Consider the following 143,282-nt stretch of genomic DNA (forward strand, 5'->3'; position numbering starts at 1 on the left):
ATTATAATTTTATTGAACAAGACAATTAAATTCATTTACTCATAGATTTTAGTACGGTGAAGTTGTCATGAGTTTAACGAAATTAAAATTATGCTAAAAATAATTTAATTGAGTGAATTATATAAATAAATAATATTTTGAAAAAAAAAATTATTAGGTTGGATAAATTATTGGATTGGTTTAAAAGATGAAGAAGAAACATAAAATTGTACCAAATACATATAGAATATCCAATAGGCACAATACATGTATGATGGATAGGAACCCTAGTTCCTAGTAAGGGTGGGTTGCGAACTTCCGTTTAGTCATAGTATAGACTCGTACAAGGGTAGAATGGTCTACTTGGCCCAGTAGGCGAAACTCAATTTAAATAATAAAAATATTTTTAAATTTAAATTTAAATTATAAAAACATATAAGATATCAATTAAAAATGACATGACATTGCCTCGTTTTTTGTTGGTTGGACTGCATGTACCCTTCTTGTTGGGGTAGACAACTTCACCTTAACACGGAGGGTCATTAAAAGTATCTTGCCTTTCTTCATCAATGGTCGACTTAAATTCTTCCATCTCAATGGTAGTGTGTCTGTTGTTTCCCATAGCGACCGAGAAGGTTATATGGAACCTTTCAGCTCAATAGGTTGGGTAGTAAAGCTAAAGATGGGGTTCGCCATTTTTAGTTCTCGTTCTTAGAGGCCAATCTGCTAGAAGGCTTCTTGATGCAACACTTCAACTGCACTACCATAGCCAATCATTATTCTCTTGACGTCATAATACCGACCATCATGGAAACCACCAAAGGGTTGTGCTATCATCCATAACTTCTTTCTCATTTCTTTTGTTGAAATCTATCTACCACATTTTCTTTGAGTTTGGGTGGGACTTCTTTGTCAAATCCTTAATTGACATCACTCCTCGCAAATGGCTTTTCTCTTTAACTTGGAGGTGGCCCATTCTACGTCGTAGGACCTGTTTTTCTGTAGAGTACTCATCTCATTTCTCCATGCTTCCATCTTGTCCTTAGTAGGTGCATTTTTCTATTGAGGAGCAAAAACTTAGAAGTTCATACTCGTCATATCCTGATGCTCTATTCTGGTTGTTGCGTCGACCAAAGGCTATGAAAGCTACGTCTTTCGTTTTAGGGGATAGTTCTTTTTGGAGTGGGATTCTCCTTTTGGGGAAGATTGTTCTACCCATCTATAAGTTCTTATACATTTTAATGTAGCAACTCTTGTTATTCAAACTAGGATTTGGAGGAGTTTCAATTGAGTTTGTAACTTAAGAGTACTATTGGTTGTTTGGAGTAGGTTGTAGATGGTGGGGTTTTCTGTTAGGGATGACAGGTGTGGCAGATGGTTTTTGATGCCTAAGATAGTATAGGGGTTGAGTTTTTGTGTAGTTTCGTAGAGCATATTGGTGATAACCATCATAGTGTGGATCATTATATGAATAGTCATTGTAATAAAGATACTAGTAATATAGAGGTCAAATTGGAACCATTTAATTTGCCTATTTTTGGGGGGTTGGTTGTTTATGTTGAACGGCATGGATAAGGCAACTAGGTTGTGCTACTATTGGTACGTGGCTGGGATCTTTTGGTTTTGCATGTTTGGATTTTTCTTGTTAGATAAAACATGGTATCATGCTCTCCTTTTACATATGACACCAATTGCTGATATAAGGGTTGAAGATGATGATAGAGAGGGTTCATATAATTGTTCTGAGAACCACTAGAAGAGGATATAGAGCTCCGGGAAGCAGTAGAAAGTTGGATAGAGTCTGGGTAAGTTGGGAAGCAGTAGAGGATATAAGAGAATAATACATTTTTACACTTAAATTGAGGTCCTCCTATATTAAGAATATTCATACCAATCATACACAAAGATAAAAAGTACGTAAAGCGGAGATGGGAGGGGAAGCCTGAGGAAGTGGGGGTCCACTCGAAGTTAACTACTTCCAAACAAAGAAAATTAATAATAAAACGTTGACCTCACAAACTTATCATGATATCATCCACAGAGACGAGTGACGTAATAAAGAAATAGAGTCAAAGACCCTTCTTTCTTTTGCTATATATAATTTTGGAACCAATTTTTATTTTTTCAAATAATTTCCCTAAATCCGAAACCCCGAAAATCACTTTCTCTTTCAATTCAAAGATGGCTCGGTTTGGAATAAAACGGGACGTTGCGAGATCGATAATGTTGAATTTCATTAACTTTGGTTTGGCTTTCATATTAGTTTCAGCTGAGAGAAGCTTGAAGAATGGAGAATCGAGCGAGGAATCGAAAACGAATGATAATTATTTTGTCAAAGCTATTCATTTCTTATGGAAACCTGATCAATCAGGTTATCACCATGTTTGGCCTGTAAGAACATATTTAAATTCAAATTCAATATACTTTCTTGTGATTATACCTCTTGTCATCAAAAAGCCTATTATCATTTTTTTTGTGGAATTATTATTATTTGTTTTGGTGTAGGAAATGGAATTTAATTGGCAATCTGTGCTGGGAACTTCTATTGGATTTTGTGGGGCAGCGTTTGGGAGTGTAGGAGGCGTAGGTGGAGGTGGCATATTTGTTCCCATGCTTAGCCTTATTGTTGGGTTTGATCCAAAGTCTGCAACAGCTATTTCAAAATGTAAGGCTTTCTTTTTCTTTTCTTTTTTTTCTTTTCTTAAAACATCTTTGCAATGGCATGAAGAAATTGTTACATTTGAACAAGTGTGACTTTAGAATTAGGTAAAGTAAATATGTAAAGATTTTTATGAAGAAGAAAGAAAAGAAATGCACTGTATTTCCTTTGGTAAAATACTAAAAAACACCTAAATTGTTCTATAGTAAATCTTTATATTCTTATTACATTTGAATAGCACTTACTTCACTGAATTGATTAATCTTAAGGACTTATTTGCACGCAAAATAAACGTTAAGGCTTATCAGGATACAAATTAAAGTTAGAACTTACTTGAATATAAATTAAAGGTTAAGGATTTAATAGGAGTAATATAGGGATCCATGGATTTATTTAAGGGTAAATTTTAAGAGTTTTGTGTTGCTTTAGCATTTTTTCCCTAACTGTTTCTGATATTGGCTGCATAAGCCCTTGAATTTATGCTAAAAGTGGAATTTATTATAATTTTATTGAAGAGTTCTGTTGTTAAATCATGATTCCTTTCTGAAGGAAGCAAAATTGAAATTTACTCAGCTTGTTGCAAAGCCCAAAGTAGACTTCAAAAACGTCAAGAATGGTTTAAACTCATCTTTTGAGTAAGACAAAGTTGCAGTTACCATTTGTTTGTATGCTAGATATGATTATTTTGAAAAATCTATTGCCAGGAAAAAAATGAGAAAAAAATATGTATAAATTATGTAAGTTCTTTGTGTAGCATATTAAGAACTTCAAAGCTCACAGATGATTTGTTATACTCTATATGAGTTCATTGATTCTATGTTTTTGCAATTTTAGGTATGATCATGGGTGCAGCAGCTTCAACTGTTTACTACAACCTTAAGCTAAGGCACCCCACACTTGATATGCCTATCATTGATTATGATTTGGCTCTTCTTATCCAGCCAATGCTCATGCTTGGAATTAGCATAGGAGTTGCATTTAATGTGATCTTTGCGGACTGGATGGTCACAGTTTTACTTATTATTCTCTTTGTAGGTAAGCTGTTTGCTGATTTGTTGTTGTATTTACTGGGGATAATGTGCACTATCTATCAATTTTGATGGTGTGGCTTGTAGGAACATCAACTAAGGCATTCTTCAAGGGTGTCGAAACATGGAAAAAGGAAACCATACTGAAGCAGGTAGTAACTTTTTTAACTCAGTCTCATATTGATATGCACAGAACTCTGAGCTCTTTATACCTTTTCTCCATTCTATTGTGATTTTAAATATGAGTTCAAGTCTTTTCCGGCTGTCACGAATGAGCAATTAAAAAGTTTTCAAGGATATTTAATTTCAAGCAAAACTTTGTGCCTTGGCTTTGCTTTTTAATTCACTAAAAACCAAAGAGGAAACTTTCTCGTTCAGTGTTTGGCATATTTATATTATTATAATTACTTGAAAGCTATCTGAAATCTGCTTGCCTTGGATTTTAGGAGGCAGCCAGGCGCTTGGAATCAAATGGTTAGTAGCCTTTTTCCTCTAACAAATCCTTAAGATCATTGCGATCTTTTCATTTTTTTTTTTTTTCTTATGAAATAATCCCATATATTTCTCACATGATTTTAGGTACAAGTAGTGAAAATGTGGATTACAGGCCTCTACCCAGTGGCCCAAACACTGTTCCTCCGAAGGATAACACAGGCCAAAAAGTGGGTTGACTGTAACCCTGCTGTTAATCATGAATCCGAATTTTCTAAAAACTTATTTAATGCAATCATTGCAGGTCACTGTTTTGGACAACGTTTGCTGGAAAGAACTTGGGCTTCTTTGTTTTGTTTGGTTTGCATTCCTTGTACTGCAGATTTCCAAGGTTTTGTTTCCTCAGCTCTATTTACTGTTTTAAGTATTTGCAGAATATAAATTGTTGTACCAGAACTGATAAAATATGACATTTGATGACAGAACCATACAACTACTTGTTCTGTAGGGTATTGGGTGTTGAACTTGTTGCAGGTACATTCTAATCTTTTTCATCTCTGTTGTCTCTTTTCCATTTTTTGAATTGCATGAGCAAGAAATAACATTTGAACATTATGGATCAATTATGATACTTGCCATAACAGTTTCTTTTAAACCTGGTTTGAGGCATCCTTTCTGTTTCCCAGATCCCAGTTTCAGTCGCAGTATCTGCATATGAGGCGGTTAGTCTATACAAAGGAAATAGAGCAATTGCATCCAAGGGTGAACAAGGCTCAAATTTTCAAGCGCATCAGCTTGTTAGTTACTGTTTTTTCGGAGTACTAGCCGGGATTGTTGGTGGTCTACTTGGCCTGGGTGGAGGATTTATCATGGGTCCACTATTCTTGGAGTTAGGTATCCCCCCTCAGGTGAGTACCTTTGTGTCCTTCAAATGTATGCCATGAAGTTATTATATTGAAGTTCACCCTTCTCTCCATAAATTAAATTGGAAATGATGGTAACACATGATCTCATTACGATCATGAGTCTATATAGTGTTTTTAAATTCTGATATTTAGGCTTCTTGTCAACATCTGTGTAGGTCTCAAGTGCCACAGCAACCTTTGCCATGACTTTCTCTTCATCTATGTCAGTCGTAGAGTATTACCTTCTGAAACGTTTTCCAGTACCTTATGGTAAGTTTGCTTGCCATCATTTGATTAGAGGAGGAAGTGGTCGTTCTACATTGCTCTGGAGTTAAACTTATTTTCATACGTTCTACATTGCTCTGGAGTTAAACTTATTTTCATACTTTTTTTTGTTGGCAGCTCTCTACTTCACTGCTGTGGCTACTTTTGCTGCCTTTGTTGGACAACATGTCGTGAGAAGGCTGATAATTGTATTTGGACGGGCATCTTTGATTATCTTCATTCTAGCATTCACCATATTCGTTAGCGCAGTATCACTAGGTGAGCCCTGATTTACAAATAAGTCATAGTTTAATGAGAAAGGAATGCTTGAAAATGTTGGGATTCGAATGATACCTTTTAAAGGTACTATCTAACTCATTGGATTCAAAGCTCACTCAAATATATTTTGGTAGGTGGCGTTGGCATATCAAACATGATTGACAAGATTCATCATAATGAATATATGGGATTCGAGAACCTCTGCAAGTATGAAAGCTAGCACTTTAGGCTTTCTTCTTCTGTTTTTTTCTAATATTACCCTAGTGTTTTTCCCTCAAAGGCAAACAATAAAATTGCCCTTGTATTTGTTTCATTCTTTGGGTTGTAGGCAAGAAAGATACCAATGATTTCGATAGTTTTAGCCATAGCTCTTTTTTTTTAGGCTAAATGGGGTAACTTGAGTCTCGAACTTTAGCAATTCCCGAAAGTATTAATGAGTACTCAACCAACTTACATTTGCCAATTGTTTTTTCACTTTCCATGTTGTAATTTTGTATTATTGGAAGTTCCTGGTTCTTTGTCCTTGTTGGTGTCAAAAGACCTACATATTCAAGACAACCTTTTTGTAATACCCTGAAAATTTTTATAGTAAGATATTATCCTTAATATAGTAAAATAAGGAAATAAAGTGACAAAAAGGAAAATTTTGAGTTATGTCAATATTGAGAAGTATATTATGATATATTAATTCAAGAAATGACTTGTTGCACAAGAGTAAATACTTAAAATTCGAGGGGTTAAAGTGTAAATATGAAAAAGTTGAAGGACTAATAGTGTAAATATTTTAAGAGTGGAATGATCTAGAAACTAAGGAAAATGAATGAATTAGGATCAAATTGAATAGGTGAAGAATTATGAGGGACTAAATTGCAATTTTACCAAATTAAATGATAACTCAATGATGGAATTTTAAAAGATAATAAAGGGTAAAATGGTCAATTGGAAGAGAGAGAAATCTAGAAAGTAATGATGATTTCGATGATATTTTATGATTATTTAATTAGATATATATTATTTTAATAAGATATTTTATTATTTTATTATTATTTCATTATTATTTTATTATTAATTATTTAATATAAAAGGAAGGAAAGATGAAGAATTTTCATCATCTTTCCATGCATGCAACCAATGTTAGAAGAGAAGGAAAATAAAGAAATTTTCTTTTCTTTACAAATTTGTCCTTCCACCAAAAATTTACCATTTTCACCTAGAAATCAAAAGAATTTCCATAGCTACTAAGAGAGAAAAATGTTAAGGAGACCATGAGGAGTTAGAATATCAAGTTGGATTCAAGAAATAGAAGTTGGAGGAGAGAGAAAATCAAGTTAAAGATTAGTATCAATAAAACAAGGTAAGTATATCAAGATTTCAATATGTTTTTAAGTTTGTTATTATTGACAAAGCATGGAAATAATGTTATAGTAGAGTTTTCTTACATAAGGTCCTATGTTCTTAATATGTTAGTGAAGAGAAAATAAGAGAAAGTGATGAGAAATGGTGTAGAAAAAGAAAATAAGGGTGTTATAACATGGTAATTAATATCTTGTACTAAAATAGTTTTGGACAGCAGCAGTAGTATAACTTGGAAAAATCATCAAAAATTGTAAAAATCTAATTATAGGATGAATAAAATATGAAATTAAATCTTATTAAGTCTAGTTTCTTATAGAAGAAATTATGTAAGCAATGGAATTTTAAATCATTAGATATGATGAATTTTGTGAGATAGGGTTAGAATGATTTCGGGTTCCCCTGTTCTGACTTTGTAAAATCATAAAAAATTGGATAAAAATAATTAGGGGCTTAAATTTATATTTTTAGAATCCTGAATGAGTCCATTTTCAATAAAAACAAACTACAACATCATTCGAATTCTGTACGAGGAGATAATTAATTTTTAGTGAAGAAGGGTCAGAACTATCATACAGCAGAATAGAGGTAAATTTAAAGAATAAACTGTACTTATTGACTAAACCAAAAATTCTGAAAATTTTATGGTAAGAATATATATGAGTTTAGTTTTAGTAAAAATTATCGAATCTTAATTTGGAGTTCTATAGCTCCAGATATAAATAATTTAGTGACTATGATGCAGATAGATAGCTTGAATATTCATAAAAGTAAATAATAAAAATTATGGATAATGTTACTTACAAGTGTGTTATGTACATTAAGGATGTGGAATGGAGAGGAGGAGGAGGAAAAATATGTATGAATATTCATCTAGCATGGCTAATTTGTATATTTTAGGCTTAGGGACTAAATTGAATAAAAGTAAAACTTTATGGACAATTTTGTAAAAATATCAGAAATGACTAAATTGCATGAAATGGATTATTTTATTATTTAAATTACAAAATTGAATGAAATTATTAATTTAGTTCAAGATCAGGGGAAAACATGTTTTAGGGATTAAATTGAAAAGTGTTGAAATTATGAAAAATTATGATATTTTATAGAATTCATGGACTTTTATCAATACATATGAGAATAATAGCTGGAAATAAGGATTAAATTGCAAGAATATTTTCCTGATCCTAAGGATGAAACCGTCATTAATTAAAAGTTTAGGGGCAAAATGGTAATTTTGCCTAGAGTATTAATTAAATGTATTAGAATATGAAATGAATGAAAATGATGATAAAATTTATTTATAAAGATCCAGACGACTCAAATATGAGACTTGATCGTGGAAAAGAAAAGATATCGAATTAATGAAATTATAAACACAAACAAGCAATGAGGTAAGTTCGTGTAACTTGAATTATATTCTTAAATACTTGAGATTGTATGTTATTGATGTGAATATGATTTAAATGTTCATTGTATGAAAATTAATGAAACATTGATATATTTGATAAAAAGGGGAAGAAATCCCGGTTGAATGAAAGGAAATTTCAATGGATCTCTGAAAAGGAATTGACGGTAAAAAGGATCTAGCCCAGACGGGTGATCCTATTCTGATATAGTCCTCCCGAAGAATACGCGTAAAACGGATTTAGCCCGGACGGGTAATCCAAATTAGGGTCTGAATTTAGCCTGGACTGGTAATTCAGATCCAAGCTCATTAGAGTAATTGTCGTTGCGAGGATTTAGCTTTGACCGTAATCGACAATACTCTATGAGTTTATATTACATGGGATTTAGCTTGGACTGGTAATCCCGCTGTAAGGATGAGGTTCGCGGGAGTGTGCTCTCTGAAATGAAATGTGTATGACCATGGTTGAAAGATACCATGACAACATGATTAGAAATATGTAAGACCATGGTTGAAAGATACCATGACAACATGATATGAAATGTGCAAGACCATGGTTGAAAGATACCATGGGAACATGACATGAAAGAATAAGACCATGGTTGAAAGATACCATGGCAACCTGACATGAAATGTGTAAGACCATGGTTGAAAGATACCATGGCAATGTGACATGAAAGAATAAGACCATGGTTGAAAGATACCATGGCAACATGATATAAAATGTGCAAGACCATGGTTTAAAGATACCATGGCAACATGATTAGAAATGTGTAAGATCATGGTTGAAAGATACCATGGCAACATGATATGAAATGTGTAAGACCATGGTTGAAAGATACCATGGCAACGTGACATGAAAGAATAAGACTATGGTTGAAAGATACCATGGCAACCTGATATGACCATGGCAACCTGATATGAAATGTGTAAGACCATGGTTGAAAGATACCATGGCAACGTGACATGAAAGAATAAGACCATGGTTGAAAGATACCATGGCAACATGATATGAAATGTGCAAGACCATGGTTGAAAGATACCATGGCAACCTGATATGAAATGTGTAAGACCATGGTTGAAAGATACCATGGCAACGTGATATGAAATGAACAAGACCATGGTTGAAAGATACCATGGCAACATGACAAAAAATGAGTAAGACTATAGTTGAAAGACACTATGGCATCATGTCAAAGATAAATAAGACCGTGGATGGGAGACGCTATGACATCTGTTGAACAATTGATATTCAGGTAATATGTATCAGATGACGAATGATTATATGAAATGATTGTGTGAAATGTTTACAAGAACTGGTCATATGGAAATATATGTACAAAATAGTTGTATGAAATAATTATGAAGATAGATAAACGAAATAAGTATAAGTACATGGAATATAATTTATGTTAAGATATAAGCTATTACCTAATAAATATACATAAAATATATGGAAATGATGGAGTATGAAATATTGATATAATGAAATGAATGATATATGCTTATGAAGAAACGGTAAGAGCATGATATGTTTCATGACATGTACATATATGATTATCTTTGTAACATTCCGAAATAGGGCCTAAACGGAACAGTGGTTGCGAAACCACAAATTGAGTAAAAAATAAAATAAAATAAAAATATTTTATTATTATTTTGAGGTTCATGGTATGATTACATGATTGTGTGAAAATTTCGTGATAAAATTCTATGCATAAAGTGCTTAAATTGAGGTTAGGGACTAAATCGAATAATTTGCAAAACTTGCATTCTAGAAGTTTTAGTATGAAATTATTTTGGAATATTAATTAGGAGATCTTAAATGGTAATTTGACCAATTTTAAGTTCATGGACAAAATTAGGACATGGAAGGAATTTTTGAAAGTTTAGTAAGGAGGGCATTTTGGTCATTTGGTTATTAACATTAATAAAAGGTAAAAAGATGATAAAATTGTATCATCTTCTTCAAGTTACCAGCAGAACCTTACCTCTCTCCATAGCTGGGGTTTCTTCAACTTTCAAGCTTCATAGTAAGTGATTCCAAGCCCGCTTTTAATGATCTTTACGTTTTGAAGTCCGGTAGCTCGATAAAGCTTATGCTAGCAATAATTTAAGTTATGAATCAAATTTGGAAAAATACCCATAGGTGAAATTTGTGTATTTTGATGTTTTATGATGGAATATGAGGTTTTAAATTATGTTAGACAACTTGTGCTACTTGGTTTTAAGTGAAAACGAGTAAAAGGCTTAATCGGTAAAAATACCTAATAGTCATAAGTACATGTTAGTGTGTGAATTTGATGTTGCCATAGAAGGAAAAATGATCAGCATGTCATAAAACATAAGAAAATAGGATGAAGTTTAATTTACGAGCCTTGGGGCAAAAGTGCAAATATGTGAAAGTTTAGGGGCAAAATGTAATTTTTCCAAAGTTTGAGTAAAGGGTTGTTTTGATAAATGTTGATATTAAATAAGCTAAATTTGCTATTATAGATCAAGAAGAGCGAAATTCGAGAGTAGATCGGGAAAAGAAAAGTAAAGGACTAAATTGTAAAGTTTAGTCACATTTTGTATCGAGGTAAGTTACAGTAAATAAATGCAATATTATTTTATTTTACATTATTATTGTCAATTTCAGCATTTATATATTTATGTTATGAAAATATTTAAAGTCGAATTTAAGGTGAAGTGACAGAGGAAAAGTGTTAGAAAGCCTGGTTGAACCCTAGGAATGTTAGGATATTAGGGTTGACGGAGACAGAATGAAATGAGCCATGTAAGTCCATATTAGAAATATGGCTTTGGAGGCAGGATTGAGCCATGTAAGTCCATATTATATATGGCATTGGAGACAGGAATAATTCATGTAAGTCCATGTCAAAGACATGGCATTGGCGAGATATTGATAGAGGAGCGACCCTAGTATCCTTAGTATTCCGAGTGGTTCAACGGGTCAGGATCTGAGTTAAATTACAGTGAATTAACAGCAAAGGAAAAGTAGATTATACTTATGAAAAGGAAAGGTCGGGTAAGAAAGAAGGTAAGGGAATAAAGAAGAAGATAGAAATTGAGAAGTAAAGAAATTTATGATGTTAGATGATATTATGCATAATTATCCATTATGTTGAATGTTGTGATTTATTTGCTTGTAAGCTTACTAAGCCTAGTGCTTAATCTCTTTATTTTCTTCTTCTTATAGTACTTATCTAGTCACTGGGGATCGAAGGAAATGTCGGAGGCCGATCACACTATCAAAGAAATAACTCGGTATAATTAGGCGTTTTGTTTTGTGTATGGCATGTATAGAAACTTAGCCACTTTTGGTATAATATGAACAATGAATGATGTGTAAATAGTTGCTAGTGATTAGCTAATAAAATGGCCGATGATATGCATGTTTATTGATATGTATGATTGAATGGTGATTATCACATGAAAATTATGAAAAATGTGAAAGTAACCTAAAAACAGATTCAAGTAACAGCAATGACGTAACTTTGAAAAATCACTAAAAATTGTATAAACATAGTTTGAAGATGAATAATATATGAAATTAAAGCTTATTATGTCTATTTTCTTATGGAATAAGAAAAATAGGTAAAGGTATTATATTTCATGATATATCTGAGTTTTAGTGAAACAAGGTCAGAGCGATTTCTAGAACCCCTGTTTCAACTTTGGAAATTCACCATAAATTGTACAAAGCTAATTAGAAGGTATACTTTATATGGTTATAATCCTTGTTGAGTCTAGTTTTAATAGAAACGAACGGCTTAGTGATATGAATTTTGTACAGGAAGAAACATGGTTTGTAGTAACAAGAGGTTAGTGCAGTCGAGTTTTGAAACAGGGGAAATTTTAACTAATAAACTGTACTAATTGGCTAAGTCAAAAATTCTAGAAAAAAATTAGTAGATATATATATGAGTCTAGTTTCATGAAAAATTTACGGATCTTAATTTCGAGTTTTGAAACTCGAGAAATGAATTTTTAAGTAACCATGACGCAGAAAAACAGTTTATTCTGAAAATTAAAATAAGTGATTTAGAGTTGTTTAAAAGGTAAGATAAGTTTAGTAACACCTCAAGCTTGACTCCGGTGATGGTTTCGGGCGTGGGGGCGTTACAATCTTTGATATGTTGATACAAGGAAATTATGTAAGATGAGACTATTATTAAACTCAAGTGCGATATGTCAAGAAAATAGATATATCAATGTTGAATTTATATGAGATATGTGCAAGTATACTAACAATGTTGCTGTTTGATGCTTATACAAGTGCCACACTGTTGATTGAATGGTAATATATTTATTTATATGATGCATTGAATCGGTAAGTATTTAAATTTATTTTTTTAAGTGATCTGCATATGGTAGTAATGCTCCGAAACCCTGTTCTGGCAGCGGACGCGGGTTAGGGGTGTTACACTTTTACTCTAGATTGTAAGGCTAATAATGTTGCTAAATGATCTGTCAATTTTTTTTTACCTTTCAATGAGAACAATCATCTAATCTTTTCATGTTTAGCAAAAATTCAATATTTCAAGAACTTTTTTTTTTATCATCTATGACCCTCAAAATTAGTTCGAGTTTATTTAGGGTTTTAAACTTGATATAAAATTTATTTTTATATTTTTATGCATTACCTAGATTTATTTTTAAATATTGTAGGTATTATCATTTGATTCATTGACGATGATGCATAAAATTATACACTATCAATGCATCAAACATTAATCCTTTCATTATTTCAGTTTGTAGAATTAAAAACTAAACTTGATGAATTTATATTATTTAATATTCATCACATTTCAACTATTCAAAATTTTTATTTAGTGTTAATATAAGAATTGAATTAATAGTTTAAATTGCTAAATTCAACATGAATATAAAAGTGTAATTTAATATTTATTAAATTTTTAGTTTTAATATAATAATATTTATTATGTTTAAGTAAGAAATAATATGATATTGTTTATTTATAAGCTTGAATAGTTTAAATTATAATGAAAATGTAATTTAATATTGTAATAAAGTATAATTCAATATTTATTTAAATTTATCTATTTAATTTTTTTATTTTGTTTCAATATAATAATAAAAATAACAGTTTAAATCATAATGAAATGTAATTTAAAATGAATACAAAGTACAATTTGAATATTTTATCAAATTTTGTATATTCAATTTTTATTAGTTTTAATATAACAATAAAATATTTCACCTAAAAATAATCTCAAATAAAATCCAACATAACTAGTGGCATCCTAGAAATACTAAAAGCAGACTACTCAAGCATGAATATGTACAAAAGATATATTAATTGGACAATCATCATTTGTGGATTTGAATATTTTGAGGATAATGTTATTTAGATAAATACTAAATTTATATATGAATTTTGGTTTAATGTATATTTTGATGCATGAATTTTGATTTGATGTAACTATATATATAAAATTTGACATGTGGTTCATATGTATATATGAAACTTTGATTTTGATTCAATTGTGCATATTTAAAGAAATGGATGCATACATTTATTTTCATATTGGGTTAATATAATTATTTGTATATGCAGTATATCCATGTAAAGTCGTGTTATTTCGATAATATTGTTAATAATTTATGAAAATTGAATCAAACCAAAATTTTATGTATAAAATCGAACAAAATCAAAATTAATGTATGATATTATATATTGAACCAAAGTTCATGTATAATTTTGATATTTATTCTTAATAATATTTAATTCAAATTTGGATTAGATAGTAATAATGGGATTATTTTAAATCATAAATGAATTCGGAGTTTAAGCAATTTTTTTATATACAAATTTCAGATCGGCATCGGGGTTAGTGGCTCACGATCAACAAGGTGAGAGAATAGTTGAAAGGGCGATTCTCCATGAAAATATCTCCTCATTTATAGCAGAAGCTCATGCAGTGTTAGAGGCCGTCAAATTAGCAATTGAAATGAGTTTATCTTCAGTAATAATACAAGGAGACTCGAGAACAGTTGTCAAAAAATGCCAATCGGAAATAGTTGACAAATCAGTTCTGAGAGCAATCATTCGAGATATACAGAGAAAAAGAACCAGTATACCAAAGGTGAGCTTTCAATTTATTTACAGATCGAAAAATGTTCAAGCCCACAATATAGCGAAAGATGCATTACAGAAGAGGGAAGGGGATTACCTGGTTCGAGAAGGGAGAAATCATAGTGAAACTGATCCAGAAGGAAGATGGAGGGAGCATCCGGACTGATCTTTTGAAACGGTAAAAAGAGGAGTCATGATAGTTGGATTTAGTAAATCTGGTGAAAAGCTATCTTTGGAACTGGTGAGGCTTTTGACATGAAACGACGATGGGAACAGATGCTGGCCAGGCTGTCTGATGTGATGGGGCATTAATTAGGTTTATTGGTTTTTTAATTTCATTGTTATTTGTTTAAAATTTCTTGTTTTTTCCTTCATTTTTGTCTTTTAGTACTTAGGGTTTCCTATAGTTAGTATGGGCTGCTTGTTTGTAAGTTTCTCTCGATGGACACTAGCCCAAATAACATTGTTTGGGCTTTTTTATTTTTTTAATCTAAACCCTGTCACCGATTTATAAAAAAAAAAAAAGAGATAGATATCTTAACTTAATGTCATTTCTAACATGGAGAGGAAATCATCTTATAAAATTTATTAAGAATATAATTATTTGTATTAGATTTTTAACGAAATGTTAACAGTTTTTCTATATAGATGCCTTCATATTGGGAGAGGAAATGTAATTATCCAGTGTTTATTCTTAAATCTTAACGTACTAGAATTTCAATCACTTATTTTATAAGTTTATAAAGATAGCATTTGGTGACTTAAATTTTATATTTAAAAATTTTAAATTTATAACTATTTACTTGACAAAATAAAATATTTCAAATTAATTTAAATTCTTTGCTGAGATAATTAAAATTAGATTTAAATGTTAACAAGCTTTAAGCTTAGTGTTTGCTTCATAAAACTCATCTTTAGAGAAATAAATTGTTTAGAAATTATAAATGAAAATAAGGATACAATTTCTTCTTCTTTTTAATAATCTCGTTACATGTTAGCCTCTTTTTAACCTATAAATAAAAGAATAATACTTTTCAGCACACTCAAATCTACGTCCTCCTGTATTGATAATAATACTCATGCCAATCGAGCTAAGACTCAACCGGCAAAAAGATATACCATCTAAAATGAATGTAATTTTAAAAAAAAAAAAAATTATCATCACATTCACTCACCATACGAATATATATATCTTATCAAACTGTAAAATAAATATAAAAAAATTGTGTGTATTAAATATCTCTTGTTTTATAGGTCGTATCGAAATTTATACGGTTGGGCACAAATTTCCCAAACTTGTGGACTGGGGCAAAAGAAAAATTAAAGACAATGTGAGGCAGAAATACAAGAAGACGCCAAAGGAGGAGTAAGTATCCTGTAAACGAAGTCTTTGTTTTTGGCCCCAAAATCCAAATTTGTGTTATTTGTTTAAACTTGCAATCTTGAGGATTTGAATGAAATTGTGATGGCTGAAGTGGCTGTGAGTTTGGTTATGGAGAAATTAACAAGTTTGCTCCGTAAAGATGTAAAATTGCTAAGAGGTATCCATGAAGAAGTTGAGGACATTAAGGTTGAACTTGAGTTCATTACATGTTTCTTAAAAGAAGCAGATGCAAGGGCTGTTAGAGATCAAGATGGTAACAGTATTAATGGAGTGAAAACATGGGTGAAACTTGTAAGGGAAATATGGATGACTACATCCATCGTCTCCATGTACTAAACCACCATCAGCATCATGGTTTCATCAAGGCTTACTTGTGCAAAGTAGCTGCTTTCCTTAAGAGTATGAAAAAACGTCATGAGATAGCATCAGAGCTTCAAGATATCAAAAGATCTGTTTGTGAAATTGGCCGAAAACGAAAAAGATATGGGTTGAACATCTCTGAAACAAAAGGATCTAGCAATTAGGCTGTTGCCCGGCGTGATCCTCGAGTAGGCCTGCGATTTGTCCAGGATAATGGACTTGTGGGCATTGATTCTCTCAGAAATGAGTTGGTTGATAGATTAATATCCGGACCTTCCGTGCGCACCATCGTTTCACTTGTCGGTATTGGTGGCATTGGCAAGACCACTTGCGAAGAAAGTGTATGAAAACCAAACTGTGGTTCAACACTTTGATTGCCATGCTTGGGTCACAGTATCTCAATCATTCAAGGTGGAGCAACTGTTGAGGACCCTGTTGAGCCTATGATAGAGCAAATAATAATTTTCCAGGGAGCAGTAGTAAATCACAAGTTCATTCCATCATTGCGTTTCAAGTGGATTTCAAGTTCTTGAAAGAAGTAGATTTCGCAGGAGTTCCCTTGAGTTATGTGTCCGAGGAATTGGGGGATTTGTTACACTTGAGATACTCGAGTCTAAGATATACAAAGGTGAAAATGCTACCAGAGTCCATAGGTAAGTTACATAATCTCCAATCTTTGGATCTAAAACGTTCTCCTGTACACGAGCTACCAGCTCAGGGGAACAAGCTACAACCTACAGTATCTTGCAGCTTACTATACAAGTTGTGATAAAAATTCCAGTATCTATAGTCGAAAAGAGGTGAAGGTGTCTAACAGTTTTGCCAACTTAAACTCTCTGGAGAAACTGTTAAACTGCAGGCGTGGACACACTTGAAGGGGATGAGTTTTGCATTGAATTGGGAAGGTTGAAGAAACTGGGAAGTTCTAAGCTAAAACCAAAGCATGGGGTTGCTTTCTGTACTGCCATAGAGCAAATGAACAAGCTTCAATCATTGAGCATTAGCTCCATAAAAGATGAGTTCCTTCAACTGCAATCCATGTCTTATCCTCCGGTTTCTCTTCGGAAGCTGTGCCTACGAGGGAGGTTAACAAAGCTGCCAGACTGGCTTTCTAAATTGCACAACCTAGTTAGAATTGGGTTACACTGGTCAAGAATATCCGATGATTCGCTTAAAATCCTTGGGGTTTTGCCTAAACTATTGAAGTTTCAACTGACAAATGAGATATGATGGAGCCCAACTGCATTTTGAACGGGGATATTTTCACAGATTCAAAGAACTAGCTCTCCGTATATTGAATTGATTGAATAGGTTGACAATAGATGGAGCATTCCCTTCTCTTGAATGGCTATCCATTGGGCCCAGTCCCTACTTGGAAGAGTTGCCATGGACCATTTCTTGTTTGAATAGCCTTAAGCATTTAACATTCCATAACATGCCAGTGCCACATAGCTTTGCTCGAAGGTTGGTGCCTAATGAAGGAACAGATCATTGGAAAGTTAAGCATATACCAAATGCTGTCTTCTATTACACCAATGGATCAATGCAATGTTATGTCTACAAACTTGGCGACCCGCGCTTGTTGCAACTCCGCGATTTGTTGTGTTTCATGCAAGGTATTATCCATTTATATATAGAAATTTGTGTTATAGATTGGGTAAAAATAAATAAAGAATTGGTTAGATAATTATTTAATACATAAACAATTAAAGTTCATAAAAATACTATCATATACATATAAATAATATCATTCAAATAAAACGATTTTTTTATTATTATCTTAAACTATCATACTTAACCCTTTTTTTTTCTCTCCTACAATAATTTTCCCGTTTTCTTTTCTTTTTATACCCATTGTTTTTCAGGTAAAAATAATATCGATTTTCACCGTTTATAAGAAGAGCTTTATATTCCTAATAAATAATTTAGATACTCGTACTTGTTTCGACAAATAATTAACTAAGGTTAACAAACATGCATTTAACAACTTTAGGAATATTTCAATAGCAGGAATTTGGAAAATTCTACAATTTTCATTCTCATTGAGAACAAATTAGAAACAAGACGAAAAAGAATCACAACAATCTCATCCAGCCAACTAAATATTAACTCAAATTACATGTATCCACCAGACCTCGTAAAGTTAACAATTTAAGAACTTAAATGCATGACGTCTTCCGAAGTTTAAAGTACACACCCAATGAGCAGAACCAAGAGTCAACTAGAAAATTAAACTAGTCATTTTTCTTGAACACGCACTCAACTGCAATACCATAAAAACCATCCTACCATACGGCATGATCATTTGCACATTTGGAATCAGAATAAATATAAATTGAAAGAGAAATAACACCTTAATCAACAATGGAAATCTGAATCGTGTTTCATAGAATCTATGGCACCTATAGCAGAAGTTCATCTCACCCATGGAGGTAAAAATCCTAAGTGAGCCGACTTAATCGAGGCAAATAACTTAAGCTTGCAATGAAAAAGAAGTAAAAAGAAACCACCCTTCTTTGACGGACAGCAAGTTTCTGGCAGCTAGAAGAATCGTAATTAGCGATGAAATACCAGTATATTTCACATAAAATCCTCTTCTACTTCCTGGAAAGACTTGCTCGTCGCTGCAATTTGTTTGTTTGATGTCATCTTTTCAGAGACCATCAGACCCTTGTAGCTTCTTATTTCTGCTTGTCTTTCCTTCTCAAGCCTTTGCATCTCCTCTCGGCGTTTCTGCCACAAAGAAATTAAATGGATTCATTTTCAGCATCCAATTAAAAATGTGTAAATGTACATATATAGTACGAGTTGAGACTATAATCTGCAGGTTTTGAAATCACAATCCATGAATTGCAAAATACACTTTAACATTTAGCACTTATACTGGATAATATAAGCCACATCTAACCCACAATGAATATAACCATAGGAAATTCTTACCCTAAACCCTAAACTTTTTAGCAAAGAAAAGCTGAACAGAAATCCAAACATTGTGCCATTATGACCCCAGCCTTCTATTATATTTGTGTTATATTATCATGCGTATAAAGCTGCACCATTGTACCTATGTTCAATTAAATGAAAATGTATATGTGCTATTCTGCTTTATTCTTTATGGATCATCTTGCTACTGCCTAAGTTTCATGACTCTGCTGCAATATAACAACCTTTTCGTCATGAGCAAAATCAAGTAGGATAAATATTATTTTCATGATAGAACCGATTAAGGATATCCATATAAACCATAAGTTAATGTAGCCAATTTCAAATTGACCAAGTAAGGAAAAAACCAGTCAAATAAAAAGAGCTCACTTTTTCCCTCAACTGTTGCTTTCTCTCGGCTTTTTCCGCTGCATAAACTGCTTCTTTCTCAGCTGCAACAAAATATTATATATATCAGTGGCATTGGTTTAATAAAAAAATATTCAGTATACTTAAATCAGTGTAGTATTGAAGATGCAAAAACAAAAAAATGACAGAAATCACACCAAGTTTCTTTCATAAACAATTATATCACTATCATCAATCCTAAGTCTTAACAGCTTTTGCATACCTTTCAAATCAGGTTTCCTTTCCACTTTAGTCTTGTTCAACCTGTTAACTATCTCATTTATCCGCTTCTCCACTCTCACAGTCCGAACCTAAATCACATGATAAAATCAGAAAACGATCTATTCTAGAAACAAAGCGAAAACAAAGAAAAAAAAACAGTAATGGTGACATTAATCAAAGTAATAAAGAAGTTTTACCATCTTGGAATTGTGAAAGCCAACTTGGCCAACATCCATTGAAGGAGTTTTCTTCAAATTGGACCATGGAGTGTAAACAACATCAATATTATTCACCTTGTTGCCTAACCTCACGTAATAATCAAAATAAATAATTTGCTAACATATTAAAATTACGTTTAAAAAGAAAAAGGATTTGACGAAATTTAAATAAACCTTGGATGGAATTAGCTTTAACAAGCTGAGCACAATCTTCGAGAACACCTTCGCTTATATCATCAATGGTTTGACCCTTTTTAAGTCTTAAATAAACATGGGCAGAAGACATCTTATCCACATGGAACCTTTAATAAAACAAATTTCAATCACCAAAATTCACATATAATTTTAAAAGAGGGAAGGGGGAAAAGCCCTAATTTAATTTCCCCTATAGCAACAATGGCGAAATTTCGAAATTTTTCAATGTATCTGGAAAATAATTCAAATAAAAAATTACCAGATATCTTCGATGAAGCCATATTTGATGAGCTCCTCGTTCTCGTACTTGTCAAGACCCATGAAAATGTTGTAATCGCCAGCTTCTGGCCGGGCTTTGAAGTAAAACACCATTTTTCCCTTCCTTTCGTCTCTTGGGAGAGACAAAATTAGGGTTTTCCTCCCTTCGGTTAAGGAAATATTGGGAGACCAGCCTATCCCATACCATGGTTTTAAAAAGTAGGGTAAAGTCGGGATAAATTACCCATAAAAATACTTTAATCTCCCTCAATATAAATCCGCCTATTAAAAAAAAAAAAAAGCCTATTTGAATTATATCTGTCAATCTATAATTATGATGAATGTAAAGTATATTTATCATGGCTTTAAGAATATTTACTTATTTCTCAAAAAAAAAAACTTACTTTTTAACAAAAAATTACTTAATCTTTTTAACTAAATTTTTAGTTAAAATCTCATAAATTACCATTTAAATAAGTTTTGACTTTACTTTTATTCGATAAAAGAGGAGATTACTCAATCTATTTTTGTATCGTTCATGATTTATATAATAACTGAGGCTTTCATTTCAAATCCATATCCCATTTTTGCGCAATAGGAGTATGAAAATTCACGAAAAGCAACTGGATATATTGTAGATGCCAATTGCTTCTAGCGAATAAATTTGTGGATATTGAGGTTCCACAAGCGATATTTCTTGTTATTGTATTTGAAGCAGCTATTAGAATTCCTTATGATTTGAAACAAGTTCTTGCTAATGGTAATAAAAGGGCTTTGAATGTGGGTTTTGTTCTTATTTTACTAAAAAGGTTTGAGTTAGCCTCACCTGATCGTATTTCGCCTGAGATGAAAAAAAATAGACTCTTAGCAGCCTTCCAAGTAACTTCTCAACCCAAAGTTCTGCTTGAGGAAGCAGGGGCCGCGGTAGCTGCTGAATCTTCTACTGGTACATGGACAATCGTGTGGACTGGTGGGGTTATCAGCCTTAATCGTTATAAAGGGCGATGCTACCACATTAAGCTTGTTCCTAGAGAAGAAGATCAATATATATGTTATGTACCTTACCCTTTATACATTTTTTTAAGTAGTTCTGTTATTAACTCGTTTACTTCCATTGTAGATAATGTATTTAAGTTCAAAGCTCTGCGCACTCTACTTCTAGAGGATCTGCGAATCCCTACTATTTATATTAAAACTTTCCAAAGCCCACCTCATGGCATTCAGGTTGAAAGAAATAAATTGAACAGGTATGGTCACCCCCTATTAAGATATACAATTAAACCTAAATTGAGGTTATCCACTAAGAACTACGACAAAACAGTTTATGAATGCGTACATGGCAGGCTTGATTTTACCAAAGATGATGAGAATATGAATTCTTAACCATTTATATATTGGAGAGATCGTTTCTTATTTTGTGTCAAAGCAATTTATAAAGCACAAGCTGAAATAAGTGAAATTAAAGGGCATTACTTGAATGTTACTGCAAGTACATGTGAAGAAATAATCAAAAGGACTGTGTGTGTCAGAAAATTGTGACCCAACTTTAATATTGTATTAAAAAATAAATTTTAAATAAAAATAACTATATCATTATTATTCTTTATCGATACATTTTCTATTCAATTTATTTTTTATTTAAATTACAAAATATGATTTCTTTTTTGTTTTTGGTAAAAGGAGAGCAAGATCGAAATCACAATGCTACTAATCTATGGTGACCAATGCCGACCATATCATCATGCACAACATGTCGCAACTCGTGTGGTGGCTGAAAAAAATTGCAAAATCCCAATGGCCGTTTAAACGCATAGTTAGCCACTGCGTCTGTCGTTCTGTTACCTTCCCTATAGACATGATTCAGCTTGACTTCTCATTGCAGGTTTAGCATTCTTCTAACAACAGGAATGACGGTAGTACACAACATATAAGCCTATGGACTATGCAAAATTTGAATTGTTGCCTTGCAAGATATGAAATTTTAATTACATATTTTAAGTGCTATAAAATTAAACATATTTCTCTTCTTTCATAAAAATTATATTTGATTTTAATTAAATTTAAATATTTTAAATCTATATTTAATTCAGTTATATATAACATTTAAATGAATTAATTAAATTATTTTTATGTAAATTTTACTAGTTACCCTTATTTAAAAAGTTTTAAGGAAAAGAAATTGATTAAAATGTAAAAGAATAAAAATAATTTTTTTATAATAATATCATAATCAAATTTAAATTTAAATATTTAACATATATTTACATATAAATTCATTAAAAACAAAAATAAAAGCGAAGACAAAAATATATTTATAATTTATAATGGTTTTTAAAATATACTTACAACCAATGACGCTTTAATTTAATGGTACAATTATGGCACTATGAACTTTAACATGTTAGAAAAATCAGTTTAGATATACAGTTTTTTGCACAACAAAAATTTTTTATTAAAATCGAATCGTTGTGAATTATGTACGTGTTTTTGAATTACGCAGATTAGGCCATTCTCAGCTTTCTACTACTCAATCTTTTTGACTAATCTCAATCTCAGTTTGCTATAGTGTAGGTTCTATTTACAAATTGATGAAAACACTATGAACTTTCAAGGATAGAAACTGAAGGTGAATTCTTATCAAAATATAGAATTTATTTTAAAAAAAATAATTTAACTATATTTTAACAAAATATCGACACAAAGTGATGCTTGTTTTGATTTTGTCCTAATTTTCTATTTGTATAGAAAATAACAAGTGTCTTAGTCAAATAAGACATAACCGAATAATAATATTTTTAATAGGAAAATATACTCTCATAAAGTTGTGTATTACAAAGGGCATAAAACCTTCTCCTAGATTAGGGTTTGCCGCCCTTACTCTTAACAAAGGTTTAGTTGTTGTTATGTATGAAGTCCAATTATATGTATTATATAGTCTTAAAATCAATTCATATAATTTATCCAACCAAATAAATATTTTTTTAATTTCAAAATAATTTATACAAAATTTTGTTAAAATCATAATGAATTTACTATAAAATATATAAAGAAATAAATTTAATTAACTTATTTTCATGAAACTATAATAACTTAATTAATTTAATTTCCTCTTCAAACTTTAATTATTTAATTACTAATTAATTAAATAATAAAATAATTTAATTTTAAGATATATTTTATTCATAGAAAAAAACATATTCACTGCATATAATAATATCTGCAACCTATGTCATTTTAATAGGGGAGAGAGGGGTAGGTGGGAGAAAGGGAGGGAAGGGCGGTGATTGGGAGAGAGGAGAAGGGTGAAAAATAGAAGTTAAAAAAAAAAAAAAGTTATTAACTTAACAACCACATCAATTAACTGTTAAGTATTTAATAATTTTAGACAAATGATCCTTTCATAATATTTTACAGTCAAATGAAAAAAATTCACAAGAAGTGTAGTTATAGATAAAAAAATCGTTTGATATTTTAAGGTCAGCCCACGTCGTAAGGGAAACTGAAGTCACTAGTTAGATCGTGTCAAGACGAGTATCTAAGCAGTTCAGTTACAGTACTACTAACTGAACCAGAAACCCCCCCACCACATTTTTATATAATAAACTAACTCAAAAACCCTAAACACTCCCTCCCTCGCTCCCTCCCTCTTTCTCACAATTCATCTCAAGCAGTTACTGTACAACAATGGCGACGCCTTCTTTGGGTGAAGATACTGCCAAGGCTGTTCTCCGCCAGGTTAAACTCCCCTCTCCCTTCTTCTTAACTTTTTAACTTCCATTTACTCTTTATAACTTTTTTTCTAAAAATTACTTTTTCAGGTTGAGTTTTACTTCGGTGATAGCAATCTTCCAAAAGACGACTTTCTCAAGACAAAAATCAATGAGAGCGAAGATGATAGTATCCTTTCAATTCAATCCTCTTTTATTTATTTCATGGTGCTACATTGTTGTTTACCTTGACTCTGGGTAAACAGTGGTTAGTTTGGCATTGATTTGTTCGTTTTCAAAGATGAGAGGTCATTTAAATTTAACGGAAGTGAAGAAAGCAGACGATGTACCAGACTGTACTTTGAAAGTTGTTGCTCAAACTCTCAGAACTTCATCTTCCCTCAAGGTTTCTGAAGATGGTCAGTTTTACCCCCCCCCCCCCCCCAAAAGAAAAAAAAGAATCCCAAAATTTCCTTTATTTTCTTCTGAGCCAATGAATTGAAGAGTTTCTTTGCTCTTTTTTTTTTCTTTTCCCTTTTTTCAGGGAAGAAAGTTGGTAGAAGCACCAAGCTATTAGAGCCCGAGGAATTGATAGAGCAATTGGACAGCAGAACAATTGCTGCTTCTCCATTGGAGCTCAATGTCCAGAGGGAAGCATTAGAAGCCTTTTTCGGTCAGTATGCTAAGGTATTTTTGCTCAGTGGCATCAAAATATTTGATTGTTTAATTGCAATGTAAAATGGTGGTCTTTGTGTAGGGTTTAATGTAAACTCGTCATTTTATTTATTTGTTTTAGGTTAATAGTGTGAGATTGCCTCGTCATGTGGTGCAAAGAAAGTATTTTTGCGGCACGGCTTTGATCGAATTCTCGGCTGCGGAAGATGCCCAAACGGTTTTGGAGCAAAGCTTGGTTTTTGGAGGTGCTGAACTGGAATTAAAACCAAAGTAAGCTATTGTTGGCAGTTGCTTGTTTAAGCAATTTCAGTGTAGAGTTCATGTCATCTAATACCAAATGGGGTTTTTGAGTTGGAACTAGATACTGCTTTTGACTAAATGGTTTAATGTTTTAGTTCTCACATTTTCCTTTTCAGGAAGGATTTTGATGATATAAGAGAAAAAGAAGTAGAGGAGTTTGAACGCAATCGTTCAATCACAACTTCAAACAGCTCGAATGCTGAAGAAAAGTAAGTAATTTACCACAATTTTCTGATGGGATTACTTTTTTTCTTGTGGTATGTTTGTGACCAAATTTGATATAATGATGATCACAGATACCCGAAGGGCTTACTTGTTGCGTTTAAATTGAAGAGTGCTTCAGCTGGGGACTCTGCTGAGCAAAATGGTCCTGATGAAAAGAAGACTGCAGAAAATGAAAATGACAAAGAAAAGGTTGATGATAAACATGGAAGTCCCATTGACAAGGTTGTCGAGAAGGAACATAAATCAAGTATATCCATCTATAAAGATGATATGAATGTTGTTTTACGTGAGGATTTGAAGGATGTCTTTGAGAAATTCGGCACTGTGAAGGTATTGTTGAAATTGGTGTCTCTTACCATATAATTACAATATAGTTGTATAAAAGTGAACAAATTTGATCTATGATCCCTTATGAAGTACTCTGTATGCATGATGCATATTCTTTTTCGTGTGAAGTATGTTGACTTCAGAATCAGAGAGGATAAGGGTTACATTCGGTTCGAACAACCTGAAGCAGCCCAGAAAGCCCATGCTGCTTCAGCCTCGGCTAAAGGTGGTCTGGTTGTCAAAAATTTCATTGCTAATGTAGAACCGGTAACGGGTAAGGAAGATATTCTTTTTCTCATTTAAACCTTATCTAGTATGTAAACTTCGTGTATTGTTTAGCAAGCCACATTGGTTCATTATTTTATGTCATTGCTGACCTCCATAGACTAATGTTGGATGGATATAACGGTAAAATATGTAATACATGAGGAAACAATGAATTCAGGCCGAGATAGTCTTTGATTTATTTGATAAAGAACTGGTGAAAGAGGTAGGTAATGTTTTTAGGTGTTGCTGAGAGTGAGTATTGGAGTCTACTCCGTGACAACCAAGGAAAGCAGAGGGTAGGCAATCACTCCCATTGGAGGTCAGTGCTAAGACTCTTATCACAGCTTTATTTGATTTTGTTTCGATAAGCAATCTCTGAATATTCCCTGTACTCTGTTTGTTTGTCTATTTAATTCACGTCTTTAATATATGCTTTCTTTCATCGGCTTCTCAGGGGAGGAAAGATCAACAGAGGTGGAAAACGAGGCCGGGATGGAGAAAATGGTTCTCCTAGAGGACGTCCTAATGAAGCTAAAAGAGCTCGAGCAGCGTGAGCCAGCCATGAGGGTGATCGATAAACTTGAAATAGGTTTTGAGATCATTTTTGTGCCATAGCTTGAGGAATGAACTGTGGCTCTTGTTTATTTATAGGTTTAGGTTAACCATAAGTAGTAGTACATTTCATGGGTAAATTAAGCTTGTGCTGCTTTTGATTCCCTTGGATTTTGATGAGGGGGGACAATTAAAAAGATGCAATTGCTCTCAAGCAATGGAACATTTTCTTGTGGATATAAGTGTGTTAATTTTCCACGTGGTATTTATTGTTTTTATGGTTATTAAAATTGAAAATTTTACATGGCATTTATGGTTATTAAAATCGAAAATTTTAAATTAAAAATAAAAGGAAAAATATATTAAAAATAAAATAATTTTAAAAATACTTTTGACTTGGAGTTTCTTTGAATTTTAAATTATTAAAATTTTTCTAAAATTTATATACTTTGTTTTTTATTTTCAATTTTTCAATTTGAACATTTCAAAATTTCAATTTCTAGATTTCATATTTTTCAAATTTTACTTTTCAATTTCTCAATTTCTAAACTTTATATTTTTTAGTTAAACTTTTTCTATCTTTTTGAATTTTTATTCATTGTTTTGATTTTTAGAATTTTGAAAAAAATAAATGTCATTACAAAGTTTTTAAAATATTCACATTTCTAAAGTTTGTCCATGTAAATTTTAGCCAAAAAGACTAAGTTCAATAAAATTACATGAATTCAAATAGTAATGAAGCTCTTGTATTCTCTACAGAGAAAGAGCACCCCCTACATAAAATGGGAATATCTCACAATAGTACTAAGGCTCTTCCATAACAACCTATGTTCTTTTCTATGACAAGCATAAATAGTAGATAAAAGCCATCGAGAATTATTTGCATGTACCTTCATTATTACACGTATTTCCTGTTCCATATCGTAAGAGTGGGTAATGGCAGTTGTAGTTGAAATAAAAAGAAGCTAAATTCCTCCTTTATGACCAATGGTAGAGGTATTATGCCAAGCAACAAATGACAATCTATCCACAATTGGAGGCACCACAATAGCTCGTACCTTTGTTTCCCTAATTTCCATTATTTACGAGTCGTAAAGATAAGCCATTTCCCGAACTGTTGAGATGAAATCAGGGTGTCTTGCTTCCTTAAAGTTTCATATCAAGATAGTCATTGGATTAATGCATGGGGGAGTCTCGGGTACTTGTCGAATCTCAACAGATCCTTGTTCATCTCTAGAAGCCTTAAAGGAAACATCTTTATCTTGTCGGTAGGTTTTCTTGTCCTTGAACTATCAAGGTATTCAGGCAAGCTTAAAATTTTTACACTAGGGTGTTGACTTTTAATATCTTGGTTGCTTGCAAGTTATTTTGTAACACTTCACACTTAATCTGAGGTTCAAACATGAGATATTAACTTCTCATTTAATATCAACAGAATATCATGTTTTTAATACATTATACCAAACATCCATATTAATGAAAACGAAGTCATTTAAAACACTTTTAAAAATATTTTTAATTGAGTTTTAGGTGTTTGAGAATTATCGAAATCAAGTATGTCTTTGAGAATCAAAACAAGTAAAAATAAGAAATACCCTGTTTTCATGCAGAGTCTAGCAAATTTACCTCTTTTCTCCATGCTAGTGGCATTACCCACTCTAAGTAGATGCCTTAAGCTTCTTCCAATCTTTACATGGATGGTCGGTTCATAATATTCGACCAGTATTCTAGGCGGTGAAATACTACTACTACTACAGTGTTAAAGATGGCTTTAAAGGCTCTAAAATTTGGCAGCCATTTTCTCACGGTGAGGAAATTTCCATTAATAAACCAAGTTCTACATTTGACTGCAACATCATAATCTTCTAAACACAAGAATTTAACTAGAAAATAGTCATTTCCTAGGTCGATAATTTGAAGGGTGTCTGAGGGTTTCCACAACTGATTTAATTTTGAAGTGAAGGAATTGAAACTCTATCGTTTCCCCATAAACCCTAACAATAAAGGTCTTCTCCCATCAACTGCCAATGCGCTTTCTTTCATCCTGGGATAGAAAGATGGAGATGTCAATGTGTTGTTCTTGGCCTTCATCCAGAGCGTCCATCTCCAGCTCATTAGAATTGTTAGAATTAAGTGACCCAAAATTCTTATTTAAATAAAATACGATGGAAAATAAAATAAAAGTAAAATCCATATAGAACTAGACTTCTTTTATTTTATTTTAGAATAAGGTTTTTAAACCTTATTAAACTCCATCTATTTTATATTGATTAGGATAAGGTGTTTCAATCCTACTAGAATATGGCTTTGCAAGCCTATAAATAGACATAGTCTATTCCTCTTGTATTTGAATAAAAATTTTTCGACATAGTGAATTTTCTTCTCCTCTGCCCGTGGTTTTTTTCCGAAAGGGTTTCCACGTAAAATTTTGTGTTCTTTATTTTTATTTATTTTATTCTATTTTATTTTTCACAAATTGGTATCGAGCTTCCGGTTATTCATCTCGATCACGGTAATGGCGTCTTTGAAGTATGAAATTCATTGTTGGATCGCAACACAGATTTGCGTTGTGGCAAATTAAGATGCAAACAGTTCTTGCACGATGGATCTAGAGGATGCCCTGCTAGGATAGATAAGATGCCTTCGACATTAACAGATGAAGAGAAGAAGCGTAAGGATCGAAAGGCATTAACACAATTACATCTGCATTTGTCCAACGAAATTTTGCAGGATGTGATGAAAGAGAAAACGCCACATTATGGAAGAGGCTAGAACAAATATGTATGTCGAAAACTCTAACAAGCAAGTTGCATATGAAGCGGCGTCTTTATGCTCATCGTTTGGAGGAAGGTGCGTCATACACGAACACTTAACAGTGTTTAAAGAAATTCTCTCAAACTTGGAGGCCATGGAGGTTCAAGATGATAAGGAAGATCTAGGGTTGATTCTACTTTGTTCGTTGCCCCGTCTTATTCAACCTTTAGAGACACGATTTTATATAGCCATGAGTCTCTCACGCTTGATGAGGTTTATGATTCTTTAACCTCGTATGATAAGATGAAGCATCTTGTGGTTAAACCCAACTCTCGGGAGAGGGTCTCATTGTTCGTGGGAGACAAGACCGGAATGTTGATGATGATCGTGGTAGAACACGAGAACGGAATCCTCGTGGTAAATCTAAGGGTAGATCGAAATCTTCAAACAGAGGTAAAACTTGCAACTTCGCAAGAAGAAAGGGCACATTAAATCTGAGTGCTATAAGCTACAAAATAAGATTAAAAGGAGGGTGCGAATCAAAAGGAAAACAACCGAAAAATTCGGTGAAGTGATGTTGTAGAAGACTACAATGATGGTGAACTTCTAGTTGCTTCATCAATGATTCTAAAGTAAGCGAGGAGTGGATACTTGATTCAGTTGCACCTTCCACATGAGTCCCAATCGGGATTGGTTTACAACTTATGAAACAGTATCTGAAGGTGTTGTTTTGATGGGAAATAATGCTTCATGTAAAATCGCAGGTGTTGGAACAATTAAAGTTAAGATGTTTGATGGAGTTGTCAGAACACTTAGTGACGTGCGGCATGTTCCAGAATTGAAAAGAAATTTAATTTCGTTGAGTACTCTTGATTCAAAAGGGTACAAATACACAACTGAAAGTGGGGTTTTAAAGATTTCCAAAGGGTCCCTTGTTGTGATGAAAGGGCAAAGAAAGATTGCCAAGTTATATGTTTTACAGGGTTCTCTGGTGATGCAGCTGTCGCTTCCTCTTCCTTGTCAGATGATGATATTACTAAACTTTGGCATATGCGCCTAGGGCATATGAGTGAGAATGGCATGGCGAATTAAGCAAAGAGGACTTCTTAATGGGCAAGGAATTTGCAAACCGAATTTCTGTGAGCACTGTGTTCTTGGGAAGCAAAGAGAGTTCGATTCACTAGAGGAATCCATAACACGAAGGAAACGTTGGAGTATATCCATTCGATCGTGGGGCCGTCCAGAGTGCCTTCGAGAGGTGGAGCTAATTATATGCTAACCTTTATTGATGATTTTTCCGAAAAAGTTTGGGCGTTCTTCCCAAGCGAAAAGCGATGTGTTTTCCACATTTAAGTCTTGGAAAATTATGATTGAAAAAGCAGACGGAAAAGCAGATAAAATACATCCGTCTGCACAATGGCTTAGAGTTACGCTCGATGAGTTTAATAGATTGTGCAAGTCAGAAGGGATCATGAGACACTTGACAGTTCGTCATACTCCACAGCAAAACGGCGTTGCAGAACGAATGAACAAAACGATCATGGAGAAGGTTCGATGTATGTTGTCAAATGCCAACTTACCGAAGTCATTTTGGGCGACGACCTCTCTGCGCATGTTTTTGATCAACCGATCTCCATCCGTTGCCATTGAGAAAAAGACTCCACAAGAGGTATGGTCTGGTAATCCTGCTAATTATTCTGATTTAAAGATTTTTGGGTGTCCTGCGTATGCTCATGTTGATAATGGAAAATTGGAACCGAGATCCATTAAATGCGTTTTTCTTGGTTATAAAGTGGTGTAAAAGGCTATAAGTTATGGTGTCCTGAAAATAGAAAAGTTGTGATTAGCAGAGATGTTGTTTTTGATGAAACTGCTATGCTACCTAACTTATCTCTTAAAGACTCTTCCAATAAAGAAAACCAAAAGCAGGTGGAGCATCAGATTAATACAGAATCAACTCCTCAAGCCAAGACAAAAATTGAGAAAAGAGTTGCTTCTTCACCGCAATACTCTATCGCCAAAAACAGGATAAGAAGAGAAATTAAACCTCCAAAGAAGTATGCCGAGGTTGATCTAGTTGCTTATGCTTTAAATGTGGTGAAGATATAGATGCGAATCAAGAGCCATTTAATTATTCGAGGCGATTAGTGTGAAGACTCGAAAAAGTGGATGTTTGCTATGCAAGAGGAGATGGAATCACTCCACAAAAACAGAACATGGGATCTTGTAAAACTTCCTAAAGGTAAAAAGGTCATTCGTTGTAAATGGGTGTTTAAAAGAAAGAAGGGACTCGGGAGTTGAAGAACCCGGATATAAAGCAAGGCTTGTTGCAAAGGGTGACAATCAGTGCCATCTTTCTTACAAAAGATCAAATGTTTCATGAGAGAACAAAACACATTGATATTCGGTATCATTTTGTTCGTGATATTATTGCTCGTGGTGATATTGTTGTGAGCAAAATTAGCACTCATGAAAATCCTGCAGATATGATGACTAAGTCACTTCCTATAACCAAGTTTGAGCATTGCTTAGACTTGGTTGGTATTCATTGTTGAAGTTAAACCCTTAAGGGTTTTTGGAAGAGGTGAAGAACTTGTTTATTGAAAGTTCGCGATGAAGAACTTGTTCATTGAGAATTTGTGTCAAGGTGGAGATTGTTAGAATTAAGTGACCCAAAATTCTTATTTAAATAAAATACGATGGAAAATAAAATAAAAGTAAAATCCATATAGAACTAGACTTCTTTTATTTTATTTTAGAATAAGGTTTTAAACCTTATTAAACTCCATCTATTTTATATTGATTAGGATAAGGTGTTTCAATCCTACTAGAATATGGCTTTGCAAGCCTATAAATAGACATAGTCTATTCCTCTTGTATTTGAGTAAAAATTTTTCGACATAGTGAATTTTCTTCTCCTCTGCCCGTGGTTTTTTTCCCGAAAGGGTTTCCACGTAAAATTTTTGTGTTCTTTATTTTTATTTATTTTATTCTATTTTATTTTTCACAAGAATCCGTTGCATCCTCAAGTAATCATTGATCGTAATTTCCAAACTCATTGCCAACAAAAGTGTCCTTGTAAGAGAAGAGTTTTTTGCCCTTATTTGTGTTTCACCTTTTTTCTACTTCATAGTAGCTCAACTTTCTATTCTAGAGAGAGAGATCAGTTTTCTCACCAGTTTCTTCCACTGTATCTTTTGGATTTTTCTTTTCGGATAAAATGTTGGATTTTTACTCAATTTTTTTTCTAATAATACTATTTTACCACTTTATCACTTCAAATGTTCGGTAATATATCATTTAGTACTCGAGATTAGTTTTAATGTTTAATTTAGTATCTAGTTTTTTTTGTTCCACTTTGGTACTTGATTTTTTTTGTTTCAATTTGGTACCTAAGTTTGACTTTAATGTTTAATTTGGTATCTAAATCAAGTAGTATCATGTGGCCCAATGAATGTCCGACACGTGTACTTTAGTTAAAAAATATAAGTACTTAATTGGAAAAAAGCTCTAATACTAATTGAATATTAAAACTAAATTAAGTACTTAATTGGAATAAAAAAACTCAAATATCAATTTAAAAATAAACTTAGGTATCAAAATAAAAATTATAACTAAATCAGATGCCAAATTGGGAAAAAGATTAAGATATCAAACTAAATATTATAAAAGGCTAAATGTATTTTGTAAACCAATAAATTGAATAAAAATTTGTTCAGGCTTTTTTTTAGAAAAAAGATAGCTTAAAGTTAAAAATTTAAAAATTACACTAATGACTCAAAATAACAATATAATCTGTCTCAATTAAACTTTTAACTTATTGCAGTAATTCTTCAAATCGATAAATTTTAATGAAAGTAATCACTATACACTTGGCCATATAATCGGCTAATGTATTTTGCGACCTTGGCGAATAAAAACTTGTTCACGATTTTATTAAAATTATAGGTATATTAATTATATAGGATTTTTCTAATTAAAATTTGTAAATGTATTAATTATACATGATATGATATTGTTGTGGTTAGGTTTGTTTTTGTTAACTTCTAAAACTGGCCGTTGGGAATTTTGAAAACTTAAAACATATATCCAAGCCATCAAATTCAAAACAGGCTCGATCTTCAACCACAGGTTTTGAAAAAAAAAAAAACATTAGACTGCCCCCTTTGTGTTTGAATAGCTCTCCAGACCTCTCCCTTCCTCTCTTCGTTTCATTTCTTCTTCTATAATCATTGCAGTTCTCGATCTTCAATAGAACTTCATATCTTCGGTTGGATCTGCAAATGTGCATCGTTTCTACTTGCTCTCTTTTCCGGTTCTCCGTTTCTTGGTTTTCGGAGCTCAGTTCGGTGGTGAGTGCTTCCTTTTTCTTCTTTTTAGGGTTTCTTCTTATATCTTACGAATTTAAAGAGTTCTTTTTCTTTAATTTTTTTAAAACTTTTTTGAATCGATCTCGCTGTCTAGGTTACATACTAAACATTTTGCTTCACTAACTGTCGACTCTTTATCCAATTTCTGAGTTGTTGGAAATTAAATGAATTTAAAATTTGATCGTGATCTAGGGTCCTAGTTTAAGAGAATTTTGCTTTACTGACAAATTTTTAAATCGTTGATTATGAATTTTAATTAAATTGTATAAAACTTTTTTCCTGATTTTTTTTCTTTTATTGGGGGGAATTTTTTAAGGTTGATGTATAATTTATTTTTCCCTTTTATGTTAGTTTGTTCTGTTGTTTAGTGTCGAGGAACTTTCTAGTTAGGTTGATTTATAATGATTTGGAAAGCATATTGTGGAGAGAAACGTTGTAGAGTTGGAATTGGGGTATGCATCTTTATTCATCTCCAAAGGAACTATGGATGGTGACGGAACAATATCGACTCCTTCAGTTGGGCCCAGCATCAGCGATGGCGCTCAGAGAATGCGAGCTTTTCATGGGTATTTTCCTTTTCATAGTGATTTTTACTTATTAACACCCCTCACTTGAAAAGTCAAAAATTCATTATATTTGTTCTTAGCTGCTCTCGTCCTCCCTTTACAATGTTTTCTATTTAATCTTGCTAAAATTTGTATATTATCTTACAAGCAATTGTTGTTCATGTATTTCCGAGTTTTTCTGACTTTGCAATCCTTTTGTAGAAGAACTAGTGGTCCTACGAGACGTTCTACAAAAGGACAATGGACCCCTGAGGAGGTAATTTTCTTTCCTTAGTTTATGATTGCTGTCTTGCAATTTAAGATAATACCTTTCTGTGAACCTTATTGCTTTGGCTGTGTTATCGGTGTTTAGTAATTTTAGACCCAACCCTCGATAAATTTATTATTTGTGTTCATTTAGGTGTGTTTGTCTGTATCAATGTACGGTGCATATGCATACATGTATGTAATTATTTGCATATTTTAAATAATTTATGGGCCTCCAGGATGAGATTCTGCGTAAAGCTGTTCAACAATTTAAAGGAAAAAATTGGAAAAAGATAGGTATGATTTTTTTTCAATGCAACTGGCATAATAGCTCTTTTTGAATCATTCCAATTATTTAATTGTACTTATTCATCTGCAGCGGAGTGTTTCAAGGATCGGACTGATGTACAGTGCCTACACAGGTGGCAAAAGGTCTTGAATCCAGAACTTGTTAAAGGGCCATGGTCCAAAGAGGTGATTATTGTCTTTGCTACTTATTTTTCTTTTCCTCTCAATTCTTTGCACTTGATTGTTTTCGACAAAACAAAAATATATATTTTTGATAATTAGTATGACATTCTGAGTTGCTTTTCTGAAATATAACAGGAGGATGAACTGATAATTGAGTTGGTGAACAAATTTGGGCCCAAAAAATGGTCAACCATTGCTCAGCACTTACCTGGACGTATTGGAAAGCAGTGCAGAGAAAGGTGTGATGATAGAGCTGTTACTTTTAATATTTAAACCCCATTTACATTTGTAGTTTTGCAGAAGGCCAAGGAGACTGGGGAGTGGACCTTGGATTATGGCTTTTTGTAGAACTGGTAACACAGCTGGCCTGAGCCTGGTTTCATTGGGTTAATGCTGTTGAATTTTAACAGTTCTCACTCTGAGATGTTATCGTGAACTTTTTTGGAAATTTTATGAAATCATTTGGTGTTGTAATGCTCCTTTTCCCTAAAAAATATAAGAACAAAAAATTGTTCCTGTTTTGCATTTGTGCTCATACAGCTAAGTACTAATGTAGGTGGCATAATCATCTCAATCCTGCCATAAATAAAGAGGCATGGACTCGGGAAGAAGAGCTGGCTCTTATTCGTGCTCATCAGGTTTATGGAAACAAATGGGCAGAGCTCTCAAAGTTCTTGCCAGGAAGGTATGTTGCCAGACCTTCCCATCAATGTTGTGTCGAGGTTACGTACTGTTGGTCTTTTATTCTTTTTTACTTTGGTGGCTGCAAATCATCCTTTGATATCTGTACATTAATTAAAAGGTAATATATTTTTTCTACCAATAACTCTCTGTTTCCAAATTTGTACGGGTAACAGGACAGACAATGCTATAAAAAATCACTGGAACAGTTCAGTCAAAAAGAAAGTGGACTCTTGCGTAGCATCAGGACTTCTAGAACAATTTCAGTTTCCACTTCTTACAAATCAAAGCCAGTCTATGCCTTCATCTTCTTCAAGGATACAGAGGAATGTAGATGATAGTGGTGCCAAATGTCGGACAGAAGCAGATGACATATCAGAATGCAGCCAAGACCCTACTATGGCTGGCTGCTTCCAGCCTACACGTGATTTGGCCAATGCTGCTGTGCATACAAGAGAGCATTTGCACTTGACTGAAATATCTGGTGTGGGAAAGGAGAAGAATTCCTGTCCAGCACCTTGTTCAGAAGAGTATTATCCATCTTTGGAAGATGTCAGCTTCTCCATTCCAGAAATACCTGGTGAAGCAGGGTATTCTACATGTGGGGATTACCAGTTTGGTTTAACAAACCTAGCTAATCCTTCTTCTCTGGAATTAGGGCAAGAATCATCTGGATTCAAAAATCACTGTATAGACACTAGTAGATGCCATGAAGTGATGAATGTTGCATTACAAACTTCTGTAGGATTAAATACTCCTACATCTTTCATAAATACAGTTACAAATTTTGACAAGCAAGAACATATGCTGATAACGGATGATGAATGTTGTAGGGTCCTATTCTCAGAGACAGTAACTGATGGATGCTTTGTCTCTGAAGATCTTACACAAGGATATAATATGGTTGAATCATGTAGCCACACACATGCATCATCTTCTCAGGCTTCAGACATCCAAAAATCTGAAACTGGGATCATGCCAGCCTTGCAATCTAATTGTCCTTCAAGGTCTGAAGTGTTGCCAACCTCATGCTGTCAATCTTTTGTGTCTCCACTTATTTCAGTTGAGGATGGTACCACCCTTATATATGGCAGAGAGCCTGGTCAGTTAACTGGTCAACCTTTTGAAACTCAGGAGCAAGAACTTACTATGAATGTACATGATGGCTTTATCTGTACTAGTGATGATCATACATATGATACAGACTTGCAAGAGCGATCCAACCTTGACAAAGATTCTCCGAAGTTGGTTCCAGTGAATACTTTTGGTTCTGAATCAAATGCAATGCAAACTTGTCCTATTGTGGATGATAAACCAAACTTGCCTGCTGAACAAGATGGAGGAGGTCTATGTTATGAACCTCCTCGCTTTCCAAGCTTAGATATTCCATTTTTCAGCTGTGATCTTATATCAAGTGGCTGCGATAAGCAGCAAGAATATAGTCCCTTTGGTATTCGCCAACTAATGATGTCATCTATGAACTGCATCTCTCCATTTAGGTTGTCTGATTCTCCATTATGGGATGATAGTCCTGATGCTAAGCTGAAAAGTGCTGCCAAAACTTTCACTCGTACACCATCCATATTGAAGAAACGCCACCGTGACCTATTGTCTCCTTTATCAGAAAGAAGATGTGGCAAAAAGCTGGAAACAGATATGACATCCAATTTGAGCAAAGAATTCTCTTGCTTGGATGTTATGTTGGATGCGAGTGGGACTGGAAACAAATCTCAGGAGTCTCCATCTGAATGTAAGACCAAGTCTGGTGTCTTCATTGAAGAAAAAGAAAACTTGTGTCAAGCAGTTGATCAGGAACAATACAATGGGGGAGATCACACTGAACCTTTAGATGATGAAGCTCAGAAGAAAGGTTCTAATGGAATTAATTCCCAAGGAGACATAGAAAAGGAAGCCTGTGTTACTGATGCCAAGGACAAAACATATGCTAACGCTTCCGACAAAATTGTGAGTTTTTTTATATATAAAAAAATTATTATTTTTTTATGTAAAATTTCCAGCTTTAGAAGCACTCCTGTCTGACTAATCCCTTCAGCTTTTTGGTTCTTGTTTCTTTAATGATAACCTGAACTACTGTTGGAATATTGAGGGAGCTGGAGCTATACACTAATAGTGGTTGTTTATGTTGGAATATATTCAGAGATGATGCTGATAGTTCTATGTAAATTCGTGGTCTTATGTTGGAAATCTCATTCTTAACCCTTCTTTCTTTTTATTTTTGTATTCCCTTTCACGTGATGAATTGATTTATATTATTTACTATTTTTTCTGATCTACTTTTGACAGGTCCAACGGCCTCCAGAAGTGCTTGTTGAGCACAATTTAAATGATCTACTATTGTTTTCTCCTGAACATGTTGGTCTTAAAGCAGACAGACCATTATTGTCTTCAAGCACACTGACTCCAAGAAATCAGGGTTTGGCTTCTGAATGCTTTTCGGGAAATGCATGCATAATTGTCAGCTCTCCTACTCTGCAGATAAAGAACAGTGAAAGCCAGTCAATTTCATCAGCAACCTTGGAGAATTTGGCTGATAATGCTGGGAATGGTGCTGCTATTGAAAATTACAATATGTAAGGTTCCACTGCTCCCCAATATCGTTATATTATTTCGCTTCTCTGTGTGCTTGTATGTTAACCTCTGCTTTTGTTTATTTCCCATCAAATGCTAACATTAGTTGATCGATTACTCACCAGTTGCATGCATAATTATCAGCTCTCCTACTCCGCAGATAAAGAACAGTGAAAGCCAGTCAATTTCATCAGCAACCTTGGAGAACTTGGCTAATAATGTTGGGAATGGTGCTGCTATTGAAAATTGTAATATGTAAGGTTCCACTGCTCCCCAATACCGTTATATTATTTCGCTTTTCTGCGTGCTTGTATGTTAACCTCTGCTTTTGTTTATTTCCCATGAAATGCTAACATTAGTTGATCGATTACTCACCAGTTGCTTGCTTGATGTGGATTGCCAGCTTCAGTGAAACTCCATTAAAAAGAAGTATAGAATCCCCATCAGCATGGAAGTCTCCTTGGTTTATCAACTCTTTTGTTCCAGGCCCAAGGATTGATACAGAAATAACAATTGAGGTATAAAAACTTGAGGTAGGTTTTGGAATTTAGATATTTTGTTTACCATTCCTGACAACCGGGAATCTCTTTCCAGGACATTGGATACCTGATGAGCCCTCCAGATAGAAGCTACGATGCCATCGGGTTGATGAAACAATTAAGTGAGCATACTGCAACTACTTATGCTGATGCTTTGGAAGTTTTGGGAAATGAAACTCCAGAATCAATTGTGAAGGGAAGACGCTCCAACAATTCCAAAATGGACAAAGAGAATAATCAAATGGAGACTCAATCACATTTGGCTTCAGATATCTTGGTATTACTGAAAAACCATAGCTATACTTGACATCCTCTTATTTGTTGCAATTAGTTGAAATTGATAATTTGCGATTAATTGCAGGTGGAGCGTCGCATCCTTGACTTTAGTGAATGTGGAACGCCTGGAAAGGGTACCGAAAATAGAAAGTCCTCAACTGCCGTGAGTTTCTCAAGCCCCTCTTCATATCTCTTGAAAGGTTGCAGGTAATGGTTTATCAAGAGTACTGAAAAGGCTTGCATGTTTGTAGTTTACATCGAATATATGTATCCCATCTTTTTTTCCCCTTTTTTCTTTTCAAAATCCATCAATTTCTTGTCGAACGAGAATGGATCTAATTAAGTTAATTGATGATAAAAAAAGAATTGTGCAAGCGCATAAGATTCTCCAACTCTTCTCACTTGTTTCTTGTGTCCCAGTGGGTTGTTTCTTGGAGTGCTGAAATTTCATTTCCTTTTAATTCTCTCAAGTTACATTTACTGTTGTCAATCATAGGCTTTTTTCTAGGACGCAGGCACTAATTGACTATTAGCATGGAAAGGTTTTATAATGCTATCTTAGCCATTGACAGAAACCAAGCTAAAAGGGGATAGATTGAACCATAAAATATAAGCAATTGGAAGTGAGTTTATTTCTTTCTGCCCTTTCAGTGTTTTGAAGGCTACAATTTTGTTCAAATACAGTTGTTATTGAATGGTAAAGTGAAAAACAAATACTCATTTGATGTGATTCCCAAACAAGTTTATTGAGGAGCTGCTGTGTGTGCTACGCCCCATTTCTATGACATACGGGTAACTGCAGCATGAATTGCATCAGCCAGATGAGGGACTGTCTTTGAACTCAGTCCTGCCATGCTAATCCTCCTGTACATAAAGAGCAAAAATAGATCGATCAAAATCCCAATTCCAATAATTGGTTTACAGACTTAAGCTATATTATGCGAAATCTTCGTTTATGTGTGTGTGTATTAGGCACCTATACATGGATACGAGGCTTTTGATTCCCATAGTGGATGCATGCCCTTATTTAAGTAACATAGGACCAATAATTGAGCTTCTTACCCATCAGAAGTCATGTAGATGTGGTATTCTCTGGTCATGAATTCCACTTGCTTTGAATTTAGTCCGGTGAAGGTAAACATTCCAATTTGTTTGATGATATGACTCCAGTCACCAGGTGTTCCTGCCATATGGAAAGCAAAAGAAATAAGTGAGAAAGTAACATATACTTAGGATATTGTGGCAATCGATTTGCTTAAATACAACACAAAGAAATTGCACCAAGATAGAAGGAACTTCGAGGATACCTCTAGCACGCAAAGCATCAAAAAGTTGTTTGCGCATGCTGATGATACGGTCAGCCATTGCCTTCAACTCAATAGTCCATTCATTGAACATGTTGCTGTTGGTTAAAAGGCCAAAAGAAAAAGAATTAGGACAGGATGCGACTGGTTATTAGAATCTGCAAAGTCCATTTGACAATAGCCCGCAACTGTGGCTTAAAATTCAAAACATAAGCTGATATACACAAGATAAGATGGAGTTCTTGCCAACCAAATGATGCAGACAACAGCGATGTAGTGAACCAAGGGTGAAGAGCGCATACCTGTCCTTCAGGATGGTTGCCACAATAGATGCACCATGAATTGGTGGATTTGAAAACATTGGCCGAATAACAAGCTTGAGCTGACTTTCGACCTTGCTTGCTACATCGGCTGCCGTGCAGACCTATTTACGATGAAATTTGTAATAACAATCAGAATACGTTCTTCAAACCAAAAAATAACAAGGCACAACTTGATCTATCAAGTAAAAAATGTCCATCTATAGTGACCAGATCTTGCTAACACATGATTTGTACAAAAAATAATATAAAAGTACTTTAAATTAAAAGAATGCAATTTAGGGCATTCTAAATCTCATAGACATCGATATTAGAGTCTTACAACACTCAATGCACCAACACGTTCGCCATAGAGGCCCATGTTCTTTGCATAACTCTGAGCTACAAAGCATTCACCACCATCAGCAACAAACATACGAATCGACTGTGCATCTTCATCAAGATTTCCACTGGCAAAACCCTATAATAACAAGTACCAATACAATCCTTTTAGAAATGAAAATAATAGTAATAACGAATAACTTCATTCAAGTCTTCACCAATTAAATGATCCAAACTGTTATAAGTTTATGGATTTGCAAAAGTAAATACCCAATGTTGCATTCAGTTCTACCTACCTGATAAGCACTATCAAAGAAGGGTAACAATGCCTTCGATCTCATCAACTGCCTAATTTGCTCCCACTGCTGACGGGTGGGATCGACTCCAGTGGGATTATGAGCACATGCATGAAGAAGCACAATTGATCCAGAAGGGGTAGAGCCAAGGTCCTCCAATAACCCTTTTATCAAGAAAGGAAGACCGAAAAATAAAAAAAACAGTAAAACTAAATCAAACTAATACTCATCGGACACCAAAAAAGGGAGAACCTAAAAGCAATTATGCATAATCAGATATGGAGATCAATGGTCACAAGAACAACAATAATGATAGGAACTACAAAATTTTACTGATGTCATGTAGTTGATGATAATTGAGTAAGATCCCAATATAAGATTGAAATACTGCATGGTAATACACACAAAACACATATTCATAGAAGTTTTTCATACCCTGGAAATTCAATCCGCGTGTTGTTGGATCATAATAGCGGTAAGTTTTCACAGATAATCCTGCCAAAGTAAAAACCTTGGGGTGATTTCCCCATGTTGGCTGTGGAATGTATATAGTTTTCTGCCAAAGAAAAAGTAAAAAAGGTAAGTGAAAGCACTACTATGAAATTGTCCAAAGATAATTCAAAAAATACAATATGTAAAATAAAACAAGAAGGTTTACTTGATGATAATGCCTAGCCAAAAATTCAGCTCCAACTCTCAATGAACCCGTCCCAGATAAACACTGAACTGTAGTAACCCGATTCTCTCCAATAGCAGGGCTACATTTAAAACACACAAAAAGAAACAAATTATATACCAAAAACAATAAAATTAATGTAAAATTTCCCAGACTAGCATTAAACATCCAATATTAACAAACCTGTCAGCACCAAAAATAAGTTGAGCACTTAATTTATTAAACTCTGCTATTCCAACAATGGGAAGATATTCCTTAACACGTGATTTATCGTTCAACAACATTTGTTCAGCTTTTCTCACCACATTAAGAACAAGAGGCTTCCCTTCCTGTTAGCAAAATTAACAAATTTTAAATTGAAAACAAAAAAATCCAATGCCAAATTGTATGAAAGGTCCACTATACCTTTTTTGCGGATTTAGTCCTTATATTATAATTTGATCATTTCTAGTTCTCTACTTTCTGAAATATGTATTTTCAGTATGAAACCAACTTTGGCATGCTTTTTACTTACGATGATTTGCTATATACACCTTGCTATTTTTTTCACAGAGAAAATTTGTTAAGCTGCATGTGTTCAAATTATTTGACCAATTTAATAGAAAAAAGAATTAGTATCAAGACCGAAAATATATATTTTAGAAAATAAAAACTAAAAATTATCAAATTAAACAGCAAAAAAAAATGATATTACAGGGATATTTTATAGAATTTTACCAAAATCCAACTTTATGGAAAATCTTTTAAAGAAATAAATAACTTACCTCAGTTCGATAAGCACCGACTCCTAAATTCAACTTAACGGGGCTGGGATCTTTGTTATATGCAACAGTCACCTAATAAATCAACGGTATGTGTTAGCTAATTGTTACATCTTAATCATTCATAATTAAAAGAATAAAAAAGATACCAAAAAAAAAAAACACACAGAGAGAGATTGAATTTATTAGCATACTCCGAGAATGGGATCTTCAGGGGCGCGAACGACGTGAGAGAAAACGGAGTCTCCATGAAACCCGGAGGTGGGAGAAAATGCTACTGTGGTTTGAGATACCGTTGATGCGGTTGCGAGGTGTCGGACCAGAGCGTTTAACCGTCGATCGGCCGACGAAGATGAAGAAGAAGACGGTGACGTAAATTCGGGGCGCATTTTAGCTTGTTCGGTACGTTTGAATGGTGAATTTTCGCTTACTTTTTCCTGTTTGGTTTTACGGCAAAATTTTATTTTGGTAGCTGATAACTGACTGTTCCATTTTGTTTGCTTATATCAATAGAAAGCTTACGCGGCGAGCGACGGTAGCTGTTATCAATTGGGGTCCACCTTTTCTTTATCTCTATTATATAATTTTCTTCTCTCTCTCTCTCTTTTTTTTTTTTTTGACAAAATATAATTCTCAATTTTAAAACTTTGAGACAAATGAAAAAAATATATTTTATAAAATTTAACATTTTATACACAATTATGTTTAGTGTTTTGGATTTTTGATATTTTACTAAATTTAAAATTACTAATAATCTATTTCTAACTCATAAATAAGAAGATAATTTATTTCAATGCACTCGAACTCTTATTCTCTTATATTGACAACAATGCCCATACCAATCGAGTTAAGACTTAATGGATATTATATTCCATCATTTGAATAAAATAAAATATCAAATAACATATAATGTGATTTCAAAACTTTTTTTGTGTAATAAAATACTATATATCTTTTAATTTTTAAATATTTTAAATGAAAAAGACTCCTAAAATAATTAAAAATAAATTAAATTTTAATTGAAAATCACATTCAATTAAGGTGTTAATTGAAAGTTAGTAAACAATTAATACTCTTAATACAATTTTCTATCAAAATATCTTGCGGGCAATTAAGTGGTGACTGTCATGGACATGATGTCTAAATAACAATTGACATGAAAAACTCATGATGCAACAGCTCAATTATTTGCTAAATTATTTTATGAATGTTTAAATGATTTTTAGGATAAAACAGCATTTAGTTATAAACTTATCAACTTTTTTTCAACTTGATTCTTAAAACTATTTTTATGAAAATTAGTCATTAGCCTTGCAATTTAACAATTTTTCAATATAATCCCTAAATTTAAATTCTTTTAAAATGTAATAGTATATGATAATTATTCATCTCATTTTCTAAATATAAGATTAGAGATTTAATCTCTGCCTATAAAAATGAAGCACGTTCCAATCATTTGTCTAAAAAGAATTAATTACTACTATTAGCCATCCAAATTTTGATAAAAATTTTCATTAAAGCTTCGTAAAATATTTTAAAAATAAAAAGCGGTCGCATATTCAATTTCCGAGAATCATAAACCGCAATGATTAAAAGTTCAATTTTTTATTTTTTTTGAATGCAAAGTTTAATTATTTTTAATTATTTTATAGGTTTTTCCAATATTTGAGTTTTTCTAAAAAGATAATCGCCGCCTTTCAATTGGTTAGAAAGAAAAGCCGGGTGATACATAGGATTTTTCCAAAAGATAATGGATTATAGATGAAGTAGGGTTTGGCACGTTTGCCAAGATGTCTGTTTTTGGATATTCACCAATTTCTAGGACTTCATTTAGATGTGAAAATTAAATATGTTATTTTTTTTTAAATATCAAGTTAAATTTAGATAACTATTTTTACATTGAAATTTGATTAAAACTTTATTTTAATTAAAATTTAATTTTATTATGAAAGTATATAATTTTTAAAGTTTTTAAATTAATATAATGCTTAGAGTTACTTATAATATATCTCGACCCTTAAATAATAATATAAATATATTCTAGTATGTTCAAACTCATACCCTCCTATGTTGACAATAATATCAATGCCAACCGATCTAAGACTCAATCAACAATTAAAATATTGTTTTAATTAGCTTATATGACAAAATTTAAACTTTCGAAACTAACATAAAAGTTTTAATTCTCAATAATAAAACAATAAGAATTATTTTTAGGTTAAATCACTATTTAGAGCTTCAATTTGACCATAAGTCTGATATTGGAGTTCAAATTTTTCCTAATTGGTCCCATATCAGGATGTGAACTAAACAGTTGTTCACATATTGAGCCTTGAACTTATTTTTTATTCAAGTTAATTCTCAAACTTGATAATTGTTATTACATTTGGGGTATGAATGTTAGGATTTTAAAGAAAATATCAAAAATTTAGACAAAAAAATTCAGACCCTAATGTAAGAAAAATTGTCAAGTTCAAGAATTAACTTGTAAAAAATCAAACATCAATGTAGGAGTAACTATAAAACCTTAATGTAAGAATAATTATAAAGTGAAGCCTAAAAAAATCTAACCCTAATATTTTTATATTCTATAGTTAAGTTCAAATTTCCTTTTATTAGTGAAATATATAAACCAAACTCAAAACTAAAATATTATATTCAAAATCTAATATGTTATCGGTCGATCAAATATAGTGAATAATATGATTGTTAAATAAGCATATTCATAATTTATTTATTATCTATATTATTATTTAAGTTTTTAATTTAGTTAGTATTACGAGTTAATTAGAGACCCATTTGATTAGGTAAATTACGGAAATTTTCTTCGTAATTAAAATAAATTATATTACTTGAAAGTGTTTGTCTTTTTATTAAAAAACTTACATGAGCATAATTTGAACTTATGCTATTTAGCGACAATAAAATATTAATTTCACCACTAAACCAAACATTTATTTTAATATAATATTTACATTCTAATTTTATTATACGTACTTTATTGTGTCATCTCCATCAATTATATATCTATCAATACTATTATTTAAACCCTAATTGACTTAGTGTCATGAGTGAACCGCCCATCAATTACATTAGAAAATTATGAAAATATTCTTCCGTAACTAAAGTAAGTTATATTATTCTATGGTAGTTTAATCTTTTATTTAAAAAAAATTGATTGAGTTAGTATCATAAGTCAACTTGTCACTAACTTAATATTGATGTCACCAATATAAACAATTGTAGTGCATTTAATATTCTTAATATGATGTATTTACGTGTTTAAATTTCATTTTATTCACAATTTAATTTTAACTTTCTATTTTAATATCATACATATTTTATGTATTATTAATTAGTTTTAAATCATATGTTTTGTTATTTATTGTATGTTATTTTAAACTAAAATTTGTGTTCTAAATATATAACTTCTACACAAATACGCGTGGGATAAAATTTGTAATTATCTTTTTAATATCTAGAAAATAACAGTTGTACATGTTTGAAAAAAGGGTGTTATTTGTATTAGATTTTGTTCCACAAGAGAAAAACATAATGCTAAAATTACATTTATAAAAGAATTAATAAAAAATTGAGCTATTAAGTAAAATAGTAAAGTGAGTATCTTGGACCTTACAAACATTTCATATAAAAAGTAATAAGAGCCGAAAATATCATTAAATTAATATTCAATCCTTTATTTATAAAAAACTTTTAAATAATTTATTGATCAAGTTAATATCGAGTTGACTCGTACACCAACTCAATTAAATACTCATTCAATCACTTACTAAAAAAAAAAGACTTTTGAATAATTTCTTTGATTGACTTGATATTAAGTTAATTCATAAGATTAACTCAATCAAATACATTATATATAAGTATAGATGTATGAAGTATCAAAATCTGTTTCTTAAAGGCCATCATAGTCATAAATGAATTGGAAAAGTAATTGTAAGTTGGACATCAATGGTCATGGTTCAAAGCAGTATAACCGATCCCCTCCCCAAATTTGCAACGAAAAAATAAAAAGGCAATTCATCCAAAGCAAAAGGGTAAGGGTGAAAAATACAAGTCTAGGCTAAAGTACTGGATGGAAGAGAGCTTAGAACTGCATCGTGTATTGCATCTGCAAAATATGGAACTGCCTTTGAACTTAGGCCTCCAATGTTAATCCTCCTGAAACAAAGTTGGTAACCATAAATCCCAGTATCGATGAGGGAACTGATTCATTAAGATTATTGCTTATACGGTAAATGATTAGCTGGAAAAATCTTTTACCCATCAGATGACATGTAGATATGGTATTCTCTAGTCAGAAAGTCAACTTCATCCTTGTTCAATCCGGTAAAACTATACATTCCCACCTGCTTGATAATATGGCTCCAGTCACCTGGGGTCCCTGCCCGAAAAAAGGAGAAGGATGTACCCTGAAGTTTAGGTCAAACCACCAAAATTTTGGCAGATTCTCAAATAGTTCATGGTTGAATGATTGAAAACAATTCATCCTGCATTTTCTCTTTTGCAATGGAGGTTTGAGATGGATCTGTTATGTGAATGAAATGGTCAACACATATATGCTTAGTTTGGTAGGGGTATTATTTTTTACACATTTTTTAGTATATAAGTTAGCAATAGACTAATTCAAATGGTAATATTTAATCACTCTCATAAGTTATTGTTAGCAAAGTGATGGAAAAATTTTCGCTTATTTGGAAGAGGTCTTATTTTTTACCTAGAGTTTTTACTCATCTTTCTAATTTCAAGCTTAAACTTGTATAGACTATTTTTTCTTTTATGTCTAATTATTGTAATACATATGTGATAAAAAAGTTTTTTTCTCATGTTACTATACTAGTAACCAAAAGAGGCAATAGTGTAAAGAGTTTACAAACTACATAAATGGATTACCTTTGTTGCATAAAGAATCATAGAGTTGGCGGCGTACTTGGACCAGTCGATCTCTCATCGCCTTCAATTCGTTAGTCCATTTTTTGTACAAATCCCTGCAACAGGTTAAGAATTAACAAACTTAGAGACATAGTTTAGACTTGGACCATGGATTCCATGCCAAGATAATTGCTCATACACCGTTTAGATCAAAACATTCTAAAACATGGGGTTAACTGGAGGGATTGTGATTTTAATATGTTGTGGATCTAAATATTTGAGAAAGCATTTACAGATACAGAAAGAAGGAAAGAAGAAGGGAAGAAAAAGATTCAAGAAGAGAAGAAAAGCTAAAGAGAGGATACAAATTCATATATTTTCAAATGATACACCTAATAGCCTTGTTTCTCTTTTATACTAGTATTGACTAGTTCACATTAGTATCCCAATATTACCTTTAATGAAATATACGTTTACAATCTAACCCAACAAATAACAAAAGATAGAATTAGGCTTGTATGGCAATAAGCCAAACGGTTTTTCATATTGCTACTATGGAAAAAATCCAATCTCATTCATATTCTCTAAATACACATTGATTCTACCGAGTTATACTGATTACAAATTAAAGTTGCAAAAGTTATATATCAGAGTTATGATCTCTAAATTACCCATACTTGATTTTTTTTGACATCCCATCTTCAGAAAAGAAAGATTTACTTTATCTAAAATGCTAATATATTAATTTGAAAGATCAAAACCATAAGACTTGAAGATTTCAATATATCAATGGATTCAAGTATGCTTCCACATTAAATTTTTGTTCTTAATGATCTGACATGACATCTCTTGGTTTTTTAAGATTTATATCAGACTTTTATGGTCTTTAACACTTTAGCTTTTAAGGTCCAGCAGTTTCGCATTTTCTTGCATGAAACAAAAATTTGCAACTTCAGAATGCATTGCCACATTCACAAGAAAGACACTGAGTGACTAAAAAGTCTATGACTGAATTATTTTATTACCTATCCTTCAGAATGGCAGTAACAATGGCTGCACCATGAATGGGCGGGTTTGAATACAAGGGTCTTATGATCAGTTTGAGCTGGCTCTCAACCCGCCTTGCCACATCAGCTGTTTTGCAAACCTAAATCCACATTAAGGATGATATCCATCGTAGTGAGAAATATGCAGATATTTTAGAAATATTGTTCTCATATAAGAAACACATTTGATTCTTCGGAAAAGGAAAATGGGACCATGTGCATGGTCATACATGGAGATAGATATTAACTATGAAGAGTTCTATCAAAACATCTTACAATGCTAAGCGAACCAATGCGCTCCCCATAGAGTCCCATATTTTTTGAATATGATTGAGCCACAAGGCATTCGCCGCCATCACAACCAAACATGCGAATGGATTGTGCGTCATCATCAAGATTTCCACTTACCAGACCCTACAAGCACAGTCCACCAATCACTAAATGAGGTTCAAGCAGAAACCTAAAGCCATATAAATTTAGTAGTTTCTTACCTGATAAGCACAGTCAAAAAAAGGCAATAGGCCTCTCTGTCGCACCAACTGCCTGATCTGTTCCCACTGCTGACAAGTCGGATCAACACCAGTAGGATTATGGCCACAAGCGTGGAAAAGCACAATGGCTCCAGTCAAGGCAGACCCAAGATCTTCCAAAAGGCCTATCGAACACCAAGATGAATTATCTTAATCCATGAGAACAATGAAGATAATCATTTCCAGTGCAAAATAAAAATACTGCCAAATGGTGATGTTATGACCATTTTAGTGTGAATTGGTGTTCAGTAAAGGAAATTGAAAAGAAATTAGGTATATCTTGCATACAATACCCAAATTTATATGCATAATAAGCTTAATTCTTAAACTTATAATAAACATGATATATTGAACTGGTGATTCAAATCAAATTGCAGTTGCAACATGAAGTTTCAACAAATGGAAGTTGCTCAAAATGAAGTGGAGACCTTGAAAGTCTAGCACAAGTGTTTTAGGGTCATAATATCGGTAAGTCTTCAAAGTTAACCCTGCCGCAGATATCAGATTAGGATGATTTCCATATGTTGGCTCAGGAAGGTAAACCACATGCTGCAAAAGAAGGTGGACGATAAGGTTAAGCAGTCCAGTCATAACACATAACCCAATATGGTGTGAAGTTCTTTACTCGGTGGTAATGTTTTGCTAAAAATTCAGCTCCAACCCTCAGTGATAGACAACCAGAAACACATTGGACAGTAACCACTCTACTTTCCTTGATGGCAGGGCTTTTCCGAACAATGATATAAGCAGCCAACAACAGAAAAACAACTTCAGCTAAAATCAGAGTTCAAAGAAACCGGAAAAATGAAAAAAAATGGGCTCAGGAATAGCCTAATAATAACTGAGCTTGCAAATTGCTATGCTTTCTGAACATTGAGTACTTCAGCCTTGCTAATAACCAATCTTATAGTTAAAATTTTATTTCTCTAATTTTCTTTTTTTCCTACATTAAGAAAATTGATCTAATAAATTCAAAACCAGGCTAGTATTCTTGTACCTGCCAGAGCCAAACATTAGCTCAGCACTTAATTTATTAAATTCCGGCATTCCTGTTATAGGAAGATACTCCTTGTCAGCAGACCTAAATATCAGATAAATTAGAGTTCAGTCATGACTCAAGCAAGTTATGATGGCAAAATAATAATAAAATACCTACAGATCATTAGCTAGTGTCTGCTCCACTTGTTTAACAACATTTAATGTATGGCATTTTCCCTCCTGTCGTTCAACAAACAAATCCCATCAAGAAAATTGTTTCCTTCAAAGAAAAACAAGCGATGTGATATAAGGAAATGCTCGTGGAAGTTACTTTCTACTAATATTAATCGATAATTATAGCAGTTAACAGCCTAATACAACTGAATGCTAAGGTAGGATGTTTATTCAACTAAAAAAGATACCTGAAAGAACCAACCTTGCAACAATATCATAACTTTATTTTACTAGGAGAGGTAGGTGATAGGAATGACCCTATTTCTGTGCAAAGACTATAACACATGATCGAAAAACACATTCTCCAGGAGCATGCCAAAATCTTGAAATACAAAGATAAAGTATAGCAACCCCATTTAATAAATATTCTATCCGGAAATATACTTGCAATGGTCAATGTGGGTGAGAAATATCATTAATTGGCAGAAGTTACAAACACTCACCTCTGTTCGATAAACACCAATACCCAAATGCAGCTTATTGGGGCAGGGGTCCTTGCTGTAAGCAGCTGTTGTCTTTTTTCATATAATATAAAAGCATTAAAAACAAAAGAACGTCTTAATTGTTGAAGCAACAAATAGAAGGCAAAGATGCAGTGTAAACCTGTTACCAGAGATTGCTCTCTCCATCAAATTTCGAATTGGTATGCACGATCCCAATCAGGGAACGCTAGCAATCCAATTCAGTAAAACTAACGACATTAATATATAGCTTATTATAAAATTATTGGGTAAAACAAACAATTATATATAAGTTCCAAAACAGAAAACTGAAGGAACCGGAGAAGACTACAGTATTGAATTAGTTCTATAAAAGTAGCGACTTGCGTACTAGATCGATCCACGTTCAGTGTAACACTAGTGTAACTAATTTATCAAAATACTGGTATTGCTAAACAAAGATTAGAAATGCTAGAGAACTTCATATAAAACATCCATTTTGGTCTATCTAACGTTGACATATTCTGTACCTGAAAATCAGTGTCAATGACAGTTTCAAGTCTAAAGATATAGCTTTCTAATTTTCAATTAGAAGACGGGCACATTTAAGAACCAATTTCGACATAAATTCTTGAAAACAGATAAAGGCATACAGATCAAGCACAATAGTCAAAGCCCAGTTGAAGCGATGAAAGGATCTTGAACCAGATTGGACTTATCAATTCCTAATTCAGCACTTACTATAATGGACGAAAGAGCACTGAAAAGTACTTCAAAGCAGTGAAAAAAGCTAAAACTTCTTCAATTGGAAGAACACAGAACAGTACAGTAATGGAGTGAGGAGACACTGACTAAAACAAGTTGCAAGAAATATGCAATTTTCAAAGCCAATACCGCGTAGACTGGAATATCCGGAGCTAAAGTAATGTCCTGAAACAGAGAATCGCCATTTGAGTGGATTCTGGTCGGCTCCATAGGCTTTAGATACTCCATAAGAACGATGATACAGTGAAGAGGTAAATTAGGAAACTATTATGCTTATGATTCGTAAAATTATCCGCTTTCCAAATTTGAGTTTTAAATGGGCTGGAAATATATTTTATACGAAGGATTCTCGGTAGAAGTCCCACTCCCACGAGCACTATCATCCTACTAGTCTAATTTCATTTTGTTCTATACTTCTCATTACTCAAAAAATAAATATTAAATTAAGTTCATTTTGTCTTGATTAAATTGGTATCAATATTATTATTAGTACAAAAGAATATGAGTTTTAGCGTATTGAAATATATTATCTTTATCTTCTTATTTAAGGGTCAAGGAGAAATATCAAAAGGAGCAGATGAGGAGCTATAAGTAATTTTAAACATTGTATAAAAAAAAAGACAAAAACTTATAAAGAGATTAATGTTAAAAAGTACTAAATTAATCCTTCTACATGTAAATTAGTACTTTTGATAATCCGTTTAATTGCCATATTTTTATTATTATTTTAATTAATTTTAGATATGAGTTTTAGTTAATTTAGGGTTTAATTGATAATTTTCTATATAAATTTAACAATTGTTCAATGTGTTGGAAAGCGGATTGATATGTGGATCGTATGAAAAATTTAGCACGTAAGCTTAAGTTGACTTAAAAAATTCTCCGATTCTAGAATTATAGATAAATATCTCTTTTAAGAGATTAATTAAATTAAAATTAGATTTATGAGTAATTAGTTTTGGTTTAGATTTCGATTGATAATCAATACAAAAGAGAATCGTGAGACTCGCAATCCTACTTAAAATATTCAATTTCAGTTTTCATTAATTTTTTGATTTAGGAAATAGGCTCAGCTATCTCATAAAGTCCTAATAACATCAAGTCAAAAAAGACTTGTTGATTCGATGTTGTGTGCCGTAAAGTTGAAAGAACTTATGTGGCTTGTAATTGTCGTAATTCGTCTACCTAAAAACAAATTGATGTGACCAAATTGAATGGGTGGTTGGATCCATCAATGGAAATAACGATCAAGCTTAAACAACCCGGCACGGTTGAGGCCGTTGATTTGAGCTAGGTTCTTCTAGTTCTCAAGGCTAATGATGAGCTAACTCATGGACATGGAGTTAAAGGTCATTCGTTCGGTAAGAGTTAATTGTCGGGTGTTCTCCCAATTAATCTGCGCATAGAAAGGCTGGTAATTTGAGGCGTTTCCTTGATCACTATAATTAACTTATCAATTGGAGGAGAATATTTGTTGTCAATGATCAGTTTGAAGCTGGAACCAAAATTGTGCTTGAAGCTAGAGTGTTGTCTATTCAATTTATTTGGTTTTAATTTCGTTTTCATTATTTCAACTTCATTTTTGTTTTATTTTTATTTTTATTTATTTGTTGTTATTTATTTTCCAGATTTAATCATCTTTTTTATTTCATACAAGTTGGCACAAGTCGTGGGCACAAAAACTGCTTACGACACATTCTAATTATAAGGAAATATCCATTTGGATAGGTCAATCTCTATGGGATTGACTCTACTCCCTATACTCAAATTTAATTTCGGTTTTAGGCATAAGAAATTATTTAAGTGTTAATTATATATATTAAATTGGTCCCTCCAATAACTTGAAATTCCCAATAATGTATTGCATATAGAACCAATAAATAGACATGAATGGAAACGATAAAAAGAAATAGATCGCATGTATTACTATCCATAGTGAATTAGGAGGGGCCGCACAATTGCCACCAAACTTTGCTATTTTGTTTTTCTTTTCTTTAATTTATGAGTAATTAGTTTTGGTCTAGCGTTAGGCCAATAATTGATCCGAGAGAGAACCATTAGACTTCTAATCATTCTTAAAATCTTCTACTTTGGTATTCGTTATTGTTTTCGATTTAAGAGATAGACTCAGCTGTTTCACAAATTCATAATAACATCAAGTCAAAAAGGGCTCGATAATTCAGTGTTGTGCAACGTATAAGTGGAAGAATTGATGCAATTCGTAATTGTCATAATTGATCTACCGAATAACAAATTGACTTGACCAATTGAGCGAGTGATTGGATTCTTCAAGGGAAATAATGATTGAGTTTAAACAACCTAGCACAGTTGAGGTTGTTGATTCGAGCTGAGTCCTTCTAGTTCTCAAGGCTACCAGGAAGTTAAATTGTAGATACAAATTTCAGAGTTGTTCGTTTAGTAAGGATTATTTGTCGAGCGTTCTTGCAGTCAATTTACTCATGAAAGGGCTAGTAGTCTGAGGTGTTTTCTCGATCATTATAACCAACTTATCAGTTGAAGGAGAAGATCTATTGTCAGGATCAATTCAAAGCTAGAAACAAAATCGTGCCTAAAGCTAGAGCGTTGTCCATTTGATTTATTTAGTTTCAATTTCGTTTTAATTATTTCAACATCATTTTTATTGTTATTTATTTTCTAGATTTAATCCCCTTTTATTTTGTATAGGTTGGCACGAGTTGTGGGCACACAAATTGCCTACAACACATTCTAGTTATAAAGAAATACAGATTTGGATAGATTAGTCTCTGTGTGATTGACCTTGCTCCCTCTACTCAAATTTAATTTTGGTTTTAGGTGTAGGAATTTAGTTTGGGTGGATTCGACACCCACTAGCTTTTATTAAAAAATTATCCAATCTTACTATTAAGTACTGATATGTTTAACGAAGCAATCACATAGTAAACATGATGTATTAATATATCTTGTGTTGATATGACAATGTTTAAAAATTAAAATCATAAAAATAAATAATTTTTTATAATTATTTGAAAATCATTTTATAGGATGAATTTGAACAACTGATTGTCTAGGTTCATCTTGAACATGGTTTTTTAAATAAAGTTACAATATGACTAAGTTCTTCAACTCTTCCAAAATTCGAAATCTAGTCCCTGTATTTTTACTTTTAGAAATTTAATCCCTCAACTTTAAACTTTTTAAAATTCATGTCTAATTATTAACACTGATAATTTTTTGTTAAATTCAAATTTATTATAACGATATTTTTTAATTACATGTCTATCATGTGAGTTTTTTCAAAATATCATTAAAAACAAAAGAAATTCTAAAATTAAAAATAAAAACTAAATTTTAAATATTCAAAAATAGATAGACTTATGACATATTTTTAAACCTTTAAATAATTATTAAAAACTGATTTATTTTTTATTATTTATCATAATCCAGACTGGTATTTTTGGACTTTATGCACCCAATCACGGAGACTGAAAATGTACATCTAATCTAACAGTTAATAATAAAAAGTACAACAGGGGGCAAAAATCGGCCACCGCCAATCCCATTATCAGTAGGCCCAACGGACATGTTCAAAGTTGAATGATAGCCCACTTCCTTGCATGTTGAAGCGCAAGTTTATTTGATAAAAGATTAATTCGAATTTCGTCATTTTATTTTATAAATTTAAAATCATCCAAATTCGATCCTCGTTTTTTGTAAAAATTAAAGAATCAGTTGAATCATTGATAATTAAATGAATTCCAGTAGTTGGTTTTCGATTTTCGTTAATTTTTATATATAAAATATTAAATTATTGATTTTACTATTTTTATATATAAATAAGTTTTTTTCAAAATTTATATATAATAAATTAAAATTAAAAAATTAGCTTCTCAGATAAAATTCAATTAAACTTTTTTATTCTTTTTGAAGATAGTTAAACCATTATTCTAAACATGCTAGAAACCCCAAATTTAGGGCCTCAAAAAGCAAGTGAAGAATCTAGTCAGGCCTTTATCATGCTATAGTTGTGACTTGTGACCTAAGCCATTGCCTTGCCAGAAAGTGATATGAGTATGACTGCCTACTGTTTTCCGTATTAACAATTTCAATGTTATAAAAAGTTTTAAAAGGATATTCCAACGGCATCAAATTAATAAAAAAATTTAGTGGTTGAAATTAAATAAAAGTTTATAATACAATGTCAAGGCTTAAAGTGTAATATTATATAGGGATGAATTTTGAAATTATATATAAATTTTGATTTAATGTATAAATTTAGGTTGGTGTAATTATACGTATGAAATTTTGATTGTGGTCCAAATGTATATAACAAACTATAATTTTATTTGAATCATATACATTTTAAAAAATAAATACATCAATTTATTTTTATATTGAATAAATATAATTATTTTGTAGCAATATATAAACATAAAAATGATGCTAAATCAATAATTGTATTAATAATTTGTGAGAATTGAATCAATAAAAATTTCATATATAAAATTGTACAAAACCAAAGTTTATGTATAGTTTTGAGATTTATCCCTTTATATGATATAAAAGTGAGAAATAAATCTACTAGCATTGATGTAAAACTAAAATAGTTTTATACTTTTTCGTATATTTTTGTATGATTAATATTTTAGCGATTCAACCATTGAATTTATCGATATAATTGTACTTATCATGCATGTAATTTCATTAAACGATCCAATATCTCTATCATATTGATTTAAAGTATTGTATATATATTAATATTTATTAAACGGTTGAAAATTTTTACATAAAATAAATAATTAGAAATTTTAAATTTATGTCAAAATTAACATGCATAATTTATATAAATAGAATATGAAACATGTCAATTGAATCATTAATTTTATACCGATGTAAATAACGGATACCTCCTAAAAAGTAATCCGGTCCTAATTTACAACGTATTAAAATTCATAATCAAATTTATATTAAAGATAATAACAAATTGGGTGGTTTCCTTTTGTTTCCTTTTTTCTCGTCTGTTTTTTTTATTATATAACTTTGTTGCTTTCCTTTTACACATTCTTTGTTTGTTTAGATTCTGCCTCTCCTATATTTGGTCGGGAGTTAATTCAACTATACAACTAAATATAAAATAAAATATAACTTTAAAAAATATTAAAACATGTAAACTTGTTGATTAATCGGATTATTAATCTAAGTTCAAAAGTTGATATGATATTTTAAAGTATTTAAAAATATATTAAATTTAAAAATAAATTTAGGTAAAAAATTATTTAAAATATTAATCGAGCCAAGCTCAAGTTTAAATATTAGAGTTTGAACACGATTTAATAAATTTTAAGTTTATTATATATTGCCTTCTATTTATGTGTTATGTAATTTATATTATATAAAAATTAATTATATCATATTATAAAGTAAATATTAGAAAATATGTTAAGTTGTTTAGCTTTTATAAGTTTCATAAAATTATAGTACTAAAAATATTTTATATGTAAAATTATTAAATATCAAATAAAAATATTATTTTTTTAAAATAAAAATAATATGAGCAATGTAAACAGGTTGGGTTAACCATTTATAAATGTAGATGATTTGAATAAAATTTAAGACAAATATTTCAAGTCGGACCAGACTTGAGCTACATGCTATTAGTATAATACATGAGCTTGACCTAAGCCATAAACAACTTAACGTACAATTGACTTAGCAATAAAATATTATAATAAATATTGGTATATTAATAGAAACAACATTCTTGTAACACCCTTTACGCAGTCTAGAAGAGCGAGCGAACAAAGAGCGATACACTGACAGTCAGAACAACAACAATCAATCTATCTTATCGAATATTATTTACTCAACATGTTTTACATACATTCAACAACATCCCAAACAATCATGAGTCAATACAAAAAAAAAAGTCAAAATGAATTTAAAACAACATTTGGAGCTCTAGTTACATACACCATGAGCCAAGTACTCATACCTAGGACTATGGTACCTATATTTGGGTTAAGTTTCAACTATTTTACTTTCGATGTTTTCATGCTCCAATACATTAGAGGGTTGTACCGATACTTGATCACAATACTGAAACTCGAGGCCGTATACAAATACAAGCCTCCCTATTTCAAAATTTTAGCTATTGACTTCAAAAGTATCAAAGCTAATTAACGGTCTGAATAACAATACTCAGCCAAGAGATATCATTGCATAGGTATGGAATATCGATACTTCAACTTAGAAATACAAAATCAAGTCAAAACAAATCATCTAATCATGCTTCAAAGTGAACCTAAACATACATGACATAAAACCAAGCCAACACTAACGTATTTGGCATATTAAAACATATCTAAAACATGCAATTTTAAAATCATACATCAATTAAATCAAAATTTGACTACCACAACAATTTAAATGTCAACTTAGGACAACATCCATTTCTAAAATTCTTAACAAAACCTTAATTCAAAGCCTCACAATCCAAAATAACAAGTAATGTAATATGTACCAAATGGTCACAATACTAATAACAACCATTATAGAAAACAAGCAACAAGAATTACTAACTTTGAGGTCCAAGGTATATGCTAAAACTACTAGTAAGCAAAAAATCTTTACGGAAACAAAAGATCCATCGAGACTCTTGCAAATTAATGTTACTCAACTCAATGAATCACTCTTAAATTATTTGTGACTTGCGCACGAAACATCAAATCTAAAAACTCAATGATGCTCAACTATTTTCTAACACTATCATATAAAATAGCTAAATTAAAAGCATATTATACAATTAACATCATAAATCAACATATTTTATCATGGCATAATAATAAAATAAAATAAAATAACAAACTTAGCAACTACTTTATGTGTTAACATATACATAGAGAAAGAGCAAGTTGACAACAATTATTAAAGTTGCTTTGTAATGTTATATAACAATGGAGAGTTCACTCGTGGTATTTTAGCGTAACAACTTCATAATTAAATAATGTTGTAATTAATAGACAAATATTCAGAACTTAATTATAAATTGTTTGAGTTATAATTATATATGTCCATTCGATTCTTTTGCTAGCTCAACATAACCCAAAATAGATTGTATGTAGAACCAATACTTCATAATGAATGAAAACAATGATTAAGACAAATAGATTGTATGAATCACTATTTGTAGTAAATGTATTCTCTCCTAAGTACAAAAGATGACTTAGAGATTAAATTGAATTTTCAAATTATTATTTAATTGATTGAAATCAAATAATTGAAATTCAAAGTGAAAATTAAATTAACTACTCATAGAAGGTTTATTGAACAAGGTAATTAAATATATTTCATCTTATATTCTAATATGGTAAAATTGTCATTACTTTTAACAAATTTTGAATTTGGTTAAGAAAAAATTAATTGCGAAAATTAATTAATTAATATTTTAGAAAATAGAAAATTGATTAATTGGGTTGGTTAAATTACATGTATTAGTTAAAAGTTCAGATGACACATAAAATCATGTTTAGTACTCAAGACGAGCGCAACAAGCCCATCCCAAATGAGAGGAGCAACAAACCGTAGTGTTTAATAGGGTGTGTGGTCGCCCCTAGTGTTTCCTAAGTAGGAAAGTATAATTTTTTCCTATTAAGATATTATTATTTAATTGCTCATTATTTATGTAAAACTCTTGCAACATTTTCCCAACAAATAAAAATTATGAAACGGCTTAAAACACACCAATTATTCATAAATTTTGAGTGTTATTACTCTATTAAAGTATAGTGAAAATTTATTTACAAAATAAATTCTATTTTCTTGAAAATTTAAAGTTTTGGTTTCTCATAGAAAGAACTAATTTTCCTACAGAAAATTAATTGAAAGTGTCCATTTTGTGCGGTTGATTTGTAAAGTTAAAGCTCACACTCTAAGCAAGCCGGAGTTTAAGAATAACAGAGAGGATTGTTTGATAGAAAGTTAATAAGTAACTTAGATCGCCTCGCACAAAGTACATATACTAATTCAATCTAGAGTTTATTACTATAAATTTCACAATACTCGAGTTTAAAAAAAAATTAAACTTCCACAATGCTACAAACATTGTTTTCTTAACCCGCTTTCCAAAAATATGTTGTGGAAATGAGAGGTAATGATGGAAGAAGTACCTACACATGTATGCTTTATTCTAAAGTTGTTAAAGTGGAGGTATACACAAAACGAAAATCCATCTTACTAGCAAAATGGGTGATGTTAAGCCATGCAAGCAAGTGCTTTCAAATGTTCGGTTTTGAATGCAAGAAAACTTGGCTAAATTTGAAGATTAGAAAAGAGACTGCACATTGACGAGAGAAGTAATGAATTCATTAGGGCGTAGTGTGCATTAATTTGAAGATGGTGTGCCACAGGAGCAAGATGTTAGAGTTATTGGTGATGGAAGTGGACCATCAAGAAAAAGAAAAGTAGTTCAAATATTACTTCTTATTTCCCTAGTAGGAAGTGTCGAATCACAACTCATTATCAAGGTGTAGCGACGTAAAAATTTTGGTTTGGGGTCGCTAATTGTGGCGATTAAAAACTTGGAAATTGAAATTTGATTTAAAATAAACCGGGAGTCGCCACCGATCATTTTTTCTAGGTGTGATCGGACACCCATTAGATTTCCTTTTTTAAAAACGAGAAAAAGGTCGAGTTAAGGTCTATGTTAAAAGTCAGAGAAAAATTAGGGTTCGGGAGTCGGTTACGCGCGAGGAAGGTATTAGCACCCTCGCGACGCCCAAAAATTAGTATCTCATAGACAAGTGTTGTCTTGATTTTCAAAAATATGAGTTTAAAGTAATATTCAATCGTGATCCGATTCAAAAGACGAAAACTTTCAATTTTTGATTTCCTTTTTTGAGAAGGGTATACCGATTAAACACGACCCGACAAATTCCACTCATCATAGCAATGGAACCGTCGACTTGGTATTAAACCGATATGTTGCCTTTGATTATCGAAATTAATTTAGAAACAAGAACGTGATTTTTAAAACGTATAAGACATAATGAATACAGAAATAAATAAACAAATGAAATGACTAGGTATACATATTGAAGCAAATGACAAACATAACAAAAATATTAAAACAATAACCGTGCATGCAAGACTAAATATAATAATAATATTGAATACGAGAAAACAATGAATATATATATACATGATATTAAGAATATATACATAATATATTTTGCACACACATATATAAGTAATAATAATGTTGGAAATGTACTATATATATATTATTTGAGCTAGTAGTGATAAAATAAATAATTAATAATATTGAAGTATATACATAGTAATAAATAATTAAAACATATATATATATATGTATACATAATTTCAATGTTCAAAACATATTAATATTAGTAGTAATAATATTACATAAACATGTACTTATATATATACATAAGAGATATATACCTATAGAATAAAATACATAAATAACACAATATTTAATATATACATAATACAAAAATAGTAATGTACGTAGTATAAATATAGAATACACATAATATATACATATATAACAAAACACACACTCAGATATTACAATAGTAATAGTATTGAGACACAAAGAGAACAATATGATATAATTAAAACACCATATACAATAAAAGTAATAAAATAATGGGAATAAACCTACATGTAAGAGTATATATATATATATATATATATTTAAGCATACATATAATAATAACAATATTAATAATAAGTATAATAATAGTATTGAAATATGAAAACAAGTAGAGCATTAAAATACTAAAATAAAATAACTAGAAAAAAAACTAAATATGAATACATACATACATACGCATACAATAAGAGTATATGCCAATATATATAGTAACAACGATAATAATAATAATAATAATAACAATACTAATTATAAAAATAACAAGGACATTTAATAAATATATGAAAATAAACGGAAAAAGGACTGAAATTAAAATAAAAACGAAGTTATGGGGCCAATTTAAAATAAAAACAAAGAAAAGGGACTTAATTGTAACACGCGCATAACTTGGAGGGTCAAAAGCGCAATAAATCCCGGTATTAAAACGCTGCGAAACTTGAGGGACCAGGATGAATTCGGGGCAAAACCTTGGGGGCCAAATTAAAAATAAAAAAAACATTGATTGTAAACTCCCAAAAAAGCGGAAGGGCTAAAAGTGAAATTAGCCCTTCCAAAGAAAAACACGCGGATCCTCCCTGGTGCGGGTCGGGTCGACCTGACCCTGAGCCTAAACGGCGCTGTTTTAAGGGTTAAGGGGGGGACCAAAACGGTCCGTTTTGGTCCCTTATATAACACAAAATTTTTTTAAAAAAATCATTTGGGCATAGCAGAGAAGAAAAAAAAAGAAAGAGAAGGGAGAAAAGAGAGAAGGAAGGAAGGAGAGGGGAAAGGAGGAGCTCCTAGGGGCTTGCCACCGAGCCTCACGGCATGGCAGGTGTCGACCACCGTACAGTGGCCGGAGAGGTAAAAAACTCCAATTTTTTTTTATTTCTTATATTTTTATATTATATTTTCATATATTTGTCGTATTTTTTTGATATATGTATTTGTGAGAAAATAAATAAAAATGACAATAAATATAAAATCACCTTCTATTTTCGATTTGCGATTTTGTGTTTGGTGCGCTGATTTGGTGTTTTTTTTGTGTGTGTTGATATCTGTTTCGGATGATATTCCTGCTCTGTCTACTGGCTTTTGTTTCTCTTTTGAAATATATGTCTGTATTGATAAAGATCTAAAAAAGAACCCCTTTATAGTGTTTCATTCGGCTTTTTATAGCCTATTTTGTTACACTTTGTTATTATTTTTTGCTTCTGTTGCTTCTGCTTTGCTTGTCTGTTGTTTTTGCAGGGCATGGAGGACCAGACGCGTGCGTGGAGGCATGTGACGTGCGTGGGGAGTGGTGGTGGTAGTGCGCAAGGTGGCCAATGGTTGGCCACTGGTGAGAAGCGGCGGCAGACAAGATGGGAGCTAGGGTTTACTGCTGAAATCTTTTAAGCAAATGGGCTATTAGGATTTTAAAATTTGGGTTCAGATAGTTTTAGGCCTGGGATTATTATGTAAATGGACATTGGACTCTTTTTCTATTTGGGGTTTTATTATTTTATGGACCTAGGCTGAAATTGGCTATTACACAAGGTTACATTACTAATTGTGTCAAGATATTCATGAAGCTGCATATTGATCGAGTTCGACATTATATATAGCATGAGACTAGGAACCATTGTCAAGACACATTTTCCATGGAAGGATTTTCGTCCATTCTTGCAAACAAACATATTTCAAAAGGTAGAAGATTGGTTAAAGAATGTTCTCTTTATCGAAAGTCTAATGATAGCTTAGGAAGTGAGTTAGCTCTTACTTTTAACAAAATTAGAAGACTAGGAATTTATCAAATATGTTACTTCTCTGTTTATAAAATTATAATATATTATTTCCTAGATAAGGGATGGAGGTTCTTTGGTTATGGTGCTCTTGATTTTCAAAAGTTGCCGATAAAACATTTCAGTCAAATAGCTTCGTCCTCCAGTTGTGAACGAAATTGGAGTGTGTTTGAAATAATACACAAAACGAAGAAATAAATTAGAGCTTCAAATGTTAAATAAAATTGTCTTTGTGCATTGTAATCTTGGTTTGATGAATAGGTAAGTACTAATATATTATTAATTTTGTTTAATTATATTGAATGAAACATTAAACTAAACTAATCTTTGTGCATTATAATCTTCGTTTGAATCAAACATTAAAACTTAAACTATATTGCATTAGTTCATATAACTTTGAACAAGAACATCTCTTTGGATCCTATTGATGTTTATATTATTGATGTTGGTTTCGTTGGTTCAATTTCAAATTTTCAATATTTAAAATATGATTTAAGAATGATAATGTTAATATTTTAATTGCATTTTAAATGTTTAATTGATGTTTATGTCGTTATTATTATTTATTTTTCTAATTTTTTCCTATTTATTTTGATTTTCAAAATTTTGAGCGTTGAATTAATGGTCCAACCGATTGAACTAAAATTTTGTTACATGGCTAGTTTAACTACTAGTCCATTATATAAAATTGTTCGAATAAAATATATTAATTTCAAAAATAACTTTATTTTTAAGAAAATTATTGCTTACTATTCATTTTGACTTAATGTATCAGTCATTAATATAATGATTTAAAAGTTAAAACCAATTAAATTAAATTACTACTAGAATTCAACTTATTTAAAATTAAACATTGCAATATGAGTAATTCTAAGAAACACTTATACTATATTTGATTCACTAGAATAGAACAAAGTAAAAACGTACTAGCTATTCGTTGAAAAAAAATTACATCTTTTAGTTGACTAAATAGGAATAGACAAATAATAATATAACATTGTTTAGTTGGATAAAATGATATTAAAAATACACAAGTAATAAGTGTAAATTACTAGTTTTCCTTCAAGTAAATAATAATAATAATTAGTTTATTAAAATATACATATTTTTATTTAGTATTAATAGTATTACTTCATCAAAAGTAATATTAATAATAATGTTTAGTAAACCTTTTAAAAAACATAATGTTTAGTAAAAATATTAAAATATAATTTTAAAATAAAATGTAAGATGTTATACTTAAAAATATATTTATAAGTCATATTTTATATAAACGTATAAAACAATATAGCCAATAATAAATAAAATATAATTAAAATTAATATCTTTTTTTTTTAGTTTTTTTTTAAAGATAAAATGCATCATTTCATTAAAGAAAGCAAAATCAGTACAAAATATAATCAAACGACATCTTTTACAAAAAGGGCTTATCAACTTTTAAAATACTTCAAAAAAAAGTTCTTGAATCCTTTCAATTCAGATAGTCTCTTTAACTTAGTTCTTTCGCCCTCTTGAGCAAATCCATTTCGAGTCTGCTCACATGCGAGAAAGAGCAACAATGGAATCTAATTCCCTCCCATTTCATAAATATGCAATTGTCGAGGTTACTGGTGATCGATTATAAGTATATTCCTAAAGTTTCCTAATAATTGAGGTTGACTCACCTTCAATAATAATTCGAAGAAGACTTAATTCACATGCAAATTTGAAAGTTCGGAGTCTTGCAATGGCTTTAACCATGAACGGCGAAGCTGCATGGTGTTTGACGTGTTATGAATTTAAGTTTTCATCACAAATAGTTTTTCACCTTCTCTTTATTTTTTTCCTCTTAGATTTTTTTAATTTTTCTTTTGAACTTTGTAAATAATTTTTGGTTTATGTTGAAGATGTATACATTGGGTTTTTTGATACGTTAAATTTGTTTTTCATATTCCAATTAAGCTCTACTGATTAGTCGGTTGAAAAGAGGGTCGACTCTCTTTCCTTCCCTCCTTTTTCTCCCCTCCCCTCGCACTGTCCTTTACTTTTAAGGGTACATCTAAAAATTTTATTTCTATTGCTATTTTGTGTTGCATGTAATAGTTATTCTTTGATATCACTAAAGAATATCTATTTAAGAATAGATAGGAATAGACAAGAAATAACATTCGAATGACCAATTCTTCCAACCAAACCGTTGCATTATCGGACGTTATTGAATAAGAGGGAAATGATTGTTTAGTTCCTCCCAACCAAACGTGCCATTATTGGTGTCGAAACCATTTTTAAAAGGGAGGTTTGAAAAACGGGGTTCGACTTTTTGAAAAATAAAAATGGGAGTCACCACCAACCTTTTTAGGTGTGATTGGATCACCTTTATAAAACATTTTGGTCTACGAAATTCAAGAAAATAGGTTCGGGAGTCGGTTACGCACAAGGAAGGATTAGCACCCTCGTAACGCCCAAAATTGGTACCGAATTGATTATTTATTGTCCTAATGTCGAAAATTTGAAAAGATTTTAAAACTTGAACAATTTAAAGTTGAAACTTGAGATTCCTTTGTTCCGAAAGTATACAAACATTACATCCAGCATGTTAGGACACGATGTTTTAAATCCTCGTAACTAAAATTATCTCATGATTTTGAAAATTTATTAAAAGGATATTTGGTTATTTAGTCAAACGAAAAATCGCAACCCAAAGATGGTAGGGCACTATTTCCTAATTTCTAAACACCAAACATTGCCTTATTTAAGAAAAACTTTTTCAATTAAATGAAATATTTTTTTAAAACAATGAATAATATAGAATTTAATAAAAAATAGTTTGATATAATACTAAAATTATTAAAAAATAAAATATAAAAGAGAATTAAAAATCAAGGAAATAAGGATTAAATCAAAATAAAAAAGGTTGAAAACGAAAATGAACAAAGAATAAATAAGAACAAACCGTAGAAAATAAGAACGCAAGAGGGAGAGAAATTTGAGTGAATGCTCTTAAGAATTCTTATTGCTTCCCAAAACTCAAGTGATTTACAATGAAGGGAGAGGCCTCTATTTATAGTTGAGCCTCCCCAAATCCAACGGTACAAATCAATTACATCAATGGTTAAGATTAAAGGATATCTACAAGTTAAGTCTCCAAGATTACAAGATCATATCTTCAAGATTGCATATCATATCTAAGATTGTATCATATCTAAGATTGCATATCATATCTAAGATTGCATATCCTTAAAGATTATATTTCCATATGAGTCAAGCTTATAGATGGACCTTAAATTTTTTCAAGTAATGGGCCATTCCGATTGGGCCAAATTATATGTTTGTAATTTTGGACTGAACTTGGACTTCATTTTTTTTGGGTTTATTATTTTTATTTTGGACTTATTTCGGCCCGCAAAATTGAGTGTTCATACTACCCTCTTTGCTCATTCTTTGTAACAGAATAGAGCAAAGACTATAAATGACCAATTTTGCCCTGCTCGCATGAGTCTTGAGTTCTTGATCCTTAATCTTCTTTAAATGGCCTCTTGACGGCTTCAATCGCTTCACCGCAACTCAGGAAGGCGATATCTGCTATCTTTGATCTGCTCCCTGTCTAATACAGAGACTCCAAATTTGCTTCTTCAATCTGCTCCCCGTCTAGTACAGATATGCCAAATCTGTTATCTCCGATTTGTTCCCCGTCTAATACAAAGATGCCAAATCTATCATCTTGGATCTGCTTCGATGTAAACACATGAAGGTCAGATCTACTATGTATTTAATCTACTCCCCATCGAATATGGAGATGCCAAATCTACTATCTTCAACTTGTTCCCTATGAACACGGGGATGCCATGCTGAAATCTTCAATCTGCTTCGCTGTAAGCACAGGAATGTCAAATCTGCTATGTTTTCGATCTGTTCCCTATAAACACAGGGATGCCAAATCTGCTATCTTCAACTTGTTCCCTATAAACACAGGGATGCCATGTTAAAATCTTTGATCTGCTTCGCTGTAAGCACGGGAATGTCAGATCTGCTATGTCTTCGATCTGTTCCCTGTAAATACAGAAATACCAAATCATCTTGGATCTGCTCCCCGTCAAATACGGAAATGCCAAATCTGTTGTTCTTCTCTTCGATATACTCTCTGACAATACAGAGACGCCAAATCTTCTATCTTCGATCTGCTCTCTGCCAATACAGAGACGCCAAATCTATTATCTTCAATTTGCTCTCTGTCAATATAGAGATGTCAAATCTGTTGTCTTCGATCTGATCTCTACCAATACAGAGATGCCAAATCATCTTAGACTTGCTTCAACGTAAACACGTGGAAGCCAAATCAGCTATGTCTTCGATCTGCTCTCCGCCGAATACAAAGATGCCAAATCTGTCATCTTTGATCTGCTCTCTGCCAATACAGAGATGCCAAATCTGCTATCTTCAATCTACTCTCTACCAATACAGAGATGCCAAATCATCTTAGACTTGCTTCAACGTAAACACGTAGAAGCCAAATCAGCTGTGTCTTCGATCTGCTCTCCGCCGAATATAGAGATGCCAAATCTGTCATCTTTGATCTGCTCTCTGCCAATACAGAGATGCCAAATCTATTATCTTCGATTTGCTCTCTGCCAATACAGAGATGCTAAATCATTTTAAACTTGCTTTAACGTAAACACGTGGAAGCCAAATCAGCTATGTCTTCGATCTGCTCTCCGCCAAATACAGAGATGCCAAATCTGTCATCTTTAATCTGCTCTCTGCCAATACAGAGATGCCAAATCTGTTATCTTCGATCTGCTATCTGTCAATACAAAGATGCCAATTCATCTTAGATTTGCTTCAACGTAAACACATGAAAGCCAAATCAGCTATGTCTTCGATCTGCTATCCGCCAAATACAGAGATGCCAAATCAGTCATCTTTGATCTACTCTCTGCCAATACAGAGATGCTAAATCATCTTAGATTTGCTTCAATGTAAACACGTGAAAGCCAAATCAGCTATGTCTTCGATCTACTCCCTACCAATACAGAGACGCCAAATCTGGTATCTTCGATCTGCTCCTTGACAATACAGAGACACCAAATCATCTTGGATCTGCTTCAGTATAAATACTTGAAGGTTAGATCTACTATGCTTTAGCCTATTACCTTACTGCTTGAGGGGTTAAGGCGCACCAATCTTCATTATCCCTTTGAAGGATATGACCTGTATAATGTGTATGAGTTCATGCCTAATGATTAGGATGCTATGATCGAAATGAGTCAAATGCTCCTAATTAAACCTGTTATAATGCAAAATGTCTATGAATATGACCCCTATTCTAGACGTCACTACTCATTCCTTCGTCGTAGCTCATCCTTGTTTCTCTCAAAATATCACTCCTACTCAGCCTCCAAATATTATGACCCACCGAAAATGTCTGTAAAATGATCCTCTGATCGAATCGTTTGATTTATCCAATCATCATTTAGACTGAAGAAGAAATTTCAATTTCCCCGAGTACATCCGACCCTCACATATAGGAATTTCTTAAACAATTGTCCTGTTTCAGTTTCTTGTATTATCTAGAAATTTTTAGAGTAATATGCAAAACTTTATTTGTAAAGATATTTAGTTCATCAATCATTATTTCTATGTAACACACTTTATGAATAATAGAGGACGAATAAATAGATCTAGAGGATAATTAAATTTGAATAAATTTGTCCAAAAATACAAAGGAAATTAATCTGATAGCTTATCTTTGAGAAGAAAAAGAATCTAAAGATAGCAAGCAGGACAAAAGTTAGATGCCCAAGATATCGCCGCTTGAGCGTCTATACACCAGCTCCATGAAGACTTTTTTTTTTAGTTCAACATGTGTTTAAAAGATCTAAAGTAATTCGTTGATGCCTCGATATGTAACATACTTCACTTCTTGTCGAATCCGGTATAACAAAGTTACTGCATGACTTTCCAAATTTGAGCTGCCCTTTCGGGTTTTCAACTCAAAACCCCTTTGATCTCAAGGCGCCCTTTGCGGGTTTTCACATCGGCCTCTCCATTTTTTCTTTTTTCTTTTTTCTTTTTTTTTTCATTTCTTTTCTTTTCTTTTTTTTTCTTTTTTTTGTGAAATAGAAGTCCCAAAGTGCCCTTTACGGGTTTTCACCTTAGCTTCCTTTCTCCTTCAGACAAAGTACTCCTTGACCGAGTCCGAATTCACTGGATCAGATAAATTCTTCCTATCCATTTCTTGTCAAAATCAGTGCATCTCTAAAGAAAGCCCTCTTCGCAACATATGGCCCTTTCCAATTCGATATCCTTTTGCATGGGAAGGATATCTTTCAGCACAATGTTTCCTTTATGAAATTCTTTTGGACGAACCTTCTTTGTTATAAGTCTGTGTCATCCATTTTTGGTACATTTGCTTAGGATGAATACTTTCAAGTTAAGTTTACTAGAGGTATTCAATTCTTGACTCCATCAAAGCTTAGAGGAAAAATCTTGATTCACAAACCCATGAGAAAGGGATTGCCCCAGCAGCAGTCCTGGCTGTTGTTTGTCAAACCCTACAAAAAGATGGTTCAATGATTCTCAGCAGACAAGAATGAAGTTGCTGACTTTATCCTTCAACCTGGAAAGCTGAGGTACAGAGATTACTCTCGGAGCATACATCCCACCATGACTCGATGATGTTTCTGAAGCATCCCTAATCTTCATAAATTGTCCCCAACTGTGAAGCTGCCAAATGAGTGTAGCAAATAGGAGCCACAACAAATATGGCTGTAGTGCTCATTTGATACATATAGGATAGAGAATGAACAAACTATTGCAGATCATCAGCCAAAAACCCAGCCTGGTCTAAGAGAACATGATAGTGAGTCTGCCTCGTGATTCCAATCATTCCAGCATGGGTACCAAGGTAAAAATTATTGTTCTTTGGATGGCATACTTTGTTGTCAATGACAGTACCATGTAGCACATTGTCAGGAGATCCCTATTGAAAAGAAACTTGGTATGATGGTTTTTCATACAACAATAACCACAATATTTAGGGTTCCACTTCTCGTTAAGGAACTTGCAAGTCTCAACAACTTAATCAAAACTTGATTGAATTGAGACTCGCTAACCCAATCCCTGAAAATAATGATTTGATCAGGTTTTCTCTTCCCTAAACTTGTATAGAAGTCTAAGAGATTCCTTCATGATACCGTCATCCACTTTGTTAGAAATTGGTTTTGAAGAAAGAATCTATCATTTTAAACTTCAGAGACTACGTACGGCCTGATACTCCATAGCTGGAAATCAATGGCCACCGCCTGGAGCTAACCATCGCAACTATTGACGGCACATCAGACTGCTCAGGAAAGCCAAACAATGCACCCATTCCAAGGATGATGGTTGGAACCTTTGAAACAACTGGAATTGAAGTTGTTTGCCCCAGCATAAGCATAGAGAGTAGGCGGTAGTTTCTTATGTCAATTTTATCAGTCTCGGTCATCTTCTGTAATTTGTTTTTTCTTCTTTTTCTTTTCTTTTGGCAACCTTTGCTGTACTGTGGTATGGCGCATTATCTTTGAAAAGACTGCAAACTTTTGGCATTGTGCAGTTATATATAATCTTTTTTTTTTGAAATGGATGACTTTTGACTTTGTAATATTGGCATATGAAGCTATCTCCCCTCTTAATGGAGCAGTTGACGTCCATAAAGATAAGTCATTGTCAGCTTGAAACTTTTGACGAGCTCGGGCCCATAACATACATGCCCTATAAGTCTTGACTCCCTTAAATTTGGCATTCATTGTACAACTGATGTGATCCCTTTTCATGGTGGACCAATAGTGCCCCAAAACCTCATGTTTATTCTGGCAATTGCAAATCCTCCTGCATGCGTTTTTGGACCACATTTTTGAATTCCCATAATAGTCTCAACAAGGTCTTGTCTTGTCTCATCAGCTAATTCTAATTTTGCAATCTTTCCTTCCTCTAAGGCTATATTTCCTACCACCACTTCATGGGGTATAAACCATTTTCAACAAATTCAGAAACAAGTCACAATTTCTGTCACCTTCAAAGTACTGAGATTCCTCTAAACACATATCGCACTCAAAAGGAACTCTAGATCTGTAGTATCGTTGCTGGTGTCATTTATATCTAGGGATCTATGATAGGCACACAAAAGAATATACAAGGAATAAATGAATTTAAGAATGACTATTTACATGAAATGAAAATTTATAAAGAATGTCAAATGTCAAAAGAATCAGAATGAAAGAGTATTTACTCGGATAAATAATAAAAGTATATTTTATTGAAAATAAAAATGTCTGAACATGAGCCCACTTCTCAAAAGAAATCTCATTACTCCTTGGCTTTAAAGCAATAAGAGTCTTCTAAATATTACTCCGTAAAATTCCTAAAGATTACAGGAAGTTCTTCTGTAGTCCAATTGTTTAAAGAACTTCCCGGTTCGTAAGGGTGAATGCCCTCAAAGATTCTTTGTTCAGTCCCTTCCTCATTGATGATTTTCATTTCCAAACACCCCCTTCTCCGGGTAAGCTATTCCTCCTGACGCAAAAGTCGGGGATATGTAAGGGAACATCGTTAATTCCTATTCAACTTTTTTTTCACTCAGCCGTGACCCTATTCTCTCTCTCTCTTTTTCTTTCTCTTTTTGATAACTTTAACTAATTAGAGTCTTTTTATAATTTTGAATGCAAATGATGTGATGAGGTGCTATTAGATGCAAATGCATGAATGCAAAAGGATATCGATTCTAATTCAATTTCATTTTAGAAAATATTATTTATGGAACAAAAAACTTTTCATAAAACGAATTACAAATACGCTTTCACTCGTAGGCCCAGAGTCTTAACCTTATCTAATAACAAAGCTAACTTTCGACCACGATCTGACTGTAGCTCATATTGGTGCTCAACGTGCTTGCCCTTTCTACCAGTATCTGTAAATGATCAGCTATCTCTTGAATTTGAATTACGGCTTCACCTATGAAGTAAGCTTTACAGCTAAAGACACATTCTCCAATATCTGTGAAGTTGCTCTGATTACCTTGAAAGAAAGATTGGCGAACAAGTAGGCATTCCAGCTTCGCAGCATACTGCCTTAAAATGATATCAAACATCCTCAGTGCTTCTTGAGAGTTTTTAAATTTCTGCCTCCACAGAACATTTCGAATTGCTTGCATGAGTATCTATTTATAGTTGAGCCTCCACAAATCCAACGATACAAATCAATTACATCAATGGTTAAGATTAAAGGATATCTACAAGTTAAATCTCCAAGATTACAAGATCATATCTTCAAGATTGCATATCATATCTAAGATTGCATATCATATCTAAGATTGCATATCCTTAAAGATTATATTTCCATATGAGTCAAGCTTATAGATGGACCTTAAATCTTTTCAAGTAATGGGCCATTCCAATTGGGCCAAATTATATCTTTGTAATTTTAGACTGAACTTGGACTTCATTTTTTTTGGGTTTATTATTTTTGTTTTAGGACTTATTTCTGGGTCCGGGCAAAATTGAGTGTCTACAATTGGTTTCGATTAATAATTGAGACAGCGTTAAAGTTTTAGGTTCAAGTCTTGTGGATGGTGAAATAGATGTTGAAAGAGTTTTATGGGGTTTAAGGATTTGATTTAACTCGACTTCAAATTTAGTTGGGCTCAAAATGACTATAAGATGTAGAGTCTAAAAAAATTGTCTTTTCCATTGGTCCGTGAAAAATAAATATAGTTGGATTGAACAAAAAACTTGAAAAATACAAAATCAATTTGAGTAGTAAGATTCAAATATGTTTTGATTTTATTGTTTATTTAAATATATTTGATTTGATTTGATTCATCAAATGAGCTCGCGAATGTTAGTACTAGAGGCAACGGAGTCAAGACAAAATAGTGGAGCCCTATCATGAGCTGTAATAGTATCTGTAACAACATATGTAAATACCTGAACATTCTTATCAATAAGATATGAGAAAATATTACTCAATAATATTGTAATTTCTTATGTCATGTTTATAGTGCAAATTGTAGTTACATGATTAAATAATTTATATTTTCTAAATATTAATTATTATAAAAATATTACTATAATAACAATAATTTCTAAACAAGTAAAAAATTAAAATAAAATCATCATATGTACTATGTTAGTCTAAAAAGTAATGATAATATGATTATTAATAAAAATAACAAGAAAAGTAAAACATCATATGCAATTTTATCTAATTGTTCTAGTGCATATTTGTTAGGTTATTCCCTCTTTAATATTTAACATATGCTCATTACCATCATTTGCATTTGAATCTGAATCATTAAAATTATCAAGATGCACTCTTCGAAATATGGAACATCTTAATTTCACCTATGATTGAAGTTATGAAATATGAAATATGCTAATATGATTCAATCTTATTATTTTATATTATACTAAGGTGATGTTGTTAATATAGGAAAATATTTTTTTAAAGCAACAAATGTCTTCTCAACCATATTTCAAAACCTCGAATGTTATAAATTAAATAGTTCACTAGCTGTCTATGGTGCTTATGTCTAACACCATTTTCTCAAATAGTATTATATATCATGATATAGTTTAAGAAAACCTTTAATATTTACATAATTAGCATTGACCTTATAATATTTGTGTTCACAGTTCAAATAGCTCAGATCTTTAATTATAAAATTTATATAAACTTAACTTGGAGAAAGATTAATGTTAAGTTATATCCCTTTTATAATACTAAATTAAGTGAAAAATAGCATAAAATTTATAATATATAACCTTTATAAATAAGGTTTTATAAATTATCCAATAATTTTCATAACACTTTTATAAATAATATAATTTTTGCCATAATTTTAGAAAGCTATTTTTATAAATAAATTGTGATAAAAATTATAACATTTTTTATAAATAAAATTTTATTTTTATAATATATAGCATTAGCATATAATTAAGTACTTCTTAGCCATAATTTGTATAAAAATAAATTTTAAAATTAAACTAATATACTTACCCATATAATTACTCAAGTTTTCACCCTCTCGCATAATTAAAATTGTTATTGAGATAATCTAATTACACCAATTCATTGAGACCCACCAATTACAATGGTTACTTAAACATGTTATCTTTGTGTAATTATAAATAATTACACCTAAAAATGACTTTTCAAGCACTACCCAAGAAACTTGATAACTTTTTTCAATTTGATCCTTTTAACTATTAAATCTAGAAGTAAAAAGAAACTATAAATAAATTATAATATTTTAAAAAAATTTTAAAAATTTATAGGTAACTACATGATACTTTGTTACACGATTATACCTTAACACAATCTGAATTCAAAGATGAAGTTGAAAAAAATTGCGAAATTCCAAAGGAAAAAATTGTAAGGACTGCTCGTTTTTTTTCAAAACCAAACTGAGATACATCAATAACGACACGTGCTTAGGCCATCTCACGAAGCACCAAATCCAGTAATAAAACGATAGCAGCCCTTTGATATAACTGGTCAGCGAAACCATCGACTGACACGTGGTTGATTTTGGTTGGTCTTTTATTTTTTTATATCACCTCCCAAATAATTGAAATAAAGAAGCTAATAAAGGAAAAAGGAAGTGAAAGGAATATATATATATATATATATATTTATTTATTTATTTTTATTTTATTTTTTTTTTCTCAACGGAAAAAGAAGAGACTATTCGATTTAATCTCAGAAACAAAAGGCGAGAGAAGCGAGGAAGAAAAGGGGGGGAGAGAGAGAGAGAGAGCTGAAGATTTTGGACTGTTTGGTTTACTTGATAAAGTTAGATTGGGTGTGCCGGAGGAGTCTCCGGAATATTCTGCCGTTAGTCGCGATCGCGCCGGGCGGTGATCGGAATCTGATTGGTTTTCTGTTCTTCTTTTTACTTTTTTGGTGTGTGCGAATCCTTTATTTTTTGTCAGCGAAGATGGTGAACTCTATGGTAGAGAGAGCTACGAGTGACTTGCTGATCGGGCCTGATTGGGCTAGGAATATCGAGATCTGCGATATGCTTAATCACGACCCTGGGTATTCGTCGCTCTGGATTCCAATTTCTCCTCTCTTCTAAGAAGTTGTTATTGCTCTTATGATTCTATTGATGATTGTGTTCAATTTGATTATAAAAAATGAATATGAAGATTGTGAATCTAGTCTTCTTTCTTGTTTCGGTGTTGGACTTGCTTTTACTTCTTCTTTTTCTGAATTTTTCTCCTCTTGTTTTCTATTATTTGTAAAATTGAGAGAAGATAAATATTTTTTTTTCTCTTTTATAGCACGCAAGTTTAATGGGCGAGATTTGGTTCAGGAAATTTATTAGATCGATCACTTTGCTTTGCTTTTTCTCTCTTTGTTCAACATGTAATTTCAATCATGGATGTATTTGATTATAAGGGTTTTAAATGTGGCTTTTGTTGATTGATAGAGGATTTAATTTCATATAAAAACTTCGACTGGTTATAGAGAGTCAACAACCTTTCTCAAAGTGAAAGATAACCGTATGGCTTTATCTTGCTAATATTAAGTTTATTTTTCTCAAATATGAGCTGTATTTTTGTTAGCTTTAGATGAGCAGCTTCATGGTAATTAAGTTTAATACTGTTTTTTTTTGTTGATTATTTTTGGTCACTTTTGCCGGTTTTCTTTTTAGTTCTTGTGATTTATAGAAAGTAGAAAGGACTGAAGGTATGAACAAAAAAAAAAAAAAAAAAAGAAAGAAAGAAAGAAAGGACTGAAGGTTCAGTTTTCTAATTTTCTGGTTAACTCCAGAAGCTGACTGGATTTATATCTTTTAACTTTGAATAATTTTTGCTTTCTTAATCTAGTAGTGAAATGTTATGGTTATTATCAGGCAAGCAAAAGATGTTGTGAAAGGCATAAAGAAGAAGCTTGGAAGTAAAAATCCTAAAGTTCAACTTCTTGCACTAACTGTAAGCCGCTAGTAACTTTTACGTTGGTTTCTACTAATGCCTGGATATAATGATCACTTTTGTTGCCTGTTTTATTACCTGTTGCTTACATTGAGCTAAGCTTGTTTAAATTTGGTTTACTTCCCATGTTCTAGCTGCTAGAAACTATCATAAAAAACTGTGGGGACATTGTCCACATGCACGTTGCAGAGAGGGATGTTCTTCATGAGATGGTTAGAATAGTCAAGAAAAAGGTAGGGAGTCCCATTTTGTAGTTATTTTTTTCTAGTAAAAACTTCTTCTCAATTTTTGTACTGCTCAATTGTAGCCCGACTTTAATGTTAAAGAGAAGATATTGATTCTGATTGACACTTGGCAAGAAGCTTTTGGAGGTGCGAGGGCAAGATATCCACAATACTATGTTGCCTACCAAGAGTTGTTGGTATGTCTGCTAAGGACTCATCTCAAATTGTACAAGACATGCTTTGTATTTCTTGGGATCCAAGTCTTCATATGCTATCCTTCATTCATGATCTTAATTTGTATTCTTCATATGCTATCCTTCCACATAGTGTGGCCTTTTCCCCTTTCCTTTTTCCTCTCTGAGGCAAATTGGTTTGTTGTTCAGCGTCTTGGTGCAGTATTCCCACCAAGATCTGAGAGGTCTGCGCCCGTACTTACTCCTCCTCAAACACAACCTTTGTCTTCTTATCCTCCAAATATTCGCAATTCTGATCGGCAAGACACAGCTGAGTCTTCTGCGGAGTCAGAGTTTCCAACCCTGAGGTATTATTTTTGTTCCTTAGTTGTTTGAGTAGTAAAAGCATGGTTGTTTTTTTTAATGTTTTCCATTGTTCCCAGTCAATTTCATGATGGCCTAGTCTGTTTTTTCAGAAATTTCTGAATAATGTCTTTGTAGAAGTTGTGCTGCAGTAATATGGTTATGCAGAAGGCTGCTGCCCACAATAAGTTCTTTTAATGATTGTCTAATAAAAAATTACAGAGCTTATTGAAATATTTTTTGATATGGGCTTCACAGTGAGTTTTCATTTGCTTCGGAAGGATAATGTTTCATTCTGTTTGTGTGTATGAACTATTTAATATTTTCTCTGTATGAAAATAAGAGTAATTGTCAAAACAAACTCTTTGTTCACTCCTTAATGTATTTTTTAAAGAGATCAATGTGAGTTGTTGGGTAAAAACTTTCCTATTTGTTTTTAACTTCAGTTTTAGTCAGCACATCAGTGTTCCCTGTCCTTAGCTGGTAACCATGACTGGTGTTGTCACACCAATGATTATCCTTGTCTCCTAGAAATAGAGTAGTTGTAATAGTTGAAGCAATGTGAATGGTTTGTTCTATAATATTATTGATGGTGAAATTACATTGCTATACATATTGTTTTTTAACAGAAGTCTCATTTATCAGTTTGACAGAAATTCAGAATGCGCGTGGTATTATGGATGTTCTATCAGAAATGCTAAATGCAATAGATCCCGGAAACAAGGAGGTATTTGTTTGCATTTTGATATGTATAGGAATGAAGACATTTTGTTTACTTGCTAAATTAATTGTGTTCTGGCAAGTACATGGTAATGTAGTTTCTAAGTGGCAAGTCATTAATTGGATTTAAGGTGGCTACCTAAGTCTTAATATAACTGGCGTTTGCAAAAAAATCTGGTTGGCAATGCTCAAATTCATTAGATGGTGAACCAGTTTTTTTGTGTAAACTTATGTTTTTCCAGCTCTCATAATGAAAAATCTTTTCGAAAGTTTATGAAGTTTCACGCTGCTAAATCCTCTACTAAAGATATAATGCAAGTTGTGGTTTCTTTATGTTCAGTTTCTATTTGCATATTTACTGATCTTTTTTCATCTACCGTTTCAGGGACTTAGGCAAGAGGTGATTGTTGATTTGGTGGAGCAGTGCCGTACTTACAAACAAAGAGTTGTACACCTTGTTAATTCAACATCGTAAGGAAACAATCTTTTACTACAACTTTCCTGGGCCCTTCATACTCTCTATAAGTTGATGACTTGATGGTATCATCTGTTTTCATGAATGTGTCATGCTTTTCTGCATGGCATTCTCTTTTTATTTCATGGTCCTTAAGGTGATTTTGCTAGTATCACTATAAGTTGAAGACTTGATGTTATCATCTGTTTTCATGAATGTGTCATGCTTTTCTGCATGGCATTCTCTTTTTATTTCATGGTCCTTAAGGTGATTTTGCTAGTATCACTTGTTAAAAATACATACCGAGAAGAGGAGTGATATCCTGAGTTGAGATCAAAGGGACATCATTATTTATTCAATTAAATCTTGTTGCTATGGTGACTAGGAGCTGGAGCAACCTGTGAAGGAATTGATTTTTGTATCAATTTTTTCCCCTAACCTATGCCAGTGAATATCTTTTTTGCATTTATATAAATTTGTGTGATATTTCACTTATTATGGCATGTTAGCTTACAACCTCTATGGATTGTTACAAGAAATTGTGTGAAATGCTTTTAACGTTTAAGACACATATCACCTTTGGTTATCTATCTCTTGCAGGGATGAGTCACTTTTATGTCAAGGTTTAGCATTGAATGATGATTTGCAACGCGTACTAGCAAGGCATGAAGCAATAGCTTCAGGAACTCCTTCTCAAGCAAACAAACCTAAGCCTGAACCTGCAAAAGAACTTGTGAATGTCGGTAGTCCACTAATTGATACTGGAGACAGTAGCAAGCAGTCTGAGGGGAGGTAATTAGGCTTCTTTGAACTGGATTCCATATGCAGGGATCTTGTGATTAAAATTATTGGTGTTTTGTATTTTAATCTTTTTATTACAACTAACGTAGGAATATGCTTAGAATTGCAAGTTCTCTTTGTTACATATGCTGCATTATACTTCTTTTCCTAAGCATTACTGGTGGTAGCCATACATTTCTCCTCGCATCTTGGAACTTAATTACAAGTTTCTTTCATCTATTTGGTTCATTGAATCCTTGGTACAATTTGGTTCCTGGGTTTTTTGAAACAAATTGCTTATTGCAGATGCATGGTTATGTTGAAGTGGCAGTCTCTTTAACATTTTAGATCTAGGGATTAGTAGCGAATTTACCTCTACAAGGAGTGGCTGAGTTGCTTATAAAATGTTATGTTGCTAGGATTAACATTTAAATTTATTTAATTTTGGGTTATCTAAAACCCTTCATCTTATATTTCCAGTAGCTTGAGCTTTAACTAACGGGGTTTTTTCACAGATCCACTTCAAGCACTGTTACAAGTTCACCATTTAATCAGTTACTGCTTCCTGCTCCTCCTGCAACTAATGGTTCAACTCCTCCACCAGCTGCCAATCCCAAAATGGACTTGCTTAGTGGTGATGACTTCAATTCACCTAAGGCAGATAATTCACTGGCCCTTGTTTCTTTGGGTGAACCACAACAAGCACCTCCTGCATCACAGCAGAATGCCCTCGTTCTCTTTGATATGTTCTCTGATGGTAGCAACACCTCCAATTCTGTTAACACACAGTCTTCAGGTTTGGCTGGACAAACCAACCCTTTGACTCCTCAAATTCAGCAGCAGCACCAGCAGCAGCACAATTTTCATGCAAATGGAACTGCACCAAACATGGGAGCACCTCCTCAATATGAGCAGCCATATGCTCAAGGCACCGTTCCTGCCTGGAATGGTCAGCTGGTTCAGCAGCAACAGCCACCCTCACCAGTCAATGGTTCGATTCTGATTACAATAGATTTCTGATGCACAAGTAGATCATTTTACTTTTGGCACAGCTCCCTAGGGATAGGCACATGTAAGCACGGCATGCCACGTACCATTCTAGGAAATTAATAATAAATAATCATGGTCTTCCTCTCAAGAAATTTATGTAGTGACATTCTAGGCTTCTTTGGCAGGCTGAATTTATATTCTTGCTTCCACTACATCTAAAATTAATGAACCTTTCTTTTTGCATGTGGAGAAGGTGCTGAGAGCAGTGGCTCACTACCACCACCACCCTGGGAAGCACAGGCAGCAGACTCTAGCCCAGTTGCAGGTGCTCAGCATCCCCAGTATGTGGGAAGTGATCAAATGGCGGGTGTGTACATTCAGCCAACCACAACTGGTCATTTACCAACGACTAATAATCATGTGGCTCTGGGAAACCAGTTTGCTGGTTATCATCCACAGCCAATCCAGGGAGCACCACAGTATACAGGCATGCTTCCACAGCAAATGCCTGTGGGCCAGATGAGTTCCATGTATCCTCATCAAATGCCAACGGGCCAGATGGGTTCAATGTATCCTCAGCAAGTGCTGGGGGCCCAGATGGGTTCAATGTATCCTCAGCAAATGCCAGCTGGCCAGATGGGTTCGATGTATCCTCAGCAAATGTATGGCAACCAAATGGGAGCATATGGGTATGGTCAGCAACAGTATCTCAATCAGCAAATGTATGGGCTATCCATCCGAGATGACAATGCCCTGAGAAACTCTTCCTACCAGGTTTCCACTTCATCTTACGTTCCGCCTAGTAAGCCTTCAAAACCTGAGGATAAGCTGTTTGGGGACCTTGTTGACATGGCTAAAATTAAATCAACAAAAACCACTCCTGGAAGAGCTGGTAGCATGTGAACCTGGATTTGGTTTTTCTTTTTTACATATTTTTTTTTGGTGGCTAACTTGTTTCTTATTTTATCTCATTTTCCTTCGTTAGATATTTTTCTTGACTCATATTTGGTGTTGAATGTTTGGTATTGGAATCATGTACACTCCCTGTAGAGAAAATAGAAAGATCTCGCTTTCGGTTATAGGTTGAGTTTATAGATTTGATTCTCTCTGTTTTTTTCAGACCTGTGGAAATTTTTATTTTTATTTCAATTTTTATTGTAATAAATAATATAATGTACATGTCGAAATTTTCTTTCCCAAGTTTTAAGGCACTATTAGACATTAGGCATTTTGAAATGCATGTTGCAATGATTTTACTTTTTCTGGAATTTTACTTTTGACTTTATTAAATTAGAGGATTAGTCCAGATTTCTATGCAAATTTGTCCTTCTACCTTTTTGGGATAATGTTTTGTTGTATCCATGTGTAACAATTTGCCTTGGAGAAGGCGAAACTCTTTATCTTTTGTTGTTAACTATCAGAATCCACCTTTATTTTCCCAACATAGTCCGTCCTTCCTAAGTTGATGAAGATGCAAGCAACCTTATAAAGTTAAACTAAAAACAATGGGTTTCTTAATAACCTAGTCAAAAAGTCAGGCTATGACTATCATTCAGTTTAGTTGGTTTGGTTCGTAGGGACTCGGCCTAAAGTGGGGCTATGCATCTTATTTAGTTGGTTTGTTTCATACGGGTCAAATCTTGAATTGAAGTTTTATGAATTCATATTTGGTAACGTAAATATCTTTAATTTGATTTTAAGTTGTTTCAACTTCGGTTTCCTTATAAAAATTCAATATAAATATTTAATATTATTTTAAAAATAAATCTAATTCTGGAGTCGGTTTATAATCTATGCCATGAATTTTTTTAAAATTTTAAGATGTTGCTAGTTAACTGAATTTTAATTTGATTGACATCATTATTGGAATATTTTGGAGAGTGTAAATTCGGAAATCCTTTAGGGATTTAGGATGGTTTAGGTTGATCAATTTAGAAAAAGTAATAATTTTTTTTAATATTTATGTTTTTCTAATAATTTTTTAATCAAACCCAACATATCAATAAATAGTAACCTGAACAATTAAATAGTATAAAAAGAATCTCTAATCTATTGATTTGGGGTGGACGTAGAGCGGCAAAACGAACGGGCATGAATCAGCCCAATATGACCCAAGATTTGGTCCAGTTTGGATTAAATCCTGCCAGCCCAGTCCACTGCCAGCCGTGCTTAGATTCTTAAAACTCTTACAACCACAACCCATGACCCGACGGTTTTTTTTCTCACATCACCAAAATCAGACCACGACCAAAAGCTTCCTTTTCCTATCATTTCAGGGATCTTCCCCAGGTCAGATTCTTAAGCTCGTCCTTTTCTTTTTTGTCCTTTTTTTTTAATTATCAATTATTGCTCTAATTGATTTCTATATCCCACATCTTAATTGATCCGATCTCTAACAAAACCTGGACAATTAATTCTTTTCATAAATAATAAAAACCTTAGTGGAAATTCTTAACAAAGCTGCTTTTTTGTTTTCAATTTTACAGCTATTTTTCACTCTGATACAGAATTATATAATTTGTTTTGAAGTATTTTGAATTTCCTACAAGCAACGAGAGATGCAGGTTAGTTGATATTTATATAGATGGTATAGATGGCTTTTAAAAAAATCTTGCGTATTTAATAAAATACATGTAGATCGCCGAAGACGTTAGTTTGGGTTTTCGTTAAAAAAAAAAACGATTATCCCCTTGATTAATATAGTTGAAATCTTTATATGAAGGCATCAAGGGCAAGGTTGTTTAAGGAATACAAAGAGGTGCAGCGAGAAAAGACGGCGGATCCCGATATTCAGCTTGTTTGTGATGATTCCAACATATTTAAATGGACTGCTCTAATCAAGGTTGTTTCTAAACTAAAAAATGGAGGAAAAAAGAAAATTGTAGACATTATTTATTGTCTATGTCATCTAGAGTTTTTTTTTTTTTTTTTCCTCGATACATATTGGGGGTATGGGTATATGTGAATGATTCTCCAAGAAGAAAACTTAGAGAAAGTTGAATATGCTCATATTCAGACACATACCCATATCCGGATTTCACCATTGAATCCTGGTTATATAGAATTTTATTTTGATTTTGTCTAAATTATATGATTATATATATAGGGACCATCTGAGACACCTTATGAAGGTGGAGTGTTTCAGCTTGCATTCGCTGTTCCTGAGCAGTACCCTTTGCAACCCCCTCAAGTGCGGTTCTTGACAAAAATATTTCACCCCAATGTGCATTTTAAGGTATGATTTCCTTGCCTTGATAGCTGTATATTATCTACCGGAATATTTGACTGCATAAAATGGAATGAAGGAAAGATGTTTTGATTCTTAAAGATAGCAATTGCATCTTAGCATCTGATTTATATATGATGAACTTTCCATTCCTTTTTGGGGAATTTTGGGTACTTGGGGTTTTTCAACTAGGCAGCCATGAGCCTATGACTGCAAAACAGAAGGGATTTTTACACAGTATTCAAGGCTTTTCACCATAATATCTCTTAGGAGGCATATGGATCTAGAAATATTTAGATTACTCATCATGTTATCAGATATGATACATTATCAGACTTTGTTCATTTGATTGTAATGTAAGATTTTGCTGTTGATGAAGGAATCTAAGAATACCTGAAAACATATTTTACTAAATTGTCTTTAATCATAAATAGGATGAAAGAAGTTATTAAACTATGCTAAAAGTGAAATGACTGAAAATAAAGGAAAATTTTAATATAATAGTAATATACAAAATGCTAAAATCTTCAACTAACTAATAATTGAATAATGGAAAAACTAAATAATACTAATATTAATTGTAATGTAATAAACAAAATATAGGGTGTGTTTAGCATTCCTTTTCAAAAACATTTTCAAGCCAAACCAATTTTTAAATCATAAGCAATGTTAAACAAATAGCTTTTCAAGCCAAAAGTACTTTCAAACTGGGTTTTTAACCCAACCTAGAATGCTAAAAAGAAAATTTTCTTTAGCTTTCGAAACCTTTGGCTTTTGAAAAATCACATTTGTGCTAAATTATCTATTCGGCCTCAGTATTTAACTTCTAGCTCCTGGAAACTTATTTTTTAGTTTATAACATAAACATTTTCTTTTTAAAAGAACTTTTGGACAACAATGCTAAACATTTGAATCTTAAACCAAAATTTTCAAAAACATTTAATTATCCCATAATATAATCGGCAAATGTTAAAATTTTCTTAACAAACAATAATAGACAAAATTCACTCATTATAAATAAATATAGTTTAAATGTTACTTAAAAAGAAAAAACATGGAGAGTTTGATTCACTAGTATTTATTATTTTTTTTCTTGATTTTAATGAAAATGGATCATCGTCATCAAGAATGGGCTAAAGTTGTCACAAATTCTATATATTCTACACTAGCAAAGTAATGTAAAAGTACCTAAGAAACTTAACTGAGTCTTGGTACTATTGGTAATATCATATTATTGGCATAAAGTAATGTTGTTGAACCAAATGTGTTTATGCTATTACATATTGTAAGATTCTCACCGGGAACCTTACATTCCATGATCCAAACTGCTCTTTAGTTTTTGCAAAATACTTTGTTTAGTATGAATGTATATTTTTTTTCCTCTCTTTGCAATGTAGTATTTAAGATTGGCAATTCTTATGGCTAGGGGAGTGTAGGTTAGGAGAGATTTGTGAGAACCCTTTCCACCAAAAGATTGCATGAGACTGAGGAAGATTTTATTTTAATTCCATCTTCTCCAAGTTGGAGCAAAACTTTAGTCTCCGTCTATGGACTTTATTTTAATTACCAGATTTCCAGGAAGGAGCAATTGGGTCATAATGTCAGAAGATGAGAACAAAAGTTAACATTACAATCTTGTTTGTAAACTTGTACTCTGCTCTAGAACATGTTTTACTGGTGGAAAAAGGTAGAGCTTTGTCATCCATTCTATTGGCTTACATATTATAGGAATCCAACTTCTAACAAGTCTACGGATCATTAACATTTGAAACGTAACAACTCCATGATATTCAATTAAGAATTTAATCTGTATTTATTAATTATGTCTTCTACAGACAGGAGAGATCTGCCTTGATATATTGAAGAATGCATGGAGTCCTGCTTGGACACTTCAATCTGTTTGTAGGGCTATAATAGCCTTAATGGCTCATCCAGAACCCGATAGCCCTCTTAATTGTGATTCTGGTAAGTTGGTGTATTTGATGCTTTTCTTTTCTGTTTCTTAATATTATGAATTTACCTAGTATTGTAAAGATTATATAAAATATAAACATGAATCAAGAGTGTTCTTCATTTACTACTTAATACAGATATGTATTTATATCGTCATGGGTGAAAAGTCTTATATATCTAAGAATTTATAAATTCTATCGAACTTTAAGCTACTTCTATGTTTGATATCATCCTTGATGGACACTTTTCCTACTTGTGGGCAGGCAATCTTTTAAGGTCTGGTGATATGAGGGGATTCCAGTCCATGGCAAGAATGTACACCAGACTTGCTGCCATGCCTAAAAAAGGGTGAACTTAAATGGTGTAATGAACAGTCTTAAACTGTAAGCGATTCACTTGTTGTGCTTTCCAAATAACATTCAAGAATGTCTCCAGTTTTTCTGATCCAACATATAGATTATAGAACAACATTGATGTTTATGTATCTAGATTACCAATAAATCATTATCCTAAAGAAATTGAATTGTGTTTAAAAGCACTAAATAACATTATTGCAATTTCTATTCTAGTTTGTTGATATGTTTTTTCAGTAAAATGGTTTAATTATGAATTTCATCTCTCTACTGTCGAAAATTGAGTAGTCCAATTAGGTGATACTATTAGGCCTTGCAATTAATTGTTGTTTGAAAATTCTTTAATTCAGTAACTTATATGCAAGTGTCAGTCTAGCAAACTATGCAGTTTTAAGCAATTTTTTTTTCAAATTCGCCTAAATCAACCTTATTTTTAAAAAATGAGAATTATTACAGAAATTCTCTAAGGCATCAAAGTAAGCGGAAGTAAAATCAAAAGAGAAATAAGTTACGGACGAATAGAAAAATCACAAGAAAATAGTGCACGCTAAGTGGTTGAGTAAATGTTCTCAAAAGTATTAAAATTTACAACTAAGTAATTATAACCAAGGAGGAAGGCATTTATCTATAGTTGAGCTTTGCCTATTTACAATTATAGGCCATAAGGACTTAACTACCTTGGTAACTCTAGTTTTATCGGAGTGTTTCACTGGGCCACAACAGTTCAAGTAGACGGGCTTCTCCATATGTTCCACAAGTCAGGTTAATTCGAGTGGATTAAATAAATCTCATTTGATCAATAGACTATAATGAGATGTTTCATGCGCAATGGTCACGAGCTTTAATCCACGGCCTTTAACATTTTCCCCCACCCATTCTCGCAACGCTCTCGTCCCGTATTCGAACTGACACTGGTTTGATTCATTTGCCTCTTAACTAGTCTTTCTGTCGGGTTGTTCCGTTCTTTGAAACATTTACCTCGGCTTATGTTTCTGTCATCGCCTAACTTGAACTGTATTTCTCTATTAAACATCTTGATCGTAAGAGGTCATCGCACTTACTTACCCCTATTTTGACTTACCTCGACCGGGATCTTGTTGATCTATATAAAAAGACTTTGGTATACTCACATTGAACACCGAGTTAACCTTGAGTATTGTATTTAACTTTGGTTTGTAAACCCCTTGGCTTATCCACTTTAGAACTCTGAAAGAGTCATTGTGTATTTACCAAGCCAACGGTCAATTATAATATAAAACACTAGATAAGTGTTTAAACTATACTTCGTTCGTAACATTTACTCGATTTGAATGCTTGGGTTATCACTGCTTTTCCTACAAAGTCTGATGCAAAACCCATCTCTCCCATAGGTGGTAGCCGCACTAATAACTAAAGAAGCATCATATTGATTTTCTATCCCTCTAGCATTTCCAAAGAAGTCTTTGTAGCACTCCGATCTGGAAAGTCAATATTCCCACCACATAGAACATCCTTTGCTAGTTGGATTGCTGACAATACAATGGTTCCATTTCTCGTGTCTCGACTCATCGACACAATGCATTGTTGTTGTCGAGTATCCAAGATACAATCGGTAAAAGGAACCAAAAGAGGATTAATATTGTTAAGAAAATTCAAGTCAAGCACAAAGTCGTAATCATCTAAGTGAATTACCTTGAAGTCTTCGTCTTTCCATTTATCGATTTGTAGTTTCACTCTTTGTGCTTCTCTCATAGTTGAGACCTTTTTAGAATTAACAGTATCGATCTTTTTGGCTAATTTGCTAACCAATAGACCAAGTTTACCCACAACTTTCTCTGATATGAACAAATCAGATATCCCGTATTGACAAAAGCACTTCTCCTTCAGCCTGTGATGTTGGTATCCATGATAAACCGTAATTTATACATATTTTTACCCAATGTTTAATGCATTTTATGGATGATTTCTCATTAGAATTGGTGAATTCGATGCTCCTAATGCTTTAATTTCATGTTTTATACTTAAGAGAGCATAGGAGAGCGAAAGGAACGAGAAACGGGCTAAAAATGGAGAAAATGGGCCAAAGTACGAAATCAACACGGCCTGGACCTCCTCACACGGGCAGACCACACGGCCGTGTCAATTTGGCAGGCTCGAACACGGCCTGAAGAAATCGAACACGGGAGTGTGCCACGGGCGTGTCACTGCCGAGCCCAAGTTGAGTCCAGTTCGGAAAAGGCCAATTTTGAGGGTTTTTAGGCATTCCAAAGCCTATAAATACACCCTATAGGAGGAGGAAAAGGGAGACGGAGAATAGAGGGTAAGGAATTACTCCAAGGAAGCCGATTGATCCATCTTAGAAGCCGAATTCATCATCAAGACTGAAGATCTCTCCTCAATTTCCCCTCAAGAGATTTGGGTTTTCTTTATGTTTTGTATTCTTTATAATTCTGAGATTTTTTCTTATTTAGTTATGAACTAAATCCCCTAAATACCTAAGGGGAATGAAACCTAAGACGAATCTTGTTATTATTTTCTGAATCGTATGATAAATATTTTAACTTGTTCTTAATTATGTGTTCTTAATTCTTGTTTTGATATCCCAGGATACTGATTCAAGACATGCTCTTATACAGAGGGGGAATAGACCCTGTCTAATAGTACATTTGTCATAATTAAGCGGAGTTGATTGCGCGCCTAGAAATAGGGTGACAAGATTTTGCCGGATTAGGGTGAAACCTAATAAGGGGATCCACAGATCGAGTTAATGCAACCCTAAAGTGTTAATTAGAGAAAAGTCTCCGTTATTCAATCTAGGGATTAGACGTTATTAGTCTTGAATAGAGATAATAACATAACTTAGGGATCTCTACGGAACAAGTTGAATGAATAAATCGTCCGATTCGGAGCCAGAATAACAAGTAAAGTCTAGGTGGATTTTTCCTTAGGTATTGTCTTCATTCAATCTATTTTCCCAAAAGCAATTCCCCAATTCTATTCTTTGTGCGTTTTTAGTTTAGATCATTAGTTAATTAAAACAAAACCTCTTTATTCTTAGGCTAGATAATAAAAAGACAGTCATTACTAGTACTTTTAGTTCCTTTGGGTTCGACAATCCGGTCTTGCTAAAACTATACTACTGTTCGATAGGTACACTTGCCTACATCGCGATAATAGTTATTCCAAGAACGAGTAATTATAAATATTTAAAACCTATCACGAAATCACGCGATCAGTCCACAAACATTATCCCTTTTTACTTGTGATCCCTCTTCGTCTTCGTAGAATTGAGTATCATCGACCCAAGCTTTAAAGTTTCTTTCTAGCTTCGCTTCATCTTCTTTAGTGACTACAAATAGCTTAGATCGCTCTAGACAACCCCACATCTTATGCAAACCACAATATAATAAGCATTTCACTGGCTTCTTCTCATTCTTTTTGACCCTATTGGCTTTTACAGAATGCACAATCGAACTAAGTCGCATCATTGCCTTGTTTGGCTCATCATCCCCTTCGATGGCATAAAACACTGACTTTTTTGAACAGTCTCTCACCATATGTGGATCATCACAAAGGAAACATTTCACTGGCCCTCTCGGTTTGTTGTTGGGTTTTCACTTCCTATTATGTGATCTTACATTACCATCATTCTTATCATTTCCACCATTGTCATTTATGTCTAGGTCTCCCTCTTGGTCTTCCCCGCCCTTGCCTATCTCTTTAGGCTTGGAAGACTCAAACTTACCTTAGTGAACCAACGATGCAAAGTGTAAGGATTGTCGCTCAAAGGATAATTGAGAATAAAATAAAAGAAAAGGAAATAAGGAAAAAAATAAAAAATCTAAAATTACTTAAAAATCATAAAAACATAAAAAATTATATAAATTAGTAGAAATTAAAAAGATATTTATTTTTATTTTAAAAACATATAAAATCTTAAAAGAGTGAAAATAAAAAGTAAAAAATTCAGAAAAATCTCAAAAATTTAAAAATTAGAAAAAATATAGATATGCATATAAAATTTCAAGAAATTTTAAAATACACTTCTAAAATATATATAATATAAAAAGAACCAAATATAAAAATGTAAAAAGAAATAAAAGTAAAAAGTAAAGGACAGTTAAGATATTTGTATAAAACAATGCAACCTTCCATATTTATATCTTAAATTTGCCAATAAACTCCCACCATCAAACAATTGCAACCTTTGTCCTTTCGCATAATGTTATATATATATATATATATATATATATATATATATATCTTAATTCACAATTAAAAATTATTTATATGAAGGAAATATTGTTTTCGTGCTCAATTTTACTAGACTTTAATTTCCTCTATACAAAATATACATAAAATTAGAAATAAAAGTAAAATAGAACTAAATGATATATTACATTGAACATATTATCTACTCAAAAAAGTTTTTTTTTGAATTTCCAGTCTTTCTTTGAATTTGATGTATCTTTTACAAAAGGAAAAGTATAACTTATAATTTCCGGAAAATTTTTATTTTTTTTCTGAGTTTAAAAAAACTTGAATTTTCTTCCTGAATTTTTTCTATTTTTGAATTTTCTTATTTTTATTTGATTTCGAAAAAATAAATTTAAAAATAGAAAAATATTCAAAGTTATTAAAAAGTAGTATAAATATTTATATATCTATACTATTTTTTATTTTTTATATCTTTTGAAAATTTCTCTTTATTTTGTATCTCCTTTTTTTGTATTTTATGTAATTTTAAAAATAAAAGTAAATATTTTTAATTTCTGAAAATTTTAAATAATTTTAATTTTAAATTCTTTGATATCTTTCCTAAATTATTTGTTTTTATTTTTTAACTTTTGCCCTTTTTTGAATTTATTCTATCAAGTAGAAACATAGTGATTTGGCATACTGAAAGCACACCACATCAACCTTTTTTTTTTTTTTAACGCCATTAACGGTTGGGGCAAAGTGCATCATGATTTGACATTTCAGTACTAAATTTGTATAAAAAATTCTTTAAGTAACAAAGTGATAATTGGTGGCAACTTTTGGGGTAAATAATGCATTAACCCTATTATATATTAACTATAAATTTTATTTTTGTATGTACTAATTATATAGTATATAAAATACCATAATATAATATAATATATGAATAAATATCAAAATTATATATGAATTTTGATACAATTTATAATGTTATATATCAACTTTAATTTGGTGCATTTGTATACATCAAACTTTAATTTTGATTTAATTTTCATATTTCACTAACTCCATTATCTATGTGACACAATTTTCATTAAATCATGAGTATGTCCGACATGACATTTTATTAGGTTAAAACAAATAAGCAAATTTAAATTATTTCTACTTAGATTAAAAAAATAAACACACTTGAGTAAAATGTTTCTTATTTCCCTAGGAAATCTTTTTTTTAAATCTAGGTAGAAGTAATTTAAATTTATTTATTATTATTAAACCTAATAAAATGTCGTTCAAAGAATTTACATATAACTTAACGAAAAATAATGTCACGTAGATAAGCAAGGTTAATGAAATGTGAAAATTGAACCAAAATTAAAGTTTGATGTATATAAATGCATCGATTTAAAGTTAACATTGCAAACTCGTATAAAAATTCATGTATACTTTTTGGTATTTGTCCTTATAATATATTAGAAACTTTGAAACAACTTAAGTCAGATTTGAGCTTTGAATATTCGAACTCAAATCCAATCCATATTTTAAATGGGCCTAACTTTTTTTAAACTTATTTTACGAGTTAAACTCTTTCAAAATTTAGAGAAACCTTCGAGTTTAAAAAAATAACCCGAATTAATCTATTTCACATAGAATTAAAAAATAAGTTTTTTTCCACCAAATAGAAATCTGTTTAGTTAAATCCAAATGTTTCCTTTAAGCAATAATCAAATAAAATCTAATGTTTTACTTGTGCTTATTGCATCCTCGACTACAATATAATTTATTTATTTTAATTTGTTTAAGACTTAAAGATACCAATTAATATTTAAAGTTTTGATTGAGTTTGTGTCATTCTCAATTAGGTTTTAACTCAGTTATGAATTTTCTAAAAATCTTTTATTTTTACAAGGGATAAATATTATTTCAAGGTATTTTTTCTTTTTATATAAATCTAAAAATACTTACATAGAATATAAACTCAAAACATCACAAAATTTTATTTATCCAATTTTATCATCTAAACTAAAACATATTTATTTTTTAATCAAACTTTTATAAATTTATTAGATATGTTGGGGATAAATCCGTTTAAACAATGAACAAGTAAAATAACAAAGAAATTGAAAATACGGACACAAATATTTTTTATGAAAAAATCATTCTTAAGAGGATAAAAAAATCACAGGTAAAGGTTATTTCACTATAACGGTAAAAATAAAGAATAAAAAAATAGAGATAAAACTAAACCTCGAAACTTGAAATAAGAACTCTTGAAACGTAAACAGAAAATTCTCTAAAAACTTATAAAAATGAATAGTTTTTTTATTATTATCAAAAACAGTCCAAAAAGGCCTAACTTCCATTAATAACGTCCTGGATAACAAGCTCATGGATCTCACTAGGATAGTTTACATCAATTACCCACTTGCAATTGCTTTTAAGAACAAACTTACAAATGAAATCAGCAATCCTATTACTACTTCTAGGAGCCCACGTGACAGCCGCAGCCTCAAAAGACTTCAATTGCAGGTGTATATCATTCGCACGCTGCCCAATAAATGTAATATCCTGCCCCTTACTATTAATGTTGTTCACAATGTTGGCATTGTCAGATTCAAAGAGAACCTTTTTTATGTTCATCTTCTTCGCTAAAAAAATTCCTTCCTCAATAGCCATGATTTCGGCCCAGTCGCTATTAAAAGACTTCTCTTTAGTGCACCCATAACCTCCCAGCACAAAGCCATATTCGTCCCTCACAATAATCCCCAGTCCCATTTGTTCTTTATCACAAGCCGCATCCACACGTTAATTTTCACAACCCCCATGCCGGCTTCTTCCATTACGAATAGTAGGCTAAGGAGGAATCATCGGCTTTTCTCTAAGGTTATAAATCCAGAAGTCATTGCTTAGGATCAAAGCTCTGTTCCAAATCGTGGCCGCATTCTCCTTTTTGCCTTGGAAGGTGAAGTTGTTTCTATTATTCCACAAATTTCAGATAAGGGTGATGTAGTCCTCCATAGCTTTTTTATCAAGGATTCTCATAGCAGCTTCAAGCCAATCAATATATCATCAATCCCACCATATATCAAGGATCCACACCGTTCGAACTCATTTCGCACTAGTCTATCATCAATCCCACCATATATCAGAGTCCCCCTAGCTGTGGGACACTCCTTAATGGCATGAATAGGAGTCTCCCTGTCGGCACCACATCGTTAGCATTCCGAGTTCACCATAGACCAAATGGAAGTCATTTTTGTATTTGTAAGAAGAATCTCATGTCCTAGTCTCCAGGCAAAAACTCAAATTTTAGGCCGAATATTCAACTTCCAAATCATCTTCCAATACATCCTATGCGGACCCATACCCATCTTTTTGAGAATAAGCCAAGAATAAGTTGATTTTGTAGTAAAAAGGCCACACACACCATGACATCTTTTGAAGAATGGCTAAGAATGGGAATATCACAAATTTGGTCCCCTATATTTTCACCATAAATGTGCCTTACCCTATTCCTGTCCCACCACATGCTATTTTGGATCCACAACTCATTTACCTTTCTCTCGCCCACTTGCTGCCTTTGGCAGGTAAAAGAGTCCCCATTCAACCCCTCAAACCCCCAGTTGTCTTTGTGTATATCCACACTTTTGCCATCACCCACCAACCACCCAAAGCCTTCTTTTAATCTCCTTGCCGCTGTAATAATATTTCTCCAAAGTGAACGATGGTTTATCCACTTTTTTAGGATAGAACAGCTTTCCATCAGGAAAATATTTAGAGTTAAGAACTTTATAACAGAGTGTGTCCGTCTTAGTGAGGAGCCTCCACACTTGTCTACCAAGAAGCGCCAAGTTAAATAAGTGAAAATCTCTAAACCTCGAGACCTCCCATTCCTTTTGGAGCACAAACATTATTCCATGCGAGCATAGCCCATCCCCTAAAAATGAATAGTTAAATGTGTAGTGAATTATTTTTTTTAGGGTGGAAAAAATACTTATTTATAAGTTAAAATTTATAGATCAAATAATATTAAAATAACTTACACTAATTAAAGTTTAATTAAGAGAAAAAAATAAAAAAATAATGTAATATTTTCACCTACATTATAAATGTGCTATAAATATAATATTTATGAAATAATAATTACCCACCTTAATTCATAAAATATTCAGTTTCTCTTTACCGATGAGTGTTATGGATGACATCATTCTTTGCTAAATGGCGTTTGATAATTAATTTTAAAATTGAGTTAAATTGTAAATTAAGAGTAATTTTTTAATATTATTTTTCTTTACTATTAAAGGATCTATTTTTTTTCATTCACAAAATTCAAAGTTAATACCTTACTTTAAAAAATTGAATTTTTACCAATAAACCAGACATTCATTTAGTGCCATCATCGTTTCATGTATAGGTTGCTGTCCCTTTCTCAAATTACAAACCCACAAGCTGGATGAACCTAAAGACAATTGTCTTTCCAAACGGTTTAATGCTCAGAGGGCATTAATTAATGTATCTCGACCAAACATTATTACATAACTTACAGCTATATATCCTTAAAAAATATTTTTTACTTCAGATTACATTTTAGTTATTTATGTTTAAAACATTACGTTTTAGTCATTCACGTTATGATTTTGTTATGAAATGATCACTCTACCGTTAAAACTCCGTTACCTTCCTAATGGCAATCCTATGTAGCAGTCCAAATGAATTTTAAATGTCAACTTGAATATCCTATGTGGCAGTCCAAATTAAATTTATTTAATTAAAAACTTATTTTCATCTCAGCAACTGAATATCCAAGTTGACATTTAAAACCCATTTGGACTGTCACGTAGGATTACCGATAGGTAACGGTAGCAATAACGGAAATGACTAAAACGTAACATTTCAAACATAAGCAACTAAAATATAATATGAGACAAATAAAATTACTATTTTTATAATTTACCAAAAAAACAGATATCTAATAGTTAACTCAAAAGATTTATACGAGTTCGCTCAGATTTTTTACCCATTATGGACAAATCATAAATATTTACAAAATAATATCTAATATAAAAATTCTTTAATTTGACTTCCTTTGTGTATAAATTAAAAAGAAAAGAAAAGTTATTTTCAGTGATAAAAGAATCACATTGAAAATAAGGATCTGGATTTAATATTCTAAAATATAAAGTCCTAGTTTGATTTTTTTAAAAATTAAAGCAAATATATTCAGTATTTTTTTTTAGTGTTAAAGCAGATATACAAAATAACATTTTTTAATTTTAAACTAAACATATTTAATAATATTTTGAAATACAACATATTCATTTTTATACAATATTAAAATGTAAATTTAAACCCTTTAATCATAGCCTCCTATGGTCTAATAGATGAAATTTATAAAAGGAAAAAAACCTTGGAATATTATTATTTACAAAAGCAAAGATGCGGACGCATGCATGCATAAAAGAAGACAAAGTCACTAGAATTGGCAGAAAGCTATAAAACTAAGTTTTATACCTTAATCATAAGTATAATCAGATCTTAGCGCAGATTTATATGTATTTATAAGAGATCTGGTAGGAAGATGATGAGTAGATACATATACACTACACAGTGATATATATATATAAATAATATACACTTGTCTTTTTTCTTAGGAAATTTTTAATTCAGCTTTGAACTGGGTTTTTTCTTTTTCTAAAAGAAATTGAGCACAGAAAAAGTTCTGGGTTTTTGTCCCAAAGCGTTTCAAAATAAAGTCAATTACCATTTTGCCAGCATAAAAGAAACTCATCATTGATAATATCTTTCCCTTTATATAATCAACTAACCTTTTTGCTGATGAGCTGACATCTTACCCAGATTACATATACAGGAAAATGAATCCCTATATATATATATATTCCTTTAAATTGAGATAAATCGAGAGCAAAGAGATATCCATGAAAATTATAACCAGGATTTTGTGAGATTTACAACTTTTTCGACAAGATTTTTGTTTTAAAGTTTATGCTTTCTTTCTTACCCAAAATCTGAAGTGAGATTTTTGAGTCATAATTTAGTACCCTAATTGTAATCTGGCAGATTGGGTGGGTTCTCATTGTCCAAACGATTGGGCTACTGCCCCTCTTAAGGAGTTTCCGGATCTTCTTTCTTTTTAATCTTGTGTCATGACACTTTTCCATGAAAAAAAGAAAAACAATCAGATCCACCAAATATAGTGCATCAGAGAGAATTAACCAAACGATCTTTATATATTCTGAATCAAACTTAGTTTTTTGGATGAGAACTGCAAATAATAATGGAGCCATTTCAGATATTTTCAGGAAGAGGCAGCTATGATTTTGGGAACTTAGGTCATCAAAAGAAACATTTCTAATTTCCCCTGAAAAAAAGAAAAAGAAAATGAAGGAATTTTTTTTTTTTTTACTAATAATTGTTTGTTGGTGTTGGTCTATATGCCTATAATGGCAGAAACATTATGAAAGAGGGCCCTCTCCACATGAAGGGTGATGTATTTTTCAGCCTTTAGACCAACAAATCTTCAATATCTATGACACTTTTTTAAAATTTTTCTGAAATTCAACACAAATATCAATGGGTTCACTGACCCCTAAGTTTCAGAAACTCCTCCTATATATATATATATATAAAGAGGATACTGTGTAATGTGTACTGGATCCATCTTAGCCACCCACTTTCACTCTTTCACTATTTCGGCACTAAATATAAAAAATAAGAGAAGGGATTTTAGATTTTAAGATTCTGAATCTAAAACAGTATAAAGTGCCCATTGGGAGAGCATTCATTATCAATGGAAAACAATTGATACCGGCCTTGATTTTTTCTTTGACATTAAAGTGAGTTGGGTATTTTTAATTTGATGTAGGACGGAACATATGGTTGATATGATTTTGTCCATCCATATCATATGCATGGTTTCTTTTAAATAAGTGTTACACATTTTAGTTGGCAACATGTGCTAGTAGTGCCACCACAACCCCGAAATCAACTAAACTAATAGCTTCAAATATCTTATTTATCTTACTTTTGTTTTAGTATAAACTAAGAAAAACCATGAGATTAGAACTAGATGAAAATGGCCAAATTCACATACATTCATTAAACTAATTAATATCGTTAATTTGTGTGGTAAGGATTTAGATTTCTTAAGCATGATTTCAAGTTTCAACATTTGTAAAATAGTGTTGAAAGATTTTTTTTTTAAAAAGAAATCTGACCTAATTCAATTTTACATATAATAAAAAAATTAAAGATAAAAAAAAATTCAATTAGCTATCAACATATGATAAAGCCATGCACACTTTGCCCTCAAAATTTCGATCAGCTGACAAAGATCGTGGATGGAACTTGCCACCGCCAAGGTGGGTTAATTAAACACTGATAGGGCGGTGGACCAGATCACAAGGAAAGCTGCAGTTGAAGAGGGGTTTTAACCGCAACATTAGGATAGCTTCAGTTTTGGAAGCAGAGTTGTGGGCTGCTCTTGACGGTCTCGCCATTGATTGGAAGAGGGGACATGACAAGGTGATTTTTGAAAGTGATGATAATCAGATTTTGAAGCAATTGTTGAACAATTACAGAGATGAAGATTACTCCAATTCGCTGATTCACAACTTCAAAACGTTGCTGCAAAGGAATTGAGGTTCGCATATAGCACATCTCACATCCCATGTGAAGCCAATACAAATAAAATCTGACCTATATTAATTTTGTACATAACCAAAATTCTTATGATTATTCGAAGCCTAGATATGTAAAAAAGAAACACAATTCGATTAGCTATGAACATTGTATATTATAGGGAAAGATGTTTACTTACGTGTGTATATATATATATATATATCATGCATATTTTTGGACACTCTTTCCAGATGGATTCATGATTTCTTTTAATTTGGAAAAATTCAACAACCAAATTGAATTTAATATACTTAATCTATAAGTAAAGATTTCAACTTTTTTTTTTCTCGTTCAATACGTCATAATTAACAAAAGTGAGCACATATTTCTTTTTCTTTTTGAAAGTCGATATGAGCTTGCACACATATATCTATATATATATTCTTCGAAATATTTCACTATCAATGTATTATGGAGATTGAATGGAAGGCGATGTAAATGTCCCAAACCCAAATGTATGTGATTCACACCCTAAATGCCATAAATTTCGTAACTAGTTCAGTAGGCCAGCCAAGGGTTTGGGGGGTTCGGCATTTTTAATGTGAAGATGGGCTAGCTAGGGTTAAAACACTTACCCATTAAATTTATCATGGAAATTAAAAAAATGAAATTAAACCTTAGGGTTTTCATCTCAAACAAACTCCACGCTCTTTGAGGCGTATACGATTACACGCTCCAATGAAAGGTTATTTACGTGCTAAGGCATCTTTGAGACCGTAGATACGACAAGTATTAAAAGGTTTTTAGGTCGAATTCCAAATAAAATCCTTGTATTGTGCATTGGTGATAGATTTAACGTTACTATTATAATTTGATCATCTATAGTTTTCTATTTTTAAAATGTGTATTTTCAATATTAAAGTTAAAATTTTTAATCCAGTCAAATTAATTGATGTGGTTTATTTTTAAAATATATGATAACATGATTTTTTTGTATAATTGGATAAATTTTTTCATATTTGAAATAAAAAAAGAAAATAATCTATAATATTTATCCAATTGTACAAAAATACAAAGATATATATGAAAATGATATAAAAAAATACACATTTTGAAAAGGAGAGATGCTAGAAATAATTAAATTATAATAAAGAGACATATCTAAGAAAACATAGTAAAGGGACTTTATATGAAAATTTACCAATTTTTAATGCTCGGGAACAGGAGCGTGCCCCAACGCGTTCTAACAGTGAGCTTCTTTTTCACTATTCCGATCTAGGGAAACACCCATAATGGAAGTGTGATAAGAAACCGAACCTCACTTCCACGTGGGTAAAAACCATTGGTTCTTTTTCACTAGCATTTGTTTTCTCTCTCTTAAACTTTCTGTATAAATAAAATAAAATAAAATTTAATTTAATACAACAACAACAAAGACCCTCCTTTCAAGGACAAAAGATTAAAAACACTTTCTTGTCTACTCGCCTCTCTCTCTCTAAAGGAATCGAAAAACCTCTCCTTTGTTTAAGCTAGGGTTTCTCATAACTTCGCACTCAAATTATACTCGACGAGCTTCAGATCTCTTCATAAAGTTTCAACCTTCTATTTGGTCGATCAATGTTCTTTCTTTTCATACCATTTTCTTGACTGGCCGTGAAGAATCGAAGCTGGGTGGGTTTGAGATTCTCTTAAGAGGTACCTAACTCAAATAAAGGTATTTCTTTTCTGATCTAATTACAATTTAAAGCTCTGGATTTGTTTTGTTATTGATTTGTTTCCTTTTGATTAATACGAGTTTAAGCTGCGCTGCAGCTTTTTGTTTATTTCAGTTTTCTTGGGTTAGTTTACTGTGTTTAGTACGTTAAGTTTAGACTTTGATCGACATTTTGGCATCTGGGTTTTGCTTTATGAGTTTATACATTCACCTTTTTAATGGATATTTTATGTATTTTTTTATCGGTTTTGTGGTGGTAGAAATGATGTTCACTGTTCACTAGCTTGTGAATTATGATAGTTATAAAACACTAGATAATTTTTTACATTTTGTGGATTATTTTAATATCAACCTCGAAGGCTTGGAGGTGAGTTTTAAAGTTTATATTTTTTGCTTTGATATAAGGGGAGATGAACAATACAATTTTTTTCATCGAAAACTTTGGTTCCTACTATCTGATAAAACCCTAACATGTTGTTTACCTTATTGGTGTAATTTGATGATTTACTTTGTATTATAAATGGATGGGTTTTGCCATATAATTTATTAGGATGTTATTAAAACATTAATGCAGTAACTGCGAACACATTTATGTTTGATTTCATAGGAACTAGGGTTTCCAATTTTGTTCCCTTTGAATAGTATTCAGTCGTCTACTGCTATAAGTTATTATTTTATGTAATAAATCACCACATATAGGGGCTTTCGAGCTTCTCATCTTTTTTATTGTATCCATCTTACTATATTGCTGTTATTTCATCTTGAATTCCTAGGAATCTTTAAGTGCGTGCTTAAGTTCTTGTGATATACTTAATATCTTAGAGCTTCATGCATATCGATTACATAGCTTATGGATATGGTCACACTGTTACCATGTATTGTTATCAATGCTCATGGCATATCTAATTGTTGCACGTTGGTGTTATCAAGTAGTTACTCATATCACGGAGACAACTATTGTGGTCGAGGAAACTCATCACGGTTGCTGTTCTAATCTTGTCGCCAAGTTCATGGAATCACCCATAAAGATTGACTCAATATCCATAGATCTTATCAAAGCTAATGGTGACATTGATACTTGGAAGTGTGAACATTTTTCTATTCGGTAAGCCATGATCTTTAATATTCAGTGCTCTTGTATACTTGTTGGACTTCCTCAACCTCTCTATATACTGCCATTATTGTTGAAAATGGGTTTGTGGTAGCTGCAGTTTGAGTGCGGGCTATATGCAGTAAGTTTACCTATGTGAGGGAGGTATCTTTCCTTAGTGGAACCATTTGATACGGGAGGGTATAGCATCTACTTACTAACAAATGCTTTTAAAATTATTTATCAAAATGAGAATTATTGAAAGAATTAATTAACTTATTTCTTTCCTTCTGTTGTTCGTCCTTCGTCACTATCTTCATTGCTTGCTTGTTTGTGTGAGTGCACGATGACTTTTCTCCACATTTTTGGGAATGGATTAAAATGTTTTGGATATTCTAGTTATAAATTAGTTCATTAGCTGAGGTATTTTATTCTTTATCAATATATTGTTTGAGATAGAATGGAATGTTGAGACCATATCTCCAACAAATATGAAAGTATAGTAAACATCTAATTTATGTAATGGCATCTAATAAAGGGATTACAGTTATAAATTGAGGTAAACTTATTGCAAGATTTGATATCTATAAATGGTTTCTGCTGATACATAGTTCTTTGAGCACTACTTTCAGACTTGCTAGTTGCTATATGCAGTGCGTTAATGGTCATATTGAAAGTCTTCCTCATAAATTCCCTTTGATTTAAATGCAGTGGATATGCATCTGAGATGCGCATGAAGGACTGGAAGAAAAGTTGGCCATTTGCATCAGATGGTGGCCAGAATATATTTAAAGAACAAAACTGTAAGCTTCCTCCTTTACTTGTCCCGAAGTTCAGATGGTGGTGTTGCCAGAACTGTCAGCAGGAGACTGGGGCTGAAGGCAGTATAAATGAAGAAAGAAATGTTAATAATAATAGTAGCAAATTAAAATCCTTCGGCTCTTGTCCCCTTGGGGATTCTTTGGCGTCTTCATCAGGTTTGCTGCAGGCTGGAAAGATTAATGTTGACTCAAGAAAATGTGACGCCATTGCTTGTTTGAATGTTAATACCAGTGCCTGTCATCCTTTAGTTAGTGGTAAAAGTAACAGGAAAGTGGAAAATGCAGACAAACGAGTTATAGGTATATTTCTACCCTAGCTCATTCTTCATGTCGTTACCACTAAATTAGAACATTAGCTGTTTTGGTTATTTTTCCAGGGCAAACAGATATCTTAGAAAATAACATTAATAAGGAAATTCCAAATTATGCTGGATTGGAAGTTATTGCTAGCCTTATGAAGCAAGCACTTCGTTTAGATGAAAAAGGTATGTCTACCATGAGTAAAAGACCCTATAAATAAGCTTAAGCATTTTCCTGCGTTGCAACTGAAACTGGAACAACAGTAGCTGCAATAACAATGCTTCTTCTGCAACAGCGGCTTCTCTGCAACTTCATAATCCTGATTTAGAAGAAAATGAAATTTCCGGTGTCAAGCTTCTTGAATCAAATGTGGAATGCACAGTTAAGGATGCCACTGCAACACGTGAAACTGGAAAATCTGCTTGCAATCAACGAATGGCGTTGGTGAAAGGTCGCGGATCCCATGGGATAGTGAGTACGGTTCATAGGGTTCCTGATGCCATCAAGATTCGTATAGATGAGCATTCTTCTTTGGAATTTGATGATTGTGATTATGCATCATCTGAAAGTGATGAGGTATTGCCTGGAACTGAGTCTGGCAGCTTGCATCGAAGAAAGAACCGTAAGGTTCGTCTGTTGACTGAATTGTTGGTTAAAAATGAAGATGAAAAAACTAATCTCACGAATACAGAGGATTGTCCTTCTAGTACCATTCCTAATGCGTCAATACACATGGATTCAACATCTGCTTCCCAAGGTCAGGTTGCTTTCCAAGGAAATGTCACGAGTAGTTTGGCTCGAAGAAGGAAAAGAAAGATGCCTCAGGATGAAGAATGGATGTCTGGGGAATTGATGAGCTCTCCAAATAATGGCCATAAAAACCTTAGGACCTTCAACAGAGATGCAGAAACTGCCTATGGAATCACAAGTTCTGATTCAGAAGGTACAATTAACAGGACCAGCTCACAGACTCCAGCAAAGAGCAATTTGGTCAACCTTAAAGTTGATAGAAGTCCTATTCTAGGAAAGAAGAAAAACAAAAAGACCCAGAGTATTGATGAATGTCTATCCTTGCGTCTGTCTCGAGAAGATCTGCAGAAGGAAAGACAGAAGAAGCCTGGAGATCCCACTAAGAGTGATGCCACTGATATTGTTTTGTACAAATCAAATGATGCATCTGCAGGCAGTGGGTTCAATCCCTTTACTGAATCTGTTGCAAAGGCAGAGAAAAAATCTAATTTGTTGAGGAAAAAGAGCAAGATGCATCAAGATCATTCTCAGCGAACTTCTCCAGTTCCTTGGAACAATGGCATTCTCAGAGAAGGTCCGACTTCAAGGGAAAATGTAGAGATAAGACAAATTGGGAATGTAGCTGTTCCGCTTGAAGTAACCGATGATGCATCACCTGAAAAAGGATTGCAATTTTCCTTTAGTAATTGCTTTCCTGCTAAAAGATATGATACAAAATGTAGCACTCCAATAAGAGATGGGCTACGATCTTTATCATCTTGCCAAGGGCGTGTTCTCAGTGAATATGATACTGGGAGGAAAGATCTAAACATGAACCATGCTGGAGAATCTACTTTTCCAACTAAATCTCAAGTTGATGCCTACCTTGGGAAGGGAATGCGTGTTGATCTCAACAGTAATCAAAACACATACAGAATTCCATTCCTGAATGAGAGGCAGAAGCACAGATCTCCTGCTGAAGTTGGGAGTTGTTCTATGATGCAGCAAATGGTATGAGATTTTCTTCTGTTACTCAAGTAGTGAACTGGCTTTTGTAATGGAAAAGAGAATAAGTTCATAAGATATTGTTGCAGAATCATTTGTGTGATCTTTCCCTGAATTTGGTCATTCTTTCTTTGTAACCAAGTTTCTTTTTACATTCAGTTTTGGTATACATGAATTATTCAAGTTATGATTAGCGTTTAGAATAAAGTTTCTGGAACTTTCAGATCAACTATATCCTTGCTTTTGAGCCAGAAACATTCCCTTTTCCTCAACCATTTATAAAACTTCAAAAAGATACATACATCTTTTGCTTCCTTAGTCCTTGCTCCAAAATGTAGATCTCTTGGAATTTTTTAAAACACTAATGACTCTTCTGGTTCTGATATAAGCTCTTGTCATCTTATATATGAAAGGTTAGAACTAGCATTTTTATTTACAACTTTGAAGATGGCATATATACGTAGCATTGATTAACATAAGCTTGTGAACTTTATGGCATACATTTCCGAAGTAACGAGGAATAATTCTGCTCGTTAATGCATCTGTTTTCCCCATGTTGTTTCTGTGAAATTGAGAAGTTGTTCTCTTTCCATCTTATCTCTTTTGCAGGATTTCAGTGGTATAAGCAACAATGGGAGAACTGAGTTTCTGGACCATGCCACAGTTGCTAGGAAACATTATGATCAACGTGTTGAAATGGTGTCTGAGCAAGGAGCTGCAGATGACATAATGGAAATTGCTGAACTCATGGTAAAGAATCAGTATGAATGGTGTCTGCCTGATACTGAAATTGATAAACAGCTTCCAGAAACCAGTAACACCAAAATTCAGAGGGTGGATCTTAATAAAGTATATGGAAATGAAGAGATGAACCTGTTTCAAGAGACCACAGATAAACCGAAAGCTCAAGCTAAAAACAGAAGAATTGGCAAGTTTGAAAGAGGCGATAATGTAGGATCCAGCAAACAGAAGTCAGTGGATTATTTCTCTCATATAGACCGAAACCAGTACAAGATAAGCCAATTGGAACAAAGTTACCCCCCTGCAGGCTTTAGGCCTTTTCCTCTATGTGGAGAGAAGCCATTGAATGGAGTCCAATTTGCTGCCACCAATTCCATCAGGCAAAACAGCGCTCAAAATTGCCAGCGGCTCGGGAACATGATTGGGCAAAGGTCCTCTCATGCTACTGTGCAGGCACTGGGAGTTTGTAACACATGCCAGAGTGCTCCGCAGCAGAATAAAGAAGTAGCTCACCTATGGTCATCCATGATATCGAATAGCATGTCGTATGTGCACAGCATCCCTCAAAAGTGTGCAGATCAGATTGCAAGGTTAGATGTGATTTCACATTGCCCCAGCAGTCTACCTAAGGGAAATATGAGCCGAAATGATGATCAGAACTTCTTGAATGTGGCTTCAAATTATGAGAAGCATTGTAGGAAGTTTGATTCTGATGCCCTTAGAAGGACACATGCAGATTACTCATTTTCTTGCAAACATAATGGGGCGGGGTCATTAGATTTGTATTCGAACGGAACGATACCAGCCATGCATTTACTCAGCCTTATGGATGCAGGGTTACAGTCAGGGGCACCGGTTGATGTTGATGGAAACCAAAGATTTGTTAAGAAAACTTCTTTTGTTCCTGGTCATCGTCCTAAAGAGCTTTCGAGCATGGCATCGGGGGGATATAGAACCAATTCAATGAAACATCTATCGTTTGATTGCTATGGTAAAAGTCACCAACCTGAGAGTTTTTGTGAGTGTATGTCAGCCGCTGCAGCAGGCAGTCCTACTTCATTCCAGCATGGTAAAAGTTTCAAGAAAGCACCTGATTTTGCGGGTCAATTTTCAATTAAGTCTCGAGAAAAAGAGAAAAACAAATGCCCAGACTCACAAAGGCAGAGTAAAAACCACAGATCACAAAAAACTATATCTTCAAATAGTGGCTTAAACACAACTTGTGGATCTATTCCTGTTCATAGTATGTCAAAATTGGCGCTTGGAACTTCAGATTTTACGATGTTTCCCATGACGCTTCATCCAAAGGAAAGTGCAACAAAACAAAAGCATAAGGCTCGTACTATGATTGGCACTCACTCCCATCCAAAAAGTGGTTCAGAGAGTGGTATCTGCCTCATTAATAGAAACCCTGCTGATTTTACTGTGCCCGAAGCTGGAAATATGTACATGATTGGTGGTGAAGACCTGAAATTTGGAAGGGAAAAAGCTCCCTCTTCTGGATTGAGAAAATTGGTTGGGCACAAGCATGAGAGGAAGCTTACAGTTAGGAAAGAGCATTCACGACGTACTTCATGAGACTGTTAAAATTATATTTTCTGGTAGCATCTCAAATCCCCTTTCATCTTCATTCTGGTTTCAAACTGATCTCATCTCTTGCCACTTCCGCTACCTGAATTCTTCAATCAGAAATTGACTTGTCTAATTTTCTGCAGGCAAAACCCGAAGCACCTTCTTTGATGCCCAGAACACCCCCCCCCCAAAAAAAAAAAAAACAGGCTTAAAAGCTTTATCAAGTGCCTGGCTTCAAACCGGTCATATTTACTACACAAGTTGAATTTTTTGTTCTTGTACTTGCACTGGCATTTTCCATTTCAAGCCTTGAAAAATGAGAAAGGTAGGTGCACGGTAAGGCCTGTAAATATTTGCATATGCCTCGACCCATGCACACTCACCCTTACATTACTTTACCAACTGAAATTATTCAATGTTGTATGCTGTTATTGTCCCGAACAAGTGTGTAAAACCTAATTACTGTCCTTAATTTGTACTTCAAAGTGCTTGTTTGTCACTTAAGTTGGTTTATGCTCCATTCTTGAGCCAGTTATTGGGAGTGGAAACAGAACAGGCAATTAGTCAATAAAAGAGCCTTATAGGTTAACTCTATACCTGTATTGTTAGTTATTATTCAGTTGTAATTTACAGCTCTTAAGGTTTTGAGAAAAAGAGATAAACATGGATGGGATCGTATGAAGCCTGTAGGATATGCATATTTACCATCCCAAGTCCTTTTGCTGTTTTATAGTGTATGTTGTTCTTTCCCTTGTTGATTACTAAACTAACTTTTGTGGCCAACATGATTCCTCTTATTATGAGTGGCTAAATCCTGAGATGATTATTATCTAAGTTGCATGAGAAGCTATAGTATTCTGATTTGAAGCGAGTGTTGGTGGTTCATATCAATATGAATCTATTGTATATAGTATAATATATATATATAAATCAGATCAGATCACTTGGTTTAGATTTGATCATGATTCGGTCAACCTGCCCAGTTTTGAAGAGTTGTTTAAAAAGTGGAAGAGTTTAAACAAAAATATAGGTGTGAAAAATGGGCTTGATCAAAAAATAAAATTTGCTTTTTAAATAGGCCAGGCTTTGGGTAATATTATTTTGGCCCGGGTTTGGCCCGAGTTTGTCTAAAATCTTTTGTCCTTGCTGTTGTTTACAGCTATTTTGCTGTAGTTTGTTATTGTTTTCTTGTTGGTTACTTTTGTTTTGTTGTAATTTTGTTATTATATGGTTATTATTTTGTTGTTATTATATGGATATTGTATAACTCTTGTTTTATTAAATTGTAACTATTTTAGTATTATTTAAATATAAAGACTTTTTAAATTATATTTTTAATTTGTTGGGAAAAATTTGTTTTAATATTTTATTGTATTCAATGTATTATATTTTTAAAATGTATTTTTTATAAAAAAAAATTAATGTGGGCTGAACTGGGCTCGAGTTTAGTATTTTTTATCTGGGCTGTACTTGGATAAAATTTTAGGCTCATTTTTTAAATTGAGACTAAAACTTTATATCGGCTTGACCTGACTCGTGATAAAGTCTAATTTAGTTGAATCAAGAAATAATTATTTATCTTTTTATATTTTTTTCATGTTCTTTTAATGATATATATTCAAAATTCTTGATTTTCCCTTTCAATATGTTCTAACCTGCCTTTTCCTTTAACAATGCAATCTTTGTATTTATAACATCCTAACCTAAAACCTCTCGAATTAGTAAAAAAAAAAAAAAATCGTTAATCATGCAATTTGACTATCTCGTGAATATATTATCCTAATGATTCATGCAATTGCTTCTAGAATCTCAAGGTAAAATGAGGGTCCACAGGCACATTGTGCAATCTAACTATCTCGTGAATATAAACTCTAGCTAACTTCAGAAGTGACCAATCAGTTCTCACAGTAAGAAAATAAATATATTTTGTTAGTCGATCCGCTATTACACAAATCACATTCGTTTTACTCAGAGATAATGGTAAACCAACTATAAAATCCATAACAATCCTTCCTAATTCTATTCTGGAATAAAAATAGGCTAAAGTAACCTGACAAAAACTTGATGTTTGGCTTTTACGTGTTGACAAGTCAAGCATTTAGCAAAATAATCAACAATCTCTCTTTTCATTCCAGGCCACTAATATGATTCTCGCAAATCACAATACATTTTCGCACTACTAGGAAGCATAGCAAAAGGACTATCGTGAGTTTCTCGTAAAATCATAATTTTCAGATCAACATTATTAAGGACACAGATTTGATTGACAATCATTCATATCAATGTTGGAACTCTCGATGTTAACTTGTTGAACAAGCTTCATTTTCTCCACTAGCTTAGCATCAATAGACTACGTTTCTCTAATCTGATCATGCAATGCGGATTTAACTTTCAACTCAGCCAAAAGGCTACTCATCACAAATGCTAAGATGAGCAAACATTGCTCTCAATTCAATTGTCGACTTATGGGTCAAAGCATCAGTAACAACAGTAGCTTTGCCCTGATGGTAATCAATCACACAATCATAATCTTTTAGCAATTTGATCCAACGGCACTGTCTCAGGTTTAACTCCTTTTGGGAGAGAAGATATTTGAAACTTTTATGATCTAAGTAAATATGACACTTTTCACCATACAAGTAATGCCTCTAGATCTTTAGAACAAATACCACAACAACAAGCTTTAAATAATGTGTTGGGAAATTACGTTCATACATTTTTAGTTGTCGGGATGCATATGCAATTAGACTAATTGCCATGGGGTTAATAACTAGATTTATTTTTAATAAGTGTTTGTACGTTTTGTACTTTGAAGTGAAAGGGTATGTGAATAATCCAAAGCGAATGTTATCAATGATTGAACGTTTCTCACCAGTGAACGCTTATATATGTGTTAAATTTACTTTGTGAAATTGATGGAAAGATTTTATATGTGATTATAAAGTTTCTTTTAAATGATTCCTAATGCCGAGGAAAATGTTTCAGAAAACTTTTGGATATAGCCAATGGGACCCCGTATTGTTTATTGTGTTGTACGAATTGTCTTGTGTGTTTGGGAATATTGCTATTGTTGCATTTTGCGCATTGGTATTCAGTTGGTTATTGATTAAATTGCGTACTGAAGTATTGCTATTGTTATATGAAGTGTCTTGTGCCTTCTTCATTGATTGTTTGGTGTTCAGTTGGATCCTTGTCTGTCTGAATGTATTTTTTGCATGTGTTTACTTAGGCTAATTTTATAATGGGTAAACTACATTAGTAGTCACCCAACTATGGTTTTTTTTTTTGTCACCCAACTATGAAATATTACAAAATAGTCATACAACTATTAGTAGTTTTCTTTTTTGGTCACCCAATATGAAAAGTTGCAAAATGGTCACTCAACTATTCAATTGTTTTTTTTGCCACCCAATTATCTTAGATTTCTGGGTATTTTCATTTTTACGTTGCCAACTAGTGAAAAAAATTGAATTGTTGGGTTATCATTTTATAACTTTTTATAGTTGGGCCAAAAAAGAAAAAAATATATAGTTGAGTGATCTCTACCGTAATTTACCCTTTTAAAATGAGATTTTTTATGTATCAATTATGAAAATTGACAAATCGTTATTTGCTATGAAAAATGCGAATTATATTTATGTATTGTGGAAAATCGTTCAATTGTTATTTAATATGACTTCATCCCCAATTTGATCCTTGAACCGTACTTGTCTAACCACTTTGATACTTAAGACTTTTTTTTCCCCATTTTGGAACATAAACTTTATTCTCTCACTTGCTTTGGTATTTAAAAGCTAACGTCGCTAAAAAAAAAAATACTTGTTAATGAGAACGTGCCATGTCATAATGACTAGGCATATTGATTGATGAGTAGGCATGTTGGCCAATGACGTGAAATGTTGACCAATGACGTGCTAGATTGACCAAGTTGACCAAATGTTGACCGGCATTGGTCGGCCGTTGACCAATTAAAAAATCATTGAAATTTATTTAAAAATTGTAAAACTTATTTTAATGTGAAAAAGAACTTGTAAAATTTATTTAAAAACTGTAAAAAAATTATTTAAAATATTTAAAAGTTGTAAAAATTATATATATATATATATATATATTTCCTTTTAGAAGTTCTATATCTGTAACCTTCACTTAATTCTTATCTTCTAAATTTCACCTTATTGAAAGTTAAATATTACAGCAGAAATTTACTATAGAAAAACGCAATGAAACCAACAAATTTCCCTTTCAGCAATGCATACGTACCCCAATAGCGAGGCCCATTTCTCCATCAGATTACTTTGATGTAACAAATATGTATGCAAGACAAAGAGAAAGACAAAAACATTACCAGCAATCCAATTTTTCAGTCCTGTTTCAAGCAATTTTACATATATAAGCAGCAGGAGGATACCCAGCGAGTCAGCAAGTATATTAATTGGTATGGATAAGCATTGAATTTTCGTAAGGAATATTATCCTTCTTTGAGGTTAAAGAAGACAAATGCAACACAAAAAGTAACAACAGCGCTAAATGGTGAGAGTGAAATCAGAAATATGCCACAAATCCACGTGAAAGAGAAAGCAAACCTTTAATTATTACTATTTTTATTTTCAAATACAAGCATTTTCATTTACACAAAAGAAAAAAAAAAAAAAAACGTTGGAAGTTCTTGTTATGACAGGCAATGGTTGTACTGCAAAAAAGAAACCCCACAATCTATACAAGCACCTTTTACATCCCTAAGTTGCTATTCTATCTTCATTTTCTATTTCAGAATGTCCAGAAAATTTTCCATAAACAGAAGTAAAAGACAATTGTTTTTAATATTTTTTTTACATTTTTTTTTACAATTTTCAATAATTTATACAAATTTTTAGATAACTTTTAATGATTTTTTTGACCAATCAATGCCGATCAGCAATTGGTCTATGTGGGTCAATACCCGTTCAATTCCCATCAATGATCATCAACATATCATGTCGTTGGTCAATATGCTATGTCATTGATGACGTGACGCGTTCTCATTGGCTAACTCTTTTTATTTTTAACGTTATTAGCTTTTAGCTACCGAAATAACAAACTATGTTGTTGATCAATATGCCATGTCATTGATGACGTGACGAGTTCTCATTAGTTAACTCCTTTTATATTTAACGTTATTAGCTTTTGGCTACCGAAATAATTATAACTAAGCAAAGGTTAAGTACCAAATGGGACAAAATAATTTAGGTACCAAAATGGGAAAACAAGTATAAATATAGTGTTAAATTATGAATAAAACCCTCTTACTATGGAAATGTATTAAAGACTTTGCTTACGTACTAATTAACTTTAATATTTAATTAGTAAAGTTAGAATATGGAGATCACCATTCATCTTTGAAAATTTTAGCATTTGGGTTTTTAATTTTTTGTGCAAGTAATAGTTGGATTGAAGAGTTCATGAATAAGTAACATCGCTAAAGAATCTCCACAACCCTTATTTTGTAAAGACGATTTTCACTTAATTTAGCCTTAACATGTACTTAGGTCTATATGATTAGTTGGTCACTTTTATATTGATTAATTGTTTGGTTATTTGGTTGAGTTGTGTTGTGTTAATTGTTTTTTTAATTTTTTTATAAGCATGATATTGCTAAATGATTAATTGTTCGTATATTTAAATTTTATATTTTAATGTGTAATAATTGAATGATTAGTTCGAGACACTACACTAGCAATCATTATGACATTCTAAATCCAACCAAACTTCTGACCTAAGTTTACAATGTTATAATAATAAAAGAATTGAAAAGAAAAAAAACCATTTTAATAGGCTAAAAGTATTTGAAGTAATCTTTAAATGATTTCATTTAAGTTAATTTTGAGCTTTATATTTTTAAGGGATTCTAATTCTAATTAAGTGTAATTTAATAAATTAAAAAATAAATATTGAAGTTAAATTATAATTTTATATATTATTTGAAATTAAATATAAAATTAAATTATTTGATAAATATAAAATTTAAAGTATAATTTTTTTTTATTTTACATCTTCATTCTTATTTTTAAACATTTTGAAATGTAAAATATATGAAGGATAATATAATGTTGAAATAATAAAACAAAATTAGTTGAAAAATTTTCAATATTTTTAGAGAAAAATTCTATAGTGGTTTTTCATTATGAATTATCAAATTTATACAAAAATTAAATCACTAAAAATATTAATTTCTAATTGATTTAATTATTTTCAACCATTACTCAAATAATGTCCAGATAAAATATTATTTTTTAATTCGTATTACTAAATAAATTTTTAAACAAAATATTAATCGAAAGCTTATTTCAGATTAAAAAGAAAAATACTAAAACAAAGTTTGGAGATTATTTGAGAATAAAATTAAAGATTAAGAAGAAAATTAAAATTACGGACCTTTATTCATCAACTTTTCATTTTCTCTTTACCAAACAGTGGTATGGATGAAATTATTCTTTATAATTAAATTTAAAACTGAATTAAATTAAACCTTTAACATTATTTTCTTCAGATTAAAATTTAATACCTTAATTAAAAGACATTAAACTTTTACCAATAAAACAGATATTCATTCAGTGCCATCATTCCTCTTTCATGTATAGCTTGCCGTCCCTTTCACAAACAAACTACAAAACTGGATGGCCCTAATTACATTTGTCTTTCCAAACAATTTAATGTCCACAAGGCATTAATTCATGGGTAGGATTTAATGATAAAAATAAACTCATGCAATTTGGATTTGGTCCATAGTTATAAATATTTGGTTTCACGAATATGATTTCTAAAATTATAAGTTTGCAAAAAAAAAAAATTTAAATAAAAAAAAATCACAAAACCCACAATCATGCTATGTACCTAACCAACTCTCTCTAATAAAAATCTTACAATTAAAAATCCGACACTAACACTTAAATCAAATGTCCTATAATCTTTAATCATGACTACTGAATATTCTGAAGAATAAAGTCTTAGTTTGATTTTTATTTATTTATTAAAACAAATATATAAGCAGAAATATTTTCAAATACAATATTAAATAATCAAAGTTTTTACAAGAAATAAAAGACCTTGCAATATTATTATTAACAAAAGCAAAGATACGGACGCATGCATGCATCAAAGAAGACAAAATCACCGGAATTGGCAGAAAGCTATAAAACTGAGTTTTGTAGCTTAATCAAAACTATAATCAGAACTTAGCGCAGATGTATATGTATATATAAGAGACCTGGTAGGAAAATGAGTAGATATGTGTTTATATATATATATACACTACATAGTGACGTGTGTATATATACCATACACTTGTCTTTTCTCTTTTAATTCAGCTTTTAAACTGGTTTTTTTCTTTTTCTTAAAAAAAATGTTTATGTTATTTTAGAGAAAACAAACCTTTTTTAGCACAGAAAAAGTTCTGGGTTTTGTCCCAAAGCGTTTCAAAATAAAATCAATTTCCATTTTTCCAGCATAAAAGAAACTCATCATTGATAATATCTTTCCCTTTATATAATCAACTAACCTTTTTGCTGATGAGCTGACATCTTACCCAGATTATATATACAGGAAAATGAGTCCCTATATATATATTCCTTTAAATTGAGATAAATCGAGAACAAAGAGATATCCATGAAAATTATAACCAGGATAACATTTTTGCTGATGAGCTGACATCTTACCCAGATTATATATACAGGAAAATGAGTCCCTATATATATATATATATATATATATTCCTTTAAATTGAGATAAATCGAGAACAAAGAGATATCCATGAAAATTATAACCAGGATTTTGTGAGATTTACAGCTTTTACGACAAGATTTTTGTTTTAAAGTTTATGCTTTCTTTCTTACCCAAAATCTGAGGTGAGATTTTCGAGTCATAATTAAGTACCCTAATCGTAATCCGGCTGATTAGGTGGCTTCTCATTGTCCAAGCGATTGGGCGACTGCCCCTCTTAAGGAGTTTTCGGATTTTCTTTCTTGTAATCTTGTGTCGCATGACACAAACTATCAGATAATTAACCCAAATATCTTTATACATATTCAAAGTCAAACTTAGTTTTTTGTATAAGAACTGCAAATAATGATGGAAGCCATTTCAGATATTTTCAGGAAGCGGTAGCTACGATTTTGGGAACTTAGGTCATCAAAAGAAATAATAATAATAATAATAAAGAAATTCCTTTTTACTATATAATTGTTTGTTGGTGTTGGGTCTATATGCCTATAATGGCAGAAACATTATAAAGGAGGGCCCTCTCCACAAGAAGAGTGATGTATCTTTCAGTCATTAGACCCAACAAATCCTCAATATCTATGGCATATTTTTTTCCTTCTCAAATTCAACACAAATATCAATGGGTTCACTGACCCCTGAGTTCAGACTCAGAAACTCCTCCACTATATATAAAGAGAGAGGATACTGTGTAATGTGTACTGGATCCATCTTAGCCACCCACTTTCAATCTAACACTATTTCTGTACTAAATATAAATAATAATAAAAATAAGAGAAGGGATTTTAGATTTTAAGATTCTGAATCTAAAACAATATACAGTTGTAAAACCCATTTGGAGAGAGCATTCATTTTCAATGGAAAACAACTGATGCCGGCCTTGTTTTTTTCTTTGACCTGAAAGTGAGTTTGTGTTTCTAAAATGATGTAGGAAGGAACATATGGTTGATATGATTTTGTCGATCCATATCATATGCATGGTTTCTTTTAAATAAGTGTTACACATTCTAGTTGGGAACATGTGCTAGCTAGCAGTGCCACCACGCCCTCGAAACCAACTAAACTAAGAACTCCAATGTCTTATTCATCTCACTGTTGTTTCAATATAAACTAACAAAAACATGAGATTGGAACTAGATGAAAATGGCCAATTCATGTGCATTCAATAAACCAATTAGTATCTGTAGCAAGTAGTTGAATATTTCTCAAGTAATATTTTAAATTTAAAACTTGTAGATAAAAAGATAATATTAAAAAATTTATTTCGAAATAAAATCTACTTACAATCGGTAAACATTGAGAAATCTAAAAAATTCAATTAGCTATGAACATATATGGGAAAAGATATTTACATACGTGTATATATATACTATATCATGCATGTTTTTGGACACTCTTTCCAAATGGATTCAATGATTTCTTTTAATTTGGAAAAAGATCAACAACCAAATTGAATTTAATATACTTAATCTATAAGTAAAGATCTCAACCTTTTTTTATTTTTCTCATTCAACACGTCATAATTAACAAAAGTGAGCACATATTTCACTTATTTTCGATAGGGGTGTTTTTTTCCCTCTCCTATTTACTACGTTAAACCCCAACCTACCCAATAGGGGATGAACTTCTCTCCCCTAATTTCTTTATATTTTTATGACTTTATTCAAGTTTTTCCCTATTCTTCAAGTAAAGAATCTATCACTTTGGTTTTGGAACATTATCAACTTATACATTTGGATAATGAAAGAATTTATGGTGAGGAGATTGTAAGTTTAAAGCATCAAAGTATGGTACAATTTAGGTGAAAGGTGGGGTGATTTCATGGGTGGAATAAAAGTAAAAGATGCTTTTTTTTACGAGAAATAATTTACAAATGACAAAAATCGTATATCATATGATTATCATTCTCCGTTATTAAAAACTTCAAATTTTATAAATAAATCAACATAATTGTATATAATTTTCTATATATTTCACTATTAATGTATCAAAAGACGAACATATCATGAAGATTGAAATGTAAATGTCCCCAACCCAAATGTATGTGATCCACACCCTAAATGCCATACATTTAGTAACTAGTTTAGTAGGCCAGCCAAGGGTTCGGGGGTTAGGCATTTTTAATGTGAAAATGGGCTAGCTAGGGTTAAACACTTACCCATTACATTTACATCACGGAAATTAAAAAAAACGAAATTAATCCTTAGGGTTTTCATCTCAAACTAACTCCACGCTCTTTGACGGGTATTCCATTACACGCTCCAATGAAAGGGTGATTACGTGCGAAGGCATCTTTAAGACCGTAGAGACAACGAGTATTAAAAGGTTTTTAGGTCAATTTCTAAATAAAGTCCTTGTACTATGCATTTTTTTTACGTATTTAGTTTTTCAACTATAATTTAATAATTTAGAGTAGATTTAAATATCTCAAAGGTCTTGTATTCTCCTAAAATTTAACATTTAGACTTTGAGTCCCTATACTTTTTTTAGTTAGAAATCTTGGTCTTGATGTGCCTGTTATAAAAAGGCAAAACAACTTTTTTATCCTTAACATTTACAATTTTTTGTCAAATTGGTCTTTACTCTTAAAATCACATAAACATTACAAAAATGTTTAAATTTTTTTCATATTTTCAATGGAAATAATTTTTTGAAATTAAAATCTCTTTGAAATTAATTTTAAAAAAAAATTTAAATATTTAATAAAATGAAAAATATAAAAATTGTGTTATTTACTCCATAAATCGTAATAGAGTCTCTCCAAACTTTGAGCTATTTAGTCAGTCCATATTAAATCAAATTTGATCAAGATAATTTTATTTTAAATCAAACTAATTATATATAAAAATATTTGTATGTAAATTTAATTATGAAGTATATTAAATATTAGTATATAATAAATTTTAGGGTTAAATATAAAATTTACATGAATTTTTGTCTAATGTGCAATTCGATACATGAATTTCGATTTGGTACAATTATACACATGAAATTTGAATTGTGGTATATATGCATACTTGAAACTTTGATTTTCATTCAATTGTACACATTTAAAGAAATGAATACATATATTTATTTTCCTGTTCGATTAATATAATTATTTTTGTAAACAATATATCAACGTAAAATTGTACTAATTCAATAATTTGTTAGTGATTGAGAAAATTGAACCAAATTAAAATTTCATGTAAAAATTGCACAAGACCAAAGCTTATATATGACATTACACATTGAATCAAAATTCATGTATAATTTTGATATTTATCTTAATTTTAAATAATGATACAAATTCTAAATTGATTCAAGTTAAATTTAGAATAATTATATTAACAAAATTATATTATAATTATCTCAATATAATTATATTTAAAATTTATATTAAATTTAATATAAATTGATTTAGAGTTTGTATCATTACTTAAAATATATTTTATTTTAATAATTTGTATACTTTATAATTAAATTTACATAAAAATTATTCTTTATATATAATTAATTTGATTAAAAAAACTTATTCATTTTGAAAAGTAGAGATATTAGAAATAATTAAATTATAATAGAGAGACTCAATCTAAAAAAAGTGCATAGTACAGGGACGTTATATGAAAATCTACTAATTTTTAATGCTCTGGGAACAGGAGCGTGTACCAACGCGTTCTAATAGTGCGCTTTTTTCATTATTCCAATCTAGGGCAACACCCATAATGGAATTGTGATAAGAACCGAACCTCACTTCCACGTGGGCCAAATCCATTGGTTCTTTTTCCTAGCATTGGTTTTCTCTCTTATACTTTCTAAATAAATAAAATAAAATAATATTTAATTATATAGAAATATTTTTTTTACAGATGATTTTTAATACAACAACAACAAAAGACCCTCCTTTCAAGGACAAAAGATAAAAACTCTTTTCTTGTCTACTCGTCTTTCTCTCTCTCTAAAAGAATCGAAAAACCTCTCCTTTGTTTAAGCTAGGGTTTCTCCAAACTTCGCACTCAAATTATACACGACGAGCTTCAGATCTCTTCAGAAGGACTCAATCTTCTACTTGGTCGATCAATGTTCTTCCTTTTGATACCATTTTCTCGACTGGCCGTGAAGAATCGAAGCTGGGTTGGTTTTAGATTGTCTTAAGAGGTACTAACTCAAATAAAGGTATTTTTTTTCTGATCTAATTACAATTTAAAGCTCTGGGTTTGTTTTGTTATTGATTTGTTTCCTTTTGATTAATACGAGTTTAAGCTGAGCTGGAGCTTTTTGTTTATTTCAGTTATCTTGGGTTAGTTTACTGTGTTTAGTACGTTAAGTTTAGACTTTTATTGACGTTTTGGCATCTGGGTTTTGCTTTATGAGTTAATATATTCACCTTTTTAATGGATATTTTATGTATTCTTTTATCGGTTTTGTGGTCGTAGAAATGATGTTCACTGTTCACTACCTTGTGAATTTTGATAGTTATAAAACCCTAGATAAAAATTTTCATTTTATGGATTATTGTAACATCAAACTCGAAGGCTTGGAGGTGAGTTTTAAAGCTTATTATTTTTGCTTTGATAACAAGACTATTATTCTCATCGAAAACTTTAGTTCGTATTATCTGATAAAACCCTAACATGTTTTTTTACCTTGTTGGTGTAATTTTATGATTTACTTTGTATTCTAAATGGATGGGTTTTGCTATATAATTTATTAGGATGTTATTGAAACATTAATGCTGTAACTGCAATCATATTTATGTTTGGTTTCATGGGAACTAGGGTTTCCAATTTTGTTCCCTTCGAATAGTATTCAGTCGTCTACTGTTATAAGTTATTATTTTATGTAATAAATCACCATATATAGGGGCTTTCCAGCTTCTCATCTTTTCTATTGTATCCATCTTACTATATTGCTGTTATTTCATCTTGAATTCCTAGTAATCATTAAGTGCATGCTTAAGTTCTTGTGATATACTTAATATCTTAGAGCTTCTTGCATATTGATTACATAGCTTATGGATATGGTCACACTGTTACCATGTATTGTTATCAATGCTCATGACAGCTTATGAATATAGTTACACTGTTACTATGTATTGTTATCAATGCTCATGGCAGCTTATGGATATAGTTACACTGTTACTATGTATTTTTATCAATGCTCATGGTAGCTTATGGATATAGTTACACTGTTACTATGTATTGTTATCAATGCTCATGGCAGCTTATGGATATAGTTACACTGTTACTATGTATTGTTATCAATGCTCATGGCAGCTTATGGATATAGTTACACTGTTACTATGTATTGTTATCAATGGTCATGGCATATCTAATTGTTGCACATTGGTGTTATCAATTAGTTACTCATAGCATGGAGACAACTACTGTGGTCAAGGAAACTCATCACAGTTGCAGTTCTAATCTTGTCGCCAAGTCCATGGAATCACCCATAAAGATTGACTCAATATCCATAGATCTTATCAATGCTAATGATGACATTGATACTAGGAAGTGTGAACATTTTTCTATTCGGTAAGCCATGATCCTTAATATTCAGTGCTCTTGTCTACTTGTTGAACTTCCTCAACCTCTCTATATACTACCGTTGTTGTTGAAAATGGGTTTATGGTAGCTGCAGTTTGGGTGTGGGCTATATGCAGCGAGTGTACCTATGTGAGAGAGGTATCTTTCCTTAGTGGAATCAATTGATACGTAAGGGTATATCCTAAGAAATGCTTTTGAAATCATCTATCAAAATGAGAATTATTGAAAGAATTAATTAACTTATTTCTTTCCTTCAGTTGTTCATGCTTCCTCACTAACTTCATAGCTTTCTTGTTTGTGTGTGCACGATGACTTTTCTCCACATTTTAGGGAATGGATCAAAATGTCTTGGATATTCTATTTATAAATTAGTGCATTAGCTAAGGTATTTTATTCTTTATCAACATATTGTTTGAGATAGAATGGAATGTTGAGATCATATCTCCAACAAATATGAAAGTATACTAAACATCTGATTTATGTAATGGCACCTAATAAAGGGATTACAGTTATAAATTGAGGTAAACTTATTGCAAGATTTGATATCTATAAATGGTTTCTGCTGATACATAGTTCTTTGAGCACTACTTTCAGACTTGCTAGTCGCTATATGCAGTGCATTAATGGTCATGTTGGAAGTCTAACTCATAAATTCCCTTTATAATTTGAGGGAAATTTATTTCAAGATTTGATATCTATAAATGGCTTCCGCAGATGTATAGTTCTTTGAGTACTCCCTTCAAACTTGCTAGTTGCTATTTGTGGTGCATTAATGGTCATGTTGGAAGTCTTCCTCATAAATTCCCTTTGATTTAAATGCAGTGGATATGCATCTGAGATGCGCAGGAAAGACTGGAAGAAAAGTTGGCCATTTGCATTAGATGGTGGCCAGAATATATTTAAAGAACAGAACTGTAAGCTTCCTCCTTTACTTGTTCCAAAGTTCAGATGGTGGTGTTGCCAGAACTGTCTGCGGGACGTTGGGGCTGAAGGCAGTATAAATGAAGAAAGAAACGTTACTAATGATAGTAGCAAATTGAAATCCTTTGGCTCTTGTCCCCTTGTGTCATCCCTTGGGGATTCTGTGGTGTCTTCATCAGGTTTGCTGCAGGCTGGAAAGAGTAATGTTGACACAAGAAAATGTGATGCTATTGCTTGTTTGAATGTTAATAGCAGTCATCCTTTCGTTAGTGGTAAAAGTGACAAGAGAGTGGAAAACACAGATGTACAGGTCATAGGTATATATCTATCCTAGCTCAGTCTTCATGTGGTTACCACTAAATTAGAACTTCAACTGTTTTGGTTGTTTTTCCAGGGCAAACAGATATCTTAGAAAATAACATTAATAAGGAGATTCCGAAATATGCTGGGATAGAAGTTATTGCTAGCCTTATGAAGCAAGCACTTCGTTTAGATGAAAAAGGTATGTTTGCCATGAGTAGAAGACCATATAAATAAACTTAAGCATTTTCCTGCATTGCAACTGAAACTGGAACAACAGTAGCTGCAATAACACTGTTTCTTATTTCTGCAACAGTGGCTTCTCTGCAACATCATAATCCCAATTTAGAAGATAATGAAGTTGCTGGTGTCAAGCTTCCTGAATCAAATGTGGAGCATGCAGTTAAGGATGCCACTGAAATAAGTCAGACAGGAAAATCTGCCTGTGATCAACAGATGGAGTTGGTAAAAGGTTGTGGATCCCATGGGATAGCAAGTACAGTTCATAGGGTTCCTGATGCTTTCAAGATTCATACAGATGGACATTCTTCTTTGGAATTAGATGATTGTGATTATGCATCATCTGATAGTGATGAGGTATTGCCTGGAACTGCATCTGGCAGCGTGCATCGAAGAAAAAACCGTAAGGTGCGTCTGCTGACCGAATTGTTGGGTAAAAACAAAGATGAAAAAACTAATCTCACGAGTACAGAGGATTCTCCTTCTAGTACCAATCCTGATGCGTCTGTACACATAGATTCAGTATCTGCTTCCCAAGGTCAGGTTACTTTCCATGGAAATGTTACGAGTAGTTTGGCTCGTAGAAGGAAAAGAAAGATGCCACAGGATGAAGAATGGATGTCTGGGGAATTGATGAGCTCTCCAAATAATGACCATAAAAACCTTAGGACCTTCAACAGAGATGCAGAAACTGTTGATGGAATCACAAGTTCTGATTCAGAAGGTACAATTAACAGAAGCAGCTTACAGACTCCAGCAAAGAGCAATTTGGTTAACTTTAAAGTTGATAGAAGTCCTATTCTAGTAAAGAAGAAAGACAAAAAGACCCAGAGTATTGATCAATGTCCATCCTTGCGTCTGTCTCATGAAAATCTGCAGAAGGAAAGACAGAAAAAGCCTGGAGATGCCACTAAGAGTGATGCCACTGATATTGCTTTGTACAAATCAAATGATGTATCTGCAGGCAGTGGGTTCAATCCCTTAACTGTATCTGCCGCAAAGGCGGAAAAAAAGTCTAATTTGTTGAAGAAAAAGAGCAAGATGCATCTAGATCATGATCGGCAAGCTTCTCCAGTTCTTTGGAACAATGGCATTCTCAGAGAAGGTCTGACTTCAAGGGAAGATGTAGAAATAAGACAAATTGGGAATGTAGCTGTTCCTCTTGAAGTAACCCAGGATGCATCACCTGAAAAAGGAGTGCAATTTTCCCTTAGTAATTGCTTTCCTGCTAAAAGATATGATGAAAAATGTGGCACTCCAATAAGGGATGGGCTACAATCTTTATCATCTTGCCAAGGGTGTGTTCTCAGTGAATATGATACTAGGAGGAAAGATTTAAACATGAACCATGTTGGAGAGTCTACTTTTCCAACTAAATCTCAAGTTGATGCCTACCTTTGGAAGGGAATGCATGTTGATCTCAACAGTAATCAAATCACATACGGAATACCGTTCCTAAATGAGAAGCAGAAGCATAGATCTCCTGATGAAGTTGGGAGTTGTTCCACAATGCTGCAAATGGTATGAACTTTTCTTCTGTTGACCAAGTAGTGAACTGGCATTTATAATGAAAAATAAAATAAATTCATAAGATATTTTTGCAGAATCATTTGTGTGATCTTTCCCCACATTTATTCTTCCTCTGTAACCAAGTTTGTTTTTACATTCAGTTTTGGCATACATGAATTATTCAAGTTATGATTAGCATTTAGAATAAAGTTTCTGGAATTTCCAGATCAACCATTTATATTTTTTTGAGCCAGAAACATTCCCTTTTCTTCAACCAGTTATAAAACTTCAAAGAGGTACATACATCTTTTTCTTTTGCTTTGAAACAACTTTTGCTTCCATCCTTGATCCTTACTCCAAAATACAGATCTCTTGGAATTTTTTAAAACACTAATGACCCTTCTGGTTCTGATATAAGCTCATATTATCTTACATATGAAAGCTTAGATACTAGCATTTTTGTTGATAACTTTGAAGATGGCATATATATGTAGCATTGAGTAACATAAGCAATCATGTGAACTTTATGGCAAACATTTCCAACGTAATGAGGAAAAGTTCTGCTAATTAATGCATCTGTTTTTCCGTCATGTTGTTTCTGTGAAATTGAGAAGAGGTTTTCTTTCCATCTTATCTCTGTTGCAGGATTTCAGTGGTACAAGCAACAATGGGAGAACTGTGGAGTTTCCAGACCATGCAACAGTTGCTAGGGAGCACTATGATCAACGTGTTGAAATGGTTTCTGAGCAAGGAGCTGCAGATGACATAATGGAAATTGCTGAACTGATGGCAAAGAATCAGTATGAACGGTGTCTTCCTGATACTGAAATTGATAAACAGCTGGCAGAAACCAATAACACCAAAATTCATCAGAGGGTGGATCTTAATAAAGTATATGAAAATGAAGAGATGATCCTGTTTCAAGAGACCCCAGATAAACTGGAAGCTCAAGCTAAAAATGGAAGAATTGGCAAGTTTGTAAGAGGCGATAATGTGGGATCCAGCAAGCAAAAGCCAGTGGATTATTTCTCTCCTATAGACCGAAACCAGTACAAGATGAGCCAGTTGGAACAAAGTTACCCCCCTGCAGGCTTTAGACCTTTTCCTCTATGTGGAGAGAAGCCATTGAATGGAGTCCAATTTTCTGCCACCAATTCCATCAGGCAAAACAGTGCTCAAAATTGCCAGCAGGTAAGGAACATGACTGGGCAAAGGTCCTCTCATGCTAATGTGCAGGCATTGGGAGTTTGTAACGCATGCCAGAGTACTCCACAGCAGAATAAAGAAGTAGCTCACCCATGGTCATCCATGATACCGAGTAGCATGTCCTATGTGCACAGCATCCCTCAAAAGTGTGCAGATCAGGTTGCAAGGTTAGATGTGCTTTCACATTGCCCCAGCAGTCTACCTAAGGGAAATATGAGCCGAAATGATGACTGGAACTTCTTGAATCTGGCTTCAAACTATGAGAAGCATTGTAGGAAGTTTGATTCTGAAACGCTTAGAAGGACACATACAGATTACTCATTTTCTTGCAAGCATAATGGGACAGGGCCGTTAGATCTGTATTCGAATGAAACAATACCAGCCATGCATTTACTCAGTCTTATGGATGCAGGGTTACAGTCAGGGGCATCAGTTGATGTTGATGGAAACCAAAGATTTGTTAAGAAAACTTCTTTTGTTCCTGGTCATCGTCCTAAGGAGTTTTCAAGCATGCCATCAGGGGGATATAGAACCAATTCAATGAAACATCTATCATTTGATTGCTACAGTAAAAACCACCTACCTGAGAGTTTCTGTGAGTGTATGTCAGCCACTCCAGCAGTCAGTCCTTCTACTTCATTCCAGCATGGTAAAAGTTTCAAGAAAGCACCTGATTTTGTGGGTCAAATTTCACTGAAGTCTCGAGAAAAAGAGAAAAACAAATGCTCAGACTCGCAGAGGCAGAGTAAAAACCACAGATCACAAAAAACTTCATCTTCAAATAGTGGCTTAAACACAACTTGTGGATCTATTCCTGTTCATAGTCTGCCAAAATTGGCGCTTGGAACTACAGATTTTCCGATGTTCCCCATGACATTTCATCCAAAGGAGAGTGCAACAAAACAGAAGCATAAAGCTCATTCTATGAGCGGCACTCTCTTCCATCCAAAAAGTGGTTCAGAGACTGGTATCTGCCGCATTAATAGAAACCCTGCTGATTTTACTGTGCCTGAAGCTGGAAATAAGTACATGATTGGTGGTGAAGACCTTAAATTTGGAAGGGAAAAAGCTCCGTCATCTGGATTGGTAAAATTGGTTGGGCACAAGCGTGAGAGGAAGCATGCAGTTAGGAAAGAGCATTCACGAAATCGAGCTTCGTGAGACTGTTACAATTATATTTACTGGTAGCATCTCAAATCCCCTTTCATCTTCATTCTGGTTTCAAACTGATCCCTTCCGTTGCACTTCCTCTACCTGAATTCTTCAATTAGAAATTGACTTGTCTAATTTTCTGCAGGCAAAACCCGAAGCACCCTCTTTGATGCCCAGGAACCCCCCCCCCCCAAAAAAAAAAAAAAAAAAAGCTTAAAAGCTTTATCAAATGTCTGACTTCAAACCGGTCATATTTACTACACAAGTTGAATTTTTTGGCCTTGAAAAAAGCTAGGTGCACGGTAAGGCCTGTAAATATTTGCATATGCCTTGACCCTGCACACCCGGCCTTACATTACATGTCAACTGAAATTATTCGATGTTGTATGCTCGCGTTGTCTTGAACATGTGTTTGTAAAACCTAAATACTGCCCTTAATTTGTACTCAAAAGTGCTTGTTTGTCACTTAAATAAGTTGGTTTATGCTCCATTCTTGAGCCAGTTATTGGGAGTGGAAACAGAACAGGCAATTAGTCAATATAAGAGCCTTATAGGGATACTCTATACCTGTATTTTTAGTAATTATTCAGTTGTAATTTACAGTTCTTAAGGTTTGAGAAAAAGAGATAAACATGGATGGTATCCTATGAAGCCTGTAGGATATACATATATACCTTCCAAAGTCGTTTTGCTGTTTTATCGTGAATGTTGTGCCTTCCCTTTTTGATTACTAAACTAACTTTTATGGATAACATGATTTCTCTTATTATGAGAGTCCTGAGATGAAGATTATCCAAGTTCAAGTGAATTCTCCTTTTTAGCATGAGAAGCTATGTTATTCTGATTTGAAGTGAGTGTTGGAGTATCATGTACAGAGGAATATATATTGCATATAAATATTAAAATTTTGTACCTATTGATACGGATTAATATGCATTGGTACAAGTTGGTATGGGTTGAAACGAGTTGAAACACATCGAAATCTTAATCATAACTGAACCTATATTATTTGGTATTGACTAAAGGGCAACTCAGCACATATTGACGAATACAGTATCAACTATCACGATCTCTATTGATTATATATAATTTATGTTTTTTTATAAATCGAATTTGAATGGTGCTAATAAATATAAAAATAAAGTGAATTATTACATCCAAAATTAAAATATTTATAAATTTAAAAAATTCAAAATTATTTGTATCTGTCATAATCGAGTTCCAAAAAATTCGAATAAAAAAGGGTCCAAATTCAAAAAAAAAATCGAATTGAGTTAAATATGAATTTATAAAAATTTGAATCCAGAATAAAAAAAAATCTAAACACATTACCAAACCTGATAAAATTAGAATCTAAAATAAAACTCGATCCGAGCGTTCGAAGTTTCCACCTTCATACATATCTGACTTGACTATAGTAAAGTAATAATTCATCTCCCTCATGGTCGTGTGACATAAGAGATGCCCACAGCCAGAGTTAGCCCTTCAATCTAGGGCTGAGAAAAACTTTTTAATTAATTTTTATGAAATAATCTACGTAAATGATGATTGGATTATAAAAAGTTTCTAATTAAATCATTCGTACAAAATTATAACTTAAATTATTAGTTTTATTTTTCTTTGATTCGGGTTTAAATATATATTAACTTGAAGAACATTCCTCAATTTTGTGTTTATATGCGGTGTTGGAATTGTGTTAATCGGAAAGTAATTCCGGAGACCAAGGGGCTAACACTCGAGGGCTACAGACATATCAATGTCTAAAATCTACAATAAAATTATAGTCAATTGAAAGTTGAAACTGATTTTAATAGATCTATTCGATTGACTTGGTGTAATTGAAAGTTGAAAGTTTCCATATAAAGCCCCGGCTTCTTTTTTTTTCTCCAGCTTTGGCCCTCTTTACAATGCAAGTAACCTAAACTGGAGCTTTAGTTTTTTTAGGGTTTTAAGGCACCCAAAACGGTTAGTTTTGGGTTTTAATGATTTTATATTTTGTTTAACCTCTAAGTGATATGGATATTATGTAAAATGATTAAAATTTCTTGTCGTACGTGTGGAGCTGAAGTTTGGTGAGAGGTTTGATTTTCCCATCGAGTGGAGCTTGCCTCCCATTGAGCTTTGTAATCATAAGCCTCCATTAAAGGGTTACGATGGGGCTAAGGAGCAATTTAAGATGATGAATAGGAAGTATCTCCTCATAGTTCCCCGGGATATCACCCTTCATAAAATCTTCAAGTACTGCCTGTTTAATAAGGGCGCAAATGGTTATTTCGAGAGTAGTTTCCACATTGGTTTCATTAAAGGCGGGAAATTTAAGCTATGGAACCAGTCGTGGCCTTTTGATTTAGAAAATATAGTGGCCTTAATCCTCCACAGGCTAGTGAAGGAACCTTTGCAAAACATTGTAAATTACAAGAAATGTTTGGATAAAAAATGAAGGGTTCCAGATGGCATGCATCGTTCCTTACCCGTTATCCCCTCGAAGGGTGAGAAACCTCCTGTTGTTGTGGGGACCAACACAACCATTGTTGTTGGTGCAAGAACTAGCCAATCCATTGCTTCTTGTAGTCAAGCTCAAGCTCCAGGTGAGGAAACATCTTCCAAGCTCCAGGGGATGATGAAGAGGAGGAGGAGGAGGCCCCTTTAGATGTCCCTCTGGTGAACATGGTCATTAGCTTCGAGAGTTCGTTAAACAACGGATGGGGTGGCACAACAGGGTTGGAGGGTCGTCATGATGGGGCCTCCCATTTTCCGTCATACCTTTCCTTTAACCTTGTCAAATTTTTTCTAAGTGCTGATATTGTGGCTTATTTTTATTGATTTTGATAATGTTTTTCCTATGTGCAGTTACTTCAATTACCTAAATTCCTGCAACTAGACAGATAGATTCCAAATCTTGGATGTTGTCCTTGCTACTGCGATAGTCGCTCCTGCCAGGAAAAGACTAAGGAAGCAGTCTGAGAAGCCATCCAAGAGGTAAAAGAAATAATCGTAGTTAAGGGACAGGGCTAACCAAAGCCTTGAGGGTTGACCATCTGGGAGCCTGCTGCTCCCTCAACAAGTGTTGTTTAAACTTCCACAATGATTAGTGGAAGGTAGTCCAGAGCCTCATCCGGTACCATTTCCCCAACATCAGCTCTAAGAGGGTCCCCTCGGGCCCCCTCTAGGTGTGATTTTTTTCCAATGTTGGCTCAACTTAGGTAAGCTATCTATTGCTCACTGAAATTCCTTCTTCAGGTGTGGTGTCTATGTTTTCTTCACGATTTTGTGAAGTCATTCATTTTTTTTTATTGACGTCGGTTGTGCTTGTACTTCTAGGTCCTTCAAATACAACTACACCACCCACCCTTTTGGACCTTGTTACTAAAACTGAGTTCTCTGTCCTTGCTACACAGGACTCCATCCTTGTGACTGGTCGGCATATGCAAACAAATATAGACTATATACTTAATTATTATAAAGTCTTAAAAGCAAGTAGCACTGAAGTTTAATGATACATTGAAGAAGGTCAAAGATGAGTTGACCCAGTGATAGTGGGTGGTGGATGAGCTTCCGAAGGCCAAACTCGAGGCGTATACTTTAGCAGGCAGAGCAAAAGATAAGGCCAATCGCTTACAAACTCAGGTGGGCTTCTTCGAAACTTCTAATGACACCCTGAAGAAGGAACAGGAGACATTGATTCTATGTTGCGACCAACTTGTGGCTGAGCGTGATAGAGTTCGTGCCTAGGTTGTTGAGTTAGTGGAAGCCCTCCAAAAGGAAGAGGATATCAAGGAGGCCTTGGATGACCTAAAGAAGGATAAGGCCCAGATAGATGAATAAGGGTTGAAGGTCAAATTCAATTCGATTGAGGGTCAAATTTAGTTAAAATAAGAATAAAGATTAAATTGATAAAAAATATAAATATTAAAGATTAAATTTAAAATTATGATTTTTTTTAATTAAATAATTATAAGATTTGAAAGTTATTAGTAAAATATTTAAAATTTTATTTATAATAACATTTAGGGTAAATTACATCAACAGTCACTCAATTTTGATGTAGCTGACAAAACAGTTACTCTGGTTTGAATTTAGTCACTCAACTTTCAAAAAATAACAAATCAGTCACTAACATTATCAAAAAGTGACAAATCAGTCACCCATTAACATTTTTTGTCGCGGACTTAACGGGATTGTTGACGTGGCCAATTAACTTGCCACGTTAGAATTGAGCAGCCAAAGGGACATAAATTGGGGAGGGGGAAAGGGACAAGCAAAAAAGAAAAAGAAAAAGAGGAGATTGAAATTTGGGATGGGTTGGCTTAGTCGCACACATGTGAAAATGTTTTCAGAAGGACGTATATGGTGCTATGAAGGAGTTTGTTAGGCTATTTGAGGAAGTAATAGAAAATGAATTTGAGCCATGAGAAAGGGAGAAGAAGTTTCAAAATAAGCCACTTAAATTTTATCCTATAGACATGGTAAGAAAAACTCTTGTTCCTCTCCAACTGTATTGAAGTATGTTTTTCCTTTTCATATGATATTTGTTTCTAATTGGTTTCCTAGTATTGATAAGGATGATGGGGTTGATTTAGGGAAAAAATAAAAAAGAAAAAGGGGAGATTGAAGTTTGGGATAGGTTGAGAAGTAAAAAAGAAGAATAGCAAGAACAATAAGAAGTAGAAGTAGAAGGGGAGATTGAAATTTGGGATGGGTCGACTTAGTCAAGGAAGGCAATAGAGCTTTGCAACTTTAAGGAGCTTCAGTCATCATGATGCCAAATCTAAAAATTCTAATGGGTTATTGGTGTTACTCAGCTCCTTAAAATTTTATTGGTATTGGTTAGATTTTAGGAGGAATTTACAACTTTGGCCAAGAAAAAAGATGAAATATTGAAGTGGGAAATCTTACAACAAAGTGAAATGTAAAATACAAATGAAAGCTAAAATAGGAATCACGGTCGGCATTTCCATTTTTTCTTTCTTCTTCTTCTTCTTTTTTTTTTTTTCCTTCTTCTTCTATTGCCTGAACCCTAAATTGGTGCTAGAAGGGGTTGTTTAAATTGTTGCTTAACGTCTAGCTAGCTAATTAATGACAGCAAGGAATCTATCAACTGCCATGTCACTTTTCAGTTACATCTGTAACGAAAAACTGTTAAAAGGATTGTTTTATTATTTTTCAAAAGTTGAGTGACTGAATCAAAACCAGAGTGACTGTTTTGTTAGTTGCATCAAAGTTAAGTGACTGTTGGTGTAATTTACCCTAACATTTATGCTGTTTAACTTTTTATGCTCTCGAAACTCAAAGGAAAAAAAAATTATTTTCACTAATCAATTTTTGTATGGGAATTTGCAAATTGCACCATTAGAATCAAATATCTAAACCAACATTGTTCTTTTTCTTCTTTAAAAACAATGCTTATTATTATTGTCTCGCTTTGCAAATACTAAGTTGTTTCTTTGAATTTTTTTTATTTATTTATTTTTTTAAGAAAAAGGAGAAAACCTGAAGACCAATCCGCTAAAAAAATCAAAGATTGGAGGATGATGGTGAATGTCTGCAAACTCTAGCTTCACTGTAAACGAGCCCTGGTTTGCAAAAATACCGTTGACTTGGACTGCAATGTCTATCTTCTGAACATATGCAAAGCCCTTCTAAAGCACATCCATCACTTCCAACACCTTCTTTCCCAAATAATATCTCATCCGACCATTCACTCGACAACATATTTTCTGGGTCTAATTGCTTCTTCACTGCAATAAACTTATTAAAGTTTAGGTACTTACTTTGAACTTTCAAAAACGCCAAGTTCCTGTTTTTAGCCCAATGTGGGCGAGCCCCATACTTGAAAAACGCCATTTGCTCCACTTCTTCCATTACATCTTGGTTCAACCTCGGGGTGGAAGCTTCATCAGCTCGATAATAGTTGAAATCAACAACTATGGAGTCCTCGGATTGGCCTAGATATGCCTTTGAAGCCTTTATGTATCGAATCAAGAACCCATTATAGTGATCGATCCCACAAAAGTTTTCTGGTTTAAGGTCCCTCAATTTTTTAACATCTTTGATGAAGTCTCCAAACTTTGTAGCAGTAAATATTGCAGTTGATTCATAAAAGAATAGTCCTTTGATTCTTGGATCCCAAGCACAGGAGGCATCGATTCTTGTTTTAGGTGAATATAAGCATGAACCTGATGTCTGCATTTTCCCTTGGCGACCCACTACTGGATAACCTGTGAAAATCTGCCCATTGTTCTTCAATCCATTGCCAATTTGCTTCTTGTACCATAATGTAGTATCCGCCAGCGTGCATTCTCCATTCACACTTTTGGTACTCTCGAATAGTTTTTCTGCAAAATTTTCTCATATTCAAAGACCAAAACGATGCAATGATATACATATTTTTTAAAATGACAATAACCAGAGTTTATACCCACAGGTCAATTGCAGTAAGCGTCCTTAAACTATGATTTAGATTTTAATTTGGTTTCTAAACTATAAGTAACCTAATTGAGTCTTAAGGTATCAGTATTGTATTAATCAAGTAATTCTATTAAACTTTAAATGTCAACTCAAATATGATGTATATTTATATAAGAGACTGCTTGAATCAAGCCTGATTAGAACCTAAATAATTCATACCATATGTAAAGATATGCTTAAAATTTGATTTACATATTTTAAATATTATATGTCAAATTCACGTTGACATTTAATTCAAACTAACATATCAATTGGCAAAAAAATTAACTAAAATGACACTTATGTTTTTAAAAACTACAATTTAAACATTTTGAAGTTAGATAATTATACATTAAAATTTGCAACTATAAAATTGACCCAAAAATAGAGATTTACTTGATCATGAAATCAATTAATTTGAAATATAGATTAAGAATGTGCAATTAACCCTAAAAAAATTTTACCTGATGCTCTGACCGATTTAGAGATGAGGATTTCATTGGATTGAAAGCCAAGAAAGTCGTTAATTCCATCGCCAGGGGTTTCCATGGGAACTCTACTGTCATATCTATACCCTGCCGTATGTTTTGATGGATACCATGTGATGTCTCCGAACTCGTATTTCTTTCCATGTTCCATGAAATTGTTTTCAATTGAAGAATCATTTGTGAAATTATATGTAATGCTTCTCTTGAATCCTCTCTGCAGAGACAACTTCACCTGTATATATATGTTGTTCAATTTCAGACAACATAATTTTATTGCAAATAAATAAGCAAAAAAACCTCAAGTTGTAGCATGAGTTTATTTTTGCCAACAACCTCTTAATTTAGTGAGAAGAGTGTTATATTGTAGATATGAAAATTTAAATTTGATCCCCAAACAATTTCATTCTCTTCCTTAACAATTAAAAAATTACTTTTGAAATTATAAATAGATAATTTATCTATTCAAATAAATAAATTTGAGGTTAAAAGTCCTTGTAATTGTATAGAATTTGAGATTTGATCTTCGTCTTCTTATTTTTTCATTTTAAAATTCCTAGTTTAATCATTATCATCGTTTGAAGTTTTTTGTCAAATTTTATCAATTTAACATGTTTATTTTATGTTAATCATCAAATTTCTAATTTGACCGATTTTGATAAAAAAAATACTTACAATTTTAATGACTGGACTAAGAATTTTAAATTTTAAAATTAATTTTAAAATTTTAACTTAAATTTAAATATGTGATTATAAAATGTTTATACTGATTCCTAATGTAATTTATAGATTAAATTCATATAAAATAATAGGTGAACGTGAACATCATATCCAAAGTTGGGAATTTTTTTAATATAAAATTTCAGTTTTTGATTGAGATAGACACCCTATGTTTCCTTTAGTGCAAAGTTTTCTAATGGCTATTCTTCTTTTTCTAAGAATAATAAAATGTTAATAAAAACAATTAGGAGCATAACATAATACAGACAACTGTAATTATTTAAGACTTACGCCATTGTTAGGTTCTTCGTACTTTTCCTGTCAAAGTTTCTCATTTTTTAATGTCAAAATTTGCTATTAATGAGTGTATTTTGATAAAATTATAGATTTAGTTTTTCATATTTATTTATAAGTTAAAATAATTTTAATTAAAATTTTCAATTTTCTTTTTGCGTTGACGCGATTTATGTTTCATATGAAAATTTTTGCATAATCTTAATTAACTGTTAACCATTAAATTAAATGAAAAGAAATTTAAGTTTTGAATATATGAATTGTAACTCTTGAGCTAAAATATTACGACGAGGTTATTATAAGTTAAATTATATTTTATTTTTATTTAAAAGATAAGAAATTAATTTGTATATTAAAGAATAAATTAATTTTTTATGTTAGAAATTTTATTTATTTGTATTATTAAAATTGATAAGGCTAACGAGTTACGTGTTTTTAATGTTAATGTACAATAATGGGTTTTAACGATAAAAATAGATGAAATTTTTAAAATATGATCTAACTCTTAGTATAATGATTTCTATGGTACTTTTACATATATTTTATTTTTTAAAAAATATGAGAATAAATTATATTAGTATCATCCTAAAAATATAGTTTTAGATACCAATAAAATAGTAACACGTCATTAAATTTTAAAGATAACAAAGTATTATTATACACTCATCTATATCTAATATCTTCTCCAACTTAATTTAACTTTAATTAAATTACTTAAAATAATTAATTTTTAAATTATAAACAAACATGTTTTATTCTTTTACAAATTCTAATTATTTTGTTTTTCATAAGTTCATTTTTTTGTGCAACCAATTTAAAAGAAATTAGTACTTTTTGTCCAATTTTTTCCATGCCATTGACACATGATTTTGGTAATTATTTTTTCTCCTAAACCCCAAATTTTGAACTCGAATCTTAAATCTTAAACCCTAAATCCCGAGATTTAAGATTTGAGTTTGAGATTTAAGGTTCAGGATTCGGGTTTGGGTTTGTGCTTTGGATTTAGGGATCAAGGTTTAGGTTAAGGGTTCGAAAGTTCGAGGTTACATGTTTTGGTTCAATGTTCAAGGGTTCAGTGATATAGATTACGAGTTCAAGATTCAGGATTCGAGTTTAAGGTGCAAGGGTTTGGGGTTCTAAATTTTTAGTTTAGGGTTCGAGATTCTAGATTTAAGTTTAGAGTAAAAAAACTATCAAAATTACGTGTGCATAGAAAAAATTGTTGAATATTATTAAATAATTGAAAATGGACGTGAAAATAATCCATAAATTAATTTTCATATCTTTAAATTTTGATGATACAACAATTTTATTAATACCTAAAAAACTTAATTTTAATATCATTCTAATTCTAAAAAAAATATTCGCCATATTAAAACTTTTCGAAAATCACCCTATTAAGATGGAATTCACAGCAATTCAAACAAGGAAAGAGAAATAATTACCTTGGAGATGACACCCAAAATTCCTAAAGAAACTTTTGCAGCATTAAGGAGTTGATCTTGTGCTCCAATTTGTTTTACTTTTGCATACCCTTCTGATTCATTACCTGGAACAATCATGCTGAGCCCAATAACATGATCATGAACAGCGCCTCCTTTGCCCCACCACGAACTTCCATGTGCCCCGGTGCTTATCATCCCCGCCACGCTCACACCCTCCCAATACGGCGCCGCAGCCAGGCTCAACCCCGCCTCTTCAACCTTATCAATCACATCCCGTAGCGCCACTCCGGCATCGGCCGTCACTTCCAAATTGACCGAATCAATCTCGATACTGGAATCATATTTCGCCGTGCTTATCAACAACGAATCATGATGACCCAGTGATGAAGGGCAAGCTAGTTTGGGGATCGTGTGTGAAAACTTGCTGACTACTTTTACTTTGAGTTTGTTTTTATTGGCGTGAGCGACGGCAGAGCGAAGCTCTTCTTCAGTCGTTGGGTATACAACGCTTTTGACACTGCAGTCCTTTCGATCTCCCCATGCACCATAGGAATTGGAGAGGGTACAGATTGTTCGGTTGCATTGTACCGGATCTGGTGGTGGAATAGCATGGACCAGGATGATTGAGCCCCATACAAGTAGGTGAAGAAAACCTAGGAGCCACCTGAAGTAATACATTTTATTTCTGGATAATTCAATCACTGTTGGCAGATCTGAGCTTTATAGAATGGAGAGTGTTAATTTGGTAAAGAGAATCTGTTAAATTATGGGATTTTTGATAGAATAGAAAGTAATGCTTAGAAGAAACTTTTGAAGAAATAAATTATAAAAAGAGAAGATTTCTTGCATTGAAGCCCAAGATAGACTTTGGAGCATATATAGGATAGAGTAATATACATGGTAATATATGATTTGACACTAATATGACATAAAAAATTCCCCACTTTGCACCAAAAAAGACTTTTACCTTCAAAAAGTGTTTGTTTAGGAGGAGATCGGTTTTCTTTTTTATTGTGGTATGAACAACAATAAGACGAAGTTGGATTGAGTTGGGTGCTGTTATAGGCATTTTCGTGCGACTGTGGAACTCTTTCTCATGCGGTTGACGCGTTTATTATTGGGCCAGATGTCTCTCACTCATAATATTTGGCTGAAAGGAAAGCAATAATGAGTCGTGGTCCTGCTGCGGCATGCCACAAAAACAGTTTGTGAGGAAATTGTTTAGTCATTAGTGATTCTTATGAAATTATTTTGGGAGTTAAATCTGTACTTGAGCTTTAATAGTTGTGTAAATGGAACCCTAAAATTTGTTAATCCATTTAATGCTTTTACTTTTTTTTTTTTTTGGCTACGTTGACATATAAATTACTAAATTTAACCATCACTAATTTGAGTTTTCTTCAAAAAAAAAAAAAATACATACATGAAAACTAATTATATTACTAAATTAACAAGCTAATCAATTTTAAAATAAGGTAAGTCGATCCCTGTTTTTAATTAGTTTGAGTTTTTGCTTTTAAATTAATATTTTTAATAGTCGATTGAGTCTTAATTCGATTGGTATGAATATTATTGTCAATACAAAAAGACGTGAGTTTAAGTGCGTTGGAACCCATTATCCTTTTATTTATGGATTGAAAAGGAGTTATAAGTAATTTTAAGTATTGTATCAATAATAATAATATTCCTAATAAAAGTCCTATTGCAATTGTTTTTTTTTTTTTTTTTTTGTAAAATCATTCTCCATCGATGAGATAAAGATCCAAAAACTTTTGATGAATTCAATTTTTGAGCACTTAAAAAAAGAAAATTCGTAAATCTTAAATCTCTGTGACAAGATTAGGACATCAATTTTTTTTTATGAATAAAATAAAACACTTTACAAGAAGCTAGAAATAGTCAAAAGAAAAATTTAAGATATAACTGTAAATATTTCCCTCTATCAAAGGCCAACTTGGCAATGAGATCAACTTCAGCATTTTCTTCTCTAGGGACATCTTTAATAGATCATTTCTCTACACTCTGCAAAAGTTATTGAGTTATGCGCCTGAATATTATTGAATTTGACTACTTCAACAACGCTTCCCTCATAGCTTAAATAACTCCCATATTATTTGTCTATCCCAATATCATGTCATATTATCTATCAATGTCACACCATCAAGAATGCTCCATAATTAAACTCAAAGATGCAATTCCATGGCATAGGACATCAACTTTTAAGTTTAGCTTATTATATTTTTATTTAGTGAAAAGGACAGCCAAAGAAGAAGGTAATTTCATTTATGGAGGGGGTTTTATTGTAGAAGTCAACAGTTTTTTTTTTTTTCTGTTTAAATTTATAAAGATATCCATAACCTAAATTAAAAGTTATCCCAATCAAGGGGAATGCACAATTTCAATTTTGGGTGCAATTAAGTTAAGCTTGGGCAGGGTTGAAGGAGTATTTAGGGTATTTATTTTTTTCATGAAAAGGAAATAAGAAAAGAAAAAAGAAACAGGGAATAAGAGAAAAGAGAACAAAAATTTTGGTGTCATTTTTAAGGTAATTAAAATATTGTAATTTTATATTCATTTCATATATATTTTTTTACAGCTTCTTGTAACCATATTGTATTTTAATTATTTTTTTTGTGTGTTATATTTGTATCATGTTTCATTTTATCCAATATTCTGTTTAGGGGAAAAATTCTATGTTTATATTTTATCTAAATTTATTTTATATTTTACATAATTTTTGGTTCAATTTAGAACAAAAATTATATGTTAATGTGTTTTTGTATAATTTTTATGTATTTCAAGTATATATATTACAAGTTTGTATAAAGTTTCAATTATTAATTATCATTGCTATTTATAATTTTTGTCTTATTTATATTAATTTTATGACATTTCATGTTTTTATTCTTTTTCCATGTTATTTTTATATTACTTCTCTATTAGATATTCCAATGGTTTACTATAGTAATTCAAATTTGATTCTAAAATACATTTTAAAAAATAAATAATAATAAAATAAACATTATTTTAAATATTATATTTAAAATTTTAACTTAATTTTTCGAGTACAGCAATAATCAAAGCAAATTTAAGAGGTAGACAAAACTTTAGCCCCTGAAAAGGAAAAATTTGTTATGCAATCTATTATGAAATAATTAAATTATAAATTAATATAATTAAATTACATTTCGACTCTTTAAAAATAAATATAAATTTAAGTTTATTACAATGTTTTTTTTGTTATATGACTACAGAATGAATATTTATATTTTTAAAAATATTATGCTAACACATTTAATAAAAAAAATTAACCGTAATACTTAAATTTTGAAATTTAAAAATAAATAAAATAAATTATTAAAAATAAAAGTTGAAGTGAATTAAAATACAAGAACTTTGGGTGAAATATTCTTGGGTTTGAAAAAAATGGAAGGCAAGTGGATAGAGCCCGGTCTTTGTGATATCTTAGACTGTGTAAAGTAGTGAAACTTTAGCCGATAGTAAAAAGATTGTAATGAGAAGTAAGGCCAACTGTTTGTCTCTGTATTTAAGCATATATGAATCCTAGAACATCATTTAATGGTTCCATATTAAGAGGCTTAAGGCAGCAACTTTTCACTCTTCTATCCTCTAATTTTTTATGATTGATTCTGGAAAAACACACTGGCTGATTGCAGAAATATGATTTGTCAGATAAGAACTTTGGTTGGAGGAGATTTTACACCTTATGTCGCAGCATCTCCTGTCCGAAATAACAAATCAAAAAATTGTCTAGAAAATGCAGTTTGATGTTATCTCATATGTGATGATTTGTGAAGATTAATTCGACAACAGGGGGCATTTTATGATTTGTGAAGCATTGACCCAAATAAACCCATGAATTACCCATTGAAGCAGTTGGAGATTTGCTTTGAATTTAGTGGAGAGGGACAGGGGGGAAGCAGAGGTGGCTACAGCGAGAAGCTGCTGTTTCCAATCCAGTGAATTTTTATGTAACTACTTGCGGACATCTCCATTGGCAGCCGAGCTTGGTAACGTAAGCTTGTAACCTAGGTGGGGCACTCAGCGTGGTCTGATTCTGGTTTGTCTGTTCCAAAGCTAAGAGTTGAATTCTGGGTCTCTTGGTTTTTAGAGTTAACACCACATGCTCCACTTGGAACTGTGGAATTGTAGGGATAAAATAACCACGTTTGAATGAAATTACAAATTGAAATGATTTACCCGGGAGTTATTGTAAAGGCTTTTGCTTGATAGCAATGCACCAGTCGGCCATTAGATTCTTCTAGGAAGCCTGATGGCCCCAATGCCCCAGGCCTATATCCATCATTTACCTCTTTTTCAGAAACATCATTAGTTATACAATTAATTAAATACAGTATTTATCATTACCAAGAACACAAGCTCTTAGTCTCTTTATCTCTGTACTATAAAGACCATAGTTTCAGGTTTTCATCATATATGAACACTAGGTTCCATTTTTTAAGAGGCTAAGGGCAGGAAATTTTCAATCCTTCTACCCTCTAATATTGATCATTAATTCTAGAAAAATACTCCACCTGGTTATAGAATTATGATTTGTCAGATAAGAAGAATTTGACCTCTCACTTACTCAAATAACCAAAAGTTTGAAGTGTTTTCATATTGGATGGTTTTGTGAAGATTCGATCCGACAACAGGCGGCATTTTTTGTATCATGGTGGGAAGAATTTTCAATTGAAACATAGACCCAATTAAACCCATATATGTCCATCTTTTATTAACAAAAGGAAGGAAAGGAAGTTACCCATTGAAGGAGATGGGGATTCACCATAGATGCGCTTTGAAGTTATCGAGGGGGAAAGAGGGAAGCAGAAGTTTAGGTTGAGCAAAGAGTTTTTGTTTCCAATCCCACATAGATAGAAAACAAGAAGCATTAGTTCTTTATATATCTACTTCCCCAGTTAGTCGCCCGCCGAGCTTGGTAACGGAAACTTGTAATCTGCGTGGGGGCATTTGGGTGATGGAACACGGGTTCGTTTCACTGAGTTGGATCCATCGTGGCCTGTTTCTGGCTGGTCTATTCTAAGCCGAGAGTTAAGTCGAAGAGAATTGAGGCTGGATTCACAGAGCAGGCAGTATCTCCCGCTCTCAGTTTCACTTGGATCCGTCAATTTATTTTTAACTTTAAAAAATAAATTAATTATCAAAATAATTTATTTTTTTAATTATGTACAAAAATAACTCATTTTTTACAGTAAAAAGTGGTGGAGCCATATGATATGGCGCTACCACTTTGCCACGTCAGTCAGGGGTATTAAAAAATTATTTTTTAGTGGAGCCATATTAAATAGCGTCACCAGTATAAAATATTAGGGAAATACTAAAAAATCTAAAAAAACGAGGGACTTAAAAAAAATTTCTATTTTTGGGTGGAGCCATTCTAAATTGCGCCACTACTTTTTTGATTTGTCAGGAAAGCTCGGGTTCTCGTGAGTCTTAGAGCGGAGAGTACTGCGTGAGGCTGGATTCACAGAGCAGCCAATATCTCCCGCTATTGGCAGTGGAAGGATAACAAGTTGGTTCCACTCGGATCCATCATAGCTCAATGAGTTGACCCCTGACTTGAGTCATTCTAAATGGCGCAACTACTTTTCTGATTTGTCAGGTTCTTATTTTTTTTTTACTTTTTTTACTTTTTTTCTTATATTTTGTCTCTTTCTTAGATTTTTTTTTTTTTAAGTTTTATATTATTTTCTTAATTTATTTTGCTTATTTAATTTATATTATTAATTTTAAAAATTTGTAATATATATTTAAAATGTTTTATAATATTTTTTAAAATTTTAATTGTTATTTTTAAAATATTTTTAACTTTATATATATATTTGTGAAATTAATTTTTATAAATTTTAAAATGTATATTTCAAATTAGTTTTGAAATTATTAGTTTTATAATATTTGAAATGTATGTTTAATATTTTATTAATTTTACATACAATTTTAAATATTATTTTTAAGTTCTTTTTTATCATTAGGTATATATATTTAAATTTTAAAGTTTAAATTAATATATATATATTTATTATAACTAGTTACATCATGTCAATGATGTGACTATTAATAAATTTAAATATAATATAAATTTTAAAAATATATATTAAATATTACTTTATAAATAGTAAATATATATTTTTTGACTCTTTATTGTTTTGTTTTTTCTTTTATGTTTAATTATTATTATTAACTTTAAAAATTTGAAATATTTTATTAATATATATATATTTGTAAATTTTAGATATGTATTTTGAGATTATTTTTAAAATTTTAAATACAATTTTTAAATACATTTAAAAATTATAATTTTTAATAATATAAGAAATCATAATATTTTAAATATTTTTTAAAATTTTGTCTTTTCCTTTTTTACTTTTTTGAAATTTTTTTCTTATTTTATTTTTTATTTATTTTATTATTAATTTTAAAATTTTATAATGTATATTTAAAATGTTTTATAATATATTTTTACAATTTTAAATATTACTTTTAAATTCTTTTTTAACATTAGATATATGTATTTAAAGTTTAAAGTTTAAATTAAAATATATATATTTATTATAACTTGTCACATCATGTTAGTGATGTGACCATTAATAAATTTAAATATAAATATAAATTTTAAAAATATATATTAAATATATTTTTTATTATTTTGACTCTTTTATTGTTTTGTTTTTAAAAAAATTATTATATATATAGGTGGGGCTTGGTCCCCTTGTATAGATGAAGAAGTCTAGTGAGAGAAAAAAAAAGGTACGTTTGTTAAAATTTTATTTTTTGTTTTTATATTTTATAGTTAATGTAATATAATAAATAATTGCATTGTATGTTTGTTTTTTTATATTATACAGATTTGAAGATGTCTTATGGAGCAATTACGAATCATACTTCATCGATGATCGACGAAACAGTAAAATTTATTATAAATTAAAAAAAATTCGGTTTAGTTTCCCAATTTTTTTTTGCTAATCGCTACTCTGTTGAACATGTTTTGACTGCTTTAAAATACTTATCTCTAATTAGTTGTTATTTAGCTTCATTGAACATTTTAGATTATTAATTTGATTATACTTTGTAATACTTTATTTTTGTTATAATTGATTTAGATATACATTATTTGTAATTGTATTTGTATACTTTAAAAAAAAGTTAGTAGCACTCACCTCCAAACATCTAATTTAATCACACAAATTATAATAGAATAGATATATTATAAAAATAAATTAGGATATTTTCATTTTTTAAATAACTACCCTTAAAATCGACTTACTTAAAACTTTACTCTATTTTTACTAATTTCATACTTAATTTATTAGACGGTGTGTAAGGATTAATCATAAAACTATTACTTGACGAGCTCGATTTATGAAAAAAATTCTTTTAATTTTAATATATATTATTAAAACAATAATAATAAAAGTGAATATATTTGATTATTTACTAGTTAATTTATAAATAACTAGAAAACATAAGTATTTGTTTAAAAATACTTTATGTTTTTAAATTTTATCATATAAAAATATTAGTATTCCTTGAAAAACAATTTTTCGCTATTACTCACTTTAAAATTTGAATAAGATATCATAAAATTTTAAAATTAGAAATATATACGTATTGTAGCCATTGGTGTCAAATTGAACTTGCTTGAACCAATCATCTTCTCTTGGGTTGCTTTCTGGTTTGGACTTATTTTTTATACTGGTGGAGTTTGTGTTGCTGCTCAATGAATTTCTCTTTTCTTGTAATTTTACTAGTCCCGGATCATATTCTGTAATTTCTCCCATTCTTTTATTAGTAATATATTTATTTTAATTAATTTAATGCTTAATTATGGTTAGGATATAATAATCACATTTGATTTCTACGTGTTATTATTAATATTTTATGACAAATTTTCATTTTATTATTAATATATTATTACTTATTTAATTTAACTTAAATAAAAAATACTTAGAATGGTTACGTTAGTATAATATAAGTGTGATGTTTTTGTTTTCTCAACCTTTCAATTTTACTCTTGAATATATTTTTTATGTTTAAATTATATAGATAATTGATTTATCATATTTTATAAAAAATTTACCATCTGTGATGGTTATCGGGTTTTGAGGTTGTGGTGTCATTTTCCCAAGTACGATCCGGACGAGCGGATCATGCCATACTTACGGTTGGCCGGATTTGGGGACGTCGCATTGATCCGGAGGTTTGACTTGAGGCCAAACTTACTATCCGCCTTGGTTGAGCGGTGGTGTACAGAGACCCACACCTTCACTATGCCGTACGGGGAGTGCACTATCACATTAGAAGACGTCGCTATGCAACTTGGGTTACGAGTTGACGGTGTTGTGGTCACGGGTTGAAGCAAAGTGTTGGAACCTTCTGTAGTATGCCACAGACTGCTTGGACGGTCCCCTCGTGATGGGGAATAGAATTTCACATGCTTGACATTAGCATGGTTGAGAGCAAATTTTAAGCAGTTATCGAGCACTGCCACTGAGCAGGAGGTGATGTATGCTACTCGAGCCTATATTATGCAGCTGATTGGGGGGGTACTTCTGCCGAACAACACGTCTAATAGAGTCCACTTAAAGTACTTGCCTCTATTGGAAGATTTTTCTCGTGCCGATAGTTACCACTGGGGATCTGCAGTGTTGGCTACATTACACTATGAGCTCTGTCGTGCAACAAAACATGGGGTTAGTAATATGGCTGGTTGTCTGGGTTTACTGCAGTCTTGGGCTCTATACAGGATGCCATTTCTAGCGGCTGTTAGGCACCAACCATATTCGTGGCCACTTATAAATAGGTTAAAACAAAATTATACTTAACATTTAACGACTCATAAGTGTGGATAATATTTTTCAAAGTTTAACTGCCAACGTGTTTATTTCGATTTCAGATGGGCGACGTCTCCGGGAATTGGTGCGAGCCAGACATTAATCATTTACCGTCAAATGATAGAGGCGTACGTCGGAGAGAAAGTAATATATATTAATATAGTTTAAGTAACGTTTATTTAACTTATCCACTTACAGTATGTGATGTGAATTGATTCATTATGTTATATTGTGCAGTTCTTGTAGATGTCGTATTCTGCAGTAAACATTGCAACCCTTATTCCTCAGAGGGTTCACGCTGAAGCTCGTATGTGGTGCATTAACACGCCGGTGCTCAACTTCTCAACCGTTGAGTGGTACAACGGTGATCGAGTTATGCGACAATTTGGGTGTAAACAATTTATGTCGGTCGAGCCACAACAGTTTGCTGATGTCCACAGTAAGACCATGCAGGGGAGACATACATTAGATTGGAGCGTGGAACATCAATGTTATGTAGCACTATGGAATACCCGGTACGACAGGCGGCCTGAGATGCACTCCTGCATGTTTGACTTCAGTCCCTCGACTGAATATATGCAGTGGTACATGAATCGATGGCAAGTTTATTTATATGGTGGACAACTTATGATAGTACCAGGTCACGACTACAGACGTGGAAATCAACCTACGGTGGAGGTAGAGGATCAACATATGGCGGAGCCCAACTCGGAGGACCAAGTTTTAAACACATCGGAGCAATGGGTTAACACTTTTTGTAATGAGTCCCAGAGCAGTTCATATAACCCGGACATAGGTGGTTCGAGTTCATATCACCTGGACATGGGTGGTTCGAGTTCATATCACACAGATATAGGCGGTTCGAGTCCATTTGACCTAGAGCAACCACCGACATCAGTTGATATGTTTGGTAATAACATGTACTCCACCCCGCCTCAGGCCACGATCAACCCAGTTGCCAATCCTTTAGATGTGTGCAATACACCTCAACATCCACCCCATCAACAAAGGCCCGTAAACCGTTATACCCCGAACGATGATACCACTCCTGGTTCTTTCCAATTTTAAGTTATGTAAATTTCAAGTATTATGTGATGTTTGTTGTATTGGTTTAAGGTTTCACAACTTATATATTAGTTTTTTTTTATTTAATTTATTATAAAATCTTTTAAAGTATTAAAAGTTGCAACTATTAATTTTAAATATAGTTTTAACACTAAATAATACAAACTTTATTTCTAAAAGATCATAATATAGACAGACCTCAGTTACAACATTTAATTTCTTTCAGATCGTGAAGATTGGCCAGTGTAGACGTTTCCATGGAGACATTTGCTCCGATTATGGCCAACTGTTTTATATATGGTGCAACGCTTTGGATCACTTGTTCTCTTACATCAATGTTGTTTCGAATCCTCGTTATTGTCAGTCTACCTTTGACTCTCCTACGTAGTGACCGATCAGACAACATCTCGAATGCAGGCGATTGCACTTCCCATGTCGATATATCCCTTAATACAGGGAACTCGTTACCCCAAATACG

At 32.3% G+C, this 143,282-nt stretch overlaps 12 protein-coding genes and 1 pseudogene across 23 annotated transcripts; 9 read left to right on the forward strand and 4 right to left on the reverse strand.

Moving 5' to 3' along the window:
• Nucleotides 1–2,015: 2,015 nt before the first annotated feature.
• Nucleotides 2,016–6,190, forward strand: LOC108484091 (sulfite exporter TauE/SafE family protein 3-like). Its single transcript, XM_017787737.2, has 12 exons — nucleotides 2,016–2,370; nucleotides 2,485–2,644; nucleotides 3,473–3,673; nucleotides 3,754–3,818; nucleotides 4,113–4,140; nucleotides 4,246–4,328; nucleotides 4,403–4,489; nucleotides 4,582–4,632; nucleotides 4,785–5,006; nucleotides 5,180–5,273; nucleotides 5,406–5,546; nucleotides 5,681–6,190. The coding sequence occupies exons 1-12, from the start codon at nucleotides 2,161–2,163 to the stop codon at nucleotides 5,764–5,766; spliced, it is 1,428 nt and encodes a 475-aa protein (XP_017643226.1). The 5' UTR covers nucleotides 2,016–2,160; the 3' UTR covers nucleotides 5,767–6,190.
• A 9,685-nt stretch (nucleotides 6,191–15,875) lies between these two features.
• Nucleotides 15,876–17,862, forward strand: LOC108475087 (uncharacterized). The gene is given in 4 exon segments (XM_053031046.1): nucleotides 15,876–16,123; nucleotides 16,605–16,886; nucleotides 16,888–16,916; nucleotides 17,014–17,862. Coding segments are annotated over 4 exon segments (930 nt in total). The 3' UTR covers nucleotides 17,385–17,862.
• A 533-nt stretch (nucleotides 17,863–18,395) lies between these two features.
• On the reverse strand, nucleotides 18,396–20,631 carry LOC108466331 (uncharacterized). Its single transcript, XM_017766665.2, has 6 exons — nucleotides 20,379–20,631; nucleotides 20,099–20,226; nucleotides 19,904–20,007; nucleotides 19,708–19,795; nucleotides 19,467–19,528; nucleotides 18,396–18,887 (listed from the first exon to the last, which is right to left on the reverse strand). The coding sequence occupies exons 1-6, from the start codon at nucleotides 20,489–20,491 to the stop codon at nucleotides 18,735–18,737; spliced, it is 648 nt and encodes a 215-aa protein (XP_017622154.1). The 5' UTR covers nucleotides 20,492–20,631; the 3' UTR covers nucleotides 18,396–18,734.
• Nucleotides 20,632–20,714: 83 nt separating this feature from the next.
• On the forward strand, nucleotides 20,715–21,916 carry LOC128295461 (ribulose bisphosphate carboxylase large chain-like; annotated as a pseudogene).
• A 1,871-nt stretch (nucleotides 21,917–23,787) lies between these two features.
• LOC108469373 (la protein 1) lies at nucleotides 23,788–26,672 on the forward strand. The gene is made up of 10 exons (XM_017770267.2): nucleotides 23,788–24,112; nucleotides 24,196–24,274; nucleotides 24,351–24,503; nucleotides 24,629–24,771; nucleotides 24,881–25,029; nucleotides 25,176–25,268; nucleotides 25,356–25,614; nucleotides 25,741–25,885; nucleotides 26,119–26,197; nucleotides 26,333–26,672. The coding sequence occupies exons 1-10, from the start codon at nucleotides 24,062–24,064 to the stop codon at nucleotides 26,430–26,432; spliced, it is 1,251 nt and encodes a 416-aa protein (XP_017625756.1). The 5' UTR covers nucleotides 23,788–24,061; the 3' UTR covers nucleotides 26,433–26,672.
• A 6,404-nt stretch (nucleotides 26,673–33,076) lies between these two features.
• LOC108450273 (transcription factor MYB3R-1) lies at nucleotides 33,077–39,304 on the forward strand. Of its 4 annotated transcripts, none has more exons than XM_053030312.1 (13): nucleotides 33,087–33,536; nucleotides 33,994–34,120; nucleotides 34,322–34,376; nucleotides 34,606–34,663; nucleotides 34,746–34,840; nucleotides 34,973–35,076; nucleotides 35,394–35,522; nucleotides 35,695–37,483; nucleotides 37,823–38,109; nucleotides 38,252–38,362; nucleotides 38,511–38,625; nucleotides 38,702–38,923; nucleotides 39,008–39,304. In XM_053030312.1, the coding sequence occupies exons 2-13, from the start codon at nucleotides 34,038–34,040 to the stop codon at nucleotides 39,131–39,133; spliced, it is 3,174 nt and encodes a 1,057-aa protein (XP_052886272.1). In that variant the 5' UTR covers nucleotides 33,087–33,536; nucleotides 33,994–34,037; the 3' UTR covers nucleotides 39,134–39,304. The 4 variants fall into 4 exon arrangements, 3 of the variants coding, with proteins under 3 accessions (XP_052886272.1, XP_017603316.1, XP_017603325.1); XM_017747827.2 differs by having other exon boundaries at nucleotides 33,088–33,536; nucleotides 33,906–34,120; XM_017747836.2 differs by having other exon boundaries at nucleotides 33,088–33,536; nucleotides 33,923–34,120.
• Nucleotides 39,305–39,530: 226 nt separating this feature from the next.
• Nucleotides 39,531–43,203, reverse strand: LOC108450294 (aspartate aminotransferase, cytoplasmic). The gene is made up of 11 exons (XM_017747855.2): nucleotides 42,795–43,203; nucleotides 42,604–42,675; nucleotides 42,023–42,168; nucleotides 41,822–41,921; nucleotides 41,599–41,719; nucleotides 41,164–41,327; nucleotides 40,869–41,006; nucleotides 40,529–40,650; nucleotides 40,230–40,324; nucleotides 39,985–40,105; nucleotides 39,531–39,786 (listed from the first exon to the last, which is right to left on the reverse strand). Exons 1-11 carry the CDS (start codon nucleotides 42,987–42,989, stop codon nucleotides 39,702–39,704), a joined length of 1,359 nt encoding a protein of 452 aa, XP_017603344.1. The 5' UTR covers nucleotides 42,990–43,203; the 3' UTR covers nucleotides 39,531–39,701.
• A 3,306-nt stretch (nucleotides 43,204–46,509) lies between these two features.
• LOC108452303 (aspartate aminotransferase, cytoplasmic-like) lies at nucleotides 46,510–51,880 on the reverse strand. The gene is made up of 12 exons (XM_017750112.2): nucleotides 51,613–51,880; nucleotides 50,722–50,793; nucleotides 50,223–50,284; nucleotides 50,064–50,147; nucleotides 49,692–49,791; nucleotides 49,495–49,615; nucleotides 49,028–49,191; nucleotides 48,813–48,950; nucleotides 48,516–48,637; nucleotides 47,512–47,606; nucleotides 46,882–47,002; nucleotides 46,510–46,779 (listed from the first exon to the last, which is right to left on the reverse strand). The coding sequence occupies exons 1-12, from the start codon at nucleotides 51,709–51,711 to the stop codon at nucleotides 46,677–46,679; spliced, it is 1,281 nt and encodes a 426-aa protein (XP_017605601.1). The 5' UTR covers nucleotides 51,712–51,880; the 3' UTR covers nucleotides 46,510–46,676.
• Nucleotides 51,881–74,549: 22,669 nt separating this feature from the next.
• LOC108452945 (TOM1-like protein 9) lies at nucleotides 74,550–80,788 on the forward strand. Its single transcript, XM_017750765.2, has 10 exons — nucleotides 74,550–74,949; nucleotides 75,770–75,848; nucleotides 75,983–76,081; nucleotides 76,156–76,269; nucleotides 76,456–76,613; nucleotides 77,254–77,335; nucleotides 77,714–77,799; nucleotides 78,383–78,574; nucleotides 79,078–79,553; nucleotides 79,806–80,788. The coding sequence occupies exons 1-10, from the start codon at nucleotides 74,849–74,851 to the stop codon at nucleotides 80,453–80,455; spliced, it is 2,037 nt and encodes a 678-aa protein (XP_017606254.1). The 5' UTR covers nucleotides 74,550–74,848; the 3' UTR covers nucleotides 80,456–80,788.
• Nucleotides 80,789–81,609: 821 nt separating this feature from the next.
• LOC108484114 (protein PEROXIN-4) lies at nucleotides 81,610–85,277 on the forward strand. Of its 4 annotated transcripts, none has more exons than XM_053031234.1 (6): nucleotides 81,610–81,841; nucleotides 82,060–82,116; nucleotides 82,275–82,394; nucleotides 82,659–82,787; nucleotides 84,614–84,743; nucleotides 84,995–85,277. In XM_053031234.1, the coding sequence occupies exons 2-6, from the start codon at nucleotides 82,111–82,113 to the stop codon at nucleotides 85,081–85,083; spliced, it is 474 nt and encodes a 157-aa protein (XP_052887194.1). In that variant the 5' UTR covers nucleotides 81,610–81,841; nucleotides 82,060–82,110; the 3' UTR covers nucleotides 85,084–85,277. The 4 variants fall into 4 exon arrangements, with proteins under 4 accessions (XP_052887194.1, XP_017643388.1, XP_017643310.1 ...); XM_017787899.2 differs by having other exon boundaries at nucleotides 82,082–82,116; XM_017787821.2 differs by having other exon boundaries at nucleotides 81,613–81,841; nucleotides 82,039–82,116.
• Nucleotides 85,278–98,316: 13,039 nt separating this feature from the next.
• On the forward strand, nucleotides 98,317–105,564 carry LOC108457441 (protein EMBRYONIC FLOWER 1-like). 3 transcript variants are annotated; one of them, XM_017756528.2, is made up of 7 exons: nucleotides 98,317–98,593; nucleotides 99,546–99,717; nucleotides 100,414–100,823; nucleotides 100,901–101,008; nucleotides 101,119–102,563; nucleotides 103,167–104,899; nucleotides 105,014–105,564. In XM_017756528.2, exons 2-6 carry the CDS (start codon nucleotides 99,623–99,625, stop codon nucleotides 104,874–104,876), a joined length of 3,768 nt encoding a protein of 1,255 aa, XP_017612017.1. In that variant the 5' UTR covers nucleotides 98,317–98,593; nucleotides 99,546–99,622; the 3' UTR covers nucleotides 104,877–104,899; nucleotides 105,014–105,564. The 3 variants fall into 3 exon arrangements, with proteins under 3 accessions (XP_017612017.1, XP_017612001.2, XP_017612010.1); XM_017756512.2 differs by having other exon boundaries at nucleotides 98,323–98,612; nucleotides 99,543–99,717; XM_017756521.2 differs by having other exon boundaries at nucleotides 98,323–98,612.
• Nucleotides 105,565–116,455: 10,891 nt separating this feature from the next.
• On the forward strand, nucleotides 116,456–124,181 carry LOC108459277 (protein EMBRYONIC FLOWER 1-like). 4 transcript variants are annotated; one of them, XM_017758624.2, is made up of 7 exons: nucleotides 116,456–116,777; nucleotides 117,964–118,135; nucleotides 118,970–119,385; nucleotides 119,463–119,570; nucleotides 119,685–121,129; nucleotides 121,763–123,507; nucleotides 123,621–124,181. In XM_017758624.2, the coding sequence occupies exons 2-6, from the start codon at nucleotides 117,975–117,977 to the stop codon at nucleotides 123,482–123,484; spliced, it is 3,852 nt and encodes a 1,283-aa protein (XP_017614113.1). In that variant the 5' UTR covers nucleotides 116,456–116,777; nucleotides 117,964–117,974; the 3' UTR covers nucleotides 123,485–123,507; nucleotides 123,621–124,181. The 4 variants fall into 4 exon arrangements, with proteins under 4 accessions (XP_017614113.1, XP_017614121.1, XP_052886881.1 ...); XM_017758632.2 differs by having other exon boundaries at nucleotides 116,456–116,759; XM_053030921.1 differs by lacking the exon at nucleotides 117,964–118,135.
• Nucleotides 124,182–128,911: 4,730 nt separating this feature from the next.
• Nucleotides 128,912–133,914, reverse strand: LOC108472389 (L-gulonolactone oxidase 3). Its single transcript, XM_053030892.1, has 4 exons — nucleotides 133,834–133,914; nucleotides 132,867–133,579; nucleotides 130,387–130,642; nucleotides 128,912–129,810 (listed from the first exon to the last, which is right to left on the reverse strand). The coding sequence occupies exons 2-4, from the start codon at nucleotides 133,542–133,544 to the stop codon at nucleotides 128,990–128,992; spliced, it is 1,755 nt and encodes a 584-aa protein (XP_052886852.1). The 5' UTR covers nucleotides 133,545–133,579; nucleotides 133,834–133,914; the 3' UTR covers nucleotides 128,912–128,989.
• Between the last annotated feature and the right edge of the window lie 9,368 nt (nucleotides 133,915–143,282).

Source organism: Gossypium arboreum, chromosome 7 (assembly GCF_025698485.1).
Source record: "Gossypium arboreum isolate Shixiya-1 chromosome 7, ASM2569848v2, whole genome shotgun sequence".
Lineage (NCBI taxonomy): Eukaryota > Viridiplantae > Streptophyta > Magnoliopsida > Malvales > Malvaceae > Gossypium > Gossypium arboreum.

Bases quoted from the DNA above. Each gene is read 5' to 3' on its own strand.
- LOC108450294 (XM_017747855.2), bottom strand. From the start codon at position 42,989: ATGCGCCCCGAATTTACGTCACCGTCTTCTTCTTCATCTTCGTCGGCC. The intron at 42,676-42,794 runs GTATGCTAATAA...TTGATTTATTAG, and splicing joins CTGAAGATCCCATTCTCGGA to GTGACTGTTGCATATAACAA. The intron at 40,106-40,229 runs GTATCCTCGAAG...TCCATATGGCAG, and splicing joins TGATGCTTTGCGTGCTAGAG to GAACACCTGGTGACTGGAGT.
- LOC108452945 (XM_017750765.2), top strand. From the start codon at position 74,849: ATGGTGAACTCTATGGTAGAGAGAGCTACGAGTGACTTGCTGATCGGG. The intron at 74,950-75,769 runs GTATTCGTCGCT...GGTTATTATCAG, and splicing joins ATGCTTAATCACGACCCTGG to GCAAGCAAAAGATGTTGTGA. The intron at 79,554-79,805 runs GTTCGATTCTGA...CATGTGGAGAAG, and splicing joins GCCACCCTCACCAGTCAATG to GTGCTGAGAGCAGTGGCTCA.
- LOC108484114 (XM_053031234.1), top strand. The intron at 82,395-82,658 runs GTTGTTTCTAAA...TTATATATATAG, and splicing joins AATGGACTGCTCTAATCAAG to GGACCATCTGAGACACCTTA. The intron at 84,744-84,994 runs GTAAGTTGGTGT...ACTTGTGGGCAG, and splicing joins CCCTCTTAATTGTGATTCTG to GCAATCTTTTAAGGTCTGGT.
- LOC108450273 (XM_053030312.1), top strand. From the start codon at position 34,038: ATGGATGGTGACGGAACAATATCGACTCCTTCAGTTGGGCCCAGCATC. The intron at 38,110-38,251 runs GTAAGGTTCCAC...CATAATTATCAG, and splicing joins GCTATTGAAAATTACAATAT to CTCTCCTACTCCGCAGATAA. The intron at 38,924-39,007 runs GTATTACTGAAA...GATTAATTGCAG, and splicing joins ATTTGGCTTCAGATATCTTG to GTGGAGCGTCGCATCCTTGA.
- LOC108457441 (XM_017756528.2), top strand. From the start codon at position 99,623: ATGGAATCACCCATAAAGATTGACTCAATATCCATAGATCTTATCAAA. The intron at 99,718-100,413 runs GTAAGCCATGAT...ATTTAAATGCAG, and splicing joins TGTGAACATTTTTCTATTCG to TGGATATGCATCTGAGATGC. The intron at 100,824-100,900 runs GTATATTTCTAC...TTATTTTTCCAG, and splicing joins TGCAGACAAACGAGTTATAG to GGCAAACAGATATCTTAGAA.
- LOC108469373 (XM_017770267.2), top strand. From the start codon at position 24,062: ATGGCGACGCCTTCTTTGGGTGAAGATACTGCCAAGGCTGTTCTCCGC. The intron at 25,030-25,175 runs GTAAGCTATTGT...TTTCCTTTTCAG, and splicing joins GAACTGGAATTAAAACCAAA to GAAGGATTTTGATGATATAA. The intron at 25,886-26,118 runs GTAAGGAAGATA...TAATGTTTTTAG, and splicing joins TAATGTAGAACCGGTAACGG to GTGTTGCTGAGAGTGAGTAT.
- LOC108452303 (XM_017750112.2), bottom strand. From the start codon at position 51,711: ATGGAGTATCTAAAGCCTATGGAGCCGACCAGAATCCACTCAAATGGC. The intron at 49,792-50,063 runs GTACAAGAATAC...TGTTCGGAAAAG, and splicing joins CTAATGTTTGGCTCTGGCAG to CCCTGCCATCAAGGAAAGTA. The intron at 48,638-48,812 runs GTAAGATGTTTT...ATGTGGATTTAG, and splicing joins GCATTGGTTCGCTTAGCATT to GTTTGCAAAACAGCTGATGT.
- LOC108466331 (XM_017766665.2), bottom strand. From the start codon at position 20,491: ATGGTGTTTTACTTCAAAGCCCGGCCAGAAGCTGGCGATTACAACATT. The intron at 20,227-20,378 runs GTAATTTTTTAT...GTTTTATTAAAG, and splicing joins GGCTTCATCGAAGATATCTG to GTTCCATGTGGATAAGATGT. The intron at 20,008-20,098 runs GTTTATTTAAAT...ACGTGAGGTTAG, and splicing joins TAAAGCTAATTCCATCCAAG to GCAACAAGGTGAATAATATT.
- LOC108484091 (XM_017787737.2), top strand. From the start codon at position 2,161: ATGGCTCGGTTTGGAATAAAACGGGACGTTGCGAGATCGATAATGTTG. The intron at 5,274-5,405 runs GTAAGTTTGCTT...TTTTGTTGGCAG, and splicing joins ACGTTTTCCAGTACCTTATG to CTCTCTACTTCACTGCTGTG. The intron at 5,547-5,680 runs GTGAGCCCTGAT...ATATTTTGGTAG, and splicing joins CGTTAGCGCAGTATCACTAG to GTGGCGTTGGCATATCAAAC.
- LOC108472389 (XM_053030892.1), bottom strand. From the start codon at position 133,544: ATGTATTACTTCAGGTGGCTCCTAGGTTTTCTTCACCTACTTGTATGG. The intron at 130,643-132,866 runs GTAATTATTTCT...ATATATATACAG, and splicing joins TTTTGGGTGTCATCTCCAAG to GTGAAGTTGTCTCTGCAGAG. The intron at 129,811-130,386 runs GTAAAATTTTTT...AAAATTTTGCAG, and splicing joins TAAATCGGTCAGAGCATCAG to AAAAACTATTCGAGAGTACC.
- LOC108459277 (XM_017758624.2), top strand. From the start codon at position 117,975: ATGGAGACAACTACTGTGGTCAAGGAAACTCATCACAGTTGCAGTTCT. The intron at 118,136-118,969 runs GTAAGCCATGAT...ATTTAAATGCAG, and splicing joins TGTGAACATTTTTCTATTCG to TGGATATGCATCTGAGATGC. The intron at 121,130-121,762 runs GTATGAACTTTT...TCTCTGTTGCAG, and splicing joins GTTCCACAATGCTGCAAATG to GATTTCAGTGGTACAAGCAA.